The sequence below is a fragment of the Anthonomus grandis genome, chromosome 11 (assembly GCF_022605725.1).
Source record: "Anthonomus grandis grandis chromosome 11, icAntGran1.3, whole genome shotgun sequence".
Taxonomy (NCBI): domain Eukaryota; kingdom Metazoa; phylum Arthropoda; class Insecta; order Coleoptera; family Curculionidae; genus Anthonomus; species Anthonomus grandis.
The window spans coordinates 18,118,525-18,262,703 of NC_065556.1; the positions used below are offsets into that span (position 1 = coordinate 18,118,525).

Below are 144,179 nucleotides of genomic sequence, written 5' to 3' on the forward strand. Positions count from 1 at the left end.
AAATTTTATAAAAATATACATTTTATAATCTTGTACAAAAATATAAAAATTTTAACAATTCTTACATACATAGAATATAGAACACACCCAAAGAAAAGGTAGTAAGAAGTCACATCACGCTCCGCAAAACTCTTCACTGTCAAAAAGTTGTATTTAAAAACTCGTAGAGCGTACCCCTAGAGAATAAAATGCTTTAGCAAGTAAAAGTTTCTTTATAGTTTTCCTAAAACGTTTTTCACAATTTATTAGCCTTATATAAAGGGGTAGGTGGTTAAAAAGCCTTCTGCCCCCGTACACAATAGAGGACTTAATCTGCTCACTTTTTGGGATAGGCAGAGGTAAAGAGAAGTGTTCGGAGATTGTAACCCGAGGACAGAGTGTTTGGTCTATAGGGGCTACGAAAGGGAGCTACACATATGTAGCGTATGGCTCTTTTGCAAAATAAATAGAGAGCTGAACAAATACTGAGAGCACACACCCCAAAACACAATACCATATCTCAGATAAGACTCAATAAGAGAATGGTAGGAAATTTTAGCCAGAGAATGAGTTATTACTCTAATAGCATAACAGTTGGATGATAACTTCCCTATTAAAGAGGAGATATGATATTCAAATTTTAATTGCTTATCAATGGTCAGACCCAAAAATTTGCATGTTTCAGAAGGACTTATTGTTTTATTTTGTAAAGTGACAGTTCCAAAGTTACATTTAAAAGTTAAAATATTAGTTTTAGAAATATTAAGTTAATCTATTAGATTCACACCATGACTTTACAAGAATTAAATCTTCATCAACAATATTCTTTAACTTCTTGGTGTCAATGTCATGCCAAAGTAATGGTGTATCATCCGCAAAGATAGTAAATTTGCTCCTTATTGGAATTTGAGAGATATAATTGACATATGGCAGGAACAATATTGGTCCAAGAACAGAACCCTGGGGTACACCCGCATTCATATCCAGACGGGATGACATATCATTGTCAAAGAATACCCTTTGTGTTCTTCCAGATAGGCAAGAACGAAACCAGTCGAGAGCAACTCCTCTGAATCCATAGGTGTCTAGCTTCTGCAGCAGTATTCTGTGACTTTCACAATCAAACGCCTTAGATAAGTCACAGAACATCGCCGTCGCACTCTCCCCAGCGTTCAACCCCATGTACAGATTCTCCAAAAAATTGAAAATAGCTAGGAAATGGATAGATCAGATGTATCCAAGACTCTCTAGACTTATTTCTTGATTGGTTTAATTTACTTGAGTAGTATAAGTTTTTTGTCAGTTTGACTGTATCGCGGTAAATTTTTCGATATCTATTATAGAAGGATATGAATCTGGAATTGTCTAGGGCAAACTTTCTTATGGAGTGCAAACACCGAAGATTTTTACCAGAAATTAAGAGACCCCTGCTATACCAGGGTCTTCTTCTTTTTTCCCTAATTGTCATTTGTCATCATGGGGAAAGTTGAAAGACTCAAAAATATCCACTAAAGTTGAATGGAAATTTTCGAAAGGATCACCGTTGTCAAGTATGATACCATTCCAGTCTATTGAATTACAACATTCTTTAAATTTACAGAAATTTTTTCTAGTGAACAACCTTCCTCACTTTTTTTTTCTTGAGGTAAATTTTTTTTCACTTAGAAGAAAGGAACTTAATACGGCCTCATGATCAGACAACCCAGCATTTACAATTCTACATGCAACCTGCGTTATATTGTTATCTGCAATATTTGTCAGATCTGATTTCAGTACTTATAAACATGTAGAGAATAAAGACTTTTCACTGTCTGGTAACTTTGAATGTGCTGCTGCTCTTCTCCAGGCTGTAAATAGTGTTAAGATTTTCGTTTTTTGTATATATCGTCCTCCCGGCTCTGATTTTAAAACTTTTAGTGAATACTTTGAGAAATTGTTAAAGCTTTTATATAAACCTAATATTTTAATATGTTTTTGTGGTGATTTTAACTATGATTTTATTTCCAGATGTAAAGAAGCAGTACATATTGTGGACGCATTTAGCTCATATGGTCTTAAACTAGTTTTTTCTGAACCTTCTAGAACTCAGGGATCATCCTGTACCTTGATTAATAATATATTCACTAACGTTGCACTGTTTTCAACTGAAACCTTTGAAGTAGCGTTTTCTGATCATTGTGCTCAGATACTGAGTTTTGACTTGGGAAACCCAATCAGTGACGATTTAAGCAAATTTTCTATGAGTTCTAGATCCTTTTCTGATGAAAACATACACTATTTTAACAACTTGTCCAAAGAACATTGGCTGTCAGTTATTGAGACTCTGGATTTTGAAAGTAAATTTTCTTACTTCTTTGACACATTCTCCAGTTTATTTAATATGAGCTTTCCTTATGTAAACAAATCGAAACCATATCACAGAAAGTCTTATCAGTGGATAACACCATTGATAATTAATGAGGGCAAGCAATTGAGGCTACTTCATACTCAACTAAAGACCGTTCATGACCATGAGTTACTGACATCCTATAGAAGGAGATTAAAGGTACATAGAGAAAATATCGTAAATGCTAAAAAAGCCTATAATTCAACAAAGTTGCTTACTTCTTACAATATAACTCGAGCCTCATGGGAAATTATTAACTCAATCACGAACTTTTCAAATCGCGGAACAATGTGTGTTCCTAATTTGGTTACTGATAATGGAAAGAAAGCGGCAACCTCAATATTGCTAATAAATTTAACAATTTTTTTGTACAGTCAGTGCGAAAGATCACAGATAATTTTCAGGCACCCATGGGAATGAATGTGCCTTTCAACAATTTATCCCAATCTCTTTTTCTATTCCCTCTCACTGAAGGAGAAACACTTGAGATTATAAAATCTTCCTCCAGGAAAAAGTCATCCGGTGTAGACGAGGTACCTTGTTACTTATTGCTAGCATGTGCTGAGCATATTATCTCTCCACTTACCTATCTTCTAAATTTATCATTTCAAAACACCTATACGGACTACCCAAGATTCATAAGGAGCAAATGCCTCTGCGGCCCATCACGAGCTCTAGAAATTCGCCGACATCAGAACTCTCGAAATTCCTTTTGGAGATTATTAGACCGATCCAGGAAAATGCAGCGTCTTTCGTGCGAAACTCTGCCCACTTTGTAGACCTTCTTGGAGGGATCGAAGTCGAGACCAATGACAGATTGGTGAGTTTTGATGTCGAAAGCCTCTATACCAATGTACCGATAGGAGAGTCTCTTAACATCATCCGAGACAAACTAAGCAAGGATGCAGCTTTCTCAACTCGGACCACACTGCCTCTGGACGGGGTGATAGAACTTTTGGAGATCTGTCTTCGTAATTCTTACCAACACACACGGGCCAGTATCTTCACTATGAGTCCAACCATCCTGCAACCACCAAAGTAGGCATCATAAGATCCCTCTACAATAGAGCTCGAACCATCTGTAGAAACGACGAGGATCTCAAGACTGAAGTGGATACCATCTACAAAGACCTACAACAGAATGGATATCCAAAGAAGCTAATAAGTAGGACCATCCAAAGGACGCGTCCAAATCAAATCAGAGACGAGGCCACCACGACAACCAGACTTCTACATATACCTTACATTAGGGGTACATCGGAACAAATCCGACGCATTGCCAGCAAGTACAATACTAGAACTGCCTTTAGATCTAGCACCACTATCAGAAGCGTGGTATCAAAGACCAAACCAGATGGCCTGTTGGATACCAAAAATTGCGTCTACCGGATCCCATGTGAGTGCGGCGACTCATACATAGGTGAAACGAAGCGCCCCCTAGAAATCAGAGCGAAGGAACATCGCAGCTGGACCCAAAAAGGAGAGGTTTCCAAATCCGGAATAGCAGAGCACGCGTGCCATAATGGACACAATATCCATTGGTCAGAAGCCAAGATTCTGCACAAGGAACAGCACTGGCGGAAGAGGAAGTTCGTAGAGGCAGCTTTCATTTCACAGAATCAGGGGATCTTCAGTCAGCCAAGCGTCGATATACCCAACATCTGGAAGCCTCTACTCTCAGGACAGTGTAGGATCTAGAGAGAGGCGTGTCCTTCCCCCCAACTCTTTTCACGGATGACGTTCCTTTCCACATCGCTGCACACATCTAGTATATAAACCTGTAGAATAGTAGTTTGCTGTCAGTTTACACTTGATAACGGTTGGAGATACTTACCAACCGAAACGTCGTGTTACATTAAATAAATAAGACAATGCAAGTTCGACATGATGTTTTCACTGTACCATTGTCTACCACCTTCAAAAACAGGTTTATCATTTCAGTTGCTATTTTCCTAAAGAGCTAAAATCAGCTGTTGTCATACCTCTTCATAAAAAGGGTGAGACAGCAGAAGTGATTAACTATAGGCCTATTGCTCTCCTCTCTCTATTCTCAAAAATCTTTTAAAAGAAGACTTATTGCATTTTTAGATTCTTTTGCTATACTGTCATGTCATCAGTTTGGATTCAGGTCTGGACTCTCTACATCAGATGCTATAATCTCTCTTTATACAAATATATTGAATAATTTTGAATTGAAATAAAGATCTGTTGGTATCTTTTTTGATCTTACTAAAGCATTTGATACCATTAATCATGCTTTACTATTAAATAAGATCTTTCATTATGGTATAAGAGGTCCGGCTTATAAATGGCTTGAATTATATTTGACAGGTAGAACCCAGGCTGTTAGATTGAGAGTTGGTGGTCAGGTGACCATATCTGATTGGGCAACTGTCATCTCTGGGGTTCCACAGGGTCGTGTTCTTGGACCCATTTTATTTTTACTTTTTATTAATGACTTGCCTCTCCTGGTTAATGACAGCTACATAACACTTTTTGCCAACGATACATCAGCAGTTGTCTCGGGTACTGACTATCAGTTTATCCACTCAAAAGCCACCAAGTGTATAGCTGATATTGCGGGTTGGTGCCAGAAAAATGGTCTTTGCTTGAATGGTTTGAAAACCAATTTCATTGTTTTCACTCCGATTCGAGCTATTTAGGACCGGAGCTTACTCCTTAGAGAGCAGTCATCAAATAGCCTCATCCAACAACACTCCACCAAGTTCTTGGGAATTGTAATTGATAGACATCTATCGTGGGATCCTCAGGTGGAATATGTGTGCAATAGATTGTCCTGCAGCAATTATGCCATCTTGCAACTTCGAGACTATGTCGATGCATATAGTCATAATACACTTAAAAGCTTTTATTATGCCTCAGTGCATTCCACTTGATCCTATGCCTTATTAGCTTGGGGTAATTCCTCCAGTATTGGGAGAGTGCTAATAAATCAAAAGCGCATTATACGTACGATGTTTAGACTTTCCTTCAGAGAAAATTGCCGTGGTACTTTTAAAAAAGAAAAAATCCTAACTATAATTAACATCTATTTCTTGGAGTGCGCATGTCAAGTACATAAAAATCTTTCAAACTACATGAGATCTGGAGATCTTAATTTTTATGAAACTCGAACGGCAGATAAATTATACAACCCTTTTACCCGTTTGTCGCAAGTACAGGATGGTCCGCAAATTACATCTCTCAAAATGTTTAATCATCTTCCATGTAGAATAGAGAGAGCTAAGACTTTTCCAACTTTTAAGAGGGATCTTAGGACCATGTTAGCTGACTGTCCTTTTTATTCATTGAGAGAGTTCTTTAACTGTAGATTTATTGACTAAATTAAGTTAAATTTGTTTCCTTTCTTATCTTTGTAATTTTATACTATTTTTATTAGCATTGTAGTTTTTTATTGACAATTCCTATACATTGTTATGATGTCGATGGAAATAAATGATTTGATTTGATTTGATTTGATATTGTTAGCATATATTGCCAGGTCCTACCAAGATGACGTCTAAGAAGTGTAAACGACGTCGTTTTAGACCCACACATGTCGCGTATCATGTAAAATAATGTTGTACAAATATCATATTTACCTTCCTTTTGACGTCTACCTATAAGACAACTTCATTACCACTTTTTTCGTCATTCAATCAGTCTTTATTAACGTTAATACAGAATAAAACATTTATGCACTTGATAAAAAGAAAAATATATAATAAAATTTAGAACTGAAAATAACTCTAGCGATAGACTTTTACGTACATACACGCAAAAATAGAAAAAAACAATTTATAGACACTACAAGATATTAAAAACACTAGATTTGCAAGATATTGAAATTGTGATTAAGATAATCCTCATATGATTGTATAAAAAGTATTTTCTATTAGTAAATGCTTGACTGTATCCTTAAATCTAATAATTATCCATTTCTTAAATTGGAAGAGAATTAAAAGTCCATCTTTTAAAGTCGCCAGTGTGACTGTAACAGGCTTTGCCAATTTCTATAGTCTGATAAGTATGGACACCTCGTGTGTTATGTACCTCTGGATGTTTTGTTACACTCATACACAAATGCACATATATGTCACAGTCCTCAGTTCCACTTTACAAATACATGCCTACAGTTCTCCCTGAAACCCGGTCATCACTCCTATAGCTCTTATCTGGAGCCCAACTATTCTCCCAACAATCGCATATGCTCCCAATAATAGCATATGCGATGTGCGAGTAGAAAAATGTTGAATATAGGATACGCGAAGAACATCAGCAGATACTTGCCGAGAGAGATTGCGAAGAACATACAGGTTTTTTTTAAGTTTTCTGTCAAGACTTCTCATTTAATTTCTTCATTGTTGCTTAAGGTCTAAAGTTATACCTAAAAAGGTGACTTCAGCTTCATTTGAAACATTCCCTTGCCTCATAGAGAACAACATTTGTTTGGTCTGTATTAAGCTGCATTAAGGAGCAACTTGTTGGAAAAAAAACAGCGTTGGGCTCTAGTCTGGGCATTTCTCCAGAGTTGTAGAACCTCCGAACGATACTTCATTGTAGCTTAGGGTCTAAAGTTTTACCTAAAAAGGGGACCTCAGCTTCATTTGAAACATTCCCTTCCCTCATAGAGAACACCATTTGTTTGGTCTGTATTAAGCTGCATTAAGGAGCAACTTGTTGGAAAAAACCACTGTTAGGCTCTTGTCTGGGCATTTCTCCAGAGTTGTAGAACCTTCGACAGTGACTTAGCCACACTAGTTATAGAGTAGTGTCATCAGCACTTAGTGTATATTTTATTTCAACTTCAAATAACTGCACCAAATTTCAACCAAATCGGTTTAAGGGTAGTTATAGTATTTTTAAAATACCGTTATTTTTTTGAACCTTTATCGCCCTGTATCTCAGAAACAAAGCAACTCCCGACATACGTTCATAGGAACTTTTTTTCATAAAACGACCTAACGATTCACCCTGTATAGTTTCGTACCGTAGTTAGGAAACACCCTGTATAATTTGACAATAGCGTTGATTGAATATTATATATAATATTCAATTATTCAATCAACGACAATAGTAAATCAGTACCTACACAAAATAAATATTAATAAATTAACAGTTTTGACGGGCCGCCACTGCAGTTCACACCGTTGCCAAATCATCCATAAATTCGATTACGGCAAAAAAAGCATCAATGAAGTATTGTTTGACCTCCTCCCACACCCTCACAAATGTCAAAAACCATCAAATCAATACAATCCTTTTAATTTTCATTCACCCAAAACTAAATTTTTTTCACAAATAAAAAGTTTTCTGATTTTTCACGTTAACCGTTTAGACGGGTCGTCGGTCCTAGATTAATGATGCATCCGACGCAGCGAAACCAGCAACAAATCACATCCGAAAGCGCCCTGGGCACCCTATAAACTAACCTCTTGACCTATAAGTTTCACATTTCTTTTACCAAAATTACGATGCCGGAGCAGAGCAACGATTATAGAGTGGTGGTTTTCGGGGCCGGGGGCGTAGGGAAAAGTTCCCTCGTCCTCCGGTTTGTCAAGGGAACTTTTAGGGAGAGTTATATACCAACTATCGAAGACACTTACCGACAAGTATGTATATTACATTTGATTACCTAATAACTTTGTTTTTATATGATTTTTACACATTTGCTTCTTTATGACACTGTATGGACATTTTTATTTTGCTACAACCCTTTTTATTTGCAGTACATATTGTATGATTTTACTTAATTATTGGTTCCTTATTTGTACAATACTTGGTAAGTTGTTGTTGTGTCCTATTATAAACTTGGAAGTAACATTTTCTTACTTTTAGGTCATTAGTTGCAACAAAAACATATGTACTTTGCAAATAACAGACACCACTGGATCACATCAATTTCCTGCTATGCAGAGGCTCTCTATAAGTAAAGGTACAATTTTTCTTACTTAATTAGTCTTTACCTGATTTAAAACAAATATTTTTTGATTTTCAGGACATGCATTTATCCTAGTATATTCTGTATGTAGTCGACAGAGTTTGGAAGAACTGAAACCAATCTTTGAAGTAATAAAGGAGCTGAAAGGTCCAGATTTGGGTCAGATTCCTATTATGCTGACTGGAAATAAATGTGATGAAAGTGCAGAGCTCAGAGAGGTAAAGGAAAATTCAACATAATATTACAAGCCTTAGTTATAGTTAGTTATTATTACTTCAGACTATTATTGTTTGCATATTCTTATAATTGAAGGAGAATTTATAATGTTGATAAAATTTTGGACCAAACACCTGTTTTTAGAAGAATTATTTATTTTTTATTTATATTTTAGTATACAGGGTGTTCCATTGATAATGCTACAAACTTCTAGATAGAAAAAATTAAAAATAAGAAAATGTAAAATAAGACGTCCCTTGTTGCTGCTATCAATCACATTTTATTAATGCCCCATTATATTACATATATTGTTTAATTCACTTCCTAATTAATTATTCAGCAAAATACATAATGTCATTGGACTGGTATATTATAATATATGGAATAATACCTAATGCTTACTAAGCTATTTAAGGTTAATGTACCCATGGTAACAATACCAGATATTATTTAGATTGCACCATTTCCTATAACTAGAATATAATATAATTTGCTTATAAAATATTTTGAAGGTTATTGATCCTTTACACCTCCCTTTCCTAGAGAATGACCTTCACTATGGCCACTTGTGAAGGGCATTATCTAAAGACAAAAGTGTATACCTGTACTCTATATAAACAAAATAAAATTTAAAAAAAAACATAAAATTGCTTACCCTAATAGCTACCTAGATACCAGTTTATATTTTACAATATTATATTATTTAAAATAATTAATGTTATACATGTTAATAATAATTATTATTGTTTAACTATACTGCCTTTCAAAATTATTTTAAAGCTTTTCGCATTTGAACTATTTCCGCGCACAAATCACTTTTGTAGAAAAATGCCAAAATACACTGTGTTTGCTTTTATACTTGTTTCACTTTTTTTTTCACTGCTTATGCTCAATAACTTAAATCTAATCTTAAAATTATTACAATGAAATTATATTTTACATTTGGTTTACATATTTCTTAAGCCTATTTTTATGAATTATAGACTCTTTGCCTTTATTATCCTTTATAACACAATTTGGACCTTGTACAGCTATGATGGTCGAAGGGCCATCATACCAAGGATCTAGTTTATGACGATCTTCATTCGTGATTAGTACTAAATCTCCTGGTTTAAGTAACAATTGAGTTGAATTCAGGTCAACATATGCTTTACGATTACATTTTGCTTTGTCAAGAAATTCCCTAGCTCTCTTATGAGCCGCTTGTAATCTGAAACGTATTTCTTTATCATACGCATCTAAATTATATAATGGATCTACCTGACCATTGAGAAATTCTGGAAGGTCCGCTTGTTTAGCAAAAATTAATTCATATGGGGTATAATTATGATATGCGTTGTATTATAGCAGAATGCAAAATATTTAGTCCATATATCCCAATCTAAATGCGTTTCGTTTACATACATTCGCATAAACTCATTAAGAACCCGGTGATTACGTTCGCAACCACCTATTGTTTGGCTATGATAAGGAGTAGACGTTTTATGGGTAATTTTTATTAAATTTGTAAGGTTTTTAAAAAGTTCATTCTTATATTCAGTTCCCATGTCCGTTCTGACTTCTTTCATGGAACCGTATATAAGGATAAAATTCTCAAAAATAGCCTTAGCCACTGTTGACGCTTCTTTATTGGGGATTGGAATTATCACGACATATTTTGTTAGTTCACACTGGATCGTAACAGCATAAGAATTACCCTGATTTGATTTTTGAAAAGGACCAATTGTGTCAATGCAAACAATATCGAAAGCTTTTTGGGGTGTAGGTGTCAATGTTAATGGTTCAATGTGTTTATAACCAGGCTTATTAACTTGACACTTATGACATTTCTTAACATAATGAGCGACATCGCGAGACATATTTTTCCAACGATAAAATGATTTTAACTTCTTTAAGACTCTTTTTTGTCCACAATGACCTCCTAGTAAAGGGTCATTATGAAATCTTTCAATAAGTTTAAGCTGTTCTTTTTTATCGTTTATTTCCTTTGGGGGAGAAAATAGTACAATTTTTAATTTTTCTAATATTTCTTGCCCTTTATATTTAAAATTATTTACGGTGCACCTCGTAAAAATTTTATCACTTATACTTAGTCTCATATTTTTAAAATTGCAGTCATCAGCTATTTTTTCAAGCTTAGACAATAATTGCGCTAACGCAAAATCATCATTAATGACAGGCATATTAACATTTACATTTATTTTATTTCTGAAATAGACTAATATTTTTACATAATTGCGTTCGAGCTCGAATTTTAATAAGGGCATTTTTAATATATCATAATTATTTAATGTCTCGTAAATTTTAGGTTCTGTTATTGAATTTGGGATTTTAGTTGGATTTTTTGCTGCGTCACTAACTAGTTGTTTTGTTCGTGACCTAGTTAAAACAAAAATTTGTGAGCTTGTTTCTGTAATACTCTTTACATTTTCAAAGTCAATTCTTGACAACGCGTCAGCAGCAACATTTTCACTACCCTTAATATATTCTATCCCAAAGTCAAACTGCTCTAAATCTAAACGCATTCTGGTGAGTTTAGAAGAAGGATCTTTCATTGAGAACAAATAAACCAAGGGTCGATGATCCGATTTAACTAAAAATTTTTGTCCATATAAATAACAACGAAAATATTTAATTGCCCAATGGATTGCCGTTAATTCCTTTAAGATAGTTGGTTTGTGTGATTCTCCTTTAGTAAACGTACGAGAAGCATATGCAATAGGTAGGTCATTACCATTACTGTTTTGCGAGAGAACTGCTCCACACGCGATATTTGATGCGTCAGTCGTAAGAATAAATTGTTTACTAAAATCGGGATACTGTAAAATTTGGGGACTTATTAAGACATTTTTTAGTAAAGAAAAAGAATTTTGACAATCCATTGACCACACAAATTCGGTATTTTTCCTTGTTAATTTATTTAGAGGATGTGTAATTTCAGCAAAATTTGGTATAAATCTGCGGTAGTAATTGCAAAATGCTACAAATCGTTTTACTTCATCACCAGATTTCGGAATGGGATAGTTTTTTATGGTATTATATTTAGATTCATCTGGTAAAATGCCTTTGTCTGTAATTTTATGACCTAGAAAGGTAACTTCTTTTCTAAAAAAATCACATTTTTGTGGATTTAGTTTCAAGTTAAATTTTCTACATGTTTCAAAAACATTTTTTAAATTTCCTAAATGATGTTGTTCTGAACAACCTATAACGATTAAATCATCTATATAGAGAAATGCTTTCTCCGGTGTGATACCCGAAAATGCAAAGGACATCATTCGTTGAAAACTATTAGGGCTGACTGATAACCCAAAAGGTAATCTAGTAAATCTAAAAGACCCTTTCTCGACACTAAATGAGGTTATATCACGAGAAGATTCGTCAAGAGGTATTTGATGAAAACCTGACATGAGGTCGACTACTGAAAACCACTTAGCCCTACCTAATTGATCTAAAATATCATCCATTCGACTAATCGGATATTTATCTGCAATAAGCGATTTATTCACTGCTCGAAAATCAATACATAATCTCCAAGTTTTCTGTCCATTTATGGATTTTTTAGGAACTAATAGTACCGGACTATTATAATTTGAAGTTGATGGTTCTATTATGTTATGATCAAGCATTTTTTCGACTTGTCGATTAATTTCATCTTTTAAAACTCGGGGTGTTCTATAGTTTTTAATATACACTGGTTTAGGGTCACTTAATTTTAATTGTTGAGTGTAAAAATTGTTAACAGATAATTTGTCAGTTTTTAAAGCAAAAATATCGGAAAATTCTTTACATAAATTTAAAACATCTTGCTTTACAAATTGCGGTATATTATTTTGATTAAGTTCGTTTACTAATTGGATTTCACGATTTTTGGGTTCTATGTCAATCTTATATACATTAAAATGACTAAGGTCAGTGACTTCTAATTTAGAAAGGTCTATATCTACGCTTTCAGATGTCGTATTAATTATTCTTACAAGGGGATTTTTCCCATTAATAATAGATCGAGCAACAAAAACACCTGGGTGTAACTCTTTATTTGAAACTACTGAATCCTGTGATAGGTTTTTTAGGCTATCGACTTGTCTTATGACTTCGCACCGAGGGGAAATGTGAACTGTATTTTTCTCTGGACCACTAAATATAGGAACTACATATTTGAAGCCCCGAATCTGCATACTTAGGGTCCAATTTGAATAGTCAATAACTGCCTGATATTTAGCTAAAAAATCACGTCCGAGAATACCATCCCCTGGAATAGGAAAATCGGAATCTACTATATGAAAATTATGAGGTAACCCTTGATCTTCGAGCCAAATTACAGTTTCCGTATCACCCAATGACTTAGTTAACCCGTCTGTTACGCCCTTAATTTTGCTGCTATTAGCTATGTTAATAATCTGATTATTATCAACTTTTGCGCGTTTAAAAATGGAAATATCAGCCCCTGTATCGACTAGCAGTACATTTTTAGATTTAGTCATATCTATATCAAGTAATACGAAATTTGAAAGTGTAAGATCTAGATGAAATATATTAGTTAATTTTCCATTTCCCCCAATCGAACCGGTTGGGGGCTCGATTGGTTTTCCGGAATTTCTGCGCTAGTATATCTTATTGAAGATCTATTGTTATTATAATAGTTTTGCTGGTTATTATTAAAATTTTGTCGGTAATTATTGTCATAGTTACAGTTATAGTTATAGTTACCACGCCCTCTTCGAGAACCCCTGAAATTAAATCTTCCGCGATTATTATTAAAGACTTGTTGATGGTCGCTGTTTCTATATCCATTTTGACCACCTCTACCGCGATAGTTTCGACGATTAGTTTGATGCAAACGAAATACGTTAGATTGGTTAGGGTCAGAGCTAACATTCATAAATTTAGTCAAACAATCATTTATTGTTCTAAAAGTGCCGGCTTGCATAATTAAACGTGTTTTTTCGTTACTTGCATTTTGAGTGAGAGATTTTACCGTAGTTTCTACGGTGTAATTTTGTGCAACTTGTGCTGGAACGCCTTCTGAAATAAAAGATTTTTGCAATTTGTCTGCCAAAGATTCAATTTCGACTGCGTACGAAGTTGCATCCTTGTGATTTTGTTTGTAATTTAAAAGTTTAGCTGTTAATAATCGAGAACTTTCACCCTTAATATTATTTTTAAGTTTATCTATAATTTGGTCAATTGATTGTTCGTTTGTTATTAAGCTACGAGCTTTCCCAGTTAAACGAGTTTTAATGAAAGCTAAAGCTTTATTTTCGTGACCTGCTGAATTTGCTTTAAGCAGTTCTAAACAATCTAAAAATGATTAAAAATTTTCAAATGTTCCATCAAATTGAGTGGGAACTAATTTACTTGCAAGATTAAAGAAATCTGTTGCAGTCACCATTGTTAAAATATTAGTCTCAGTTTCCTCGTCGTAGTCGCTTTCGTCTTCACTGTCTAAGACGTTAATATTTATTTTTGAAAAAATTGACTGTGGTATTATAATCCTCAGTTTTAATGCTAGAAAAGATTTTATTATTTTATCCCTAATATAATTAAAATGTTGTCTACAAATATTTTTCTCCAAAAGATCCAAAGACTCCCATGACTCCCTGACTATGCTTGTAAATTGATTATATAGTATTATAAGTTGATCCCTGACTTCAACTCGAACTATTTCACTACTAGGAATATTTTTCTTTAAAACCCTTTTTGATTCTTTAATTACGTCAGCCTTAATTGCTGCTAACTGTAAATTTAAATCTTCGTGTAGCATTTAACGTTAATAATGGCCAAAGTTTTAGGACTACTTGATAGTCAGATTCCATTTAAAGACTAACTCAAATATTTAAATAAAATATAATGACAAATTCCTAAAATTATTAAACTAACAACTAAAGAACATAAGATAGATCTAAATATAAACTTACGTACTTATTTCTAGTGAACATTTCTTTACTGAACCCTTTTGACATTTCACAGCACTTTTAACACCTTTAACACACCTTATTGTTTACTTTTACTGGGACTAACACTGCAAACACTGCCGAAAATACTATAGGACACAACTGTATCTTTTCTAAACAGCAGCAACGCTCGCTACTGAAGCGGCTAAATCTCTTCGGAGTTGTTTTTTCATGTTTCTTCTGCACGTCTTGTATATCTTCGAAGCAAACACGGCTACCAATATGCACAGGATAAGGTATAACACAACCTTAACATCCTTTGTGATATTATATTCTGCCTCTTGGACTATGAAGTTAGAATTAACTACTCCATTTTCTTCCACTTTTTGATCCGTTGACTGTGAAGTGCCCATTTTACCTTGCTGATTTTCGGTTTTTCACTTTTTAGGCACTTACTATTTAAAACATAAACGTTACTTTTTTAACTAAAAGTTCAATTTTTTTTTTGTCTGGCAGGATCGCCATGTAAAATAAGACGTCCCTTGTTGCTGCTATCAATCACATTTTATTAATGCCCCATTATATTACATATATTGTTTAATTCACTTCCTAATTAATTATTCAGCAAAATACATAATGTCATTGGACTGGTATATTATAATATATGGAATAATACCTAATGCTTACTAAGCTATTTAAGGTTAATGTACCCATGGTAACAATACCAGATAGTATTTAGATTGCACCATTTCCTATAACTAGAATATAATATAATTTGCTTATAAAATATTTTGAAGGTTATTGATCCTTTTAAACGAGTTTTAATGAAAGCTAAAGCATTATTTTCGTGACCTGCTGAATTTGCTTTAAGCAGTTCTAAACAATCTAAAAATGATTGAAAATTTTCAAATGTTCCATCAAATTGAGTGGGAACTAATTTACTTGCAAGATTAAAGAAATCTGTTGCAGTCACCATTGTTAAAATATTAGTCTCAGTTTCCTCGTCGTAGTCGCTTTCGTCTTCACTGTCTAAGACGTTAATATTTATTTTTGAAAAAATTGACTGTGGTATTATAATCCTCAGTTTTAATGCTAGAAAAGATTTTATTATTTTATCCCTAATATAATTAAAATGTTGTCTACAAATATTTTTCTCCAAAAGATCCAAAGACTCCCATGACTCCCTGACTATGCTTGTAAATTGATTATATAGTATTATAAGTTGATCCCTGTTTATACCCATATGATCATGGGTCCAGAAATGCTTCCTCAGGGAGCTTGAGCTCTTGAAAGATGACCTTGAAAAATTAGTTTTTGTTTTATAGCTTCAGAACTACTTTAGCTACTACAACCAATTTTGGGACATAAATTATTGTTAGGATGTTTAATCTTTTAAGTAGATTCAAAAGAATAAACATAAATAATGTTGACAAGAGCTGTGGAAACCAGGGGGATATTTGGTATATTTAACCCCATTTCTCTAAGACTTTAATTTCTGCCCATTTGGATATCAGATTCTGAAGCTCCTATGCCTTTTTCCTCAAAAAAGGTGCTCTTAGCGAAAAACTCTAAATATCACTGTTTTTCCAAAAATTGACTAAAAGTAAATTAAGATACAGTACCAGAATTAATTATTTTATTAATATTGCTAAAGTTCATTTGTAATTTTAAAAGTTACATAAATTTATATCTACCATATCAAAAATAATTCTTTCAACCCCTATAAAATTTCATGTTAAAAATTTAATAATTTAATTAAACTAATACAATCAGTAATACAGCATTATTTAAAAAAAATAATTAATTCTGGGGCTGTCTCTTAATTTACTTTTAGTCAATTTTTACAAAAATGGTGATATTTAGCAATTTTTGTTAAGAGCACCTTTTTATGCAAAAGGCATAGGAGCATCATAATCTAATACCCAAATGAGCAGAAATTGAAGTCTTAGAAAAATAGAGTTTAATTTACCACATTTTTTGGAACTCCTGCTTTTGGAAGAATAGTATTAGAAGTATCTATAAGGGTCTGAATAATAAAAAATCAAAATTGATCTGCTATTCTATGGCTAAAGCTGATACTGGATATTGGAATTCTATCAGTAACTATACAAAAGTCAGATTATGCTAACCCTCAAACGTGCCACTATGGTCTTATTATAGAACCAGAGAAAGTGCTAAATATGTGGTTTGATTAAAAATTTTAAATGGAATTGTCACAAAAATTATGTATGTGGTAAAGTTAGAAAATTATTATTAAAATATCATATTTTAAGGTTGCAATATCAAGGTATATACTGGATCACTTGTTGAATTTATTTGAACATATGCCTTAAGTGCCTGGGTTGACTAGACAGATTATCTATCTTCTGAAGATTAACCAAAAAAGGGTTTAAAAATTGCATTATTTAAAGGCAAAAGTTTCTCAAGTGATCATTTATTTTTGAAAGCAAAAGTCCTTAATCTACACATTATATATTAGAAGTATTGCCCTGCTACTAGGTATAAATAAGATATTTAAGAACACTCCAAATCATTTATGTGTAACCCAATTTGTGTCAAATGAATTGTCAATAACTTGAACCATCAATATTGCAGCAGTTTAAAGAAGACTTAATAACAATTTTTTTAAAATTATATACTAACACTATATTAAGCTTGTTATTCATATTAATAATAATTTAGGTTAATTTATTTTTGCTAAAAATCAATGAATACATGCACTCACAAATCTATGAGTTCTTCATGCACCTATTTTGATATGATTTTAATTGTATGTGTTTGTGTGTGTAAAATGTATTTTTTATACAAGATTTTATTAGGTCCTCTAAAGCTTGAAATGACTTCTTCTACACCTCAGCTTTAATATTTTACCAACTTTAATTTAATTTTTTTGTTGTCATAATTTCATGTTTTTTCTACATGAATTCTATTATACTATACTACTATCTATTATTCTATATTCTCAGCCTAAAATTTCCATAAAATTTGTCTTACATGAATTATTTAAAATTGCATTCTTGTTCCATTCTATAGAGAATAGAATTTTCAAAATCCAGAAAAAATGGAAGATAAATATTATTCAGTGGAACTATATTACTGTGATACATGACAAAAAAGGTATTTGGGTTTGGAGAATGCTTGAAAGTGAAGTTAAAGGAATAGATTGTATATACAAAGGAAGTTTACATCATTACACTCTAATTGATGGGGAACTCTGACACTCTGAATCAAGTTACGAATAAAAAATCTGCAGGTAGATTGAAACTTACCTAAATATATTTTTTAAACTTTCCTTGTCAAAAAGCTTATTAATTAATCTATTTATCATAACAGTATTAACAGCTAGAATACTAATTATAACGTATTTAATACATATTACCTCAAAAAAAAAAACAAAATGAGTTAACTTGACACGAAACAAAATTACATAAACTAATAAGTGGCAAATATTGTATATATTGACTACCTATTGGGTCTAATTCTGGGAAGCAGAAAAATCTATCCTTAATTGTTTCTAAAAAGGTATTCAAACTAATTATATCCAAGTCTAAATCACTAGCAAAATTAATAAAAAAGTTACACATCATATAAACTAGTAAATTCTTTAAAAAATAGGTTCTAGGAAAGTTGTCTTGTATTTTTCATTATTTACACCTTATAAGGAGTGCTGAAATCAATTCTGGATAATTGATTTTATTTGTTAAAAGTTTTAAAGTTTTCTATAGATAATCTCTCAAATTCCTTCAATGGGGTAAGGGGTGATAATTATCACGGTAATGTTCAAATTTTTTATATTTCAACATATATTTCAAAAATGTACGCTATACACGTTCTATAGTTTTAATCCATACCTCATATAGAGAAGGTTATAAAAAACTACCTTATTCCAATCTTGGTAATATCAAACTATCAAAAAGATTGAGACAGTACTCGAAATTATAACCTTCGGTAGATCTAATGAAGCCCATTGTTTTATGTGCCTCGTTTGTGGTATTAGCAATGAGATCTGTAAACAACATGTTACAATCCATTATCAAACCCAATTGTCTTTGTTTTTTTTTGAATTCATAAGCTGTATACCATTCATTTTATAGGGATATGATATAATATTCCTATTCAAAGTAAGAGATATTGCAGAACACTTTTGAATATTGAAAGTAAGGTTATTTGTGTTACACCACAGTATTCAAATTATTTTGTAAACAAACACAGTCATCTCCAGCACTGATTACACTATATATTTTTAAATCATTTGCAAAAAGTAAACTACCATATTCCAGTAACTGAACACATATGTTAATACAAATAAAAAATAATAAGGTTCCTAAATTGTATTCTTGGGAGACTCCAGAGAAACTAGTTAAACCATCAGATCTGACTCCTCTGATCTCAACATATGTTCAATCAGTATATTGCTGACATTTTTTTATAATAACGCCATGTATAAGCTTATTGTATGCCTTTTATATATCTGTATATATTACATTATAACTTGTTTTTGCCCATTAAACGCTTTGTGAACAAGCATTATTGAATGAGATTTTATTAAATTGGTTAATGTAGCTTTTTTTGGTAGAAACAAATGCTGGTATTCAGATATATTAAACTTAACTTCTTTATATAATAGATCAAACTGTTCTTTCAAACACTTGAGGATCTAGGATAGTAACAGGTCTATTGTCTTGTACATCATGTCTTGCACCTTTTTTAAATAACGGGATAACCTTCCTTTTTTACAAAACTATAGGATAGGCTGAAGTTCTTAAAATGCCACTAGCAAGTATCTGCATCCTGTTATGATATAACTTGGGAGTTCATCAGGTCCAACAGATCTATTGCCTTCTGGTTTTTTTATTTATTTACTTCTGCATTTTTTATTTCATGTGTGGAAAAGAGAGTGTTACAAAAAAAGTTTTGAAAGGAATTTCGTTGGGATTTTATGAAAAAGTCCCAATATGGGTTTTGAGGGATTTTATTTACCTTAATGCTGGTGAATTTGCTGTAGTGGTGTTTTGTGATTTGGCTAAAGCTTTTGACTGCATGTCTCACAAAATACTGCTGCATAAATGTTTATGGCCTTAGAGGTTCTTCGCATGGTTGAAGGCTAATCTCTCAAACCAAAAACAGAATGTTATATTTAATGAAAGCTCCTCAGAAGAACTAATTATCACTGAGGATGCGCCACAATACTAATTATACCGTTTTAGGTATCGACTTCAGAAGGCCAAGGCCAAGCAGCAGAATGGGGAGTCAGTTTCATGGAAACCTCGGCGAAAACCAACTACAACGTGAAGCAATTGTTTCAGGAACTACTGAATCTCGAAAAGTCCCGCAATGTGAGCCTCAACGTGGGCAACAAGACCAACAGTCGAGTGGCCAAAGATAAGTGTGAAGTTATGTAAAAGTTTCTTTATTGAATTTATGTTTGTTAGAGATGAGTTTGGTAACTCTTTGCATCGGGAAATCTATTAAATATAGTTAATACTCAAAAAATAACAAGTCAAAGAGTTACTAAGCTGGGCTTTGAGTTCCAGTAATCCAATTTCCTTATTAACTATCGAAAATTAATTCAGATTTTTCTCAATTATATGTAGATTTTGTTGGGCTTTCTTGCTGATATCATCAGTAAATATCGTTCATATTTAATTTATTCTATTAAAAGCTGTATCATTCTTTAATAAACTAAAAAAAAACAATACACTCTGTAGCAACTTTAAAAAACATGATAATAAACGACATTCCATTTTCATTATTTGTCTTTTAAATTTGTTTTTAAAATTCCTTAAGGTCGGATTATTTAACATTATCTGACCTTAATTTGTATGGATCATTGTCACCAATAGCATATCAGTAACAGTAGTTCGAACGTTAGAATTTTTAGAATTTTAGAGAACCTTGTAATGTTAAGGTGGGTTGTAATTGAGAGGGCGCTACGTACTTTTTAAAAAAAAAATCTGTGCATATCTTTTTTTCTTTATTCTATTGTCTTCTTAATAGAGCTATCAGTATTAGTATTTTTTTACTAGTGCCAATTTGATTATTAATTAGATATGTAGATGTTGATTTTCGCAAAATAGAAATGACATAAGGGTATTTTAGCGGACCACTTTGAGATTAAATGAAAGAAAACTCTATTTTGTAGTACACTTTATTGGCGTAGCGCCATTTCAGGGACAACTTCAATTTTTTAAATATTAGACTGGGTGCTATACGCAAAATATTGTTAGTGTTATTAAAGTCTACATGCCTGAGAACGATTTGGGGGCTTGTTAGTGTATGAAGCGTATTTGGGAAAGAAGTGGCACGATTCGTACTTATGAGGTGAAAAATGAAAATTTACATATGAACCTGAATATTGTTTTTGAGGTACTTGAGAACAAAAAATTAGTATTTTTTATATTTGCTGAATCGTACAAGTAGATAAAAGACTTTTTTTATTCAAAATAACCCTCACCTAAAAAAAGTCGTCAAACTATTTTTATCAAAAATCCTATTTTAAATAAGAGAAAATCCTGATGTTTTTGAGGAGTTCTCTGGAATTGTATAGATTTATTCATTTAAAATATATACAAGATCTCTTATTAATGTAATATGAAGGTTTACGGCAAGTTATTACGGCGTGGGCATCTCTATCCTTATTTACCGCATGCAAGTGTCCTTACTAGTCGAGCGTTTTGGAGAGCGAGTTTAAAATTCAACAACGACTAATAAATGTGTCTGAAATCCAAGGTATTCCTATTATGTTTCAAATACTGAAGCCATGATATTATAGTGAATAATATTATAGCTTCATCATAATATATAAAAAAAAATCACTATTTGTAAACTAAACCACTGACTACAAATATTAGTTACCATCAAGTGGGGCTACTTTGTGACAATTTTTTAGGTTTTTTGATGATAAATCATGTAAACTTGCAAATAATATTATTTTAGATATACCAACTTATCGTTTCATATTTGTTCTTTCTTGATTCAAATCGATAACTTGACATGTGAAGTAGAATTTGAGAAAAAATAAAGTGTCACGAAGTCACCCCATGGGTCGGGGTTACTTTGTGACAGGGATCATCTTGTTTGATATTTAACGTGAAATACAATTTTGGCACAAAGTAACACCCATGCTCTATTTATATACAAAAAATATATAATATTAAAATTTTAAATAAGGATATTTGATAGATAAAAATACATAAATAATTACAAAATAACTTTTATTTTACATGTCTAAATGCTCTTATGCAAACTATTAACAAAATGTTTATTAATGTGTAGGTAACTTTAAACAAAAGAAAACTAAGTAATAAAACTGGTGGTAAATATTATATGATACACCTGTGATTACACAACAAAATCACTTAACTCTGGAATGTCAAATAACGCTCTTCTTCCACGTTGAATTGGGGCATTTATGCCCATAATAATTTACTCATTTCTATAAAATATCTCGTCTTTCTTTTGAGGCCACTTCCACTGCTTTCCAACACGTTCCATCACATTTACTGTCGCTCCTATAGTGTATACGGTCATAACTTGACCTGGAAAATACTTTCCTCTTAAATTTAACAACGACGTACTTTCCCTCTGACTTTTCTGCTTTTTGGGCTACAGTTCTTTCTTCAAGTACCCGTTCATCTTCATCACTGGAAAAATGTTCATCCCATGGACTGTCATCACTTTCCATGGATTTAATTTTGTCCGGATTTTCACTGGAACTATCTGATGTTGATCCATTATCTCGACCGCTTTTTAGGCGTTTCCAGGTTGAGGGTCATCGTTGTTTTGCGTATTCTCAGCAGAAATGGGAGCAGATGGGATGTTAAAATCATTACTACTTATGCTTTTACCTGGTGGAACGTTTAGGCGCTTTCTTCTTTTGATCTGCCTTCCTTTGGTTGCGTCAGTCCTTACACTGCTAAGGTGTTGAATAAAACTATTACCCACAACCTCAGCTATTTCGGTATCTGCTGTTACAATACGAGTGCATAAACGGTCCATGACCTCGTTTCGATCTAAAGGATAAATGCCTGTCTTTCTAAAACCATATCTTAGGCTATCAGGTCCTCTTTCTTCTAACTGACTCATCAGCTTTTTTAAAAGGCTTGGAATTTCATCCTTTGGTATGGAAGAGACTCTGCTGCCGTAGTTGCTTGCCTTCCACTCGTTTAAAATTTTGCGCCATTTTTCCTTCATTGGGCGGAAAAAGACCACTTCAAGTGGTTGGAGTAGATGCGTTGTATTAGAAGGTAAAGGTATAAAGCGCATATTATTAGCTTCACATGCTTGAATGATCTGCTGATTTAAATGCGAGCCAAGATTATCTCCTATAAGGGCCTTTTGCCCTTCTTGCCGCTTTAATATTGGCAGCATAAGATTTAAAAACCAATCCTCAAAAACTTGGTAGTCAAACCATCCCGAAGCCGTTCTATTATATCGCGCGTTTGCGGGTCCATTTTCAATCCATGTATTTCATAATTTTTGAGATTTATAATTAATATAAAGTGGAGCGAATTGACCCTCAGCATTTCCGCATATCATTAGAGAAGTACAGGCTTTGGAAGAGTTTCTGTTTCGCTCAGGGTACTTTGTTCCCCTTTTGGTTATTATTTTTGTCTGGCCTGGGTCGTCAACAAGGTTTGTTTCGTCATAATTCCATATATTTTCTGCAGGAATTCCTTCTAACTCAGCCTCCAAATTATCAAAGAAATTTTTTACAGTTTCTTCCATCCCGCGATTCTCTGTGAAAGCTGCGGTTGTCGCTTCAAAAAGGACTTGACCCAAATCAGTTCCTAGCATATTGTTTTTAAAAGGCTTAACTTTTTTGCCTTGACGTTCTATATACGATTTAACTATACATCTTAGATCAAATGTGCTTACAGGAAAACCAAAAGTTGACACAGTGATAATATGGGCGGCAAAGGCATCTTCTTCTTGGTCGGTAAATACTTTTTGTTGTCCAGGCCTGTTTTTGTGCCGTTCTTTAATTTTCAGCCATAATGTGTTTCGATGTATACCAAAATTTTCCGCAGCACCGCGTAATGATATTCGTTTATTTTTTATATCATTAAGAGCTTCAGCTAACGTTTCTTCTGTATAGTTTTTGTAGCTGCGGCAGCCAATTTTGTTTTGTACGCCCTTGGCATTGTATCTAAAAGAAAACAATTTTTTTGGTCTTTGTTTAACAGGTAAGGGGCTACTTTGTGACATTTTTGTTTGTCACAAAGTCGCTCCTCGTTTTGTACTTTTTTCGTAAAAATAGAAAAAACAAATTAAAAAAAAACTCGAAAGTATACAATTTTTACAGTAAAGCAAGCAAACATATTATACTTTAATATAAACTTACCTTAGTTAAAAAATCTTTCACGGTTTTTTGCGCTCAATGGAAAGTTTACACACAAATCGAAAAACACCTGTTTGCCTAATTTTCAACTCTGCTCTGGTATGAGGAGCGATGTTTTGCTACCGGCTTTTGTCATATTGACCTATGGCGCACCCGGTACACTATTGTTATATGAAATTTAAATCGTTCTATCGTTTTTAGCGACCTGGTAAAAAAATTAATTTTAGTCAAAAGTGCCAATGTCACAAAGTAGGCTGTAGTGTCACAAAGTAGTTTCTTTACGGTATCTAAACGTTTAAGACGGGGACACTTTCTTGACGCTTCTGGGGTCTTTCAGAGCGACTTGGATTAGCGACAAACACTATTACATTACCTTGTAACTTCTAATAACGGATTTAAATGATCATAGACTTATGTAAAAGTTTTTATGATTTTTTTTTACTTTTTTATCTTCTAAATACTCTGAATATGGCTACTTCCCAAAATACCCTAAGGAATACCTTAGGTTGAGATAACTTTAAGTTTTTTTAAATATGTTGCTCATATTTATTATACACAAGAAAATATATTTTTCTATATTTATTACATGGTAAACGCACAAACATTCAGAAAAAATAAAAAAGGTTAAGTAAAGAAACATAATTGGTCTTAATAGCCTAGATCAGAGATCTGAAAAATCTAAGTCTTAAGAAGCCATTCAATTGTTGATTATATAAAAATGGTATTTTTCTTTACGTTATACCAATGTGCTCCAACTTTCCGTACATCAATCAAATCCAGGCTTTTGATCTTTGGTTGGGAATTCTCTGAAATCAGTTTTATGTAGCATTTGTTGGGGTTTTTGACAGTATAAAAGAAAATAAAGTAAAATATTTTGAGACAAATGCAGTTGTTTTAAATCGAAAGAATAAAAATTATAATAAGGTACTATATGAAAGGGACACTAACATGTGACATGTCGTTCTTTGGCCCTTGTAGATTTTAAATATTTGTTATATTCACGCTTTTATAGTGTTCACTATATGAACTGCAATTGTGATCCGATTTGTAACGTATTTATGCAACGAAGTATGTTAAAAAAAATTTAAAATATTAATAAGAAATAATAATATACTTGCGATAGAAGAATTAGATTCTTGTTAAGTGCATTCGAATAAAAAAAAAGTGAAATGTATAAGGTGTTCCCGGAAATTTATGCACGAGAACTGATCATTCCTTTAAATTTATATTTTTAGGTAACACCTTGTATGCATTAAAAATGAATGTACCTAAACGTAATTTTTTAATACATGAATTTTTGCTCTCTAGAACGCTGTTAATAAAATTGACTTTATCTGCTCTAAGTAATCAGTAAACATTTTTAGTATTTTCTTACATAATTATTTTTGTTTGCTATGCATAGAGTAACCACGAAACAGTCCTAAGGGTTTTTGAATGTAATTCAAAAGCTTTGAGACTATAAAAGATTTTTTTACTAAAATTGTTATTATATAGTGAACTTAACGGAACAAATTTGTATACTTGTAGATAATTTACCTACTGTTTACTCAAAATTATCTCTGAATTTATTAAACAATATTCCTATCAGTAATGATTTTTTTTTCTTTTAGCATCCTACTCTTTCCTAAATCCTCGTATATACATGTCTAATTAATATTACAGATAGGGGATTAATGCATTAGAAAAGGAAGTACATACAGTGTATACCCAGAGAAAAACAAACCACCGAGAAGCGACAAAATCCGCATTTACCGTTGATTTTCTGGGGTCCAATTTTGGTGCCCTTGAGCGGGCTTAAATGACTAGCGCTACATATAAAGTAACGGAGAAAAATCGTTTTGGCAATTTAATAGTTCCGTACACGGAGAGAAATACGACAATTAATAGATTAAAAATTTTATTGGGAATTTAAAATGAAAACTATTACATTATTTTACTGTTGGTATAGTGAAGTTACCTAAACTATACCGGGTGACACAGGGAAAAGGGAACACGCAACAACTTTTTTATTTTTCAAGATAAACAAATGTACGAAAAAATATACTGGGTGTCCCATTTAAAATAAGAAATTTCTTGTCATTTCCGGTTCAACCGGAAGTGATAAAAAAACAATTGAATACGTCAAAATATGCCTTTATAACCATTCTATTAACATACCAAATTTCATTTGTTTATCTTGAAAAATAAAAAAGTTATTGCGTGTTCCCTTTTTCCTGTGTCACCCGGTATAGTGCCAACTACCATTTAGGATAAATAATGAAAAAACAAAAAATCTTCTAAAAAAACTTTCATTTTTTGAGGAAATAATATTGGCTCATTGTATAATGAAACACAAAAATACATTGGCAATAATTAAATTAAACCTAGGTACATTTATACATTCCGCAAAATTTTTAGTTTTCAAACATTTTTATCTTTATTTGTTTTTAAGACCCTATTATTATATTTAATGGTGTAAAATATTTTCAATATTTTCAACCATAAAAAATTTTAAGATAAAGGTTTTTGGAAAATGTGCGCAAGGGTATTCATAATTAATAGTTTTCATTATGTTAAATAAATTGTTAGTTATTCCCTGGTTTATGCACATTTTCTCAAAATTACAATTGAATATTTCCTTTAATTTAAATATATATTATGAAATAAACCCTTCTGGCGGAGATTGTAAGCCACCAAAATTACATATACTGGAATTATAAGCCTTAAAATGAAGAAATAATCTATTTATATCAATTTCATCACACATTTTGCCGAAATTGGTGCAGGTATCACAGTTAATATGAACTTCAAGTGCTCTTTTCATAATATAGCCACAAACATACCGAAAGGCATTTTCTGTGGGAATATGGTCGGCCTTATAACCAGAGAAAAACAAACCACCTGAACCATTAAAAAAAACCACCACACATGGTTTGTTTTTCTCTGATATTACCGGACTAACCGACGGCTGGCAGGGGACCGGCAATAAGACAGGTATACCAAATAAGCTCGCACATGCGTAAGAAAAATCGGTCCCGGCTTTGTCCCTTCTCGGTGGTTTGTTTTTCTCTGGTATACCCAACTACCAAGGTATGGTAAAGAAACACTGAGGACTGACTGGTCATCCATGCCTGTTTCTTTTGCCTTGTCTCTTCTGGTACGCAATTGTCGATGGTTTTTTTTAGATTTTTTGTAATATTTCCCCATTTTTCTTCCGGCGTTATAAACAATAATTTCTGACTTTTTCTTTCATTCCATATCCCAAGTTCTTCTTTCAACTTTGCCGTTAAAATCTCCTAGTATAATGTTAACTTCTTATTTTTTTAGATCCACTATTTTACGTACATCGTCGTCAAACTTCGATTTCTTCTTCACTGTTTGGCTGCATATACTTGCATTATATTTTGATTGATTGTTTATATTTTGTGTGGACTCCTTAAGTTCCAAGTGATTTTTTTCGGTTTTTCACCGGGGAATTCATGATTGAAAACCGTGTATACTCCATTAATTACATAAGCATAGATCAAATAGGCATAGAAAAACCTGCTTCGTGAATCTTCAGTTCTCTTGTACATTAATTTTTCAGTTAGAGGAAAAATACAATATTGAGGGTTGGAATATGCCACAATGACGGCCTAATTACTACGTTTTTTGCCAGAAAGAATATATAACATTGCTTTTTCTAAAATATTTTATACTTCAATAAGGATAGGAAGAAAGAAGCATGCCAAAGGACAAATTTGTATAAGAATACTGAAAACCCATAGCACGAGACAATAGAAAAAAAAGACATTTTGGCGTCTATGATAGTTTTTAATAGATATATAAATAAGCAAATGAATAAACATCTATAAAATATCTATGTACAACACAAATACAAAAATGTGTAAGTAAATAAGCTAGACAAACGGAAAAATAAGGTAAGTACAATAAATTGCTTACTTCACATATTAGCTGGTTGCCTTTTTACTAGATATTCGTGGGTAATTTTTGTGTGGCCTAGTTATTACCACTCTGTCTATTTTTTTGAGATTTGGTATTTTATTTCCCTCAAAAAATTAATCTTTGATCCTATATAGTTTATTGTTCTCATGAAATTGCATCTATTGAACCTCCCAGTCAAGCTGTATTAGATTTTTCATAATATTAAAGGAGAAGTTAATTATATTATAGTTTATGTATGGGAATTGCATTCAGTTGTTCTTTAGCGAGTAAGTTGGCTTTTTCATTTCCCTTTATTTCAACGTGACTGGGGATGTATGAACCTAATGTTATATTTACGCGAATATGCGTGTTTTAATTGGTGGTTAACTTGAAGAGCAAGCGGATGTTTTGTGAGACAGGATTCAATACATTGTAATGCAATCATAGTGTGAGTTGCTATTAACCAATTTGCTGTAAGAATCTCTGTTGATGTAGTAAGTGAAAGGGTTTTTTCGAAGTAAATGCTGTAATAAGATGATCCTACCCTGTTTTCCGTTTAAGACCCATCTATTTATATGACATAATGATTTTCAAATGTAATTGTGCTTTTTAGGAAAAGTCGCTTAAATGTAGAGGCTGAAGTGAAGTGTCTTTCTTTGATTGTTTTGCTACACGACCTTTATTATTTTGACTGGTTTTATAGTATCCATGGTAAGTATGTGTTATACCTGTATGCTTGTGTTTGTTGAACTTGTAATCTCTGCTGTATTTGTTTCAATCTAATGTTTGTACCTGGAAGAGGGTTGGATATTTGGATATGGGACTTTGAAAATGTTCCTTGTGATGGACTGTTCTGGGTTTAAACTTTGTGTATTTGCATATTTTAAGGTAAGACAAAAAATATAAAATATATATATATATATATATATATATATATATATATATATATATAGACCACCAATTTAGCTACTGGTGCCATTTTTCTGAATTTATGAAGAGCATTTGAAACCATCAATAGAAAAAAATTACAATATAACATATACAATAACAAAATTAAAAAGTATAGGTTTAGAGGGGGTTGTTTTGAAATGGTTTAGTATGTATTTAAAAGATAGAAAACAGGTCTTAAAAATCAATGATGTTTTATCAGAACCGTTAGTAAATAAATATGGCGTTCCACAGGGTAGCGTATTAGGACCATTGATATTTGTAATATATTGTAATGATTTAATAGATTATGTTAAAGAATGCACAACTTATCTTTTTGCAGATGATGCTTTATTTTATTTTACTACATTAAACACACATGAGCTTCAAGTTAAATTAAATAACATTTTAAAATCGGTCTATGAGTGGGGTAATTTAACTGAATTAAAGGATACTCTCTAAGGCGCTTTATAGATGATGAGAAGTGAAGATGGTTCAGCTCCCCAATTTGTGTGTGATCGCATGCGCATTTCACTTTCAAGTCTTTTATAGTTTTATGTATGTGATATGACAAAAATTAGTAGTGAGTATACCCCCTAGAAATTTATGGTGAGATTTAGTGGTGATTGGTCAGTATTTATACAATATAACATCAATCAGTTTGCTGCAATTCCTTTATCTACAAAAATATACTCCTACTGATTTATTCGGTGAGAAATCCAGGTGGTTGTTTGAGGCCCATTCTACTAAACTATTTAAGTTGTTTTGCAAAATAGTACGGCATATATTCGGGTTATTAGATGAGTCATATATTGCTATATCATCTCCAAAGATTCTAATTTTAACAGATCTCCTAAGATAATTTATAATTTTATTATTAATGCCTAGTACAAACAAAATGGGGCTAAAGACCGCACCTTAGGTGACTCCTGTGTCTTGTGCATAATAATTTGACTATGTGTTTCCCAATCTTACTTGGAATATTCTATCAGTAAGGAAATTATTTATAAATGACATCATATGTCCATTTATTTTATATTCTTTTAGAGTATTTATTATGCTTTGAGTGTTAATTGAGTCTGTAGTAATACAATAAAATGGAATGAAAGGTAGTATAATATAATTGAAATTATGAAAAATAATTGAAAGATGATAATTGAAGATACAAAAAAAAAGTAACGCAATGAATTGAGGTCATTGAACCTGTAAAAGGAACAAGAACAAGAAAGTCAAAGATATATCAAGAGGATAAAAATAGAAAATGAAAGAATAAATCACAGTGACTTAATATCTTATATTAGTTAATTAATATCTTATATTAATTACAATAATACAAAACAAATACCATTTCAAGCCCAAGAACTTTACCAATACAATTCTAAATTACGAAAACAATTAAATAGGGAAAAAATCTAATATAACAGAAGAAAACTATAAAAATCCTGAGAACTCGGAGACTGAGAAGATCAAACAAAAGGTAGAATAAAAGGTGATAGAAAATAATAGTAAAACGTGAATATATTTAATTAGTAACTGAATACCAAGAGAAAACTACTCAATATTCAACAAAAAAAATTCAACAAAAAAATAGAATTCAAAGGGAAAAGAAAAAATATATTTTCATTACTCACACGGGTAAAAATCTAAACAGAGTACAAGATAAAAAAGAGATAAATAATAATTGTAAAAACGTGAAACAAAATATTGTCATTTAATAAAAAGACCATAAAAGTCAGAAGAAAAATTAACTAATTTAGCAAAAATATACTGTGTAGAAGATCAAATAAGTAGTAAAAGAAGAGATATAAATAGAATAAAACAAGCAGAACAAGCAGAAAAAATATTATGACTAAATTCTAATGATTTAAAAATAATTTAAATGAAGATTCAAAAAAATAATAGTTCAATGAAATATGGTCATTTGAAAGTACAAAAGAATTTTGCAAATATCTCAAATCACAGGAACAAAGATAATGAGAAAAAAGGTAAAATTCTGATACATTTTAAATAAGGTAACATCAATTTTAATATTTTTTTTCATGGTTATATAAAGATTTGTTTAAGTATACTGCAGTCCATGTTTTTTACTTACGTTCCTAAAAAGGTTAAAGTAATGAAAATATATGTTGATATGTGATATTATGTTTATTTACACTCATTAGTTTTTCTCATGTTTCATAATTTTTATAATTAAAACATAATAACATTTGATGTATCCTTTTAAAAAAATGATAAATATGTTTTTATCGTGATTATTTTTCAATATCGTAAAAATTATTGCAACAACGTCATCATATTATGATCTTATTAATTTCAACAATACAAAATAAATACCATTTCTAGACCAAGAACTTTACCAACATAATTCTAAATTATGAAAGCAATTAAATAGGTAAAAAACTTAACACAACAGAAGAAAGCTATAAAAATCCTGGAGATCTCGCAGACTCAGAAGATCAAACAGAAGGTAGACTAAAAGAGAATAATAGTATAACGAGTAAAACAAAAATGTGAATTTATTTAAATAATCACTAAATACTCACTATAAACTTAACAAAAAAAAATATATAAATTAAAAAGAAAATCAGTAAATTTTGAGCTTAATTGAGGATGTAAAAGGGGTACCAAAACCGGATTAGTAAATTAAAATGCGAAAGACAGGTCTGAAAATATCTTCAGAGAATGAAATCAAAGAAAAATTACAGGTGTAAAAAAACGGCAAAGAATTATGATACTTAATTGATAATTTTGTACCTTTTACAATAAAAAATTGGGTATCCATTTAGACTAATAGATAACGGTAACACAATATAGAGAACAGTAAAAAAGGGTAAAAAACGTTAAACCAAATATTGTGAATATATTAAAAGACCATGAAAGACCTAAGACAAATTCAGTAACTTTACAAAAAGATAATAATAATAATGTCTATTATGTAATATTTTGCAATATTTAAATAAAAGGTAGTATAGGCCAAGCGTTCTTCCATACTACCCAACTCTATACTAAATGCTTTTTACAAATGAAAAAGAAAATCTTCTACATGATAATTACGAGCTAAAACTGCAGATTACCATTGAGCAACAGAGATTTATAATTTATTTTTAAAGTTCACGTAGAATTTGCATTCATTAATTCAAACAAATTGGAATTTAATAATTCAACAGCTAAAAATGCAAAAGAATGTCTAAAAGCTGGAGTTCGATGAAAAGGAATTTGAAATCTAATGACATTAGGAACGTTATTTAATGTTATGTAAATTCTGTTTAGCTACAAACAATTCAAACAGGTAACTAGGACATCTAAATTTGTAAATTCTGCAAAAAAATGCTGTAAAATATGAATTGTAGCGTTGTTCATACTTAAAATTGTCATTATAGTATGATCAAACTTTCTAATATATTCAAAGCGAATTCCTGATGATCCTGATGAATGATCATCCACACTCAAAAACTTGTAGTAGATCACATTGTAATATTCTAATTGTGGCAATATTGGGATTTAATCAACAAAGGTTTAGTTCCATATCCATTTCAATTTATTTTCGTGGGTAAAATAAAATAGATATAAACTTACTAATATATAGCGCTTAAAGGTTTTGTTTCAAGGTTAAGAAGGTTAAGCCCAGGTTTCTCATCTGTTTCACAAAAGGAAGGAACACACCGTTTATATGCAATGTGGAGAAATTATATAATGGAACCTTATGGATAACCGAATTAAGACCCATTAAAAGTACAATTGAATATAGCAGACAAATCACTTTATTTAATTTTTCAACGGACTCACTCAAACTCTCAGGACAGAAACTCAACAAGAGTTGGGTATCTTCTGGGTAATACGTCTTACGTAATTACGCCTTGGAAGGTCAGATGTATACAATAAAAGCAATAATGGCCCAAGAATACTTACTGCTTTGCAGAATCCTCTGTGTAACTGTGACTAGTTTAAAACTTGCTTCGATCTCCTGGCCTCTTAAATGAAGGTCTATGTAAACCATAGACAAGCTTGATCTAAAAAGCTATAATATGATGACTTAGCTATTAGCATATCAGAATACCATGCAGAAAACCAACATTATGTTGGTATATGACCGACGGTAAATAGGAAATGAAAGAAGAAATCAGGGAAGAAGAAAAATAATGAGAAAAAACGTTAAATTTTGATAAATTTGTAATAAGGTTAATATCAATTTTAATATTTTATTGTATGGTTTTGTAAAGATCTGCTTAAATATTTTGAATGTTTAAAAAAATGGTAAATAATAAAAGTAACTAAATAAAAAAACACTATTTTAAAGTCCATATTTTTTAATCTTTAAATAATGTAAGAAAACTTGATTAAAATACTTAAATAATGAAAATATGTGTTGATATATTATGATACTCTATTTATCTACACTAATTAGTTTTTCTCGTGTTTCATAATTTTTGTAATTAAAATTTAATAACATTTGGTTGACGTATACTTTTAAGAAAAATAATAAATATGCTTTTATCGTGATTATTTTCCAATATCGTAAAAACAATTGCATAAAATTCTAATACATTGTTATCTCCTTTTAATTCCAATAATCCAAAACAAATACTATTTCTAGACCACGAACTTTACCAAAACAATTCTCTAACCCCTTGATCGGTATCTCTTCGGACAATCGCAAAGTTCACTTTTTTGCAGACTAGTTAATATGTTTACAGTATGCGACTTCGTCACAATGTCCCCCCTGACCTCCGGACTTTGTCTCGTGCGATAATAAAGATTTACTTTTCTGTCGAATTTTTGATAATTTATTTAAACGTTAATCTTTATTTAGTTAAGTGATCATCAAAGACACGGGATTTTTTTGTGTGGGAAGCGTGTTTTACATAGTGAAATAATGGTGGCAGTGCCTAATAACAGTTCCTTAATATTTCAGACTTTGTTTTATGTTATGAATCAAAGTATTATTCAGGATGAGAGTTCTTATAATTATTATTATATGAGGATAGGAAAAGGTAAGAGGAATTTTTTAAATTTGTTGTTCGTCCACTATATCTGGGTTTTGTTTTGTAGAAACCAACTCACAAAAGTGTTATGGTATGTATGGATGTTTCCAATTATCGCCGCCATGGACGTCGGAACATCGGCCAGTATCCCTGTTTCCAAACGAGTTAATCGATGTGAGTTTCTTTCTTTCATTTATTCGAAGCTACATCGTATTTAGGCTGTTTAAACATATTTTTTTCTACTTAAAACAGTCATGTGTTATAAACATGTAAAAGCCAGTTTTTTTATTCAAATTATACCATTACCAGTTTTACCTTCTCGTCACAGTATTTCTTCTTCTTCTTCTTCTTCTTCTTCTTCTTTAATTATTGAGCTCGGGTCTTTGCAAACCGCCGCTCAAATAAAGTTTCCTATGAGAGATGTACCAGTAGTTCTGAGTTTCACACCATATCTTTCATAAGGTATACATTGACATTCTTGCTTTACAACGCGATTCTAGGATTTAGAAAGGGAAAACATATATAGACTCGCTTCTCGCTCCGTGGCTTTCAGAGCATTATACAACACTAGCCAGGAAAAAAAGAACATAGCGAATACTACAAGCAATCAAAAGTTGTACAAGCATTATACAATTACGTGTAGAGAAAAGCAAAATGTACAAAATTAAGCAAAGTAAAGCAATTAAAACTATAGCAATCCGGTGGTCTTAAATGATTATATTTTGATGTTTTCATTTATAAGAAAATTTATCATTTTGTTTATTTCTTTAGATGATGAATTGAAGAGATTTAATGTTTATTGGTGCCCCTGTTTCTTTTATTAATTCATTATAAAGCATTTTGTCTGCAGATTTCGTATCCCACAATTAAAACAATATATTATGATTTAAATACCATTTGTTACCACATTTACAATTTGGTACTCTGGTGTCAAACAATGATTGGTTCTCATTCTGCAGGTTAATGTTATTTGTCTCCTTGATTTATATTTTACATCGTACAACCAAGGTCTTCTCTGAGGTATTGGTTGAATGTCAACATAATATCATCCTCCTCCCTGAGGCCATCTTTGGTATAAGTTTGCCAATTCTTGCCATAAGTATTTTTTAATTAGTACCAGGAGTCGACTTACTTATATGGTATTATTGGTTAATATTTTGTTGTGTTCTTTCTTTTGTTGCCAACCTGTCCGCAGTATCATTTCCTTTTATGTCCGTGCGTGATGGTATCCACAACAAGTATAGTACCATTAAAATTCAGTTCATTCTTGTTTTGTACTGAGCATTATATAGTCATGTTCCTTTCCTTGCTATAGCCTGAAGAGCATTCAATGAGTCTGCAACAATTGCCGTTCTTGTATCATGTACTCCTATGCTTCTTATCGCTTCCTGAATAGCTAAAGTTTCTGCTGTATAAGCACACAATGATTTTATTGATTCCAGCTGATCTGGTTAGGTACATCTGTCTTTATTACGTCCGTTGCCTTATTTAAATAAATCCCACCAGAGTGGGATGTTCAGTAATGATTGCAGATGACATTTCATCCTTATCTCCAAGCCGGTTACATCTACCTTTAAAATGGTTGAGTTTATAGAATGAGACAAATATTGGCAAGTATCTTATTAAAGGCCTTTTGATCTGCTATTCTGTCTATTTGTGAAAAAATTATTTTTTTTAATGAAATTTTTATGGTTTTTTTAAAGTAACCACTGGCTCTGGAAACTAGCCAGTTTACCGCTGTTCAGTAGTAATGAATGACTCCTTTAGAGGTATAAATATTGTTTGAGAGTAGAAAAAAATTATTTCAAGTTCCTAGAAGACAAAAATAATTACGTATAATGCCCTCGAAAATGGAAAATTATACCAAATGCCTGCCTTAAATAAAGTTAAGATTTATTTCAGATATCTTGAAAGACATAAATAAGTACGTTAAATGACTTAAAAAATTGTAAAATTATTTCAAATTCCTGGAGGATTTAAATAAATATGTCAAACGGCCTGGACAAGTGAAAAAATTATATCAGTTTCTTGGAAGACATACACAATTACGTTAAATGACCTGGCAAATTAGAAAATAATGGCAGATATCCTGAAATAAAATGAAAAATAATTTCACATAATCACATAATAAATGGCCTGGAAATTGAAAAACTACATCAAATACCTGCCAAAAATCAAATTAAAATTTATTTTCCAATTCCTGGAAGATATAATTAATTACGTCAAACAGTCTGGAAAAGTGGAAAATCATATCCAAGGCCCTCAAACAAAATGAAAATGTCTTTCAATTTTTTGAAAGACATAAATAATTACGTTTAATGACCTGGAAAATTGGAAAATTATGTTAGATGCCCTGGAATGAAATAAAAAATTATTTGAAATTATTGGAAGTCAATAATAATTACGTTAATTGACCTGGAAAATTGGAAAAATTTGTCAGATAGAATAAAATGACAAATTATTTCAAATTCTTGAAAGATATAAATAATGATGTTAAATGGAAAATTAAATACGTCCAATGCATGCCTCAAATAAAATGAAAATGTGCTTCAAATTCTTGGAATATATAAATAATTACGTTAAGTGATCTGAAAAATGGAAAACTACGGCAAATTTCTACCTCAAATAAAATTACAGTTTATTTAAAATTCCTGGAAAATATAAATAATTAAGTTAAACGGTCTGGAAAAGTGATAAATGATATCCAAAGCCCTAAAATAAAATAAAGATGTGTTTCAAATTCTTCGAAGACATAAATAATTACGTTAATTGACCTGAAAAATTAAAAAATTCTCAGATGCCCTGGTATAAAATATATTTTTTTTTTAATTTCTGGAAATCATTAATAATTATATTAAATAATAATATGCAGAAATGGTCTGGAGTATTGAAAATACGTCCAATGCATGCCTCAAATAAAATGAAAATGTGTTTCAAATTCTTGGAAGATATAAATAATTACTTTAAGTGATCTCGAAAATTGCAAAATCATGTCAGACACCCAGGAATAAAAGGACAACTTATTTCAAATTTCTGGAAGTCTTTAATAGTTACATGAAATGATTTGGAAAATGGAAAATTACGTTAAATGCCTGCCTTAAATAAAATAAAAATGAATTTCAAATTGCTAAAGAATATGAATATTTACGCCTGGAATAAATTGCAAATTTATTTGAAATTACTGAAAGTCATTAATATATTATGCAATAAATGATCTGAAAAATGGAGAATGACGTCAAATGCCTGTAAAAAATGAAAAACCAGTCCATATTTCTGGGAAACATAAACAATTAGGTTAAATGGCCCTTAGAAAATGTCTATAATATGTAAATAAATATTAAGTTAAACAGCCTGGAGAATTGAAAATTACCTCAAATGCCCTGGAATAAAATTAAAAAAATATTTTAAATATCTGAAAGGTATTTAGTCGGATGTCAAGGTATTAAGTCCAGAAGTCTCAAATTACTAAAAAATGTGAAAAGTTATTTCGAAAGCCTGGAAAAAATATCTATTTTTAGAAAAAATAAAGAAATAAATAAAGACTCTGGAAATCGCTTAAATTTAGTTCATATGTCTGGAAACAAAAAAAACACCTAAAATGCCTAAAAAAATATAAAACATTTCCTGGAAAATACCCAAACTGATCCAAAAGCATGGAAACATTTTTTCAAATCCTTGGAAGACTTAAATAATACTTAAGTTCCCTAGTATAAAATAAAATGCGACATTATATGGGAAATTCTCTGGAAGGAAATGCTCGAAAGCCACAAAAGCCTAGAAAAGTGTACTAAATCTCTAAAATACCATAAAAAACGTTCGATTCTTCAACTTTTCCAAACAATTCTACCTAAGTTTTAGACTTAGAACATTGGAAGGCTAGAAGTAGCATTGCCATGAAACTATGAGCAGTTTGTCCGATGCAATGATGCCAAATGCATATGTAGAAATGGCCAAAAAACACTTTATAATATCAATCAAATTTGTCACCTATTTCAGCAGGCACAAAACAATACTACTGTTCCCTCTTTAAGAAAATAAGAAGCATTTTCTTCAATAAAAGATCATAAGATACTCTTGATACTGTTGATTCCACCGACACAAGGAATCTTTACTAGTAACGTCGTCAATAAATATTGACTTGATAAATATTTATTAAGAATAGATTATGCTTTCAAATATAAAAAAATATTACCGTTGATGAACGCTTTATACATTTTTTTAGCGTACTTCTTTAGAGAAAGGTACCTATCTAATATAAAGCATTTTTATGGAAATTAAATATTTTATAAATATTATAGATTTCTTAATAAGTTTTTATAATTTTACGTTTATCATGACAGTATCATGATGTTATGACCACAGATGTAAATAGCTCCGCAGCTGAAGATCTTATTTTTGCGCTTAAAATACGATATATCTATTTTTGATTCAAAATGTAACAGCAATAAGTTAAATTAACATTATTATGTGCGTTGATATATAGCTGAAAATATCCTCTTTTGTGTGTAAACTTGACAACAGAGAATCGATGGATATGTTTGTAAATGAAACATCCCCCTTACCCCTGTGCACCGGAAGTCATTAATAATTACATGAAACGGTCTGGAAAATGGAAAACTACATCAAAAGGCCTGTCTTAAATCAAATTAGTATTTATTTTAAATTCCTGGAAGATATAAAAAAGTATGTCAAACGGTCTGGAAAAGTAAAAAATTATATCAACGGATCTAGAACACAATGAAAATTTATTTTAAATTCATGGTAGACATAAATAATTACGTTAAATGACCTGGAAAATTCGAAAATTATGTCAGATGCTCTGGAATAAAAAGAAAAATTAGTTCAAGTTCATGAAAGACAAATAATTATATCAAACGACCTAGAAATGTGTAAAATCACGTCAAATGCCCTGCAATCAAATAAAAAATTATTTCCAATTTCTGAGAGACATAAATTACGTAAAATATCCTGTAAAATGGAAAATTATGTCAAATGCTCTGAAATAAAATTATAAATTATTTTAAATTCCTGGGAGCCATAATAATTACATTAAATGACCTGAAGAAATTAAAAATTTCTTCAAATTTTTGTAATAAAATGAACAATTATTTAAAATTTCGGTAAGTTGATTCGAAAGAGAAGAGTAAATAGATTCGTTAAAAGGCCTGAAGGATGGAAATATCTATTTTTAGACAAAAAGTAAATAGGAAGGCCTAAAGACTGTTTAAAATTATTTCATATCCCAGGAAATAGACAAAAAGGACGTAAAATTCCTAAAAAAATATGGAACATTTCCTGGAAAATGCCCCAATTAACTCAAAAGCGTGGAAAATTATTTCAAATCCTTGGAGGACTTATATAGCTGCTTAAGTTCCCTAGCATAAAATAAAGTGACTTCAAGCTATTAAAAACGAATTGAAAATAAGAAAAACTACGCGATATTCTCTGGAAGAAAATGCGCTACAGTTAAAACTTATCCAAAATCTCTCAAATACGAGAAAAAATTTTCGATTCCTAACTTGTTCGGGTTTAAGCTTTAAAGATTTTACTACAGTTTTCACTTTTGCTGGTGTAAATATTTCATTAATTTCAACGTCGGATTCGTTCAGTCTTTCAAAGATACTCAGAAATTGCTGTTTAACTATAGCCGCTGCGTTTGGAATTTAGGGTAGGGCTAACATAAGAAAAAAATGAACATAAGAAAAAAACTGTTTGTAGTTAGCCAACTATGTCCTCTTTCTCAACGTTATCAATATGAGAGATGTAAAAGGGTGGCGCTAATATACTGCAATCCAGAAACCATTAAAGAACAGTTCAATTTTTTGACGTCCTTACTACATCTTGAGATTTTTTTAATAAACTTTTCAATGTAAGAGAATAACGAAAGCTTTGCCTTAAGAAGTATTCCAAAATCTTTCACCACCGTTACTCTCTTCCAGTGAAAAGAATACTATAAATAAAATTATAGAATCAAATAAAATAGGATGTATGGAATAATTGCTATGAACCTTAGCGTTGCATATAAATAGATAAATCATTAATAAATAGAAAAGCGTAAAAAAATTGTTTAGTCTTACATTGAAATCTATCGTGTAAATCGCTACATAGCCAACAAAATAATATAGTTAAATAATAATCTGCCTTTTTTTCTTAATCGCTTATTTGCAAAATATAATTCGCTATTAGCATTATCCTTATACTTAGTCATGTTCCTGTTTAATTCTTATTTAATTAAATTTAAATGTTTTTTTTTCAAGATCGAACCCAATTACCTTGTCTACACAAGACGAATCCGGGACAATCCGAGCCTAATTAATGTAAATGATTTCGACTACGTCACCACGTCCGATATAGAGCCTTTAAAACCCATTTACATTATAACCCACGGATATATGGAAGGAGGGGGCATATTTTGGGTAAGATAAGACTTCAGTAAAAAACACAGCCAAATATATTCTTATATCCGAATTTTTAGTTTGGTTAGATTAAGGTGCATTTATCTAAGAAACATGTAATTTTAATTCTTTTTTCAGATAAAGGACATATCTCAGGCGTTGTTGGATCAAGAAGACTGTAACGTCATAGTCATCGATTGGCATTTAGGATCCAGTCCTCCATACACACAAGCAGTCGCTAATATCAGATTAATAGGTGAGTAGCTAAAGTAAGAAAAGAAAATTATTTTTTTCTAATGTCGCGTCTTATAGCTTTTGATACCACCATGTTAAGTTGTCTTAGCTCTTCAGCAGCAGTCAGTTCTTTAGTTGTCAAGTCCCTTCTTTGTTTCATCTTTTGCATAATCGGTTATTTGATTCTTTGATGGTTGTAGGGCAGTATTCATTTTGCTTCTCTACCAGGGCAGTAGTGAACAGCTTATGATATTCCTTACCAACGTAAATCATTAATTTGACTCGTACAATTGCGAAGTTAGTTCCGAAGGTTACCTTATTCAGTGTCTTTAATTTATTTTATTACGTCTTTAACTATGTATCTTCTGTCGGTAATGATGAAATTTATTTAATTTTTTGTTCATTCATTCTTCTGACGTAGAAAGCAGGAAGATAAAGAATAAACAAAGGCCTAGTACATTTTTTACCATTGTGTTTATAAAAGCCACAACTAGGTAAATGTATGTATACTCAAAAACAGAACTACACATATTCACAACTAAAAAAGTAATGGTTAAACAAGGATCAAAATTACTGCCTGATATTACTCTAAACGTAGTAAGGCTGGTACTAAGGAAAACAAAAAATAATAAGGCCTCTTGAGAGTTGGAAACTATTTACCCAAAAAAATGTTTTTAATATCTGTCTTTTTCAAATAGGTCATACGCCATGCTAAATCTGTGAGTCAAGATACGCCATCATAATCTTGATCCACAGATGATACAGCTGAACTGGAAAACTCTTGACTAATAATCATACTTAGTGACCTCTATAAACTCTTCACGAGAATTGAACTACCAGCTAGATGAAGGAAATGAATCCAAAAAATAGATTTTTGTGAAATCGCTAAAAACTATTTATTTCTTCTCTTTAATTTTTTACTTATGTAATAATGAGATCTAATATAAAGTATAGTTTATTTAGGTTAATTAAGATTGAAAGAAACCATTCATTGATTCGAGTTATTTAGAAATGATAAGAAAGTTTTGGATGTATTTCTTTCTTACAACTTACAATTTTTTTTTAAGGAATGTATACAAAAAAAAGACACAAACATTTATGGAAAAACTTGTTTTTATTCAAGATAACTTATAAAAAATAATCAAATTAAATTCTTGAGTCTTGAGTCAAAAATCTGTTAAGCTATCCTTCTTCCGCAATGGTGTCATCTGAGGCAGTAGTAGTTGGCCATGTAAGGATATTCTCATAGAATTGTTTTTTGTCTTCTGGAATATACTGAATGATTTTCTGAACGTCTTCCATCTTTTTCTGGTTAATTGGTATTTTTGCTCTGGTAGTATATTTCAGCATGCCATCTATTTGTTCTGAAGCTGTTACGTAGCCTTTATGGGAGGAACAATACTCTAAATATTTATATTTAGAAATCATAAATGTACAACTTTTGTCCACTAGTGGCTTACTAGTTTTTTTGTAATAATTTCGCCAGATATTTTTAAAGTTCAATATATCTTTTGAGGTAATTTCTGTTACTGAAAATCCTCTTGTTTTGTATATTATACTCCTCTGGTACGTAAATTCTATATTTTCTTCTAAGTCTTTTTGCTGTTCCGAAATTTCGATTGCACTGTAAAAAGGAATGTCCACCCACAGGAAAGTACTACTATATTTTATCGAATCGTCCAGTTGAAACCAACATGAGCATGAAGCGTATCAGGGTATTATTGCTGTTCTGACAGCCGCAAGCGTCACTGTTCCTTGATAACGGGATCCATATGCTGGATTGTTTTTCAAAGTAGGCTGCAGACTTCATCAGGTCCTCTCTTCGCTACTTCTTCATGATATGTGTAAAAGTCTGCATTGTTTGTTTTTAAATCGTGGACACAAAACACGTAAAGCCATAGTTTCCTGAGATAGAACATTTCCTGCACTGGTATTTTTGGAAGCGGAAGGTCTTGCATGTAGTCAAAAACAATAGCTCCGACATTTTCTTTTTCTTGACATAATGTCAATACTTTTTGCTGTTTCATGTAAAAAAGAACTAATTAAAATAAATGTGTTGCTGTCCTCACTACTGCTACTATCACTACTAGACATTTTTTTATATAAATATCAACTCATAAACAAAACAAGAACTAGGCCGATGTGAATGTCAACAATAACTGAATTGTTCATTATTAGGATACAACATGCGCTGCACCGTTAACCCGACAAAAATCCACGTGACAAAACAATCCAATTATACGTTTGAAGAAAGAAATAATTCCGGGATTTATTTCCCTCTTAAAACTCTGGCATATTTGACGCTTCAATATCTCTGTAATTTATATGGTGTTTATTCCCTACTTCTAACTGGTGGTTCAATTATTAATGCACGACTTGAAAAAAAAACGATTTTATCAACCAATAGAACAGGCCAGGTTCGACAGAGCATTTAGAACCAAAGACCATCTTTATAGTATCAAAACTGTGATTGAAAAATCAATCGAATACAATAGACCTCTTGTGGCCTTCCATAAGGCCTTTGACACCGTTGAATCGGTAAAGGTGTACGACAGGTTGATACTATGTCACCCAAGCAGTTTATCACCGTTCTTAAATACGCTTTCGGGATGCTTGAATGGAGTTTAAATAATAGATGGCGTAAACAAATTTGCGCCTCGCGAATGATAAAGCTTTACTATCTGATAACTTACACGATATCGGGAAAATGCTAGAAAATCTTCAGGAAATATGTGCTTATTTTATTATAAAGAAGACTTACGCTCTTCTTGGGCTGCATATGACAGACTACAGATGTATTTAAGAGTAATCTCTCAATTTCTCTAAATCGGTGCACTTTACTGGTTATGACCTACTGCGCCGAAACTTTAACTCTTACAGTCACATCAGTTAAGGATGATATAATACAAGATGGAAAGGTCGATGCTTGGTGTGTCATTTCGTGACTACATTACAAATGATGTCTTGGCTGATGTTTTGGCTACTAAGCTTAAGTGGAACTGAGCTGGACATGTAAACCGCATGGCAGATATTCAAAAATTGCTCGAGTGGAGACCAAGCTGACAAGAGAAACAGGGAAAGACCTTTCGACGCGATGGATGGATGATATCAAAAGAATAACCACAAACTGGATGCAGAGCGCTTAAAATAGAGAATAATAGGCAGAAATTAGATGCAAAGGGAGGATGATGAATTAAGATGTAGCAGGAGAACTATTTCATGGAAAAATTGATTTAAGTCACACATTTTGAGAGTTTTCCAAAACTGGAGTCTACGAGCGAATCATCTTATATAAGCTCATGCAGTAATCTAATCTCTTGACAAGATTTTTCTTGCTTTAATATCCATGACTGACTCTAAATTTTACTATTCAATTTGCCTACTGATTTTTTGAATGAATTCCAAAAAAAATGTTGGATTATAGTACAAAAACTAAAAGGGAGGAATATTTTATTTTTTGGAACTAAGATGATTTGTTGTAATTATTTGCCCGATATATTATCGACCGATTATCTAAATGATCGAAAAAGTAGTTATCCTAACTGTGTATCCTAACGAACCCAGAGGCGGAAAATATTGTTCTGTGTAAATCATTTATGCAATGTTGTCCATTTTCGTATCCGCAAAAGAGGTTTTTGGCGCTATTTCCATAGACTGAAGTTTAAGTTTTGTGTCAAAATTTAATAAAACATCAACAAACTCATAGGAACATTAACAAATTAAAGTTCATGTTGTTTAAACCCCATCTCTTAATTGCGTTATTAAGAAATAATGAGGAAGTTGGTAAAACAAAACAATTTAATGATGTTTCAGTTGGTTTCAAAATATGCTTTCAAGCAGCCATTTAATTAACATTGACTGGGCTAGAAATTATATTTGGCGGATCTGCTATGTAAGGAAGCTAAACATATTTATTATAAGACTGTTATGGTATAAGTTCATCTAATTAGTTCTTTACAGATCACAAATCAATTTAATATGCTGTCAAAAACAAGGCAAAAGTCCATGTCATACATGTATTGGGCTAATTTGTCTGATGAAGTGGGACCTCTGTGTTACTCTTCTTTTAACAAATTAGAGAAATAGTTTTAAATTAAAAAGTGAGATCATATAATTATTTGATTTTTGAGAAATTCAATCTTCAGCAACTACTGCATAGATGGATGAAGATTTGTAACTCCATACCTGGATACCAGAATATGGTACAACATTCTTGCTTTGGTCTAATTTGAGTAAAAGAGAGGAGCCTGAGGGTGGCTTGCAGATAAGTCTTTTGCCCCAGATATAGTATAAGAAATATAGGTGGAAAACCTAATCCGTTGGTTAAAATGAGCTCCTTAAATCATATCAATTTCATCTACTTTATTATTTAGTTTTATATTTACTAATGTATAATTACTTTTTTCTGATGAAACTTATTTACATTTGCTTGGACACAATCTGCCACAATTACTAAAAGATGTTCCTCTAAATGTAAAACAGAATATGTGGTTTCTACATGTTGGGGCTCTACCACATTTTAAACGAGAATATAGGATGCAATGGATCCATTTCTTAGCCTCCTGCCTCCTCAGATTTGGGATTTTTTTCTGTGGGGATATTTCAAAGAGTTGGTGCATCATGGAGATAGGATACTCCGAAAGAACTGCAAGAGCGCATTGATAATTCTTGTGATTTAATTCATGAACACCAGGATTTTATTTTCAAAGCTTGTAAAGAGTTTTGTGGATACGCCCAGCAAGATTGTGTGATAATCGAACAAATGGGGACAGTTTTAGAAATTTGTTGTAAAAACGATAACTATTTAACTTAATAAAGATTTAGAAAATTATATTTTCAATAATGTGAAGTAACTAACACTTATTATGCAACTTTTATATAGATGATTTTCGGTATAATAACTTCCTTTGACGAGTCCTACAAGGTGTTAAAATACTCAACTCAACTTTGAAAATCCGCTGTATACTAGTAATAGACCTACCTTGAATAAAACCGTGTTGCTCTGGGTTTATAACTGTTACGTAATACTCGTATGATGAAATTTAATTACACAATATTTACCTACATTTTTTCCATTATTATTTATTTTTTTAGGCACAATGACTGCGCATCTACTAAACGACGTTGCACAATACACCGAAAATTTAGGAGTAGAGCACGTCCACTGTATTGGACATTCTTTAGGTGCCCACTTGTGTGGATATATAGGATATACTTTACAAGATGTAAGGGATAGTTATTATGCTCCTAGAATCGAGAACTTATTAAAATACCCCTTTTACCAGGTTTTCGGCTTAAATCTGGGAAGAATCTCAGGTCTGGACCCCGCTGAGCCACATTTTGCCCACGCTGCCAGACCGGTACGTTTGGACAGGACCGCTGCCAAATATGTGGATATTATCCATTCCGATGCCAGTCAATTTATACGCGGCAGCTTGGGAATGACTGAAAGTATAGGTAAATATACAGTGGATGATTGAAAAAATTCCATGTTATAAAAGGCGGTGTTTAGCAGTAGTTCAAACAGTGTTTTTGTTTAATTCAGGCGAAGTTTTTAGGTCACATAGACTTTTTTCCTAACGGTGGCAGTAACCAGCCAGGGTGTGGCAAGAGTATGGTTCAATTTATTAAAGATGAAAAAGGAAGCGTTTTTAATGGTATGTACTGAATATTTTTATATGATATTCTCTTTTTCCGATACTCTCGCTTTTTTAGTTAGGTGTAATTTTATCCACTAAATATAAAGAACTATCAACATTTTAAACTTTGAAATGGATATTGCAACTTCATAATTTTTATTTATTTAGAGTTATTTTTGGGCATAATTTATTAACCAATTAAAATATTGTCAGATTAATAAAGACGAATTCTTGATCATAGACTTGAGGGTAAAAACATAAATCTAGCTTAAGAATTTGCTTAAGTAAAGTTTTGTTTAGGTAATTTTATGTTAGGTATATTATGAAGAATATTTTCACGAAATAATTAGAAGATACTTAAAGGATACTTAGTGAAAAAAGAGCATTCTTATCCAATAGTTTCCTATAACATTGTTTCTAGTATCTCTAAAACTTTTTGATTTATGGGAAATATTAGCAATTCAATACCCAAGAGCACCAAGGCACCAAATTTAAAACTTTAAAATATATTTAAACCATTGCAATATTTAGATTTTATTATCAGACATAATTAATTAATTAAACATAATTTAGGAAATATAAAAAACCTCAAATTTTTCAGAAGAACAAAATGAAACTTTACATATGTAATAAGTTTATACGTAGCAGAATTTTTATTTAATAAAATTTGGATAAAATGGCAGAGAATATAAGGAGGATAAAGATGTTTCATAATCTTTACTAAATAGAAAAGGAAAAATAAATATATTACATTTTATCTGTCAAAATGTTACAGAAAAACCTAAAAAATATTAAACAGAATTTCGATTGTCATTGATAGAGAGAATAAATAAAAAAAATTAATAAGTCAATAAGATTATGTGCATTTCCAATAGTGGTAATATATTATGTATGACTTTTCAGATCGGATTAACCATATCCCAAAGTTTTGCCTTAATTTGGTACATTATTTTCCAAGCGTTTTTTGTGTCGGAGGTCCTTATTTTAATTGATATTGGGTGATAAACAGCTTTTCGTTTCAAATAACAATCGATTAAATTCGAATCGAATCAAAGTAAAAAACTCTTAAAATTTTTAAAATCAATAGTTCAAATGAAATAAAACAATTATTAAATAGGAGAAAAATTTTGAAGAAACCTAAAGAAATTAATTTTAAGGCTTTTTCGTTTTAGAAATATAATTTTCTTATTTCGATATTTTAATTTTTTGTATTTTTACGACAAAAAAAATATTAAATAAGAGGGAATAAAGTGGACGAAAACTTTAAGAAATTTGAATTTTGAGATATTTTAATCTTTATTATGAATACTTAATTTGTTTATTAAAATATTGTCAGGCCAAAAATGTTAAATTTAAATCCGGTGGCGGTAAATAAATATTTTAATATATGGGGCGTAGTCAAATGTAAGATGACATAACGTACGTACCTGGAAAAAATAAATGCGTTGAGCAACCAATTTCCTAATTATGTTATTTTATTTAGTATTTAGATATTTTGATTACTAAAAGATTTAAACATTTGTAACTAGTTAAATTATTATTTAACAGCTATTTATTATATTTGGAATATTATTACGCATTGTGTCTGTCACCCACTAGCGCAATATAAATGTGCTATTAACTGCTTAAACAGATAGTAAAATAGGATATTTGAAAAGGTATAGTTTCATACTATAAATAGTACAGGAAAACGTAGTCTGCAACATACAAATCTATAAGTGGCTCAAACACTCCACAATAGCAATAAAGAAAATAATTGCTCTGCAAGTGGCTCAAACACTCACAATACAGAAAGATTGCTCTGTGGCTCAATCACTCCACAATAAGCAACTTGTTGGTAAATAAATCTACGTTATATGGCCATTTTACGTAAAAGGAAAAAGATGATATACAGCTCTAGCATTCTGCTTTTAATAAATGAATTATCTGTAAATATTTTATGTTGATTAAACAGGTAATAAATGTTTTATGTCAAATATTATTATTATCTTGTAAAACACATATATTTAAAATAAAATGTTGAAATGTAAATAGCAACAACAATAAAAATAGGAAATAAAAAATAATGAAAATTGGATATGCTCCGTGAGAAAACTCACCAGTATAAAAATAATCCAAAATAAGGCACAAGCACTTAAAACAAATAATATTCACGCACGCTACTTTTACTTCAAAAGTCGAATACGTTTTAAAAAGATCTTTTAAGCAAAGTTTTGATCTCAGGGCTCTTAGACTGGATGTTTATGAGATCGAACCTCAAGTATCGAATTACTCTTGTATGGCTTGTCCATAAATTCTTTCTTAATCTTAATAGTTATTGCGGCGTTAAAAGAAATGGGATGAAGTGTTTAGTCTAGTTTAATATTTTTTAAAGAAAAAAAAACTTACATCTTACAATATGTATAAAATAAATTTGTAAAGAACTTTAAAATAGGCAAGATAAAGTTGAAACACGTGTAACGTGAAAATTTAAGAATATTTAGAATTTAATTCGAAATCTGTATTGCTTAAAGTATTTAAACAACAAAAAAACAATTATTTAAGAAAAACTTCAAAAATCTTGAATTTTTAAAATTAAATATGTAATTAAAATAGAATTTTAAAAGATATTTTATATAGAAGGAAAAACTTCTTTAATTATAAACTTTCAAGTAATTTTTAATTTACTTAGTACCTACTTATTACTATTTAAAAAATTGAATAATAAGGGAAATTTTAAGTGCGTAAATAAATCATTTGACTATTTTTGTGCCTTTAAGTATTTTAATTCATGGACATTAAACGCAATTATCTATTTGAGAGATAATAGATTTATGTAAAATTCATCTTTTTGGATTACTTCTAACTGGTTGATTTTAAATTGAGACAAAGTTAAGCAAAAGTGCAAAAATACTAGAAGAATATGGCATTGTATAAAAACAATTAATTAGGCAGTGACAAATCTTTACCATAGTAATAAATCCAAGCTTCTTAGAAAACTTTCTCAATATAAAATATAATATTATCAACATGTACATAGAAACTTAAACTGAAGTCTAGTGTTGTATTCGAATAAGGTAAGGTGGGGTAAGTGCAAAAAGCGGGAAAATGTAACCACGCAAGCCACACACAAAGCTAGTATATTTCAACCAGTAAAACCAGCGCCATCTGGTTCCTAACGTGAACCTAAAAGCTCATCATAAAGACCGAATCTTTACAGTAATGCATCTATTGTTTATACGTCTTAGTTTCAAGCTAAGCGCGAGAGACTGCATTAAGGCGAAGCACGTGCATTTTTAATTTGCTGGCTTTTGCCGAAAAACTGAAGGTGAGTATATTATTTTAGGTGAAATAATAGGGTATGAGGGTATTATTTATGAATTGTATTTATTGTTTTAAATAAGTATCGCCAATTATTTTTTGTTTGTTTACATGATTGCACTTGCCTCGTCGAAAATCGACCGTGGGGCAAATGCAACCACATATTGTAGGGAAAGTGCAATCATTAAGTTCAACTTTCCCTATATACAAATATCATTTGATTGCACTTTCTCGATGGGTGTTTTTTGGTTTTAGATGGTTAGAAGCTATAAAAGCAAGACACAAAGAGGAACAGGTTATACAAAAGAAGCTATTACGGCTGCGATTCAGAGCATAAACTCTTAAGAGCTGCCTCAAAAAGATACTCTATTCCATACAGTACTTTACAGTGCTATCTGTCTGGTCGTCGTCGTGGCAAAAAAAGCCAAACTGAAGGGTGTTGTACAGCGTTAAAAAAAGAGGATGAAGCATTGCTAGTCGAGTATCTAAAAACTTTAGGAAAAAGTGGTTTTGGTCTTTCACGAAAAGAGCTTTTGGACGTCATTTAACAGTATGTGAATCGCATCAAATTAAAACACCCTTTAAAAACGGACGTCCTGGCAAAGACTGGTTTATTCTTTTTAGACGGCGTCATCAGATGATGACGATAGCAATAAAAAAACCGCAATCGGTTGAATACGTTCGAAAAAAGCAAACCGATCCGTTTATTATAAATGAATATTTCAATTTACTTGAGGGAGCCCTTCAACGGTTAAATTTGGCTGACAAACGGAACTCGGACATATGGAATTTGGATGAAACGAGTATATGTACAGATCCTAGTAAAACGAGAGTTGTAGCAGAAAAGGGAAAACCGTCGTCTAGAATTACTGGAGGCACCGGAAAAGAAAACTTCACGTGTTTGGTAGCTGCTAATGCTAGTGGTGAAAAAACACCACCTTTAGTAATTTTTAAGGGATTCAACTTATGGTCCTTAACTGCGAAATCTTTATTAACTTTTTAAAGAATAATTTGGGGACTACATTCACTGAAGAGAGACCTGTGCTGCTGATATACGACGGACATGCCATCCATATTACCGAAGAAGTTGTACAGTTTGCAAAAACCTAAAATATTAAAATTTTAAAATTACCAGCCCATACAAGTCATTTGTTGCAACCCCTAGACCTTTCTGTTTTTAAATCAGTTAAAGTATTTTGGGATGAAAGTTTGTGTGTTTGGCAACGAAAGAATCCAGGAAGGTGTGTTTTACAATGGGAGTTTGCACTCCTCTTTGGAAAGATTTGGGCCAATTATTAAAAGCGGATTTCTAAAAGGAGAAATTTTACCATTTAATAGGAATGTTATAACCCCTGATACTTATGATCGTGATATATGGTTAAAATACCAACAATTTTGAGCAGTAAAACAATAATAAGCCATCAGTATCAGATAAACCTACAGACATTATAACCGAAAAGACACCGGAGCAAAGTGACCCATGTTTTAAAAATATTTTATTGGATACAATACGATTGAATAAATCGGAAAATCCTTAAGCGATTAGACCGCGAAAAAAATTTCAGCAGGTGCTGAAGTTTTAACTGCTACAGTGGCACACACAATAATTCTTGAAAGCAAAACTACGAAAGTCTTTATCGAGCAAAAGGATGTTTCAAGCACTAGTGGAATGAACAAATGGAAATCTAAACAAAAACAGGAAGATAAGTTCAATCTTCAGATGACGAAGAGCCAACATATATTCACACCGAGGATGACATAGATTTGGAATCAAATAGTTCCAGAGAAAGCCTCTCAAGATTTTGTGATGTACAGGAAATTACTGAAAAATCTGATGGCTCAGAAAACATACCTTTGAGCGAATTAAAAAACCTCAGATAAGGATCAGCCTAAAGATCTAGCCGTAGGCACATACATAAAAGTGGCATTCAAATCTCGAAGTTGTGAGAAAATATACGTTGGCTTAGTGACCGAAATAATTGAGCCATTTAAAATGTATGACTGTTCATTTATGAAAGCTGCTGTAGGGCAAAAATATCCCAAAAATACTTTTATTTTCCCAGACGTAGAAGACAAATCAGTGGTGTATAAGTATAAAGTTTTGGAATGTTTAAATAGACCGTTGGTCAGACGTGGACTTTACTTGGTTTTTTTGTACTTTTTCTCAAATTTCCACTTATGTTACATTTCTTTGGTTTAAATAAAAAATATGCTTATATTTTAAAATATTGTTTCCTTTTTTCTGATGGTATGCATTTTATATTAAAGATATATCACAAATATAATTTATTCCGATTTTTTAAGCTTACTAGAAATATGATGCTCTTTCGCGTTCTTTTTTATAATACGATTTAACTTCTTATTTTATGTCCAATTGCACTCTCCGGTTGGGAAAGAGCAATCACCTGCAACTAAAAATATATATTATTATATTTCCAAAATTTGTAAAAGTCTTTATATTTTTAATACTATATCTTTATAGGAAACTCCTGAACAAGTTCGCAAACAAAAATTAATTCGGCAATGTATATATTAAAAAAAATATGAAGATGTAAAGAGGTACTAATAAAATTCTTGGTCGCACTTACCCCACCTTACCTTATTTAATTTCTTTGCTATATATTAATTTTTCCTTATTTACGGTAATCAACCTGATATTTTACAAAATCTTAAAACTCATTACTGACTCACTCACTTACTGAGACTCGGCTAGGAGTACTGATGAAGATTTTCATCACTGAAGAATACGATTGTTTATCATTAATTAATAACATTCAATGTTTTTTTTGCATTCTACCATAACAAATTTAAAAACAGACATAATATTGTCAAATTTTAACTGATTTATACAGTGCTTTTATTTAATGTTCCCTCCCCCTTTTTATTTTTTGAACGAATTAATTCAAAATATTGAAACTTAAGGTAATGCAATTGATGAATGAACTGGCCCCATTAAAAAAGGTCTAGAGGTATCAAATCTGGCAAGCGAGCTGGCCATTCCACAGGTCCTCGACGGCTATTTGAAGCAAAGGTGTACGAAACTGAACCTGCTTCAGTATTGGATTTACGACAGACAATAATGAATATTTGTAGAAATATCGATGTTAGTGTATTTGAAAATGTTCGGTGTGAAATTTCGGACCGACTGTTCTTGTGTCAAAAAGTTCAAGGCAACCACTTCCAGCATCTTCTCAATTGAACTCAATGTATTTATTCGATATATCAAGTTAAATGTTAATGTATTCAGGTAATTATTAAATGTTCCATTATTTTGTAGTAGGTAAAGGTATTGAATTTATATTCTAGGGTTATAAAGTACTCGTCAGGAGCTTTAAAATGATGTGCCACAAGACCACCCTTTCCATTTAATTTTTTTTTCTAGCCATCTTAAAATTTTCATCTGTTAATTGTGCTTTAAAACATAGTATTTATTCATCAATTGCATTACCTCATGTTTCAATATTTTTAATTGATCCGTTCAAAAAATAAAGTAGGGGGGAGGACATTAAAGAAAAGCACTGAATATATTCAAAAAATTTATTTAATAATTCTATAAAGACTTCCTATTAGTAATGAAAATTAATTATATCATATTATATATCTATTTATATGATAAATAAAAGCAGTCATAGAACCCAAACACTTATATTCAATACTAATTTATCATTGATTAATTATGTTTTTTAGGTGTTAAAAAATATCTTGGGTGTAATCACCAAAGAGCACATCAGTTATATCTGGATAGCATCAGGCCTACATGCTCATATCTCACCATTTCTTGCACCTCATATGAAGTGAGTGATATAATATGTTGTTTCAAATAAATTTTATTATTATTCAATTATTTCCAGGACTTTGTGGATGGCAAATGCTGGGAATGCGGTAAATATGGAGAAAGATGTATTAAATTCGGGTATCACTCGAGAAAACACTATAATAAATTTTATGGTGATGGCATGAATTTTAGCTTGAATCAGTATTTGATTACTAGCAGCGAGAGACCATTTTGTAGTGAGTATTACTTACACTTGCAAATAAAATGTATTTAAATATTTTTTTTTATTTTTAGGAGGCCATTATAGAATAATAGTTAAAGTATCAGACACAAACGAGAGTACAAAACATGGCGGCGAGATTGGAGAACTGATTTTTAAAATGCACAATACGATTGATGGACAAGGTGCTAAGACCTCTGAAATTAGTTTTATTAGTGGATATTATCAGCCAGGTACTTTTTCTACTTCATATAAAGTTTTATTTGTAATAAATCGTTTTTTAGGTGGGATATACATGAAGGTTGTATCGGCTGAAGAAGTGAAACTAAGAGCAGTTGAGGTACGGTGGAGGCATAATAGTAGCCTTTTTAATCCATTGACATGGAGGTTTTTGACTACACCGAAAATTTACTTAACGAAAATTACAGTGGAAAGTTTGGAAAACCAACAGAGGTAAGCAATAAGTACCTTTTTTAAACTAAAACTCTAAAGCAAAGGTGGTTTACCGAGGTTCAATATTTATTTGAAAAGAACGAAATACGAGAATTAAATAACTGTAGATTTTCTTGAGACGTATTCGATATCACAAATCTTAATAATTTTAATTTTGGAGAGTATAAAGTGTTTACGCAATATTTTTTTATTTAATTTAATATTTCACATGATACATTAATGATACAATTTAGAGACAACAATAGATTTTAAAGAAATTAAATTATTACTTACCACAAAAATGGATGTAGCCAGAAATGGACATATCCAAAAATCGTTAAAAAATCTGCATCAACCAGTACATTTTTTGAACATTACCATAATATTAAAGTTAAAAATCAATAAAGGTGTGTCTCTAGTAAGATTTTCAATAAACGTGAAAAAAGATGGATAGTAAGAGAAATTACAAATAATCCTAAAAAAGGTATCCTGAATTTACGCGTTAAGGTGGAAAGAAAAAAAGAATTTACATACTAAAAGCAGCCTTTTATTAGAATAATAGGAGAGAAATTAGACGTCCAAAATTGGAGTTTGCCAGACAGTGTATCAATAAGGACTTGAACTATTAGACTTTTGCTAATTATAAAATTATAATTATACTAAAATTATAATATTAAACTTTAAATTATTTGCTAAAAAGAAAAAAATAACTTAATTAAGATTCAATGAGACAATTGTGTGAAAAACCCCAATGAAGAGTTAAAATTAATAGCTAGGCATGATGGAGTTGCAGTGATGAATATTATCTGCAGGTATAGGTAATATGCATTTTATTGGATCAATACATTTATTTGAACATTTAAACTTGTTAAAAAATGTTATCATTAATAACACATCATAGGTACAGGCTTTGAACTTGGTTGCTTTATATTTTGCCCAAATGTTAATAAAGCACCAGCATAATTGCCAAATTTGGATGTATTTAAGTAAATAGCGTTGTACTATTATGAAAAGATAAATTAAAGAAATGAAAAAATTTTGCACAAAAGTTGAGGAGATCAAAATCTTTAATTTTTGGTTAGTACCATTTAAATCACCCACCTAACTATAACACTAAATAAGTTATATTCGACTTTGTTCAGCGTCAAACCTAAATACAACTATCGGACATAAATTTTGAAAATATCTCAAGTAATGATTTCTCAAAAAATTCGTAAGAACATTAAATAAACCTTCAGTCTTTCTCTATCGATCACTATTAAAACCACCCTCCTTACTATCATAGTAACGAAGTTACACCAAATTTTGTTCAGTGTCGATCTTAGATGCACCTATCGGGTTCAATTTTCTAAGATATTTAAAAAAATATTAATTCTTTAAAAAAACTTTAGAAACATTAAATAAACCTTTAAATTTTGGTTAGTCAGCACCGTTTAAATCATCCTGCTAACTATAATACCAAAGAAGTTGCAGCTGATTTTGTTTTTCGTCAATCCTAAATGCAGCTGTCGGGCCTAAATTTCAAAGATATCTCAAAAAATAATAATTTTTTGAAACATTTATAGGAACATCAACTAACCCTTAGTCTTTCTCTACCGATCACTTTTAAAATCACCCTCCTCACTTTCATAACAACGATGTGACACCAAATGTTGTTCAGTGTTGATATTAGATATACCTATCGGGTTCAATTTTTTAAGATAATTAAAAAATATCAATTCTTCAAAAAAACTCTAGAGACATTAAATAAACTTTTAATTTTTGATAAGGCAGCACCGTTTAAATATAACACCCTCTTAACTATAACACTAAATAAGTTATATCCGATATTATTCAGCGTCAATCCTAAATACAACTGTCGGATATAAATTTTGAAAATATCTTAACAAGTAATAATTTCTCAAAAATTCGTAAGAAAATTAAATGAACCTTTAGTTTTTCTCTACCGATCATTATTAAAATAACCCTCCTCACTTTCATAGCAACAAAGTTACACCAAATTTTGTTCAGTGTCGATCTTAGATGCACCTATTGAGTTCAATTTTTTAAGATATCTTAAAAAATATTAATTCTTCAAAAAAACTCTAAAGACATGAAATAAACCTTTAATTTTTGGTTAGTCAACACCGTTTAAATTATCCTCCTAACTATAATACCAAAGAAGTTGCAGCTGATTTTGTTCACCGTCAATCCCAAATGCAACTGTCGGACTTATATTTCAAAGATATCTCAAAAACTAATAATTTCTTAAAAAAGTTATAGGAATATCAACTAACCCTTAGTCTTTCTCTACCGATGCCTATTAAAACCACCCTCCTTACTATCGTAGCAACGAAGTTACAACAAATTTTGTCCAGTGTCGATCTTAGATGCACCTATCGGATTCAATTTTCTAAGATATTTAAAAAATATTAATTCTTCAAAAAAACTCTAAAGACATGAAATAAACTTTTAATTTTTGGTTATTCAACACCGTTTAAATTATCCTCCTAACTATAATATCAAAGAAGTTGCAGCTGATTTTGTTCACCGTCAATCCCAAATGCAACTTAAATTTTAAAGATATCTGAAAAAATAATAATTTCTTTATAAATCATAAGAATATCAACTAACCTTTAGTCTTTCTCTACCGATCACTATTAAAATCAGCCTCCTTACTTTCAAAGCAACGAAGTTACACCAAATTTTGTTAAGTGGCGATTTTAGATGCATCTATCTGGATCAATTTTCTAAGATATCTTAAAAAATATTAATTCTTCAAAAAAACTTTAGAAAGATTAAATAAACCTTTAATTTTTGGTTAGTAAGCAGCGTTTAAATCATCCTCCTAACTATAATACCAAAGAAGTTGTAGCTGATTGTGTTCACCGCCAATCCTAAATGCAATTGTCGGACCTAAATTTCAAAGATATCTCAAAAACTAATAATTTCCTAAAAAATTCATAGGAACATCAACTAACCCTTAGTCTTTCTCTACCAATCACTATTAAAATCACCCTCTTTACTATCGTAGCAACGAGGTTACACCAAAATTTGTTCAGTGTCGATCATAGATGCACCATCGGGTTCAATTTTCTAAGATATCTTAAAAAATATTAATTCTTCAAAAAAACTCTGGAGACATTAAATAAATCTTCAATTATTGGTTAGTCAGCACCGTTTAAATCATCCTCCTAACTATAATACCAAAAAAGTTGCATCTGATTTTGTTTACCGTCAATCCTAAATGCAACTGTCGGACCTAAATATCAAAGATATCTCAAAAACTAATAATTTCCTAAAAAATTCATAGTAACATCAACTAACCCTTAGTCTTTCTCTACCGATCACTATTAAAATCAGCCTCCTTACTTTCAAAGCAACGAAGTTACACCAAATTTTGTTCAGTGGCGATCTTAGATGCACCTATCTGGTTCAGTTCATTTTCTAAGATATCTTAAAAAATATTAATTCTTCAAAAAAACTCTAGAGACATTAAATAAACCTTTAATTTTTGGTTAGTCAACACCGTTTAAATCATCCTTTTAACTATATTACCAAAGAAGTTGTAGCTGATTTTGTTCACCATCAATCCTAAATGCAACTGTCGGACCTAAATTTTAAAGATATCTCAAAAACTAGTAATTTCTTTAAAAAATCATAGAAACATCAACTAACCCTTAGCCTTCCTCTACCGATCACTATTAAAATCACCCTCTTTACTATCATAGCAACGAAGTTACACCAAATTTTATTCAGTGGCGATCTTAGATGCACCTATCTGGTTCAATTTTCTAAGATATCTTAAAAAATAATAATTTTTCAAAAAAACTGCAGAGACATTAAATAAACCTTTAATTTTTGGTTAGTCAGCACCGTTTAAATCATCCTTTTAGCTATAATACCAAAGAAGTTGCAGCTAATTTTGTTCACCATCAATCCTAAATGCAACTGTCGGAACTAAATTTCAAAGATATCTCAAAAATTAATAATTTCTTAAAAAATTCATAGGAGCATTAATCAACCCTCAGTCTTTCTCTACCGATCATTATTAAATCACCCTCCTCACTTTCATAGCAACAAAGTTACACCAAATTTCGTTCAGTGGCGATCTTAGATGCACCTATCTGGTTCAATTTTCTAAGATATATTAAAAAATATTAATTCCTTTAAAAAAACTCTAGAGACATTAAATAAACCTTTAATTTTGGGGTAGGCAGCAGCGTTTAAATCATCCTCTCTTATCAACATCCTATCTTAAAAAATATTAATTCTTCAAGAAAGCTCTAGAGATATTAAATAAACCTTTAATTTTTGGTTAGTCAGCACCGTTTAAATCATCCTCCTAGCTATAATACCAAAAAAGTTGCGGCTGATTTTGTTCTTCGTCAATCCTAAATGCAACTGTCGGGCCTAAATTTCAAAGATATCTCAAAAATTAATAATTTCTTAAGAAAATCATAGGAACATTAATCAACCCTCAGTCTTTCTCTACCGAGCACAATTAAATCACCCTCCTCACTTTCATAACCACCAAGTTACACCAAATTTTGGTCAGTGTCGATCTTAGATGCACCTACCTAATTCAATTTTCTAAGATATCCTAAAAAATAATAATTTTTCAAAAAAAAACTCCAGAAACATTAAATAAACCTTTAATTTTTGGTTACTCAGCACCATTTAAATCATCCTTTTAACTATAATACCAAAGAAGTTGCAGCTGATTTTGTTCACCGCCAATCCTAAATGCAATTATCGGACCTAAATTTTAAAGATATCTTAAAAATTAATAATTTCTTAAATTACCTTCCTCACTATCATAGCAACCAAGTTACACCAAATTTTGTTCAGTAGCGATCTTACATGCATCTATCGGGTTCAATTTTCTAAGATAATTTGAAAAATAATAATTTTTCAAAATAATTCTAGAGACATTAAATAAACCTTTTACCTTTGGTTAATCAGTTTAATTCGTATATTTGTTATATATTGTGTAAATAAAATATATGTTATAAAAACAAGCTATTTAAATTTATTACTCATAAAAATTTACATTCATATACCACTAGGACAAAGTCTTATATACAATAGTTTTGTAATTACTTCTATTAAATTATATAATCATCTTCCATACAGCATTAAGCTATGAGGTTAAAATATAAATTAAATATTAAGAACGTATTAATTTCGCTGTGTCCTTAGACATTGCAAGAATTTTTGGAAATTGTGTTAGGTTATGTTTTTAGGTTAAAAATTTCAGGGTTTTGGTCTATTCATTCAGGTTCACTGTAAATTTGTAATTGAAGCAAATAAAAGTTTTTAGAAAATTCTATTTGATTTGAATGAAATATTTGATTTTCTAGAAGTCCTTTAAACATTTTAATTTTAAATTAAATCATATTTAAAATACTTTCAATTTCCTACAAAAACAGATGTTCAGAATTTAAAAAAAAACACCAAACGGGAACACTATGGCTTCGTTATTTCTTGAAAATGAAATTTGGTGAATATAGGTGTGTTACCATGTAATGATGGCAAATATAAAACATGTAAAACCATACTTACCGCAAAATCCATTTAAAATTAAAAAATAAGGTAATTTCCCGTTAAATCTAAATTAAAACATAAAAAAAATTAACATTAAAGTATCAATACCAAATTTTTTTTTTCATCAAAAATCATCGAAGTTATAGAGTATTCACGTTATCCAGGTCCATCCGATTTAAGTGATTGATTTAATAAAATATAGCGTTGATTGAATTATTATATCCGTCTATCCGTTATTATAAGGTAGGGTTATTATGTATGGGTCTGTGGTTTTATTTTAAAGTGACATTTTATTTTAGGATAACGATATGCCCGACCGATAAACAACCCCTCATAAACGAAAAACCGCAACTGCTGACGCCTGGGAACTGTTAGTTTCATAATATTCATCGATCTCCGTCTTTTATTTTGTTATATTTATTTATTTATTAAACTTATATGTTTTAATTAAAAATATTCCGTAAAAATAAAATTTTTGTGTAATTATTAAAACACATAAAAAGGGGAAACATTTTATTTTTTCAAAGAATTATCACATTATTCTAAAGACGTTAAAATAATACGAAGGGATATAGTTTATATAAGCTTTAAAATTTCTTGAAAAAAATTGTAATAACTTGTATTGCTCCCAATGCTTATATAATATTATGCACAGTGTTTTATTAATTCCTTTATATGCGTATATTAGTAGTTGGCATTGATATGTTATGCATTTTGGCATTTTGCGAAACATAGTTTTAATATAATAGAAAAATAGAATTAGAACTATTTCCTATATTAAAGAACTGTAGGAGCGGATAACTTTGAAAAATTATAAGTAGGTATTTACAGTAAAGCTCTATTTTCCATCAGAATCTGTTTAATCCATAACGGTTATTCCCAGGTTCTTAGTTGCTTGATTGTCGAATTTATCCATGGTTTTTATGTCCATTAGCGCTGTTAGTGCTACTATCAAACCTAAACCTAAAAAAAAATCAATATAGTGTTTTTATAAGACTTTGGACTGTAGTACTTGTCACTAATAATTATTAGTTTGACACCATTTTCAGTTACATTGTGTATAAAAATGTTTTACAATTATTAAATTTGTTTCTTCTCCTAAAATTTGTATATAAAAGAATTTTGCGATCTCTGCATTCAATAGAATAAATAGCCTAAATTGATGAAATAAGTCCTTGAACTTATTTCATCAATTAGAAAAATCTCATGCATTATTCTCAAAGAGACCAACACACAAAATTGAAGAAAACAGAAAGTTACGGTCTGACAACATATAATCGCAGGCTACACATGTTTCGCTCTAGCTAGATCGTCATCAGGCCTTTAAAGGCCATACACAAACAGGTAGGTAGTTTTTGTCAATTTTATTTTATCAATTTTTCATAATAAATAATAATTAATTTTTTTTTTATTAAAAAGAAATATTCAAAAGAAGTCATTAAAATAAATTTGTTTTTATTAATTTGGATTTATAGAACAAAACAATCATTTAGATCTTTCCTACTCGTAAAATGTTTTATATAAAAAAAAGAATAAGAACAAATTTTATTCGGAGGTAATGAACGGAACTTCACGTTAATGAACCTGTATAAGTACTAAAAAAAGTTATAAAATTATTGAAATACCTCTCTTTATGTTAGAATTTTTATTTAAAAGAAGAAATCACATTTTTTACATCCAATAAAAAAAAATATTTTCTCGATTCATTGCTAATGTAAGGACGAAGATCAAAACATATTTTTAAATTATACCTTTGAGCTAATAAACCCAAATAATTATTAAGTAAATCGAAAAAGGTTATACAATTATTTTACGATATTTTCTTCATAACAATTTTTATTAAAAATTAGTAATAAAAAGGGTTTTTTACTATTTTTATACCAGTAATATAAAGCTATTCTTTTAATAAAGAAGAATTTTTTATAACCGTTTTTTTTTCTAAAGGAGGTACTAATTTTTTGTATTAATTAACAGTCGCACCTGGAGTCGCTATATATTCCTAAAGTGCCCTTTCAATGAAGCATACAGAACTATATTTAGAATAAACAAGTAGAGGAAGACTGTGTGTTTTTCATGTTGTCTTAATTAGTAATAGGTTTTTAGAACACATTGGAAAAGTAGTAAAATCATATTTTCGAATTTCCATTTTCTATAATTCAAATTTAGCACAATCCTTCTTAGATGTGCTTGTAAAGAACAGCAATGGACTTCTAAGGACATCAGTCTATCGCAAGCCAACAGACACAGGACAATGCCTACACTATAACTCCAATCATCCTAGTTCTACAAAGGTGGAAATTATTAAAACTTTGTATAACAGGGCAGCCATAATGTGAAGCAACAATGTTGATCTTAACACGGCAATAATAAACAACACCGAAGACTTACAGCAGAATGGATATCTAAGCAAACCAATAAAGATAACTATTAGGAAAGCAGCAGACATAACAAGGAAAGAGCCACAGCAACTGGAGGATCCTACAGGATTTTTAATAATTCCGTACATCAAGAGAACTTTGAAGAGTTGCTAGAAAATGCAGCATCAAGACAGAATTAACTTCTAAGACAACCATACCAGGTTCAGTATCGAAGACCAAGCCAGAATTCCTTCTGAACACCAAGAACTATATGTACCAAATTCCCTATCAATGAACGAAAGAACGTCGTAAACTTGAACAAAAGAGGTTTCTAGATCAGATATAACAAACACACTTGGTCCAATGGCAAATTTTAAGTTACATCACGCAAAACTACTAAATCTTCAACCAGATTAGTCTTGATATTCCTAATATCTGGAGAACTCTACTGTCAAGACACTGCAAGATCTAATCTACTTCACGCATGACCAGATCATATACTTTCAGTATATAAGTCTGCAGAATAATTGTTGTTGTTAGTTTACATTTGATAACGGTTAGAGATACTTCCCAACTGAAACGTCGTGCTAAATTTAAAATAAAGACAACTTCGAAAATTAGACGTTACTTATTATTAAGATGATTCCTTCTCATAGCAATGTTTTGTATTAATTGATACCTACATAACCCACTGATAACTTATTCAATTAATAATAGTTTTTAAATAATTCCAAATTGATGATTTAATGAGCTGAATTGCCCCTATAATTATTATTGATCTATAAGCTATTCATCACAATTCTCTAAGGTTTTAAACTCTGAATTAGGCCATAATTTTTTTATATACATTTTTAGAGGCAGCTGCGTCTATTTTTTGAAATATCTAAGTATTGCATAAGGGTTCTTAGTTTAAAATGAAATAAAATGTTATAAATTCCTGTTTGTCTCAAGTTTTCTGCACACATTTTCCCACTTTTCTTCTTCAAAGGCATTTTGTTAAACTTTTAATAAAACAAGAAAGAAAAGACATTTCTGACTTATTCTAGCGATTTTGTGAAATTTGTAAAAAAATAAATTACATTTTGCAATTTTTTTTTAAATATATTTAACCTAAACAATTATTAAAATCATTCCTTCTCATAATAATTATTATTTAAAACCAATTAAAATGTTTATTTTTAATTTTGAGTTAAATAATTTAACAGAATAAATATTTGTCGATTTGCAACTGAGAGAGACTTTCCATTACAATTTTTTTTCATTAATAACTTGTTTAAATCACGAAAATTCTTTTAATGATTTAAATCCTTTAATTATATTGGTCTTTGCTTTTTTTATGATGTTTTTCTATATATTATATAATGAAATCATCATATATTTTAAGCTATATTTTGTCGTAAACTCTTTATTTTATGAGAAAAAAAATCAGTTTTATATTTTCCAGGTAGTTTTATTTTTAAATATTTTTTTTTCTAAAAATGCGATGTAAAGATTCTATTTTTAATATTAAACAAATAAATAATTTGCTTTATTTTCAATAAAAATTTTTAGAAATTTCATTGGTTGGAAGATGGTTAATTGTGGGGATGACATTTCTGGAATTGCTAGTACATTCTTGCAAATTAAGCAAACGGATTTCAATGTGAATAAAGAAGGAAAAGTATAAATAAAGCATAATATAAATTGGGAAAAACCTTTTTCTGTATATTATATCTCAAAAATGCTGAAATAGAAGTCCAATCAAATTACTTCTATTAAGAATTTTAAATCGTTATTTCATTTAGTTTCTCATAGATATTTTAAGCAATTTTGGAAAAAACAAGGTAAATTCATTATAATTATAATAATTTTATTTTCTTTCACCCTGCTTTTTGAAAAAATAAACTCTTCCAAAAAATCAGTTTTAATATAAGACGCTGGATATACAGAGTGTTTTGTTTAAATTCTGATAAAATTATAAACAGGATCGTATTTCCTTGAGAAAATTAAGCAAATAAGTACCTATAAAGATAAATTCTAAATGTCTTATGTTTTCAACCACAAATTATTAAATTTATTAAAAAAAAACTAATTTTTATTACCATACATTTAATACCCCTGTAGATATTTTGCATCCTTAATTTCAAAATACAAGAATCTAGTAGAAAGTTCATTGATTGATGGATACGTTTAATAATTCTTGGCCTGCCGAACTATATTAGAAGAAGCTATAATGCGATTACGCAATTCTTCTAAATTATTAATTGGAGTTATATAAACCAAGTTTTAATACAGATTGAGGGTGGCCCTACAGAAAAAAATTAAGTCGGAAGATCGTGCAGGCTAAGATTTAATACCCCCAGAGCTATCCAACGATTTGAATACGTAATATCCAAATACTTCCAAGCAACCTAACTAAAATGGCCTGGAGCATCAACATGCAAAAAGAGCATTTGTTGTATCAGCTAAATAGGGACTTCTTCAAGCATTGCTGGTAACTTGTTTTTAGTAAATTCGTGATACACTTATCCAGTCAACTATCCGGGGTATAAAAAAAATAGACCAATCAGAAAGTTTTCAATAATAACCTAACCCAAGTTATATTAAGCGAAAATTAGTATTAATTACGGATTTCTGACACGGCTTCTCATAATTCCTCATCCTCATCAATCTCCTATATGATTGTTGTAGAAGTTGGGTCCCTGAAGTAATTAGCTTCATCGATGAAAAGCATTTTTTTCAAGAACAGTGCATCTTGCCTTTCTCAATCTTCGATCCAAGAACACAAAGCAATTCTTGATGAAAAATCGCCGGACAAAAGTAACGTCTGAGCACTTTTTCTGGATTTCATTGAGCATCTGTATTTCAATTTGAGGAGTAACTATTTGCAGATATCTGTTTTCAGACGTAAGTTTTTTAAAGCTATCGGTTTCACTTGGGCAATGGTGTAAACGTGTAAACATAAAGCATTGGACGCACAGGGATTGGGAAACTTTCAACATAAAGACGCAAAGCTTCTCCTGCGTTGTCATAAGTCAGTTCGCAAATGAAGTGTATATCGCATATTTCATTATTTGTGTAAGTGTAAAGACATTTCTATGCAAAAAAATGACGTTGCATAATGTGACTGATGCCAATGTCAACTGATTGAGTATAAAAATGAACAACTCACAAAACCTTGCAAATACCTATTTAATCGCGAACAAGAGTTTGGTAACATATCAATTTGTAACGAAAGAAGAGCGTTTCTATATTATCAGTTCAAAAGTGATCGTAGAGATTTTTCGAAAACTTTCAAATATATTAATATTAATTCGAAACCAGTTAGTGATTTTAGTGAAATATAAGATCCCGAAGTTTTGTAATTTGTAAATAATGTACCATTACCCCAGCCTTTCATCAATGACCTGGAATGATGAATTAAAAGAGATGCTGTTGGCATTAATGGTTTGAGCGTAGCCGATCGAGAGTAACTAGAGAACTATCGATCGGCTACGGTTTGAGTCGTAAATATATAGATCTGCTCCTACCACATTTGTTACCTCAAATAACTTTTATTATTAATAAATGACTTTCTACTCATGAATTTCCAAAACAGTGGAAAATTGCGAACGTTGTGCCTATTGCAAAAGTAAATAGGTAATCCCATGAAACTTTCTGGTATTAGAACTAGTAGATTCCTTCGATTCCTTTTTAAATCATTGGAGAAGATTATTTCTAAGCATGCTATATTACCTGAGAGCTAATCGGGCTTGTACTAATATTCTGATACTCCGTGATCGAAAAAGGCACATGTGTTTAATAATGTGTTTTTGATTACAATAAGGCTTTAATACTATAAGTCATGACAGTATTATACATAAAACTTAAATACTTCAGCTTTGGACAGAGTGCTTCAAAACTTTTTATCTGATAGAGACAACAGAAGGTGTGTTTTAATGACATTTCATCAACGTATTCTTGGCCTTATTTTGTTTTATATTTAAACCTGGGATTTTTCCAGTTATCTTAATTTTATTAATGCTTATCATTCGACATATGCTGATGATCTCCAGATTTATTATTGTTTTGACAGTCAAAATTTTCGTATAGCTGAATCACGTATTAACGATGAACTTAAAGTAATATACACGTCGTCATTGTCACATTCTTAGACATCCTGATAAAACACAACTCTTGTATTTGAAAGGTTCTCAAAGGAACTCTCAAATTCTCTTAACCTCGTTGTTATTATTATTATCAAAAGTAATTATTAGGTTACTTGCAACAACTTAGGTGTTTATTTTAATAAGTTATTAAGATTTAAAAGCCATGTATCAATAATTCAATTAGACGTTATTTATCGAAGGTTTTTATCAACTCGAAATAAATGAAAACTCGGTGATCATCGCATTTTATTATTTTTCTAGTAGTGTTTCAGCCTGCCCTTTTAGTAGAGGATAGAGTTAGCCTTCAGAGACTATAAAACAGCTACTTAAGATTTTGTTATGGTCAACGTAAGTTCAATTATATTTCTAAATTCGTAATGACTCTGGATGGCTAAAACCTCAAAAAGGATTTGAGCTACATTTAAATGCTTCCATTTATAAGGTAACTAAAAAATTATCAACCAGTATATAAATCAAAAAAAAAATTTACTATTAACCAAAACTCTCCGTTTTACTCTCTTTATTAAACTCTTAAGTTTTAATCTTCTCCCGAAGATGGAGAAGCACGTATCGAGAAAAAAACCGTTGATTGAATATTTAAGTCATATATTTAATCAACGGTAAAATAAAGAGTTTCGGTTAGTGGTAAAACTGTTTTGTGATTTGAGTCTCACACCAAATGTTCCAACCATTGGGACCGACCAGTATATATTTTTAGCAAGCTTATGCCAATTGTACTAAGTTTGTTATATAGAGATTTTGAAAGCTTTGCTTTCTTATAAAATTGTTATATAATTATATTCTCAATTAATAATAATAATATACCCACCTAAAATCGTAGTAACAAATAATCCACTCCATATAGGAGCGGTGGTAAAAGGAACGCAATCATTAGCATCACCAAATCTCTTCTTTTTCGCATCAAGTTGCACTTGTAAGTCGAAAATGGTCAAATTCGTCCCGCTGGCCTTGTCTGAAAATACCGTTTTTCCACTGCAGTGATAAGAAAAATGCGCTGGTGCCATTATGTTCTCAGTGGTCGTCAAATTATATTTGGGAATATCAGTTTTGCCACCAATTATAAGTTGAATCTTGACGGTTTGAATGTACCTAGGAAGTTCTGATTTTAAGGCGTAAAATATATTCAAATCTCCTTACCAGTATCTGTTTTTCCATAAAATATCGAATCTCATAGTAACTTTGTTACCATCCTCATCTAAAGGAACGGGAATATTAAGGCGCTTGTCAACAGTTATCATGCTATTGGCAATATTTCCAAGATAAAGTGTAAAGTTCTCAACTTCTAATTTTAAAGGTCTCGAAGAGTATAAGATGGCATACTGGTTATTTTCTCTAGTTTCTCCAATGTATATGACTGGAACTGTTGTGAGAAAAAAACGCAATTAAATCAGTGTGATACCATTGATACCAACCTGCATACCTTTACTGGATTCATGTGTCTTTAAACTCTCAACCTTACCCTCCTGTTTATTTTCAGTTTCGCGTCGTTTTCTTCTTGGGTACGTCACATCAAGGACACATAAGAAATCTGTCGAGTTATTTAGTGGGCCTGTCACTTTTTTAATTTTTGTTGTGTCTATACCATTACAATCTTCTGATATTGTTAATTCTGAAAATACTAAAGGTTAAATGTTTCCGATATATATATGCTTTTTTATTCTAAATATAGGAATGCTCTTTAAAATAAGCCTTTTCCATGAATTTTCTTATAATCTTCAAAAAGTGCATTGGAAATGTGAAACAAACATGATAAGAGAGTGAATAGAATATACCACTTTTTAATCATGTAATATCAACTCAGATATATTTGGTATTAAGATTATTAACGTTATTTTTGTCATTCAGTTCTGTTTGTATTATTTATTATTTATAAGCTGAATACCGGCAGAGGGTTTAAAATGCAGAGGAGAATATTCAAATGAAATATTATTAGAGGCTCCTAGGGTCTTTTGAAAAAACTAAAACACATTAACCTTAGCACTATTTTCTCAGATTACTATCAAAAAAACTAAGCATTTAGTTCCAAATTGGATTGCCTTATATTTTCATTAGTAACATTTCACTCAATTCATTCATTAATCACTCAAATTTATGTGTAACTTTTTGATATTTCATTTACATGTATTTTTTATTCAATACTGTACATATTCTATTTGGTAATTTTTATAGTAATTATTATTAAATTATCTAACTAATGACAAGCTTTCAAGTTTAACTGTAACTTTTTCTGTGCTAGATTTGTTAGGGTCTTACTATTGTAAAATAAATTTTGGAGGTATATAATACGTTTTTTAAAATTCAACTTTTCATAAATTTTCTTTATAAGTTTTCTATATAATTTCTTAAGTTCCAATTTTTTTGAATCATTTACATCGTTTATTTTTTGGAGTTAAATACATCAGTTAGTTAAATGAAATATATATTTTTTTAAATAAGGCGTACTCCTTAAATTAATTACTTTATTTTTAATTTTTCATTTGTGAGTTTGAAAATATTGAAATTTTTGGTTTTGGAAAATTTCTTTATCACATTATTACATCTTTATTACATATTTTCATCTCATTTTACATATATTCTTTTTTTACTCAATATTTAGATCACAAATCTATTGACAATCAATTCATCAGGTCTTATTTTCAGGATTATCGGAAAATGTATAGGCATCTGATAAAAGTCAGAAAGGAACTGTATTACAATGAGCGCTTAGATTCGTCCGGTAACAGACAGAAGGAAAGTTGGTTAATCATTAACGAATGTAGGCAGTCTTCTCGTCGGCGGTTGGTTGAATCGGACTTGGAGCCCGATGATTTCAATGACTATTTTTCTAATATTACTGAGAAGTTACTGGAAGCAGTTCCCAGTGACGGCGATTCATTGCAGTATCTTAATCGGAATGCTATCAATTAATCATTCTTTTTCCACCCTGTAGATGCCATTGAGGTCCTTGAAACAATTCAGTGCTTCAAGAATCATAGGTCTTCGGGTTCCAATGTATCTCTTCACGTCTGCTGTCACTTCTGTCTGCGAGCGCTTTAAATGCTTTGGTTTGCGCAATCAATCAGTCATTTCTTCAGGGCGAGTTCCCATCCTGTTTAAAGGAAGCTATGATTATCCCTCTTCATAAGTTTTCATTTTTGTTATCATTTTTTGTTTGATGAGCAGAGCCCACTACACGGTAGGGAGTATTGTCCATTTCTCGGCCTCTTCATTGAGGAGAGTTTAAGGTTTGACAACCACGTTTTGGGCCTCGCTGCTAAACTTTCTTCTGGTTGTTTTGCAGTCAGGGTTGCCAGGCATGAGTTGGGGGGGGTTGTTTGCTCGTTGAGTTTATTTCGCCTTAATAGACTCTCATATCCGTTATGGGTTGGCATTTTGGGGTTTGTGCTCCAAGGGACCCCTTAACATAATTTTTACTATTCAGAAAAAAGCATTAAGGTATCTGTGTGGTGTTGGTCTGAGAGTCTCTTGTAAACCTCTTTTTGTAGCTGACAGAATTTTAACAGTTTTCTCACTCTTTATATTGGAAACTGCAACACACATACATAAGTCCACCATCCTGCACCAATCATAATACTCATCAAGTGGGCAACTTATGTCTTCCAATCCCCACCTCCTCACTTACGAGAAACTCTCTTATATTTATTAGTCGTAAAATATTTAATTATGTTCCTTTTTCCATTAGGACTGTTACAGACCTTAAAAAGTTTAGGAGAGAACTAAAGAAATTAATCTTACCAAAAGCTTACTACAGCATTGAAAAGTGTTTTAACGACTCATTTTAATATTTAAAATTAATTATATATCTGTTGATCATATTTATTTTATTTTTTATTTTTTATTCTTATTTTATGTTGGTTCTCGCCTTTTATTTTCTTCTTTTTTGTTTTTTTTAATTATATGAAATATGCTTCTATGTACAATCAAAATCGATTTTATATTCTGTTTTTGTCCTGTATCCTGTATAACCAAATAAATACTAGTATTATAAATTTTAGGATTAGGAAGCTTTTAGCACAAGTTTGTAAACTTAGCAAATAAAGTATACTTTGACTTGACTTTGACTTGACATTCCCATTTAAACTTTATCAGGTTTTTCATTTTGTCGGAAAAATTATTTATTATTTTATTTTCTGATGTAAATATAAATGCTTATAATAAAATAGGGAATTAATTCATTAAATTTGCTTATTTCTTTTGTTATTGTCTTTTTTCTATTTTTTACAATGCGCTTGTTATTTTCTCAGGTGCAATGTTTTTTTTATTAATAAACTTCTTATTTATTTATTGGTTTTTTGTAGTTTATTTGTTAGCGTGGTATTCTATACTTTTACTTATTTTGTTTCAGGGGATTTATTCGTTACGTTTTTGGATTTCTGGGCAATACATATGTGTTGCTTTTACAAGACAAATTTCAATTCACCATAATATTCTAATATAATACTATGACGTAGCATTAAAACAAAACGCCCACACTAAAAGTACCATTTGTGGTGAAGAAAATATTCCTGTAAAAATGTGATAAATGGAACATTCTTTAAACGCGATAAATATATATTAGAAGAACGTGACAAGAAAATAAATTTCCTTTTGATGATCCACAGGCGGTTACACCCTTATAAATTAAAATACTGATTTCTAAAATAAATAAATATCAATTTACTTACCAACGGCTTTTGCCGTTCCAATATTTCCATTAGGATTAAACGACGAATGAAACCCTTCCAAGACCTCTTTTAGATTTCTCGGAATAACCGCATTCCGGCTTTTCAATTCCACTTTGAACAAAAACACTTTTTTAACGTCCAGTTTTTTCACTAGCGCCTCCAAGTCCTCATCGTCGAACGGCAAAAGGGGCGATATCCGCACCTCTTTATTACTCCATACCAAAATAGCCGCGTTCGTTATGTAAAACTTTAAAATTGTACAAAAAACTATTCTCGTGATATGCATTCTGTTGCTCCTTTATATTACGTCTGGTGGAAATGGGAAGTGTCGGAAAATCTGATGCGCGCGAACTTAATAAGAAAAATCAATATTGATGTTGGGGGTGTTTATAGACGTCAGTTGATGGGGTTGACAGTTGTAGGGAATTTAAAAGGGAATGTTAACGCTTTGAGTTTCATTTTAAGGTTATGATGTCGGACTTATGCAGGGAGACACTTTAAAGGTTTGTAGTGTCTCCCTTAGCATGTATCTTTAAGGATGATGACTGACTGATGAAGAAATAAATAAACTCATTAAAGAATTCATTCAAGTAGATAGTATATATATTTAATACAATATTTCATTATTTAATTACTTTATAACCCAATTTCTATGTCTGATTAAAATCCATGAAATAATGGCTCTGTATGTGACTTGGAAAACGCCTTCTTTAAGTCATGACCCATATTTTCCGGTATAAAATATTGAGGTTTTAGATTGGCCTGCCGGTTTGCTATAACCTCATCTTATACTGATTATTGAATACCCCTAAGATCATTTTAGTTGAGAAAAACTAGGTGTATTTTGTGACAAGGACATTGACCAATCATCTTGTGATAAAAATATAGATATACTAATTGAAGAATTTGCTTCACTATATCATAAAAGTGTCTCCTGATAATTATATAGATTTCTAAGTGTTTTAACTCTGTTGTCCCTGAGATCTGTCTAAAGTCAGAATAGTTAAAAGTTTAATAGAAAATTCGCCTCTGGAATTGTTTTTGTCTTATCTATTTTTGTCTACCCTATTTTCATCTACGGAACGAGTTGCTGGCCCTTTTTAAGAATATATCAGCGATGTATTTGAAATTTAAATATTCATGAGAACTTATACTTCATTTAAAGCTGTTTCTATTTTAGCTTGTTTTTTATACTCTACGCTTCCAGTGCGCTCTAATAATTCTCAATTAAATTTAAACGTTGTAATGCCTATGAAAAAAATATGTAATTTTTCCTTTAAGAACAAATTTTGAGAAAACAGTTGGAGATAATGGCAAATTTATTGGAATCAAATTAAAGATAAAAGAATGTTCTATCAAAACGAGGTACTAGATACGGGGTGTTCCATTTAAATAAATTGCGCAAAATTGAATTGAAAATATCATTATTTGAGTAACAATTGTGATAACCCCGTGTAATAAAAACTGAATTTTTGAATTTCGAAAGATTAAATCAACTTATCCAGGGACTCTACATAGATTTTTAAAAATATAAAAACGTCGGTGGTAAATATTAATATTTAAGTGAAACATTGATTTTTGTAAAAAATTCTGAATAACTAGGCAACGTCACATCTTACGGTAAAACTGTTTTAGGGTTAAAGAAGGAGTCAAATAGGACTCCCATTTCGGAAAAAAAAATATAGGTGGTTCTATTAAAAAAAAAATTCAAATTATGTACCACGCTTTTTTGGGACACCCTATATCAACCAAACTAATTTTAAAAAGTGAGGGGCTACTTTTTAATATAATTAGGGGAGACTGGGGTCAATTGTAACACGGGTCAATTGAAACAGTAATCAAAACTTACTTCCGCTACAAGATAGAAACAAGTTGCGCGCGTAATATAGACCATAAATATCGACAACCATTTTCTGGCAGTACGCCGCGGGCCATTAAACAAAGTATACGTACCTAGTGCGAGATTTTGTGTTTTCACGTATCCAAAGTAAGTATTTGCTATATTTCTTATGCATACGTAAATGAGTCTGTATGTGTATTTGGTTAGTTTGTTCGTTTTTATTAGTTAGGACATTAACTTACTTTTATTTTACTTTGGTTTAAATTTGAAAATCATTTTGTTTGTAGTAAATATGGTGTCATTTTTTTAAAAAAGTCGTTTGGGGTCAGTTGTAACGGGGACGTTTGTAGCGTTTCAACTGACCCCGCCGTTCATTTCTAAAATGAAATAAATTGTAATTGAGTCTGTAGTGTGTTTAGTTTGTTTGTCAGCTTTTGTTAGTTAGGACATTAATCTAGTAAATTAATTAGTTTATTTCATTTCAGATGCAATTATCTCACAAGAACGTGGTACACTCGTAACAGTTACGGGGGCAATAAACGCACTAGGCAATTCGATTCCGCCCATGTTTATTTTTCCTCGACTGCGGTTTCAGGATCATTTTATTAGTGATGGTCCACCAGGGTGTATTGGGGCTGGAAACGGATCAGGATGAATGCAAGAAAAAGAGTTCGTCTTGTTCTTAAATCACATTTAAAAGCACACAAATTCTTCACGAACTAATAAGGTTCTACTCACACTGGATAACCACTCATCCCATATTAGTATAGAAGCTCTAGACTATTGTAAAACTCATGGAATAGTAATGCTTTCTTTCCCACCCCACTGCTCGCATAAATGTCAGCCCCTCGATAGAACAGTTTTCGGTCCTCTTAAGAAAGCAATAAACTCTGCTTGTGATGGTTGGATTCGTAGTCACCCTGGTAAACCGATGTCTATATATGATTTACCCGGAATTGTCGCAACATCATTGCCCTTAGCTCTTACACAAAGCAATATCCAAGCCAGATTTAAGTGTACAGGGATATATCCTTTCAACAGAGATATTTTTACGGAGACAGATTTCCTGCCATCTTTTGTCACAGATAGGTTGCCTCCAATCGAACCTTCAGTTTTACCTGCTTTAGATCCAGACAACAATCTGAATCTGACAGATCCTACTTTGGAAGATACATTTGATAATCCTACCTCATCTACGTCTGTTACCAATAAGTTGCTTTCAACCGAACCTCCAAATGATCATCCTAGTTCAAATCCAGGAAACAATCTGACTGTACCAACCTTAGAAGATGAGTTTCAAAACCCAACGCCATCAACTTCTCGACGCCTAAAAAATTGTGAAATTTCCGAAAACATCCAAAATAACACATTTTCGCCAGAAGTTTTCAGGCCTTTCGGAAAAGCTTCACCAAGAAAAATAAACGCAAGAGGAAAGATAAAAAGGAAGTCAACCGTGTACACCGATACACCGGAAAAGGAGGAAATAGAGAGAAAAGCTAATAACAAAACACAAAAGGTCAAACGGAATCTGGAAACCGAAAAGAAGGGTCCAAAGAAAATCCCAAAAAAAGCACCCGTGAGAACAAGAAAGAAGTCATCTGAAAATTCTACCTACGACGAAAGTGAATGTTTTTGTATTTAATAAAAGTAAGCCAGGTGAACAGTGGATCCGATGTACTAACTGCAAAATGTGGTCGCATGAAGCATGCACACTAGGGGGTGGAGCGAATTTTCAATTTCTGGAATTTCAATTACCCTGTATGCTTAATAGGTGCCTATTGTAGTCGTTAGTAAGCCAAAAAAAACTTAACGTCAGAAAACAACTTCTTCGGCTGCCGAAAGTGCCTTAAAATTTCGGAAATTATTATGTTTTTTATTAATTTAGCGAATTTTTTATTTCTTAAAATTTAACCACCCTGTATGTTTAAAAGGTATTGTACTCTCAAGTGAGCCGAAAAAAACTATACGTCCAAAAACAATATCTTCGGCTGCCGAAACCTCCTCAAAATTTCGATAATTAAAGATAGAATCCGACCAACCTAGGAAAGATACAGCCAGATGCAAAACAGCAGAGCAAAAGATTTGCGGGAGCGATTGGTAAGACCCTTAAATCGTGTGAAAATTTACCAGTCATACAGTTTGAGAAAATTGAAACAATTTTACCATTAATTGATCTAGAAACCGTAAGTACCGATGCAAAGTATTTATATGAGATGTGTCAAGGAATCTCTACTGGAGTTTTAAAAGACGATTGGGCTCTAAAAGCGCCAGGGAAAATGTCACACTCTAGATGGCTTACCAAGCCAATAGAGTCCTAAGGTTATACGTTGCTAGCAATGAGCCCTCTCAAAACCTTAAAATGTTAACAGATTTTATAGTAAAAGTGTATGCCGTATGCTGGTTTCAAATTAAATGCTAATGGTCTTGTAAGGATGGTGCTAGGCACTTGTTTAGCATTATAAATAAATCTCGTTACCTCCCTGAAGAAATAAAAAAAGGTATTGATCCCGTAATTGAGAGAAATGGATTTTTTGCGCACCCAGAAAATATTTTATTAGTTATGTTAGGAGATGATAGAAAACATATTCGAGAGTTAGCTTTAAGAAGGATTTTAAAATGCAGATCAACCGCAAAAACCGAGGATGTTAGAATATTTCGCGTGAATAAATTGAATTTTTATTGTCAAGATTATGTCGACTTAATTGACTGGCAAAATGTTGTTATAAGCGAGCCCCCATTAACAATGGAAATTTCGAACGATTTCTTTGGTTCCTGATGAAATAGGGTTATTAAAATTCCCTTGTCATTCACAGGCAGTTAAACGAGCAGTTAAGTTAGTTACTGAAGCCTCTATGGCGGTTTATTAAAAAATTAGAGAAAAAATTAAAAAAATTATCCTAAGGGTGGGAGGGTAGGGTGGAACTCGAGATGCAGCCACCTCCACGTGGTGAGTTCTGGGTAGTTTTTCATGAAAAACTAGCTGAGCTGCATGTTTGGCTTTTTTTGCAGTTTTAAAGATTTTTTTAATTTTAAAATTTTGAAGGCAGCCGATGGAATCGTCATAAGTCATTCGGATTTTTTTGGGTAAATAAGAACCCCGAAAGGCGTCTTTTGCACACCCAGGCATATTCGTTTTCAAAAATTAGTTATTTTGGTCCAGTTTTCGCTCCACCCTTCAAGAGCTCACATATTATGTTTGCCATAATTGCCAAAGTGACTGACCAAAAATTGAAAGTTAAGTGTTACACATCGATATTATAAGAACCACCAGTTGTTGTTTTTTGTTTTTAAACTTTTTCCTAAGTTTTATTGTATGTTTAATGTTCCTACGTTTCTGTTTAATGTTCCTCCTCATAAGCAGAATATTAGCTTCTGTTATTTTTTTGTTGTTGTTATGAAGCATTTTTTACAGTTTCTATATGATTTTGAGTCTTTTTTGAATAATAAAAGAAAATAAAAAGAAATGTGTTTTTTATTTAATCTATATTGCTTTTGTTACAACTATCCTCATAATGTGTTTCAATTGACCCTTGATCGGGGTCGTTTGAAACATTATGCTCCACCACTTATTTTTATTTGCATATTTTTTTTCGCCTATCTATAGTCAAATTTAACTACTAGGTCAAGTATGTCAAGTTCCCAGCTATATGTTTAATGTTTTTTGTTAAAAAATATTTGTACAAAATGATTTAATTGACTCCAGTCTCCCCTAACATTCCTCCTATTAAAGATTTTTTCCGTTTCAAGGTTTAGCCGCAATCAAACACCGCGATATTAAATGGACACCCTGTATAATCAGATAAAGTGTTTTACCGATGTTTCAGTGTCATTCAAGATGTTCTATTATCACAATCTACAGACCAGATTAAGCATTTTTAAAAGAAATGAATCTATGAATGAATTAAATTTATTTGTTTATTGAAAATTGATCGTGAATTTAAGGACAAAAATTGAAATATCGTAAATTAAATGAAGGTACCTAAATAAAGCAGAAAATCCATTCAATTATATAATTAACGTAATAAACGTAGTAACTAAATAAGCAACAGTAATCCAAATAAAGATAAGATCTTTATAAATTGCTATGTCACTACTTTACAATGATCTTTATGAAAAATTAAATATATTATTTCATCAATTTAATTTTAGATATTTAACTAAAGGTTATATTATTGTATGACGGTGAACTGCCATCCACTGAGACAAAAAAAATCCTTATGGATATTCTCAAAAATGAATATCTCAAGGAAAGATGAATACCCACTAAAAGATAATATTCTTATTTTAAGAATATTTCGTGAAGGTCTCAGAAGAGAATATTCTAGTTATGTCTATAGTTTAATATCTGAAATAATATTGTATGAAATCAATTACTTCATCGTAATTTTTTTGCGTTTTCGACAATATTATTTTCAATTGTTTTCAATTTCGTTGTTAATATTAATGTTATTATTATGGGCACTGCTGAGAATCTTTGGCTAATTCATCTGCTCGGGTACATGTACAATATTACTATTGTATAGTAATATTTTTACATAAAATATCGATGTAGCAGGACTCAATTAATAATATAAGATTTTTGTTTTCATATTTCGTAGCTTTTTAACGAAAAAAAAATTATTACATATTATTATATTATAAAATATATTGTATTTATAATACAATAATAAATCGGAAAACTCATGAAATCATTATGCTAATTGTGATAAAGCTATGAATGCTAACTATAATAAACCACAATCTACCTGATTAAGTTTGCAAATCACTATGCTGCAGTAACTAATTAAATGAATATAGCTTTCACAAAAATGATCCCAATCAGAAATTATAATACGAAGTCCTGGATTATTAAAATAGAAACCATCATAAAAAATCAACAGGTAAAAGTTACGCTAAGGATAATTAAGGGAGACGTTAGTATTAACCAAATAAATGCTTCATCTGAGAGGTATCTTTCATTAGTACAAAATATTAAGATAATTAAAAAAACTTTGTCTGCAAATCCTGGACATATGGATTTTTTTTCAGAACTATCAATAAAAATACACCCAAGAACGACAATCAGGTCAATTTGGTGGCTCAAAGCCACATGTATCAGTTCATACAGTAGTTTCTTAATATCGAGGCCAGCAATCTAAATCTATTAATTTTAAGGTTGTGGTAAAATATCCGATAATCTAAAACATGATCCAGCGGCTATTTATGTCGATTTAAAACCCATCTTACTGAGGTTCAAAAATTAGTTCTCAATTTAAAACATAATCATTTTTAAAGTGACAGTAAAATATGCAGTACAATATCAATGCAATAATAAAGAAATGTGAAACTATGTCTGCAAAAAGTTAAATTTTGAGGAAGCATAAGAAAAAGTAAGGATACTGGCAGCTTATTGAGTCTGGGCACGGTAAAACGACTTGCAGGTTCACTGGTTGTCAGAGATACTGACATTCCCAATTTTAAAACAGTAGTCAAATTTTGAACATCTAATAAAATAAAAGTAACAATTTATCCAGTTAGTAGTAATGATCTAACACAGTATGATGAATTATTACCAGAAAACAGAAAGTTTTAAAGGCATTATGTAGATACACGCACTGATATAAGCACGTCAACATCCCTTAGTATTGCAGTGTCTTAGCTGCCTAAACTACTCTCCATCATCGAAATGCATACATTATTATTTGGGAAATATCGACTACGATATTGCAGTTACTCAAAGTATTCTATACATAGGGGAGAATGTTCCACAATCAGACAAAGCATGTAATTTTGAAATTCCCGCCGCAAGTTTGACGTTTTTCGTTCGGATAGTGCGGTTATACACGCCGATGTGGTAAACAAAGTTTGAATGCTGTTCTCTTGGTTTTGTGCATTTTCTAATAAAAAATCGTTTTTCAAGGTAACTTTTTTCTATCGTTGATATGATATTATATGCCCTAATTTTTCTTCTGAAACTAATATTACAAAAACAACCTTTACATCAGATTTTGGGCTATTTTGTCGACATTTTATAAGCAAGTTTATTTTTGTAGGTTATGTATGAAGGTTACAGTTAAATTTAATTTTGTATTGTAGGTTGTGTTCCACCTGGCACCTTCAGACAGCATGTTTGTTTCACAATTAGACACTGTCTGATTGTGGAACACAACGCTTGTTTGGAGTGTTGTTGAAAAAGTAATTGTTTTTGTAAAAATTTAATTTATATTTCAGGAAAAATGGCTCGAGGACGTCAGCGAAAAAGCGATAAAGGGCATTTTGATGAACAATCCATGAGAGCTGCTGTTAGAGCAGTCACCGAAGAGAAGATATCTTTAAGACAAGCAGCTGAAAGATACAATTTAAAATTTAAAATGGTTTATGAATATGTAAAAAGGCAAAAACAGAATCTTACCAAAGAGATTAAAATGGCTCCAAATTATGCTTGTAGAAAAGTTTTTTCTGAAAATCAAGAAAAAGCCCTAGCCGATTACGTATTAACTTGCTCAAAAATGTGTTATGGACAAACGCTCATTAATTTCAGAAAACTGGCTTATGAAATGTCAACTATTATTAATTGTAAAATTTCGGAAAATTGGCAAACAAACAAGGAAGCTGGACACGAATGGTTCCTTGGATTTATGTCCAGACATGCAGAATTAAGTCTTCGCCAGCCGGAAGGATGTAGCCTCTCCAGAGCGACATCATTCAACAAACACAATGTTGGACTGTTTTTCAAAAATTTGGAAAAAGTGTTTCAGAACCATGGAAATTTTTACAGCGGTACAAGAATTTATAATTTAGATGAAACTGCCACCACAACCGTCCAAAAACCGAAAAAGATTGTTGCTCAGAGAGGGATCGAGGTTTACTGGTCACCACTTGTTGTATTATATCAGCATCAGGGAATACAATACCACCAGTCATGATTTTTCCACAAAAAAAGTTTAATCCTCGAATGACTTATGGAGCACCGCATGGTACTTTGGGATTGGTTTCCGATTCTGGATGATGACTGGTGAATTGTTTCCAAGCGTTGTAAGGTACTTCATTAAACATACGTCCAGCACAAAAGAAAACCCTTCTCTCCTAATTTTTGACAATCACGAAAGTGAACTAACGATAGAAGAAATAAATCTAGCCAAGGAAAATGGAGTGATCATTTTGACCTTACCGCCACATACTTCCAACAAGCTGCAACCATTAGATGTCTCGGTATTTTTTTCATTTAAATCATTCTACAATACTGCCTTACAAACATAGCTTTTAGAGCACTCTGGGATACCTGTTTCTATTTTTGATATCGCTGGCTGTGTTGCTTATGCATTTGAAAAATCGATGACTCCCGCTAATATTAAATCCGGATTTCGAAAAACTGGGATTTATCCATAAATAAATTCATATATACAGATGATGACTTTGCAATTAGCAGCGTAACTGATAGGAATGTGGATCAAAACAATAAAGAAGCTCAACGACTTATGGATCCAAATCAACCATTAACATCAAAATGCATAGTTTCAGTATCAGTTAGTTTAAACACAACACCTAACCCAAAATCACAAAGAAACATTCGTCCACAATAATTTAAGGATACCCAAAAGCTGAAGAACGAAAAAATCAGAGAAAGAAGAGAGAAAAAGCTAAAAGTATTATCGCCACGGACACGCCAGAAAAGATCGCCCTAGAAGCTAAACAAATGGAGCAGGAAAGAAAAAAAAGTGTTAAGAAGAATAAGGTCGTGAAAAGAAAAGTAATCGATGAAGACTCAACAGACGAAGAAAATGAAAACTTGATGCTTGTAATCGAAAGTTCCGATGATGTTATTGATTGTGTAGAAGAAATCGATCCACCACCACTTCTAGATAAGCTTAATAAAGAGTCAGAAGTTGGCGATTTTATTTTGATAGAATTAATGGACAAAAAGAAAAAAATGTATTACATAGCTGAAGTGTTCTGTAAAAAGGATAAGGAATGCGAGGTTAAATTTTTGAGAAAGTCCGTTAAGTATAATAACAGCTTCATTTACCCCGAAATAGAAGACGTCTCATTGGTATGTTTGGAAAACATTAAGATGGTGTTACCAAAACCAGCACATGTGGGAACAACAAAGCGGCAACAATCTTATTTGAAGTTAGAAGTGAATTTTTCAGCTTTAGAAGTTCGTTAAAACATTATTACCTTTTGTCTTATTATGGAACATGCAGTGTCTGTTAGTGGAACATGTGTGTTCCACTAACAGACAACTGTCCTTCCTTTGTTAAACAAACTTTTTTTAAATTAGTTTTTGGTTTATGATGTTTGTTCTACCATAAAAACTTATGTTTAGCCTTAATTTATTTTAGTGATAATAATATTTTGGTTGGTTCAATAAACAAGGTCAATACTTGTGGAACACTCTCCCCTATTGCTTTTACGAATCTTTTTCTCTTTTTTGCACTTGTCTTTTTCTCATGTTGTCTCTCGTGTCTGAGAACAAATTAAAGTAACAAGATGTATATTCATCTGACTTCAATAAAGAAGCAGCCACTACTGGTCAGATCTTGCAGAAGAACAATTTATTATTGTAAAGTTTGCTGGGAAGAGTCGAATTAATAGAAGAAAGAAAATAGCTTTGAGTATAATGTCTTTATTTTCCGAAAAAAAGGGCAAACATTTATATTTTCGAATCAGAAGAACATCAAATTGATTGACAAAAATGATGCAGCTATGGTGCTATCTGTACGAATTATAATGCAAGAGCAGTATTCCGTTAAGGCGACTGAATATACCAATTCAAACCGTTAAAATAAGTTTTTATAAATGAATTCAGTTGGGTTGAATTTTGGGTTGAGTTGGTTGATATTTTATGTTGTTAAAATTTTGAAGAGAAACTTACTGCACTGTGATATGCTTATTTTAAAAAAAAGTTAAGTTAAACTGGCATTTAAGTTTGAAATGTTTTTGCAAAAAATACATGTTCAAGATTCTAAATCGGCTTTTGAATATACCAGTGCGAGAAAATTATATCGTTATATTACATTACAGCTTTTCAATACTACCACAAAAATAATATGAATTTTGAAGTGGCTATAGTTGCGGTGCGACCGCAATGGCAGATATATTTTTCGTACACACGATAATTATATCAAGGTCTTGGTTTTATTAGATTTTATTAAGGCGTTTGATTTCGTTGTTGTTACATTATATAAAATTATCAAATACTGAAAAAATTTTTATTAAATCAACACAAATCATAGATCTGAAACGATTAAAATAGACACCATTTTTTCAAGCTTCCTCTCAAAGCGTAATGGTGCCCTTACAGAAAGCATATTAGGTTCAATATATTAAATGTTTATAAATTATGCTTTCCTCATGTCCTTAAATACTGAAAATATCACTTGTATGCAATGCTTTATTATTCCTTTTTACCTTCTAAATACGTAACTGTCATAAATTTCCAACTTGATGCACTTGTTAAAATCTTAAACAAACAAAAAATTGAAACCCTAAGAAATGTGTAGTTAGTTATCCTTGTTGAGAATTAAGTCCTAATAGACAATAATTGCGATTAACTATTATTATCTTTTGGGAATCAAGCACTTTAAGTTGTTGAAAACACTAAGGGTTTAAGTGTAACAATTAATAACCTAGTAAAACTTTTGAGTCAAGAATCAAGGATGCAAGACAAGTATCAATTTCGTCACTCATTATGGTTCATTTAAGTCATATTGTGCTTTAAAAAATATTTACTCCATAGATATTACCTCGATCAAAATATCAAACCCGAGTTATAAGATTCTCTGATATTGACGCATTTTAATGATTGTGATCTGGTGTATGAGAGCTCTACCTAAATTGTCAAGACTCGTATAGGGTTCAGAAAATGCAAAGGTCTCGTATCCTTTTTATTTATAGCATTAATAAACGTATGAACGTATAAAGTCATAACCTTAAAGATCTTAAACGGCTTAATATTTTTAGTATACGGGAGTTACTATTTTAGAAAATCTCTCTCTCTAGGGGAGCCCTTTTCATGGTATCAACCGAGACGGGCTACGATATTGGATCCCAAACGTTTTCGAACATTCTGACCTGTAGATAGTAGCACCCCTTTCGTTAACTCTCTAGAGATATGCGGTCTGAGTCCTAGCTCTATAATGTTACTCATCAGGTTTTTCAGTACAACTCCTGTGGGTGCCAGTATGATTTGTACAGCCTAACTTTCGCCATTCGCCATTGTCGCTTTTATGGTCGCAGTATTCATAAATTTTCTGTATATGTTTTTAAAGCATATTGCTTGTATTTGAGATAGCTTCCTGCATTAACCTGGCTTGTTATCTTTTATACCCATTAATACTAGGTGAGATTTATTATTGGTACCTATTTGATCAGTCAAGATGGTGCGATGAAGAGTTTGATAGAGTATGTAGCTATCGTTTTAAAAATAGTTTCCAGGAGCCAGTTTCTGGTTTATAATTTTCAATAATCATCTCCCGTTGTAATCAGTACTTGCAAATATTTGATCTCCTGCTACTATTGTATACTATAATGTTACGAATTACTTGATCTTGTAGGGGAAATATGCCTATGATGGATTTCTGCCCATGATGGACCACTAGTTAAATATTAAAATTTACCGCGCAAAATACATTTTCGTCGCATTGGTTAGGTTGATTAAAGCTTTTCATTAGTTGTTTATATGTGCTCGTGCAAATATAAAGTGATTTTATGAAAATAAACAGAAAAGTTAAAATTGGTAAGTACTGATATAACAAAGTAGGTTAACCTAATGTTAGATCGAGAAGAAGATTGCCGAACATATTATTGAAATGGAAAAACGATTTTTTGGACTAACTTCTAAAGATTTGCGACGGATGGTATTTGAAATAGCCGAGAGGAATAATATAAAACATGATTTTAATCGGGAAACAAAAATGGCAGGTTGGAAGTGGGTTAGGGGATTTTTAAGACGTAACCCACGAATATCTTTGCGATGCCCAGAAAGCACGTCATTGGCCAGAGCCCAGGCTTTTAACAAGCCAAATATTCAAGCCTATATTCAAGCACTATCTAATACTCTAGAGCAGTTTAACTTTCTTCCGGAAAACATATATAATATGGATGAGTCAGGTTTGACCACAGTCTAAAAGAAATGTCAGAAAGTTTACGCTGCAAAAGGACGCAAACAAGTTGGGGTACTCAGCAGTGCAGAGCGGGGGCAACACGTCACTGTAGTGTGCGCACTGAATGCCATAGGTACTTATTCCACCTGCTCTTATTTATCCTCGTCAAAGAATGAATGATGAGCTTATGAATGGTGCTTCCGCTGGTAGCATAGCTTTTGTGCAAGAAAAAGGATGGATGAATACTGAAATTTTTTGTAAATGGCTAAAGCACTTTGTAAGGTATTCAAAAGCATCTAATGAGAACAAGGTTCTTTTACTTTAAGATAGCCACAGTAGCCATTAAAAGCCTTGTCTCTAGACAGTTTTCTAAAGAAAACGGGGTTGTAGTATTTTGTTTTCCGGCGCACTGTTCCCATCACGTTCAACCATTAGATGTCGGATTCTTTCCTCCTCTCCACACCTATTTTGACCAGGAAATCCAATTATGGCTGCGTCAAAATTCAGGAAAGGCAGTCACACAATATAAAATAGCAAGCCTTCTTAATCGAGCCTTTTTGAAGAGTGCTATTCCATCTAACGCAATAAATTCATTTAAAAAGACGGGAATTCATCCTTTTAATCCCGATATTTTTGAAGATTGGGAGTTTGCACCAGCTTTAGCAACGGATAGGCAGATTCCATTGGAGGCTCAACTCAGTACCATCGAGTTAGACATTCAAAATCAACCAAGTACTTCTGGTCTTAACACCTCTTCATCTTCAGTTTTAAATGTGCCACTGAAAGAAATTTTACCTCCATCTCAAGCGGTACCTGGGGGCGTTGAAAAAAGAAAATGCAAAACTCGTGCAAAAACTGGTCATTTAAATTCCACTCCAGAAATTCAAAGAAAAAGTTATTGAAAAGGAAACGAAACTAAGAAAACAACAAGGTAGGGCAGTAAAACGGCAACTTGTCATTGAAAATGACAGTTCTGACGAAGATGAGTCTATCTTGGAGAAATTCCTTAAAAAAGGTAAAGAAGACACATATAATGCCAGTTGCATTTACTGCAACGAGTTATTCTCTCACTCACGTAGCAAAGAAAAGTGGATTCGCTGTCAAGTATGTAAATCGTCGTGCTACATTTAGTGTGCCGGTGTTAGTTACCGTTGCAAATCATTTATTTGTGAATTATGTACTTAATTTTTTGAGTTTATATGTATATTTTTGTACCCCCACAAATTATTTTTTTTATTAAAGTTTAAAAAACAAGTCAATAAGATAAAATAATATTTATTTACAACAGGGGCCAACATGGGCACATAATGTGCTATTGATGGACCCCTCATATTTTTTTTTAAAGGCGTTCATTATTAAAAAAAATATATATTAATACAAAATTCACTCTTTCCTATATTTGACATCCAGTGATAGATTTTTGTATAAAAAAAAAATGGAAACAACAAAACTAAAGAAATGGTAACAATAATTTCTTAAGGGGTCCATCACAGGCACACTTACCCTATAGGTAGGAAATAGTGTACCCTCTGTTTCAGAAAACATTTAACCCGAAACCAGCTAATAATTTGATTCGGCTTATTGTCAACATGTTCTAGCTCTATGTCGTTAATGTGCCGTCCGTGTAAGAGTTTTTATGTCGAGATCTGTATTTGATGTGAATGTATTTTTCTTTTAACCTGAATGGGATGAATCTATCAACTTGACATATGGTTACGTATAGAGGTGATTTAACAGACTTTCTGTAAAATAATTAAAGATTAGTAACTTGTTTGTCTTGTTGTTTACCTAAGTCTGCAAGCCCTCTTCCACCCTCATATCGAGGTACCATGGTCCTTTTGTGGAGGATGTTACAATTTTTTGTAATCGATCATGGTCTGAAGAGTGTTACAATTTTTTCTGTTCTCAAATAGTTTCATATCTTGTCTATAGCAAAAATACTATATAGTATATTTTGCAAGAGCTACCGATATTCATGTTCTTAAATGCAGATCTATATTCTTTGTTGCATATTTTTAGGGTGTTTTTAATTTTCTTTTTTATATTATATACATATCTGGCCATTTATATGCTTTGACAAGGCTGAACATATAAATAATAATAATAATAATAATAATAATAAGTGACTTTTTATTAAACTCGGCGAAGGGCAGCCAAAGCTGTTTGCTTAACCGAGCATACAGAAATCAGCAATACATAATATTATAAATTACATGGTATAAACAGTCCTAATTAGTTACAATAATTATGATAATGAGAAATTTACAAAATTCAATCCAAATATATTTAAAAGTTCACAACCCTGGTATAGAACTATATTTACTCAGCATAAACCCTTTTACGTTTTTCTTAAAACTTGACAAACTACAATTTTGAAATTTATTATGCAACAAATTGTTATATAATTTTGAAGCAAGAAACGAAAAGCTACGTCGAAACATAGCCGTGCGATTCTTTGGTATATTTAAAAGGGTATTTTGACGTGTGATACGATCATGAGTGGAGAATCTAAAAGTTAAACGATCTCTAAGATACTCAACCGCTCCACTAGAGATGATTCTATGAAGAAAGCATGCGAAGTGTACCGTCTCTCGATCCTGCATATTTAACCACTCCAGTGCAGGTAACTTGTATCTGACGTGATCACGGGCCCTTAAATTGTAAATAAAACGTATACATGAATTCTGCAAGCATTGTAATCTTTTTTTTATGTTACATCCAGGGCTGGGCCATACACAAAATCACAATAAGCAGTATGAGAGAGAACCAATGTTTCGCATAAAACCTTTCTCAATGGCAGTTCGAGTATATCTTTACTTTTGTACAGATTCCGCAATGACATATACGACCTTTGAAGGACCCTTGCCAATTGGCTGCGAAATCGTAACTTAGAATCAATTATGATGCCGAGATTCTTACATTCTCTCACGATCGGGATTGGAGTTTGGGATACATGAATAGCCAAATTATTCAATGCCCACTCATAATCAGGACCAATGTATATTACGACTGATTTAGTCGCAACCCAATATTTTTAGAATATTCAGCTACTGACTCTAAACACTCATTCAATCGAAGAACAGCTTCGTCCGCATTTGCCTTAGAAAAACTGGTATATATTTGGGTGTCATCCGCGTATCGTTGAATTATACAATTATTGACAATAGAATCCACGTCACACGTATAAATAACAAACAGCAAGGCTCCCAAAATCGATCCCTGTCGCACGCCTTTAGTCAAAGGCCTCAAAGATGATTTCCCATCCTCAAAACGCACTGAATGAGTTCTACCTAATAGGTACCTAACTAAAAAAACGAATGGACGAAAGAGAAAATCCCAAAGAACTCAACTTAGCACACGGAAGCCTGTGACCTATCGTGTCCAAAGCCTTGCTGTAATCAAGCAGAACCAGTGCTGTAGTATTACCCTTATTAGCTGCTTCATATATGTCGTCTAGGATGCGCAATAAAATAGATGTTGTACTATAGCCTTTACGAAAGCCTGATTGATTAGGGCTAAGGAGAGAGTAGTGCTTTAGATAAGTAGTCACTTGGGCGTAAATTAGTTTTTCCAGGATCTTAATGCACACACATAACAAACTTATAGGTCGTAAGTCAGAATACGTTACTAGTTTATTATTTTTGGGCAAAGGAAGAACCACAGATGATTTCCACAGATCAGGGAATTGGCCACACAGAAGGCATTCATTAAAAAGATGTGTAAGAAAAGGGACTATAACCGGACAGCAAAGTTTAATCATTTGGATCGTTATACTATCCGACCCACAGGCATTTGATTTAATAGTAAAAATTGCATTTAATACATCAATTTCTAAACACGGTGTAAACTGAAAACTGCTTGTTGGATGTATCTGTTTATATTTATTTATACAAACGTCAGTGATATCTATCGCTAAAGCATCAACTGATTCTATAAAAAAATTGTTTATATCTTCGGGATTCCTTAAATGATTTGGTATTGTTATATTGTGTTTTTGTTTCCCATAAATATTAAGATCATCTAGAGCTTTCCATGTATCTTTACTACTATTATTTCGCGATACAAATTGTAAATATGCCTTTTTCTCTTTTCGAACAGCATTTGTAAAATAGTTCCTGATCTGTTTATAAGCTTGCCAATCCTCTAGTTTTTTGGTTCGCTTATATTTAGATAGTGTTTTATTTCGCTCCCTTTTCATAATTTTTAATACTTCCGTAAACCATGGTGCCTTTGGTTTTGTCACACGTACCTTTTGAATAGGTGCGTGGCAATTAAATGACGCCAATATTTTGTCTGTCATAAACTGTGCTTTTTCATTTATACAAGCAAGATCAAAAATCTTTCCCCAGCCAGTGTTTATCAAGTCAGAGTTAAACGCCTCAAAATCAAAATATTTAAAACTCCTAAATACAACAAATTTAGGCTTCCTGCTAGGTATTCTACATAAGAGTTCACACGATATATCATATCATGATGTTTGATGTCACCGTGAATCATATTAACATTAGACAGAATAAAATAATCCAGCAAAGTACAATTAGTTTTAGAGAATCGCGTTGGCTCTTTTACGACTTGCGAGAGAGAAAAGGAATTAAAATAGATATCAAGAGTACTAGTTGAACTATTACAAGCCAAAAAATCGACGTTCATATCACCCATACACACTAACTCATCACACAGAGGAACGACTGCAGCAATAGTCCGTTCAAATGCCGTCATACGTGATACCATCTAATAAATTAGTTTTAGGCGGACGGCAAAAATTACCAATAGCAACATTTATCCCTCCCACTCTGACCATCACCCAAAATTGCTCAAAGCTTTCTACAGATACAGTATCAATTGGTACCGCTGAAAGGTCGTCTCTTATGTATATGTCCTACTCCCCCTCCCCGAGATCTGCGATCCTTCCTATAAAATTTAAAACCGTAAATAGCAAAGACAACCAACTGTTGGTTGTCTCTGTAAATAGCTAAAACATCACTTATCGCGTCGCTCAACCAAGTCTCCGAGACTCCGAGAATATCAAGTTTTAAATGATTAATTTACCTTTTAAGGCATTTGTGCTGGGCAAAAGTGAACGTATGTTAATATGACCTACATTTAAATTTTTTGAGTTAGCCATAACTAACATAAATAACCATTACCTGGAATTTTCTCTTAATGCGAACTTTTTTTTGTATTTTTCGAATTACAGTTGTAATAAATTACGTAATAATTATTTAAAAATGTTAAGTAATGAATTCAAATAAATATTGTGTATAAAATGTTGAAAAAATTCCTGCTGTTAGTAATTTCTATATCGAAACGTCGGAAAGCATATGAAAGCCATGCCACAAATGGTTTGCAGTTAAAAAAAATTAAATTGATATACACAACATGATGCATATCTTGTGGATCGGTTTTAAAAATCTCAATGTCGTAAAATTCTATTTGTTTATATTATTATTTTTACTACTGCTGTTTCTTGAGTATTTAACAAATAAAAACTTTTTAATTTGATGGCTGTGATTAGATCCTAAATGTTGTACATCAGAAAATGATAAAAATTTCCAACCATTTCTAAAATCGATAATTTTTGACCTATTTGACATTTATTTTTCAAAATCACCTTGTAATTCAGAATTTGGCAAATTTTTTCAAATTTAATAACTGCCCCTCTTATTGATATATATGATTTATATTATGATTATTAGCTTTCGACATATCAATAGAGTGGCATACGTTATATATAAAACATTATGTATAACTATATATTGCTGATTTAATTATTATCAGTCAAAATTCCGAATAAATAGGCCGTTAAAAGATGTGACCTGCAACATGTCCAAAAGACACTCAAAAAAAATACAGAGACGTCTGATTTAAGCCTTAAGACGTTCTTATGATGGTCATAAAACATACGTCTTTAGGATGCACTGGGCTGTGACAAAGTTAATGATTTGTTACCAATTCTATTGTGTTTGTTGTTTACACTATACAGAGCACCTGCCGCAATAAAAACAAACAATATCATTAAACCACATTAAAGATTAAAAATAATCAGTTGTGGGAGGGTACACGTTAACCGTATTTAATGAGAAAATAAGAGACATCCTATTCAGTCCTCTTTTATAAACCCGATAAATATAACGCTGAAATTACGCTCATCAGTTTCATCAGTGTCCCATCTATTTTTAATCTGTAAGGTAGTTAAATTTATTTTTTATTTTTAGCTAAATTTATTTATTTAGGTGTGGTGTGAAATCTGCGTTTTGTCAAGATTTAGTAAGTTGAGCGACAGCATTGTGCTTTTTTTAAAAAAGGCGGCAAAACGTTGGTCTGTTCTTAGGCAACCCTCTTCACCTGTCCTAAGAAAATTTCTTTACATTTATACGATTTTTATGAATTAATTTACAATTGCTCAATTTATTAAAGACGAAATTTGAATTAACATATCAAATATAGCAATTTTTATAATTTAAATAATATATTTAGGATGACCTTATATGTATAACTAATCGATCGACTTACAATGTGGCATCAGCGCATAAACAAATTGACAGTGACATTAAACAGCTGATTTTGACTTTACTCCCATTGGCGTATCAATATTAAATTTTCAAAAGGGTGTTTAAAAAATCAATTAAAAACATTTCTTTCCACCAGAAATGGGGCACTCAAAAATCGATTTTCATTATTCCAATTTTTCTGTTTAGTTAGTCGCGGGCGCTGACCCTATAAAATATCCGAAAATGCCAATATCAGCTGACCAGGGAGCAGCTTTGGACGCCCAGGCTGTTAATAATTTTAGGGAATATTTGCAGATTCCCAGTGTCCATCCTAATGTGAACTATGGTGAGTCACAAGTTATAATAATTTAATTATATATGCATAATTTGTTTAGAGTTTATTGATTTTAGTTTAAGGTTACATAAGTCATAAGAAGAGGTCCTATTAAATTTTAAAGATAAAATCTTTATTCAGTTATATTTTCTTATAAATTCTGATTACTAAATTTTTCAAAGTATAGAATTATCGAGTTCAGCATACAATCTTGAAATTATTTATAATATATTGAAATCCATTCACATATTATTCACTTTAAATTTGTCATCCTTTTAGAACCTTGTGTAAAATTCTTACAATCACAAGCAGAGGGCCTAGGACTTCCGATTAAAATAGTCACTATAGTCACAGGCAAGCCAATAGTAATAATAACATGGGTTGGCCAAGATCCAAAACTGCCCAGCATCCTTTTGAACAGTCATATGGATGTAGTACCTGTTTTCGAGGTAAGAATTACAAGTTGACATACATTCTACTTTGAGTGCATTATTACTATGCATATAACATTTTTAGACTCCTATGGTCTAATTAGACCAAGCCTAATTTTAATAAATCGAAGACCACTATTCCATAGCTTAAGAATAGTATTGATTTTATTTATTTATGTCTCATCTAAAATACTAAAAAGGCTCAATAAGCATAAAAAAACTAATATAAATAAGTTCACAAACAAGTCAAGTAAAATATAAATTTACAAATTAATTACATACAGATTAAAATGCTTTAGCCTATACACAAAGAAAATATATACAAGACACACCAGTAAAACATGTTATAATTATTACTTGCTATTAAGAAGTAAATATGGTCTTCTATGCAAAATTGATTGAGGAAAATTCATCTGAATTATAAATTGGGTTTTTGCAAAACAATTCTAGCAATTCCACTAAAGGATTTTCAGATTTTAGTAACTTTCAGTGGGCAGGTGATTATAGATTTTTAATGGCATAATATAGAAATTTTTAATAGTGGCAATTAAACAGATGGCAGGTACAATGAGGGACAAAAGTATTGGGACATATTGATTTTTATTAAAATTCGTATCTGTCCTCTTAAGCTACTAGACCTATTACATTTAAATATTTTCTAATTTAAAGTGTATACCCAAGAGCATTCATTTCTTAATATTTAATACAAATTTAATAAATAAAGGTTTTACAAAAGAACCCATATTAAAATTCTCAAATCAAAAATCCCATGGACAAAAGTATTGGCACTCATGTTTACAAAGTGGTTGAAAATAGGTGCCTTGTATGTGAGAAGCAGTTTTTTTACATTCTTTAACAGAATATTTATATGAAGTAAAATATTTCTTTAGGTTTAGTGCTTATTTTAAGTGCATACATTGCAAATATGGGTCGCAAAGGCCAAGAAACGACGGAATCAGAGCGAAAAATAATTGTACAGCAGCGAAAATAGGGTAAATCGTATTCAGCGATTGCCCAAATTGTGAAGAAAAGTCTATTTACTGAGCATAGTGTCTTAAAAAGGTTTGAAACGCTTAGCGCTTCTGAAATTGCGGCTATATTGACAGAAGAAGATAGCATCAACGTGAGCTGAAAAAAGTACGAAGAGTTCTTCATAGGGCTGGATATAGTGCCAGAGTAGCTCAGAATAAACCATTTATTAATAAGGTTAACCAAAAGAAGCATCTTGAATTTGCGAATGCACACTTTCATCAAGATAATATATTTTGGGACAAAGTAATATTCTCTGATGAAAGTAAATTCAACATTTTTCATTCAGATGGGAAAGTTGGAACTGTTTGGAGGAAGCCCAATTGTGAACTAGATGCACAAAATCTGCCTAAGACTGGGAAACATGGTGGTGGTAGTGTACTAGTGTGGGGCTGTATGTCATCGGGAGGGGTAGAAAATCTGGTTTTTATAGATGGTATTATTGACAAAAATGTATATTTAAATATTCTAAAAAAAAACTTAAGAGCTAGTGCGGAAAAACTTAATTTGGCAAATGATTATTACTTTCAACAGGACAACGATCCGAAACATACAGCCTATATAGTCAAGCAGTGGATTGCGTTTAATGTCCCTCATACTTTAAATACACCTCCTCAATCTCCAGATGTCATCCCGATCGAAAATCTTTGGAGTGAGCTAGGAAAATGAATAAGGAAACACCATATTTCCAGTAAGGAAGAGCTTAAACGTGTTTTGCTGCAAGAATGGAATAGTTTTGAGCCTTTCTAGACGCAAAAGCTGGTCCATTCAATGAAAAGGAGACTTACTCATATTATAAAAAAAAAGGAGGTCCTACAAAATATTAGAACTGGGATTAAATTTTATTTTTATTTGGTGTGCCAATAGTTATGTCCATTTTAAATAGAATGTAATTTCTATTTTTTTGTTATGCTCTCGTTATGCTTAGGAAATCTGTTTTATTTTGCATTATTATTATTATTGTACTAAATCTTTTATATGTTTTTAGTTAGATAGTTAGATATAGTAAACATTAATAAATTACTTTATAAAATTATGGTGTGCCAATACTTTTGTCCCTCACTGTATATTTATATAAAAATGATTTCTGAGTGGATAGTTGTGAAGTATTTCTTTTTTCTAGCATAAAAGAATTAAAGTTTTTTAAATGTACAGAGAACATTGCAATATAAAAATATAAGAAATATAAAAAACTGTAAGCACCTTTAGACTGGAAAATAGTTGACAATTGACAACAGGATGTTTTTGAGCCTTGTATCTTTTGTAATTCACAGTCCAGGCATATAATGTGACATTTACAGATTTGTTTATCAACTTTGTTCAAAAAGGGAGATGAATCAATTATCTAAAACAAGTAAAAAATATTGTTTTTCATATAGGCTATAAGTTTGGATTTTATCTCAGAAATAATTCTCAAAGGACATAGACAGGATGTGGACTCAATTCAGTTTTTACTATCCTCTAAATTATATGTACTTTTCAGTATAGTTTTAACTGATTTCTAATTACTGTATTTTAAAACAAACATATGTTTTTGGTTATTCCCGCTTTTACATTAAAATAGTTGAAAAATCATCTTACTTATTGATTGTATGTAATAAAAGTGAGGATATTTATTAGCATTTTCAAAACTATGATCTTATAGATATAAATAATTTTGACTCAACTCAACAGAATTAAAAATGTGCATGAACTTTTATGGCATATTAAAATTAAAAGTTTTATTATCCAAGAGGAATAAATTCTAATAATAAGACAAGTATTGAACTGTTGATATATTAATAAATATTGATATTTATATAATATTAAACATTGATAATACAATAAATTTAGTAATGTGACAAATAACAAGATCAATTTCACTAACTGATACAATATGAAACTAATTTAAGTTGATAGTTCATTAAATGCTTAAATAACTGATTATCTTATTCTGTCTTAAAAAACATTTGAAATGTGATTGTTGCATATTTTAAATAAAAACTTCTCCAACCCAACCCAACATTGCAGATGGATGAAGAGACTTTTCATTAAACCCTGAAAGCAATAACTGCTGAATGAATCCATATAGACCATCCATCCTTGAACTAACTTATAGAATTTTCATTCAACTGACTCAAGACTGTTAAAATACACTGAATAGGATACCATAATAAAGATGCATCATGTAGGCGTGATTTTACTAGGGATTTACCCAAATTGTTCTGCTTGGAGTATTAGAAAATAGTTCTGTTGATCTTTTATTGGAACCTAGGGTCATTAAAGATGATCTTTTGATCTATATGAGCATTAAAAGTAAGGCCTATAACAACAAAGACCCTAGATCACAAACAGGGTCATAATTTAGAAGTGTGGTATCTTAAGTTGATATCTTGGTAATCTTACCTTTGAGCACAGAAATTGATGTCTTAGGCGTGTAGTCATGACAATTCTTAATAAGGCGAAAAACCTTCATGTCATTGCAAAGAGTATAAACTTACTGCCAATAGTTATGGATATATCATTAATAAAAATGAAAAACAAAAATTGAGCAAGATTGCTCCCCTGGAGGGCATGACTTGAAGCAATGTAGATAGATGATCTGAACCCATTGAACTCTAAAAATTGGGGTTTTTCTAAGTACTCTACTAAACCTAAAAACTCTACTAGATGTTTATGAAAGCCCGTATGTTAAATCACCACTGATTTTTCTTTTTTAGAAACTTTAACTCTGATTTAGAATTTTGTGGCACACATACACAAAAATTAAGGGTCTACAGTCACTAATTTATTCATTTAGCCATTTCTATTTGCTGGATGCCTTTGAGTGATCGGAGCAGATTAATAGTCTTTTCAGCGACTTTCAAGACATTTCATAGGGTTCGTTATGAGCATCTAATCAGTAACTTAGAATAATTGGACTTTAAAGGGGTTTGCTTAAATTCTGTTGCAATTTTTGAACAGCGCAAGGGTTGCACGTCGGACCACTACTTGGTAATCTTTCTATAAGTTACCTTAGGGAAAGACTAAAATATTTACAGTATCTGGCATTTGCTAATAATGTTAAACTGTATAAAATAATCAAGTCAAAATGATAGTCCATTAGTTCAGCGGAACTTGAATAGTATTAGTTTAATATCATCCATTGATAATGATTTGGAGTTAAATCTAAAGAAATGTTTGAGTGTATCAAATATAATTTAAAATGAACATTTCGTAAATGGTTCAATATTGATCGCTTTGTTTGAAATTGGGGAATTGGGTGTTACATTTGACTCTAAATGATAGACGCACGTAGCAAAGCAATGCAAATTTTTATTTTATCTAATCATATTTACACCAATAGTCATACATATAATTACATCCTTGAGATCCTCCAATTTTATCCTTGAGAAGTACTAGCGGGCAAAATACCCTTAAATTCATATAATGCCTTTAATTTATAATATGACTTATTCATTAAAATAATACATCTTAAACCAAATATATATTATATACAATGGAGCATAGCTCTGTGTTTGTATAAGGGTATCTAATTACTTTAATATATATCTATTTTTTACAATATAACAAATTTTAATAACCTATATACTACATATAATTTTTTTTTCACAATATGTATCACTTTGATAATTTTATTATAATACAATAGAACTACCAATAAATATGTTTATATATTAAATACAATATTATTATTAACAATCAACTAATTGTTTAATTTATTTTTTTTTGTAAGGAGCAATTTTTAGTTCATTTGGTAATATATTAAAAATCTTTGGCACTGTATATAATAGGCTTCTTTGACATGTTGTAAGTCTTGCATTTGGGACTACTGCCATGTTTACGTGCCGCCTTGCAAGTATAGACTTAATATAAATCTGGTTTACTGTTAACACTTCTGCATCTTTAAATAATTGGATTGAAGAGTACATCTTATTTTTATTATGAATGATTTTTAGTAAGTATTTTTGAGTAATAATCAATGGCTCTAACACATATTGACAAGAAGCCCCCCATGCCAAGATGCAATAGTTAAGTGTAGACTCAACAGTAGCAGAATATATAACCAAAAGTATAACCATTTTTAGAGTTTTTAACATCATAAACTTGCGCAACTGATAAAACTTGTAAATTAATGTGATGTATACTGAACATGTGCCTGCCATTTTAGGTTAGAGTCCGGTATCACTCCAAGGTACTTGCATTCATCAACAGAAATAATTTCAAGTTGGCATTGGCACTGAGCAGTATCTTGGCATTCATAGTGATGAACTGTTAACTTTGTGACTTGGTTTGAACTTTTAACCTTGTAACTAGTCTTGCCAGCTGAAAAGTTTAGGAAAACTGACTTTCTGGCCTTCAGCGTTAGACATTGATGATCAAACCAGGCTTTTATATGTTTAAGTGCAGTTTCGGCTTTTATTTTTGTTTCAAGTAAAGTCTTTCCTGTAACAATCAGTGCAACACAATAAATCTGTCCCTGCTCCTCTTTAATTATCCCAAATAAACCATTTACATAAATTGTAAATAATACAGGGCCAAGCACCGTCGAGCAACCTTGAGGAGTGTTCCGCTAACGAAAGTAGCATCTTCAGATCAACATTAAAACTCAATGAGTAAACCATTTATAAGCATAAATAAATATATTATGCATTAACATACCACGAAATGTAGAACTTCTAAATCCATAGACTTTAAGTTTTCCCTGCAGTATCCCGTGCACCTATGTGACAATTTGACGGTCTGCATCTAAATATGATGTCTGTTTTTTTATAGGAAAGCTGGACTTACAAACCATTCAGTGCTCATGTAGACGAAAAGGGCGACATTTATGCAAGAGGCACCCAAGATATGAAATGTGTTGGCATTCAATACCTTGAAGCTATTAGAAGACTAAAACTTGAAGGGGTTACTTTAAAAAGAACCTTACATATATCTTTTGTCCCAGGTAAAACTAGTTTCAAAGTCTAGTGTAAAGTAATCATGACAATTATTTATTTTAGATGAAGAAATTGGTGGGGTAGACGGTATGAAAAAATTCGTACACACAGAGGAATTTAAAAAATTAAATGTTGGTTTTGCTCTGGACGAGGGTATGGCCAGTGAAGATGACACCTTTGCCCTATTTTACGGAGAAAGAAACATTTGGCGTAAGTCTGGTAACATTTTCCCTATTGAAGATGATAATTACTAATTCATTTAGACTTAATAATTCATTGCCCTGGTACTCCCGGACATGGATCTTTGCTGCTAAAAGATACTGCTGGCGAAAAAGTCTCCTACATCCTAAACAAATTTTTCGAATTTAGAAAGCAGCAAGTGAAAAAACTCGCCGACAACCCCAATTTAACTCTCGGAGACGTCACTACTGTCAACTTAACACAAATCCAAGTAAATCCATTAAAAATCTTCAAAATTCAATCATATTTCTCACATAATGTTTTAGGGTGGTGTTCAATCCAATGTAGTCCCACCAGAAATGGTGATTACTATAGATTGTCGTATTGCGGTGACTGTGGACAATACGCAATGGGAAAAGCAAGTGAAACAGTGGTGTAGCGAAGCAGGCAGCGATGTATGGATTGAATGGGAACAAAAGGAACCACCGGTGGCTGCCACTAAGTTAGATAGTTCCAACCCATTTTGGTTGGCTTTTAAGGAAGCTACTGATAAACTGTAAGTTTTTACTTCTATTTTTTTTATAATGGAATGTTTTTTTTTGTGCGTACATGCTTATGAATACGCTGGTAAAAATTGTGTATCTGTGTGCTCTATATTTGTGTCTTTGGGTTAAAATTTGCAACGCGAGCGGTAATGGGTTGATTTATGTTTGAGTTTACTAAAGAGTATCTGAATGTTGTTTGACTTTTAGTACTATTATTTTCTTATTGATTTCAAAAAAGTATTTATAGACAAATCACAGGATTAAGTAAGAATTCAATTAAAAGTGATTGGAAAACAACTTAAATTCAGGCAGACAAAATATTATACATTGGCTTAGAATGGGTTTAGATATATTCATTGTAAAAGTTATACAATAATTTAATTATATTTTCTATTTACTAATTCATCATATAATGTCCAAGTTGACAAAAAATTCCATTTATTATTAATCAATGGAAGAATGATGGTAATTTGGAGGAACGTAGACTAATATTGCTACTATTTTATAACTTAATTTGTGTATAATAATGACTTTGACCTAATAATATTATTGGTTTCACCCCTTTTAATAATTTTAAGGGTAACCCTACCCTGTAATTATTGTTTTCTTGGCCATTTTCTTCGTCCGCTTAAATGCTCTATTATTCCCTGTATTATTACCAATTATACATTGCTCTCCTGTTGAATTTTCATATATCATTTTAATATATCCTATGTAAAAACTACTTTACGATTTCAGTACATACACCTTCGATTTTTCCTTCAAACCGAATTTTCCAGTGGTTCAATTTTTAAATAATTTCAGATTTTAACCGTAGCTTGGCTCAATCATATTATCTTGTGATGATCGTAGGATTTTTGCGATATGTTAAAATGTATGCATTTTATGAGTAATTTACCACATATTCTTTTCAAAAAAAATCATTTTAACATTATTATCAAACTAATTTTTTTATATCTACATTTTGATAAAAGCCTACAATGTTTTCTCTTGCCTTTTGAGTAAAACTTTTTCAATTTTTATTCTAAGTGATATCGATTGTGTAAAAATATCAAATTGCTTACAATACCGCTATTTTGTATTAAAAAATCAACATATTTTATATTTTGTCTGCCAAGATTAGTAAAAACATAATATATGCCTAATGGTATTTAATTATATCAATTTGTTTCCCTCTGGTAGAACTAAAAAATGACACGCATTATGAAAAAATATTGAAATAACAATAATGACATTTCATGCTAAATATTGAAAACAAGTTACTACATACATGAAATATTTATTCTCTCCCTCCATAATGGCTCAAATGTATAAAAACAAAATAAGTTATTCTATATAAACATAATCATAAGTTATTATATAAACATTCTCTGTATGAACTCTAGCTCACTAAAAAATAAACTTACTGAAGTTGAGGTATTATTCGCAGAGTTTAGTGTGGATATATGTATGAGCAACAATATTACGGTTTATACGGTTTTAATGCAGCTTTTATAAAAAGAGAATAAATGAAGGGAGGATGTTCAATATATCTAAAAGAGACCCTTGATATTAACCCTGTAAAACAGACACGGCATTTCATATTTAAATATTTATGGGCCCAGTTTAGAAAAATATTTTGCTGTCATCTACAACCCCATTTGATAACTGTCAAATCTAAAATCCAAGGAAATATCCTTACTCTTTCTTTTATAAAAGAAAATATAAAACATGACTTAAGTCTTCTTGGCTAATATCTCATAAACTTACCCTAAATGTTGAAAATTTAAGATATAATATTTGTTCCCACTGAAAAAGTGTCACAGCCATTGCTTTTCGGAGTTCCTAAATTAAAATAATTAATGGGTAATTAAAAATGCTTCGGTCATCCTCCACTAAATTTATTTAAAAATGATTAATCCTGCAGGTTTATGGCATATTAAGATGCATGAGGATGGGACTAAAATTGAATCTACACAAACATTAAAATCCCATGATTACAACACTACGATAATTCGATATAATACGATGACCGAAGCATTTTTAGTTACCCATTGACATATTAACTCCACTGCCAGTACAATAATACAATATAAAAGTCCTAATTTTGATCCTGTAAATCCTGAGAAAAGGTATAGGCTTATCTTATGTGGGTCATCCTCTATATTTCAGAAAGTATGTTGAATGTTTTGCTCAAATAATATGATCACAGACTACTTTAACACACAATGATGTTCTTTTTGAATTAGGTCAACAACACAATAAGAAAAAAGTTCAAAGGAATTCTAATAAAAAGACCTGCTCTGGCGATATATAACCTCAAAAGGAGACATAAATGTTTCTAAATTTGGACCTGGTACCGTATTAAAAACAAGTAAATATATAGAGTCAAGTAAATGTATCAATGACATAAAATCTGTTTTATTATCTAATTAATAGGCATGTAAAGAGGTGCTTCAATTTTCGTCCATCAAGTATATATAACAGTCTCCAGCATCCTTAGAATTATATGATAAACTCTGCATGCTTTAATAAAATATAAACAAGGGCACAATAATCATAGTCATTAACCTAAATAAAGCTATTCAAACGTTTGAATACCTATTTTTCTTGACTATGCAATAAGAAAACTAAACCAATAAATTGTGCAAAGATACATAATTACTTCCTAACAAAATATATGAATAAATAAAGATAATTTATTATTACTAATAAGTTTAACAATAGTAAATGTTTTCTTTTTAGTGGACTCAAACTAAAACCCCAAATATTCCCCGGCGGTACCGACAGTCGGTTCGTGCGTGACACGGGTATTCCCGCAATCGGATTTTCTCCAATAATCAACACGCCGATTTTGTTACACGACCACGACGAATATCTGAACAAGGACCTGTTTTTAAGGGGTATTAAAATATACTGCAAGATTATCACGGCTGTGGCGAATTTGGAGGATATTACTGGATAGTTTATAGGATCTGTCGGACATTTTGTACCAATTTATTATGGATTTTTAGGTTGTGGCACAAAATGATTATTGTAGGTTTTGACTCGGCGGTGCAAAATGTTTGTTACGTTTTAATTTAAGGACCAGTAATGTGAAGACAAAGTAATAAGTGCCTGAGTATGATACATTTAGATTGATACGTTTTAGGTAGGCAATTAATCAAAATTTATGTATTTTTATACAATATTTATAGAGTACCTACATGTTGTGACATTATTAAGGCTTATCACAACATAAAGCCTCGCATTCATAACAACTTGTAGAGTGCTTATGCAATTTGTAAAAAGCAACTAGTCCTGATGCAATAGTTGAATATTATATTTTTATATGGGCGTTATTAATATTAAATATTCTGAGCATTTATTAAACGTTGTTTAAAAAACTGTTTGGGTTTTATTATATTTAATTATAAAAGCATTTTAAAATTGTTCACATAGAGATTTACTAGACAGATTAACATGTTATTTCTAGTGATTCAGATATAGGATTTATAGTATCATTGAAATTATTTATTTATTCTCGTATAAAAATATACATTTTATGTTATTCATAATTACTTCTGAGCCAAATTTTTAAAACAGACAAATCTAAATTAATATAATATCTATTGATATTGGAAGCCAAACAATTAGCGGGACAATATTGTAAAAAGAGAGCAACACTTATCGAAAGCCTTACTAAATGTGTAAAAATGGCATGTAAACGTTGCTCAGTCATTCTAAAACCCTTGTATTTATTTTTAATTTATTTCTGCTCATCTCATGTATCTTCCCTACTAGATGGAAAGAGGCTTTGTAACACCTATTTTTAAAACTGATCACAAAAATAATGTGAAAAATTATCGTTGTATCTCCAAGAATATTGTCTGCGTTACAACATGGGTTTGCACCTGGAAGATCAACGATTGCTAACTTGGCAGTATATGAGGTGAACCTGTTGGAGTCTCTGGAGAGAAAGAAACAAGTAGACTCAATCTACACTGACTTCTCCAAAGCCTTCTACATTTTTCCTGCAAAACTTCACAACTTAGGATTTACTGGGGAAGCCATACAATGGATGTCGAGTTTTTTAAAGGATCGAAGAAAGACGACTTAAGGTTGTATAGATGTATAAAATCTATCGCTGACATGTATATTGCAAAACAATATTGTCAGGTTATGGAACTTTTGAAAGGTGTAAGAACTTCTTGGTTTTTTAACATTGAAAAATTGTAATGAGTTTTCCATTGATATAAGGAAAGCTGTCTATTGTACTCTTGTATGTTCTGAACTCGAATATAGAGGGTTGGTCTGGGCCCTGTAACACAACCACTACAAGTTATACAATTGTAAAAATATTTTCTACACTTGTAATTTTTCCGTAACAGAACAATCTTGTAATTACTTATGCGGCTCTAGTAATTACAGAAGATTTTTTACATATGTAGACGTATTTTGTAACACAACTTCAGCACTTGTATATTTGTGTTAAAGTATTTCCCACAATTGTAAATAATGTTCTACCCATTTATATCAGTGGGTAAATTCGGTAAACGCAGTATTTTAATATCAACTTTCTCACTGTGAACATTAGTTTTCGTTCTCGGTATGTGGTCAAGTGACTCGGAAAGTGACAATGAAGGTGCCCCCCACAGGGAATACCGATTCAACATAAGAACAGACTTATTTTCTTAGCGATGGCGAGTTCAGCAATGTCAAAGACTTGTTTGGAATATTGGAGCCGCGCTAAATAATAACACAATTCGGTGGTATGGATTGACTCCACAGCAGAAGATATTAATTGCTCTACATTGGCTAGGAAATGGAGGTCAGTATCATGGCGTTTGTGATATGCATGGAGTTTCAAAAATGACTGTGTGCCGATGCGTATATGACACTGTTAATGCGGTAAATGATATAAAATTTGACGAAATCGTGTCATGGCCACATAATACATTGGATATTATTCAAAGATTTCATGGCATCGCCGGTTTTCCCGAAGTATGTGGTGCTGTCGATGAAACACTGATAAATATAGATGCCCCGACTATAGACGAGCCAGCCTTTGTAGATCGCCATGGTAAACATTCAATTAATTGCATGGCTGTTTGTGGTCCTGACCTAAAATTTTATTATGTTAGTGCTAACTGGCCCGGTAGCGTTAATGACGCAAGAGTGCTTCGTAACAGTAATTTATTTCGAAGAAAGGAAAATGGTTGGAGACCCCATCCTAATTCGGTGATTCTGGGAGACTCAGCTTATCCGCTAAAACAATGGTTGATTCCACCAACATATGAAAATCCACTAAATCAAACCCAACAGGATTTCAACAGAGCTCACAAATGAACAAGAAGAGTAATAGAAAATGCGTTTGGGATTTTAAAAGAAAAATTTCCTTGTTTGAACTACCTACGCGTAAGTCCTGTTTTTGCTGCAAATGTTTTCAAATGCTGCGCCACTTTATGCAACATTTCAAAAGGTGATGGGGACGCGGATGATTTCATGGTAGACGATGGTGAAGAGTTATCAGACAATGAAAAAAATTATGAACATCTCGATGACAATCCCCCTGTTGGAGCGCAAGCTAGATAGGCGAACTGATTAATTATTTTAACAGAAACAACAGACTCTAGTAGTAAAATATGTATATAGGGTGCTCTAAAATTTATTAAAAACGTGTTTCATTTCTATACTAAAGTTCAAAAATATACATATCTACAAAATAAAGACGAAAATATTTATTTCATTTATTAACAACTTTTATTAACGAAGGATTTAAACTATATCTAAGCTATAGGTACTAGATAAATTATTATAAAGATAAATAGGTCTTGCCGTTTTCTGATTGGAAGTTGTTTTGGAACTGCGAGGTAAATTCAGAAAACGATAACCCGAGGTCCTTTTCTAATTTTAATATTTCCAGCTTGGTTTTATAGTTTTGTAATTTTATATGTTCAATTTGTAGTTTCAGCTTTTCATTTTTATCGTCACTTTCACCCGTGCTTTCGACAACTTTTCTCTTTCCTACAATTGAAAAGTGGAAATTAGAAATGGATAGATGGATGGATTGGCAATGGATTTGTTATAAAATTTTGCATTTTGCTGTACTTTTTATTTCAAAAGACACATAAAACCCATATACTAGTCTATACGAGTTGATAATAACGAATGATATACTGGCTTTCCTTGAAGTAGATGGTCCACATTCATGTCCGCTTGAGTGGATAGTTTCATTTGGTACAGGCGTTTCTGTTAAGTATGGGCTACCTCGAACGACTCAGAGACTCCAAGTCCACAAATAATTGGAGATTTCTTTCCAACAATATCCAAAATCATCTTATCTATTTTCGTTAACATGCCTTTCCCACCAGTCCCTGTTTTTTTCGCGTTGTCTATTTTAAGCTAAAATGCGAAATAGTATATTATGTCATTGTGTATATTTTATCTATAATGGGTTTAGTACCTAATGTCAAAATTATTTGTAAATAAATTATGTTAATCAATTACTGTATTATGTTGCTCAATAACGAAAGACTCACCATTGCAGATTTCTTCAAATTCTGCCAGACAGTATCTCTTACGTAGGTCCAATCCTTCTCTACTGAAACTAAGCATATACTTTGGGCTACTTGGGCTATTTCCTTCCATTTCTCGACTTTGTCTTGCTTTTTAAGTCTATCTGAGAAAGCACCAAATAGAATTTCCTAGTTTTCTTTAATTTTTGTCAAAAACTGCATTTTTCTTTCGAAAATAATTTGTTTAGACGACATTTTTACTAACCGAAATCAGCCTTCTCACCGTATCGCTTATACGAACGAACAAACTAGCAAACAACCCATAACTTTTAATCCTAAACAGCTTAAACTCGTTTTAACAAGTCTGTTATACATATGTACGCGTAGTCCTACAATTGTAAAAAAATTACAATTGTAGTTGTTTCTGATGTGTTACTGAATTCATCACGACTTGTAGGTACGGTAAATTAATTGTAACTTGTAAACTTGTAACAATTGTAGTGTTTGTGTTATAGGGCCCTGGTCTTCCATATTCGTCTGATCAGTATGTTAATTCCATCGAGAAAGTTCAGAATAAGTTTCTTAGGTATTGTGGTTATGAAATGCATGCTGCAAACAGAGAAAAAGTAATTTGGGACAGATTAAATCTAATAACACTTTAAAACAGACGAATTCAGTTTGATTCTGTATCCATTTATAAATTATTAAATAACTTTATTCATCGTCCTAAATTTATAAGTAAAATAAAATTCAATATTTGACAATATACACGATCTTTTGAACTTTTACATATAAATTTTCATGCTATAAATTATGCCTGCAATAATCCATTAATAAGATTTTTAAATATATACTGTGATATAGGTCCTTTTAACTTATAAGGTTAAGTCAATTTAAAACTGATTTATAGTAAACTTTAGAATTGAAAAAAAAATCTTACTATAATGTTATAATGGGATGTCTATTTAATAAATAAAGGAAACAAAGCAATAATAATATCTTTATTTAGCAAAAAAGCTACATTCAATAAAAACATAAATTAAAAACAAAGTAAAAGTAAAAGTTGGCCATAACTCTATCAGGACACTCCGGTTAGTCCATGGATGATCTCGGTGATCCAGAAACAGCATCCCGGTTCCAGAAATATCCTGTCAGAGGTAGACCATAAATTAAAACTAGACTTAACCTAAACATTATTTCCTTGTCCCACTTATTAAAAGCACAGTTAATTGTTGTTGCCTTGCCTTATAATAATAAAAATAATGTCGACTCAGGTTGATCGAGTCGGTTGCAACCAGCCGATGACATATTTGGAGCTTGGTCCCCCCGTGTAACACTTAAAAACGCTTCGGTAGTCCAAGAAGCTGGAACCAGTATCCCGGTTGATCCAGAAATACCCAGTCAATAGATAAACTCACAACCAAGGTGATGATTGGAGCGGAAACAATTGCACACTATAATAAAACTTAATAAACTACATACTTAGATTACATAACAAACACAATATTACTTATTCATGATAAATTCTCTCAAGAGCCCTCTTGAATTGATTCAAAGTAATACAATTTTTGATGTTAGTAGGCAAGTTGTTAAATAGAATTAGACCTTTGTGTAGAACTGAATTATGCATTTGGGTTGTATTACATCTGTCAACCAGTATGAAGTATATACGATTTGTCGTATTATAGCTATGTATATCTCCAAAAAATAGACGTTATACATAATTCTTTGATCTACAGACAACATATCTAGGACACCGAACATAGAGACAATAGGCGTGTAACGATTACAATTTAGAATCAGTCTCATAGCTCTATTTTGAATTCTTTCCAGTTGGTCAATTCTATACTGTGGCAAGTTAAACAATAATGTTGAACAGAACTGTAAATGAGGAAGAGCAATTGCGTTGTAATGTTTTAATGGGGTGTGCATTGACAAATTTTTTCCAATTCTTGTAATAAATCCAACTTTTTTTGAAAATTTTCTCATCAAATAATCTGCATGAGCATGGAAATTCAGATTGGCATCGAAAATTGTTCCCAAATATTTAATTTCTTTGTCATATAAAATACTTTCCCCATTCACAGAAATCTGTACATTGCCTATGTCTATAGAACTAGATCTCGTGCCAAATATACAAAACTTGGATTTACTTGCATTTAAACTTTTAGTTTATTACTATAAAGCCAGGTGAATAAGTTATTGAGTTCAACGTTCATGACCTGTTGCAGTTGACGAATATCTTTACCCACCACATATAACATTGTATCGTCCGCAAACAACACCACATTACACTCCCGCACTATCTCCACCATATCATTGATATACAATAAAAAAAGCAAGGGGCCCATGACCGTATCCAAATAAAATATTTAAGCACCATTGTCAAAACATTTATTCACAAAGTTAACAAAGAATAGTCTAAAACTAAAGAAATTCGAAATTATTATTTGTTTTTGAGTTAAAACAGATGAGAAATATTTGGCATAGGTGGTTCGTAATGTTCTAGTTGGAATCTAGTGTTTGCGTGTTAAACTGCATTTGTTTAGGAACTATTAACTGTACCTTGACTCGCAGTTTGGTTTTTGGGGTATTATTATAGGTTCATTCATTCACTGGTCAACAGTTTTTCATTGCCTTAAAATAATGATTAACCCGTTAGCGCCCAGCGATCTATTTATAGATCACAACATCAAACAGGTGTTCAAAATGCGTCTGGTGAATTTTAAGCCGCGCCTACCACCAATATCGTTACTTTGATTGTAAATCGGTCCTATTTAATGCCTTACTTCATTGTACGACCGAAATTGTTTATTTTATTGGACCTTCGTTGGAGACATTTTTTTTATCAAGTGCATCGACTATTATATTTTGAGATAGCTTTAAAAATTGTTAAGGTAAGTTAAATTATGTATTATATTTCTATTAGGAGGGGTTCAATAAATGTAGCTAAATGGTTATTGTTGCATGTTTCTATTTTGTTTTACTTTTTATAATACCGATTTTTATGGTGATCTATAAATAGATCGCTGGGATAAACAGAGATTTTTTTAAATTTAATTTCTAAAAAATACTTATAACTTATATTAGATATAAAAAAATGTTTTTCTGTAAGATTTTTTTTTAATTTCAGATATAAAAATGAGCAAACCTAATATATTTAAAAATGTAGAAGATGCAGTGCAGTACCTGTACTCAGAGCAAATAGATGCGGACATACTAGCGTTGCCACCCGATGTTGATGAGCTAACCGATGAGGAAGTATTTAACAAGGAAGAAACTGGAATCCCTATCTTAGAAGATATTGCTGGTTATGTAGAAATACAGACAAATGAAGATGACGAAAGCGAGGAAGAAGATAACTTACCATTGGCACGTCTACTCCCTGAGAAAAAAAAAGCAAAAATTGAAAAACCACAAAAACTTGAAACTAAATGGATCAAAACTGACCCTAAATATAATCTTCAAACAGCCGAACAGGATTTTTTACAAGCTGAGAATGATATGAAAGCTACATTGAAAGACTCCTCTGCAGTAAACATATTTGAACACTTTTTCGATGATGAAATTTACAGCATGATAAGGGAACAAACTACTAACTATGCAGTTACCCAAAAGAATCGACATGGATTTACAATATCAAAAGATGATATAAGGATTTTTATTGGTTTTTTTGATATTTAGTGGCTATCATACTTTACCCTCTGAAAGAGATTACTGGTCCGATGAAGACGATTTGGGCCAATCAATCGTAAAAAATGCTATGAGTAGAAATGCCTACTTGGAAATAAAATCATGTATTCATTTTGTCGACAATACTAAAGCTAAAGACAACACAAATGATAAATATTTGAAAATACGACCATTATTTGAAAAAGTTAATAATAATTTTAAAAAATTCGGAATTTTTCAAGGAAATCTGTCAATTGATGAAATGATTGTTAGGTATTATGGTCAGCACTCGTTAAAACAATTCATTAGAGCCAAGCCAATCCGTTTTGGCTATAAACTATGGGCAATGTGTGGCGAAGACGGATATTGCTTTTCTTTTTCACTTTATGCTGGAAAAGAAGAAAATCAACAAAAAGAGCCTTTGGGTACCAGGGTAGTTGTAGAAATGCTATCAATTGTGGAAAATCCGAAAAGCTACTCCGTCTACTTCGATAATTTTTTTAGTAGTCATAGGCTATTTCACAAGCTAAAAGAATTTAAATTTAGAGCTACTGGCACGATAAGGGAAAATCGGACTGCCCAGTGCCCATTACAATCAACCAAGGAACTGGAAAAAATGCCTCGTGGATCATATGATTTTAAATTCGACATCAAAAATGAAATACTAATTGTTAAATGGAATGACAATAAGTGTGTTTCAATGGCGACTAATTTTGATCACGTAGAGCCAGTAGCCTTAGTTCCACGCTGGAATAGGAAGGAAAAAGCTCGCATGCCAGTTTCCCAACCTAGACTGATATACAACTACAATAAATACATGGGAGGAGTGGATCATCATGACTGGCTTTTGGGGAAGCATAGCATTGCCATCCGAGGCAAAAAGTGGTACTGGTGGTTATTCACAAGGATGATAGATATGGCAGTAATAAATTCGTTGCAGCTTTACCGAAGAATCAATGGGAAGAAATCAATAAATTTAAAAGATTTTAGGCGCGAGATTGCAGTAACCTACCTCAAGCTTGGTCATGGACGAAGTATTATGAAAGGTAGACCCCTGAGCTTACCATCAACCTCCAAATCACGCGTACATGATGAAGTTAGACTTGATGAAAAGGGGCATTTTTTGGAAAAGAGAACCAATCAAAGAAGATGCTAATACACTTCTTGTAAAAGTCACCCACTTACTTACTGCAAAAAATGTAACATTACGCTTTGCACCACTTGTTTTGTAAAATATCACCGCAAAAATTAGATATTGTACAATTTTACAGTAATAAAAAACATTTTTTTTATAAAAAAAAAATCAATTATTTGCCCAGCGATGTATTTATGCATGATTATGCATGATTGATGCATCTTTTCTTGAAAAAACTAAAAAACAAAAAAAAATTCTTTAATTTTTTTTTGCCTAGAAATTATCCAAAATATCATGGCCAGACTATTTTTTCAACGATTTTCAAAAAAAAAATAATTTGGGCGTTAATGGGTTAAGGGATAAACCAGAATAGAAATTCAGAATTAAAATGATCCTTCTTTTGGCATTAATTTAAAATATGTATATGATACGGCTTCTTTGCTTTTACCATAAGTTTGAAAATTATCGTGATCATTATTTCAAGAATCAGTATTTGGACTCAAGCATTTTTATATTAAGTATTTATTTCTCTATTAAAAAAATCCAAGGCGTTTTAAAATATAGTGGTTATACGCCCATCGAATTAAAGCTTAATATTTTAAATATGTTGTCTGTGCTTATGTGTTTTTATTTAAGATTAAGCAAATATGTTACCGTTCTATATCTGTGATAGAACACAATATTTTTAAAATGTTCATAGTTATCAAACTAGAAATCGAAATTATTTTATTTTAATAGATAGGTGCTCTAGGAATAGGTGGAGTAATTGGTTTGTAGCATTGTTTAATGTAAGGAACTTTAAACCTTGAAGCATTTTCTTATTTGATTTTATAACGTAACTTTCTTTATTAAGGATAATATATTTTCTAATTTGAGTAGTAGGGAAAGTTAAATACCAAAAAGGATGGTTTAGTTGGGAATTCCGTATTATAACCTATCCTTAACTTACCTGCTATAAAACAAAATTAAAAGAAATTGTGCATAGTTAACACCCTGTATCTCGAAAACAAGAGTTGAAACATTTTTAGACGTCCCAAATATAGAATGTCATAGTGATCATAATAACAGTAATTCTTTTGATCGTATTTAAAAAATTTTTTTTCTAGAAATCTAAAACTTCGCCCCATCGTCTGCCCGGGAGGCACCGACTTACGATTTATCAGGGGTGTAGGTGTGAGGGCTCTGGGATTCAGTCCAATGAACCACACGAAGCTAAGACTCCACAGGGAAAACGAGTATCTAAACAAAGGCATTTTCTTAAAAGGGATCCATATCTACTGCCACATTTTGTCCGAAATCGGCAACGTTCCTTAAATCTGTGATCTTACTTAAATTAACTCGAATCTATCTGCAATTTTATGCATTTTACTTATTCCGCTTATTTTATTATATTATTTTTTTTTGTGACTAATAAATAAAACAAGATGTGCAAATCAATTAAAACATTTTATTTATTAACTTACGCTATTTAATTTTATGCTTACAATTTAATTCGCTTAACTAATTATAATATTGGCACATTTTTATTGATTTCGAGTTACTTATATGGTACAGACTTATGCTATATTTACAAGGAGAAAGGAGAGATGGCGTTACTACGCTTTGTTGTTCTTCGAAATGTTGTGAGAGGCCCAGTTTACGGAGGTGGACCAGGAATTTCTCAGAGCCTCGTTGAACTTTGCTCTGAAGTGTTCGAGGGCTTCCTCGTCAGTCTTATTTAGCACCTTAAATTAAAGAATATTTTAGGTGAAGTTTTTTTCACACAGTTAATTAACATGACTAAGTAGGGTAATTGTTTTTTGGTATTAATCTTTAATCAGGTTCTTGCACAAAAAATTAAAAGACCTTTGGTCATAATCCTAGTCGATAAGTAAACGGAAAACCGTTTTTTAATATATTTTTTTATAAATAAGTTGTACTGGTTTAATGTTAGAATTCTTAAACATTTCGCCAAACGGAGAGTCATGTGACTTGTTAATTAACCACGAATTTTGCGAAATTTTCACGGCTTACACAGTTTGGCATAAAGATAATAGAGAAATGAAGGCTTATAGATTGTTTAAAATTAGGTTAAGTTAAGGAGCACGAGTTTTACGAAGCTCAAAGGAAGATGTAAGAAATGCTAAAAAGTAGGGAACTCGAAATCGTGGAATATACACAAAGACTACAAATGAAAGAACTCCAATGGAAAACCTACTTACGAACAACTATACATGGATATACCCGAAGACGAAAGCAGAAACGAGATTGAAGAAGAAGATGAAGCTAAATTACCGAAAGAATGACGATGGAATAGACGAAAAAGATTAAAAATATAAATGCATTCGTACCGATCGATAAGATACCAAGAGTTATTGAAACCAATCGAATACATAGGCATACAAAGTACACAAAGGCAACATAAAACACATGATGTAAGAGAAAAAGCCATCAAAGCTATCCAAATTCCAGGTGCACTTTGGGGCATTATCTCGAATAACAGCAAAATGTGCAAAAGGCCAAAGATTAAAATATACAAAACCTGTGTAGGACCACCGTACGTGTACGCAATACAAACAAGAGCTGACAACAAAAAACAACTTACAGACAGAAATGAAAATATTCAGGGTACAGACTAAGAAACAGAAAAAGAAACAAAGAAATAAGACACGAGTGTGAAGTGGAAGACATCATCAGATCACAAACGTAGAAGGGACTGGAAGAGTCACGTAGACAGGATAACAGAAGGAAGACTAGCAAAAATCGCTTGAAATGGAAGACTCTTGTCCATGGTCGACCCCGAAAGACCTCCAAAGAGATGAATGGAGTCATAGACCTCAACATCTCAAGAGAATTAAGTTGGAAAATTCAAGCCTAAGGCATACAATATGAGAAAGAAGAAGAGAGTTAAGTTAAAGGATTATTTTCGGCTGTTTATAACTTACAAAGAAATGATATATGTATATATTTTTTTAATTTGGTGTAAAATCTAAAAATTTATTATTATGCAGGGCCTTCTATTTAAATTAAGTTAGAAGCCGAACGGCTCGAACTAACTTTTGACGTCACGCCTATCATGTCGTCCACCTCGCATGGAAATCAAATTAATTTAAAGAGCGATTTAGATGGTTTCTACGTACAACTTAAAAAGGCTGAATCACTGACCCGGTGTAGGCCTTAAACAAAAGTGTGGTAAGAAACACCGAAATATTTTAAATTCACTATTCATCTTTTCCTGAAGAGGTTAACGAAATCCGTCTCGGATGGTAAATAAAGCATTTTGATGAAGTGAAAAAAGTGTAAGTAAAGTCTAAACCTTCATTCTTTAAATCTTTAATTAATTTTTAGTCAAATATTTCCAATTTTCAACCTGACAAAACTTGAAAACTCACTGTACCACTGCCTTTAATGTTACAATTATGATAGTGCCACTAATACTGACTTGTCATTGTCGATGAAGTACGTACCTTTCGCTTTAATTTTTACGTGGCGGGGATTTTTTACTGAAAAAATGTATATGACTTTTTGAGAAAATATTTTTAAAAAATCTCTATTAGCACTGCTCCATATATGTGTATAAAACGTGATTATAAAATAACCAGTTAATGTTTTATTGGGTTTCATTTGTTTGACAATCTGGCAAAGCTGCAGTAATCGACAGTTCACAGATCACTTATTTTAAACGGATTTACCAATGTTCAAAGTTGACTTAAGGCTCTTATATTATTATAATTTGATTTCTTTTGAAGTCTGTTTTCTTTATGGGTAATTTTTACAAAATAAAATTACCAAAATAATCCCTAACCTCAAAGACCTATTTTCGGCTAATATTAGATAAGTTATGACCATTGAATGTATTGGAACTTTTACATTCCTTATGCACTTTTTAGAAGTAAATATTTAGTAACTTTAAACCAACTATTTTTTGAAAAACCTTTTGGTGAAACGTCTATTAAAATTAAATATTAAATTACTAGTGCTAGCCTGTCTACTCAACCTCCAAGTGTAATGATCCTTTCAGAACATAAATTACAATAAATACGTAAAATTTTACATACTAAAGTAATTTTTTCTTAACATCTAGCTTGTTGAATCAAACACAAAATCTAATATCAGGAAATCCTGGATTAGATTTCTATTTGTTAGTGATTGAAGATCTGACAAAACAGGACAAAAACTCCCGGCTAGTAGATTGTCGGCTGGCATTAAAACAACTAGCTAACAATACAGAATAGAATGTAACCGATCCTCTCAGATTACACTACACAAAATTTTAAATAACAAAATTGATTATTCAGAAATATTATATTGTTTGCCTTTCTTATAAGCAGAATCCAAACAGAACTGTACGTTTTATCTTCCTGGTGCTAGTACCATGAAAAATTCTCCGCTATACAGAATGTGTGATGCTTGCGACAATCAGGGGCCGTATTTTTGAAACCATGCGAGAATCTTCGAATGCGAACAAAGTCGAGCGGCAAAATTCACACGCGAATTAAAAAGTGCATTTTTGAGCAGCATTCGAAATTTCATTTGCATACGAACATGAAATGCAGTGGCAACGTAGCTAAGTCGAGTGCTATTGGAGGCCATTTCAAACGGGATGAAGACGATAAAGATTTTTTAAACTAACCTGAAATTTAAGTTTAAAAACATGAGGGGATTTTGAGGTTTTTTTCATGGCGATTCTTGGGTTTTTTCGAATTGACTTTTTTTAAGTTGGATTTTTTTTAAGTTGGACGACGTTTCTTTGCACAAGATTGTTTAATCTTGCCACTTGATTATAGTTGTTTTTTTTTTCAATAAATAACAAAAAAACACTTAAACTCACACAAATTAAAAAAAAAAACAAAGCTAGTTTAAAATTAAAACAAGACAAGTAGCAGAATCAAATTGAAAATCGCACACGAACTTTGAAATTCGAATGGTATATACCCATTCGAGACACCGCATGCGAAAAAGTTGGCATACGATGCGGTCGAAAATATGAATATCGGTTTTTCGTGCGAAATCCTCTAATTTCGTATGCGAATCAAATTCGAATGGTTTCGAAAATACGTCCCCAGGACCTTATTATTTTTATATCTCGCTAAATGTTTTCAACAAATATTTCAAATAAAACATTTTTTTTGTTTTCTTGTTTCGTGAGGTATAATTTACGTTTGTTAAAACTTTTGAAATCCTTCAAAGAATTTATCAAAATCAAATCCTTCAAAAACTGTTATTGGGCTTTAGCCTGGATAGATTGAATTTAAATAAAAACAAGATTTTGTAGCATCAAAGTGTTGATGAAATTATTCATCATTTTTTTCGCATAAAAAGTATTATTTTTGAGAATATGATTGATATATACAGTAGTGGCCAAAAGTAGATAGACAAAGTATTATTTTCAAATATTTGTTTAAAGATTTACCTACAGGTCCCCTAGATTTTAAATTATTGTTATTTGTAAGGCGGTCTATAAAAAAATACCAATAAATTTCTGTTAAATATCTTGCTTAAAGCAATAATATAAATATAGCTGGTCAAAAGTAGATAGACAAAGACAATTTTGGAATTATTTTTTTGTCTAGAAATTTATAAAATAAAATTAGTATAGTATTGCTTCTCTTTAACTCAAGGTGCCAGTAAAAAAACCATTGCTTTCAAAAAAGTATCGCTTAGCCCGATTGGAATTTGCCCGTCAGCATATACACTGGACAAAGCATGAATGGAAGCGTGTTTGCTGGAGCGACGAATCGAAGTTTAATTTGTTTAATTCCGATGGAATTCAATATGTTAGACGTCCTTCTGGCCAGCGTTTGAATCCCAAGTACATAAAACCCACGGTTAAGCATGGAGGTGGATCAGCGATGGTTTGGGGTTGCTTCTCAGGTTATGGAATGGGTCCGTTACATCGCATAGAGGGCATAATGGACAGGTTTATGTACAGGGATATTCTCAGAGATGTTATGTTGCCCATCTGTCGCAGACAATTTACCATTGAGATTCCAATTCCAGCAAGATAATGACCTGAAGCATTCCTCCAAAATTATGAAGCAATTTTTCGAAGAAGAAAAAATACCAGTTTTAAAATGGCCATCCCAGTCACCCGATCTTAATCCCATCGAAAATTTATGGGAAATTGTAGATCGTGATATTAGGGATACAAACTATTCAAATAAAGGTAAATTATTGGTTTTAAACTCATAGACAATCTTTGAATCAATGCCACGTAGATGTCAGGCTGTAATAGACAATAATGGGTATTTTACAAAATACTAATATTGTAGATGGTTTAGTTTGTAATTAAAAAAAAAATAATTCGAAAAAAAAAGTATTGGTTATTTTTTAAATTTGTCTATCTACTTTTGTCCAGCGTATATTACATTATTTCTTATTATTTACCATATTAGGTGATTGTTTCTAAAGAATGTTTTATTATTTTTATACATGTTTATGTTGCCCATAATATACTTAAATATCTTTATTATAGAATTTTTATTTCCTTTGATTTTTTTTTAAAAACCCATTTGTCTATCTACTTTTGGCCATTACTATATATATAATATGTATAAGGTAAAAGTAACGGTACTTCCCTGTAACTTCCTAGGACGACACGACGTTTCAGAAAAAAAGTGACTCAAAAATTCAGTGGTGACCTTGTTCTTGACCCCAAGGTCAGTTCAAAGTCACCTTTTTTTTAATGAAAAGCTCTATTTCTTATACCGAAATTACATAGAACCAAAAATTTTACATTCATAGGTCATTTCAGGAATTGAATGTCATCACTGAACCACATTTTCCTAAAATGTTTTCTTGGAAAATGCGATCATAGGAAATTACAGAACCCTCTTGTTCCTTTTTCCTGTATATATAGTAATACTTACCAAAGTTTCTCTTAAATATTGGAGATCCTTCTCGGAGCTTAGTTCTGGTAAACCAGTAGAGATCATCATGGCAAAAAGTGACAAGATCAAATTGCCATGTTTCCTCAAAATCATAAAGGCCTACAAAAAGAACTGCTTTAAATAATAACTAACGATTGCGTCAAATACTTCTACCTTTTCACAACATTCTTGAAATATCATAAACTCTAAAGCTTTATTCGACTGGTCCTTATCACGGCCCGGTCTACCTTTCTGGCCTTTATTGATCACGTAGACAAAGTCATGAGTCAATACAAACGGCACCCTCTCCCTTTTAATGCCGAATTTCTCCTTAAAATGGCCCAGGATATGACCGAAATCGATATGAAATAGCTGGGAAAAAATACATTTTTAAAAAAAATTTATATATAAATATATATTTATTACCTGGCCAGTTCTTTTTATCATAATATTATCGGAATGTCTATCAGCTATACCCAAAACGTATGTGGCAACGCAATAGCCCGCACAAGATAATGTGAATTCTTTGATGGCTTTTGATAAAGCTTTTTCTGTTCTGTTGTATTCTTTAAGCCAGGCTAAAAAATGTATTATTAACAAATTGATTACAAAACACTAACCCCTGTAGGTGTTGTGTGCAAATATAAAAAATAATGACATACCTAAAATAGAATCTTTCTTAAAAGACGATACCACAGCGGGGCTCTTTTCCTTTTGGATGTTAGCGATAGTTTCCGCATTTAAGACTACCTGGATCATACCCACTCGTTGTTCAAGGGATATGCAGTTATAAGGGTTCATTCTAAAACAAATCGTATCAAGATTTTTTTCTGAAAATAATAATAAAAGATGTTTTACCGAAGATCCAAACCTTCTTTCTTCCACAGCCTATCCATAATCTTAATCATCTGTAACGTTAGCATATCTTGCCTTAGATCATCTCCATTTTTAAAAATAATATATATATCATCCCCGTAAGTATCAGAATTCTCATACACCACCCATAAAGGTTTCATTTTGCTGTCCATAACCCTACATTTTTCTATCCTAACAAATTAAAAATGCCAATAAAATCACTTCGTTCAGTAAAATAATTACTTACTTAATTTTATTGCACCTATAACTGGGATCCAGAGGATTCCTAACAATATCCCTATCGTCTCCCATGTTTAAGAACTCTTGCATTGCCGCCTTCGCGCCCAATTTATCTTTTTTCTTTTTCACTAATTCACAGCATTGTTTCAGTTTTTCTACTGTTTGTATCTGTCTTTGTAGCATCGGTATGTGTTCCTGGCTTCCTCTGCAGTAAGCTTCCAATATCAGACCGAAACGGACCGATATTGCTGGCATTTTCATTTCAGATCTATGAAGGAATATAAAGGATAAGAATCGTTTTCTTATATAAAGAATAATTTGTAAACTAAATTAAATAAATAATGTCTTTGATATGCCAAAATTTATACCGACGAGGTCTGTACGGGTAAGTAACTTAACATACAATTACAACCAAACATATATCATGTTTACCACGAAAATCCCGGAGATCTATGAAATTTGTTTTGAGTTAAAAAAGAACCAATGACACACAAAAAATTAATAAGGAGACTTTCTGTAAATGCGATTTTAATCTTAAGCCCGCAACGTACTTAAGCGAATTCGAAAATGTATTATACACTGAAAAATGATTAAAAAGAAAACATCTGTGATATAATGCAGATTGATAACGAGGAGCTGATAATCACCGTATACATCTTAGATCACAACGTCGTGCATATCTCTTTAAAAACTGAATTTTTCACGAAGGTAAGCAGGGGAGGAGGTTCCAAGCAATCGATGCACAAAAACAGCCAACCGATAAAAAAAAATTTCTACACACAACCATCCAAGAGTACAATTTTTTTTGTACATTGTTAACTTAAAAATAAATTTATGGCACTGATTTTGAAGCTTTTGCAAACGATAAACAGATATAATCATTCAAACCTCGCCTATAGGAAATAGTCTATGAGCGTAAGTGAGAGGGGACATATGGAGTCCGCATGAGACAGAGGGCACAATACATGCCGTTTCCAAATTAATACGTTTGGCAACACTGATATTCCTGCCGGCTCTCCGCTCGTTTATCGAAAATTAAGACATTTCTTATCCCCACCACACTGCACCACCAATATGAGATTGCATTTTAAACGTTTAACGTTATTTTTATTCCTAGCTTCCTGCTTAATCAGCAAAGATTAAATTTAAAACCGCCCGCTATTTTCTTGTTAAAATGTGTTCTCTTGAGGAAAAAAAGCAAATTATTAAGTGGTATTATGCCGGCAGTTCTGTCGATGAAATATCTGGCAGAATTGCGTTAACGTTTGAAGATCGGCCCATTCCGGTACGCAGCACAATTTTTGCAATTATCCATAGGTTTGAGACCTTTGGGTGCTTGTATAATTGCAGGAAATGCTACGCAAATGAGCAACCACCTCTTATTAGATCGCTAGGCGAAGAAAGGGAGCTTCGAGAGGTTAATGTTTGTGCTGTTGCTGAAATGAACTTTCCTTGCAATAGTACAACAATTGCCAAAGAAATGGGTATTGTCGGAGCCCTTAAGGGTTAGAAGAATTTTAAAAGAAATAAGTACAAGTGCTCTAAGTTGCAAAAAACCCAAGAAATTTTCCCACAGGACCCTGAGAAACGGATGGAATTTTGCCATGAAGTATTGGAAAGGGCAAATCGGGACGAAATGTTTATTAGTAACATTTTGTTTTCAGATGAGTCCTCTTTCTCTATTTGTGGTAAACATAATCCGTCCATTACAGTGGGTTATTCCAGGAAAAATAAGCACATAAGCATACTAACACGTACACAATACCCTAAAAAGGTGAATGTATGAGCTGGCATTTTAGGTGATTTAATTATAGGCCCTTTTTTATTGATGGAAACCTTAATACCAACAAATACCTTAATCTTTTGAGGGATGAAGTTCTTCCTGCTATTCGAGGGCTCAATATCAATTTAGAACAAGTTTGGTTTTAACAGGATGGTTGTCCCGCTCATAATGCATGCATCAGTGGTACGTCAATTTCTCAAAACATCTTTCCTTGATAGAACAATCAGTGGAAACGGTACTAATAAATGACCCGCCAGAAGGCCCGATTTAGCCCCCAATGATTTTTGAGTTAAGTGTGAGATTTTGAGAGCTTTGTGCGTTAAAATTAGGCAAGCATTTAATAGTATCTCCATTGAAATGTTGTCGAACACGAGAAGGTCGTTTTATGATCGATTGACGTACTGCACTGCTAAACAGGGTGACCTTTTTGAACCTGACATAAGATAATTTTTAATTTTTATTTAATATTATCAAATTAACTTAATTATTTTAATTAATTAATTACTTATTAATTTATTAAATTAACTTAAATTAATTTAATGGACCTAAATTGGACCCCTGTGGAACTACAGAGGTAGCCATGAAGGTTTTTGATTTGTAGCATTCAATTTCGACTGTTGGGACAACCAATGGGATAAGATGACAACAAAGCAGTAAGCTTTTCATAAAAATTAAATAGCTTACTCAACTTTTCCAGTAAGATGTAATGATCGAATTGGTTAAAGGCTTTAAAGTTAGTAAACATTAACTTTACTTTTTACTTCGAGGGCAGACGGGATAAATTGGGACAAGGTACAAAGATTGGTAAAGAAACCCTGTTGATCTATCGCTAGTTTCGACTGCACTTGAACATGAATTGTAAATTATAGTCTCAGAGATTTTGGTAAAGTTACATAGAATGGATATGAGACGATAATTTTCAATGTTCTTTCTTGGCTATAGAAGTACTTTGGCAGTTTTCCTCGGAAAGGAAAACTGGCTAGTTTTGAGGACTAGGTTTAAAAGATGACAAGAGGTTATACAGAATAAACACGCTATATCTAGTTATGAAACTGGGAATTCCATCTGAGCCAGCGGTCATTTTTAATATTGTACTTGCAGCGGCAATTTTATTAGTAGAAATTGACGAAGAAACTTCAACATAATCCGAGAAATAAGAGTAAGAATAGGTTTCAAAGGTGTTGATGCAGCCAAGATGTTGTTAAGGATTTTATAACATTCGACATCCAATATTAGATTATATATAAGTAGAAAGTTGGCCTTCCTAAAGTGAAATTGAGGCAGATTGTTTTTCTGTGATTGATGTGGTATTTGAAACCTAAGGTAGAGCAGCGAGTACAGAGACCATTAAGGCAGGACGATGCAAGGCCTTTTTTAGCAGTCGAACCTCATTCCTGCTGACTTCAATGTTAATATTCACAAAGACCAAATCAAGAAACCATTTCAGTTCGGAATACGGTTGTATCTTGTACTGGCTGCTGTTGAAAAAAAATCCATTTGTAAACAGCAGTTTATAATAATATGAGCTACGTGAGGAGCAAGTTGTTGAAGGCAATATTGCTGAAATCCAATCTCTACCAATGGCATTAGATTTAATATCTAAAACTATTTTTAAAAAAAAAATAGGTAATTTAATAGCATAAGCAACTGCTAAGTTCCAGGGAATTAAAAGACTATCAAAAGGGTCTCTTTAGGCCTCTAACTTCCACCTTCTCTTCCAGAGATATACTGGAAAAAAGATAAGGTATATAGCGAAAGAAAGATGAACGTATGCATAGACAATTTAAGGAATTTAATATTTTCTAAGTTCTTGAAAAAAGTAACAATTTTTCCAATAGTTAAGAAATTTGGGGCAGAACCCGTTGCTTGATTCCACGAAAAGGCAAACCATCAAAATGCTCTCTTTAGGTGTTTTATTTGCCATTTTATTAACGTTTTACTAAACATTTTTTAGTTTTTTCTTGTTTAATTCGCTTATTATTTCTTTAATTAGTATTTTTTTCTGTATTTCTCAATTTTTTTACTAATGATGCCAAGAACCATCAGAGATATAACTTTTTGCTGGATTCCAGGAGCAAGGCGACGAATAACTACAGAAAGACGAATGTATGTAGACAAGGTAATAAAACCCAAGAATTTTGATAAAAATGTAACCAATTAAAGACATTTAATTTTTTAACAAAACATTTCGTAGTCCAACTGCCTGGAAGAAATATATAATTTATCAAAAACTAAGCAGTTTATAGCGTAACCACTTGCTTGGTTCCAAGGAATAAAAAACCATTAAAAGCGTCTCTTTATTTTAAATAGGCGAAAAAAAGCAAAGTTTATGCTACAGTGGTAAAACAAAATGAAATTTGGAAGCAGGGATTAAATTGATTATTAAGAAAATTTTAAACGGTTTCTAGGCAGCTATCTGAAGGACTATTAGCTGATTATTAATTACAGAATTTCAACCACTAGAACTCAAGATATTGAATTGCCAATAAGAGACAAATTATTTTATTTCTTCCAGGCACTTAAGGGAGAGAAATTTCAATATCTTGATTTATAGTGAATGGATTTTAATGATTTTTTTGCGGAAATCCTTGAAAAACCTTTAGGTATCTTAGGAATCAATAATTACAGCATTTTTAACTACTAAAACTCAAGATATTCATTTGCTAATAAGAGACAAATTATTTTATTTCTTCCAGGCACTCCAATGAGAAAAATATTAATATCTAGATTTCTAGTGAATGTCTGTATCCAGAGAAAAATATTCATTAATTCTATCAAGATTTTGAAGGTTTACAGGTACAGAATGATTAGAAGAAATGTATTGCTTTCTATAATTCTTCACTATATTGCTGTTATTTATTGAATTTTCAAATATTCTTCCTTTTCCTACTTAATCATCCCCAGTACCAAATTACGTAGTTGCTTAAAGAATGGCCAATCGGTTAAACTATTTAGACTTTTTAAATCTAGATGTTGTATTTTTTTCTTTTATAAAGAGTTTAATCCTTTCGGTCATCCATGGAGAATAAGGTTAAGAAATTCTGTATGTAGATAATGGAGCATGTATGTCAAACAATAAACCAATGGCGCTGGACAAAAAGTCGATTTTCGCAACCAAATTATGAATATAATAAATATTATCCCAATTTATATCTCCTAACTTAATCGCAGAAAAATGGATTTTGTCAATAAATCTAAAATTGTGGTAAGACATAGACTTTATTTGTTTAAGCCCAAAGTAAACTAAATTAAAATACAAAAAAACAATTGGCTAAAAAATAGCTACATATGCCAAATACATCATACATACAAATCATGATCCACTATTTTAAATGTAAATATTTTAATACAAAAATAAAAATATAGGGTGCCACCATAATGTACGGAATGTAAATTCGGTTTTATCAAAATAAGAATGAGTAGGTATGTAGGAGGTCTCCTTTAAAACCGGTTGTCACTTTCAGTGAGAGTGAAAGTCATGTTTATTTCGCATATAGAGCCACAATATTATAAATGTAAACATTTCAATACAAAAATAACAATATAGGGTGCCATCATAATGTACAGAAGGTAAAGCCATTTTTATCAAAATAAGAATGAGTAAGTATATAGGTCTCAATTAAAGCCGGTTGTCACTTTCAATGAGAGTGAAAGTCGTGTTTATTTCACATTTAATTTGTTTATCGAAAAAGTGAAAACCACCTTTAGGTAAACCTCAGCAAAAAGTAATGTGGATTCCTAAGTTTTTTTCTATTATTCTCAATTTGTAGATGTATTGAAAAAAAAATCTGAAAATATTAAAAAAATAACCTTACCTTAAATGCCAAAATAGGAAATGGCCAATTTTCTGATTCCTTAACGCCCTCTCAATCAAAAAAGTAACTAAATCACATTCGAGATACAGTTCGTGCTTTATCGCTTGAACCAGTTGTAAAAGATACAGTAAAAGGTCCTCATCACTAAAAAAAAGCACAAATACTTTTTGACTGTGATCCTATTTAAGGTTAAAAACTAATCATTTTTACTTACCTCACATCTTTCAAACATTTCACAGCGAATCGCCTGACCTCTTGGTCAGCATAAGCGTAATCCAATAATTCCAGCGATTTTTGAACGGGCAACTTGGGCCATTCTTGTAACATCTGCATCGCCTGACTAACCTCCTCCTTTTTATCCCAATCAACGCACAACAGCAGTTTCGGAAATACCTCAGGGATTTCGATCATCCAGTCCCTGCGGTACTTCCATAAACTTTTGCGATCCTAAATAAACGTTTTTAATTATTAAATATAGTTTTATTTTAATATTAATTAGGGTTTACTTGATCGTGAACGTCGTAAAAGTTTTCCATGTCGCTTAGCAATCTTTTGCAGTTGTCGGACACTTCCGGAGTTATTTCATCCAGTATTTGATCTTTTTCGAGACTTTCGGCGTATCTTACCATGGCATCTGTACTTGGGAATACTATCGTCGTATCGGGCGTTGCAAAACTAGAAGAGGTCAAATAATTTACACAATGAATTATTTAACATGGGTTTGTTTTCTCATAGAAGAGGAATCGACTTATTTGCATAATAATATTAATATTACAGCTAGAAGAAATAACTTAGAGCGTTACTAGAACACTTACTTGGTAAAAACCAACGTTAAAGCGGTACAATACTCAGTATTCGGATTGCTGACAACTGTGCCAAGTGGATGCAAAACTTCATCCGAGTTCATATCTTCAGCGTCGGTCCACATGTAAAGAGTCATCGCGCCCGTCCGCAAATGCCCCTTATAGTCGTATACCGACGTATTCGCCCACGCTATGGGGTTTATTTGGCTGTCAGACTAAAATAAATATAATTGTAAAACTTTTAAATAGACTTATCGATCTTTCACCTTTTGATCTTTGGGCTTTCTAGGTTTAGTACCCTTATAGCACTTGTTCACCTCATAAACGACGAAACACAGTTTGGCGTTTCGCGGTACGTTGCAGACTTGAATATCAAAATCGAGTGTGACATCGAAATCCACAGTACAGCCATCGTTTAGGGGAACTTCATCGGTTTTTACTGGCTGACACAAAGGTTTGCCGCCGTGAAATAAACCCATTTGAATTCCGATCTAAATACATAATCGAGAAGTAGTAATAATTGTGTCTTAATAGTATCAAAATCGTTTTACCTCTGTCGTCTTTTTAATATCACAGTTAAGTTTGCTGGCAGTGTTAATAGTAATGGAATAATTATCAGTTATAGACCAGGATTGGGTGGTCTTCTTCTTCCTTAGAGTATTTGTAGAACTAACTGTAGATTTTCTCATATACGAAGTGTCGAGATATTCATAATCACTAGCTACAACTAAATGAAAAAAGAAACCCAATTAGAGGAATTCTTTTACTATTCATTATTAACAAAGCCTTAAGAAAAAAATCTATAACTGAAAACAAAATAGAAGATTATAAAAATAAACGATTTACTTCAAAAGACTAAAATCAGAAACTATGAATTCAAACACTAAATTCTTAGGTATTAGATATGGAACAAAATCCACTAATTTAAATATAAATTACTTTAAATAATTATTTTGCTTTTGATCAACATCTTTAAGAAAGTAGTTTGACACATGTCTCAGATCACGGAACTCAATTAAGCTGTTATTAAACTATTATGTAATTTATTTAGACTATGGTGAATATCCCTATTTACACAAATTCACTATATAGAACACCTAGAGGCAATTGGATATATAATTGCAAAGTTGAAATGAAAGACATATTTTTTTACTTTTTTTATAAATATTGTTTTCAGCCATGTTTGCCTATTTTAGAGGCCTTTTTAACCAAAATATATCAATATTTAACATTTTTTATGATAAAGAGATAAGAGTTCTATTTTGGTCAAAATTCAGTATGGATTTTGGATTTTTTTTTCTATGTTTTAACCTAATATAGTGTTTTAGGGTTTGTCTGGTTTACATATTATAAGTACTTCATACTTCATTAAGTTCGAAATTTCAAAACAAAGGCGGATTTCTGACATCATAATGTTATATGAAATAATTTCCTTTTGGTATTCTCCTATTAAACTATAACTTTTAAATTTATTGCTTAAAATGCTTTTCCATTAAAAATAACGACGATTACGTTACAAAACTCAAACATTATAAAGTAAAGCCACAAAAAGATAATATTTCCACTTTGTTACTAATATTCAGACCATAAAAACCATTTAATTTTAACGTACCTGACGGTATCCTATTAATATGTAAAGTGAGAAAAGATGGAGTAACATGTTCCGTAATACAGTCTTGAATATATTGATACTGATTCAAAGGATAATCTCCCAGCAGATACTCGTCACGACCACAAACTTTAAGCACATATTCCAGCACACGTCCTTTACTTATTTTAAGCCACTGCGCTTTCTTCGTAAGTACCCTTTCGATCAATTCGGTCGGCCTAGTTAGTGGTGAAATGTTAAACTGAAACGAGCTCTGTAAGATCTGAAAAAATTCGAATTAAAAAGTCGTTTAAATAAAATACGCTTCCAATCACATCTTGACTTCCAAACTGGTCGGGATCCAAAGAGTCATATTCGCATTTGGTTTCGACTCTAATTGAATCCACATCCTGCATGCATATTAGTAGGGTGGACTCTGACATTCTCGGTGGAAACTGATAAAGTAACTTTTCTTGCCAAGTACCTCTGTTCCTTTCTTTAGCAATACTTTCACCCATCTTTCTCATGTTAAAGCGAAAATCGTTGATTTCGGAACTGTTTAGTGCATCGAATTCTTGTAGTACTGAAAAGGAAAATGCTTGAATCGCAGGCAATCGTTTCACAGTTTGCATGATGCATAAATACAGAAACTGCTTGTTACTAGTAGAACATCGTTTTTGACAAAAACAACATCTACTGACAGTTGCATTTTCTGTATTCACTCATAGATTTATGAGAGCAGAAAAATTTATTTCTATTTTATTTTCATCGATGTGTAGGTACCATCGTGTCGAAAAAGAACTGGGACATTAAAATTTAGGTAGGGAATTGTCTCCTAGTCAAAAATAGTAGTAAAAATTATTAATACTTAGTAAGCGCACCGTCGTTATCAATTACAGCTTGCAAACCTCGTGGCATACTTAAAATTAAGTTTCTGGTATGTTCTTCGGTTACCTGGTCCCATGCGCCATCTATCTTTAGGCGTAATTCATTTTGATTTCTAGGCCTAAAGTTATCTTTATACATATATTTTTCCATTTTACCCCAAAAGTTTCCAATTGGGTTGATATCAGGGCTTTTAGAGGGCCACGGTAAAACTTGAATTCGTCTTTCGTCTAGATAGTTTTGAACTATACGGGCTCTATGTATAGGAGCATTATCATGTTGGAAGATAAAATCTTGCCCATAGACTACACCAACCGATGGCATCATAACATTGTTCAGGATATTGCAATATGCAATATCCTAAGGCATTAAGCCTTCCCTGCACTATTTGGCAAACGCCTGGTCCTCTAAAACTTCCTCTAAAAGGCCCAAACGTTTATACTAAAACGTCCACTTTGATTAGTCTTATGTGTATATCTTTCATCACATCCGGTATTAGAAGGCATGTAAACGCGGATTTTGCCACTATTGCACGATTGAAAGGTTTTTTCATCCGAAAATATTACCGTTTCCCATATGTTGTTTTGGTGTGCATATTGATGGGCAAATTCTAATCTTCTCTGTTTGTTTGCTTCAGTCAAAAATATTTTATTTGTTGCACAGCAAATTTTAATTTCCGAATTTTTTATCCTACTACTAGCTGTATTAGCAGAACCAGGAAAATGCGTGTCTTCTTTCGCCTTTATTGCTGTTTCAAACGGATTATTTCTTAGAAAGCCAACTCTCTCTAACAACTAACTCTCTATCTTGAATGTCGTTTAAAATTTTTGGTCGACCAGAACCTGGATTTCTTACAACAGCCCCATTTTCTGCAATTTTGCCTTAGCTAAGGAAACACTATTTTTACTAATGCCCAATTCTTCTGCGATTCTTCTTATAGGAACTCCATCCATCAGACGAGTGTATATTATCGCCTTTTTGTTGAGGAGATAATGCAGGCATTTTGAAAAAACGATTTTGTTGACGCGGCTGTCACAAAATTAAATTAACTTTGACAACATCAAAATATATTATTCTAATAGACCAAGAGATTTAGGAGATTTTGCTGTCCCAGTTTTTTTTCGACACGATAGTACAACTTTTTTGAGAATGCAGACGTATATATACACATATACATTTATCACTTAAAAAACTATACTTAACATTAATCTAATTGCAGTTTTTTTTAAAGGAATTTAATGAGCGGCAGAACAAAACAAGATTTCTTGCATGTTTGTTGACTGTAGTTTGACAAACTTATGCTGAACATTTTCAATCCAATTGATATTTATCTGATAATTAGGAGACCATTTTACATTAATAAATTCATGATTAGGTCTGACCAGAGAAGATTTAAATGCACGACTACTACTGAAATCTCCACATGATCCCTTTACGAAGCCCGACATTCTGTTTACCTTACATCTAGATCTATACAATTAAGTAATAAGAAAAATGGATCTTAGGGTCCAAATAAATAAACACCAAGATTCTTTACTAAGTCTACATGTTTTAAAGTTGCGTTATTTGTTGAATATTCTACAGGGTACATACCTTTCTTTCAACTGAATCTGATACAGCTTAGGAGATATGCCATTTATTGGCACCATGGGTTATATTAATGGCATTCTGTAGAATGTAAATATTTAGAGGAGACCAGACTTGCCTATACAGTTTAAAATCAACAGCAAATAGGAGACATTTTGACTTTTGAGGAGAAAAACAAGATCCTCAAGAGGAACAAAATAAACAACAATAAATAATAAAAACAAGAAACATCAAGATAAATAGAATAAACAAGACAGTACCGAGATGGGAACCTTGTTGAACTCTTGAAAAAGCCTTAAAGTATTAAGACAAGCAACCACCAACCTTAACTTGCTACTCACAATTGCTTAAATATGATTTAATCCAAAATACAGTTACTTTGACAGTTGATGAATCAAAATCGAATAGTTATGCTTGTCAAAGGCTTTACTAAAAACGGCCTTCATGAAACGAACTAAAAATAAAGTTAAAGTGACAGAATTCATTGAACGTTTGAAACTTAACAGATTTGTTTTCGACGTATTAAGTTTCAAATCTCAACTGTCAATAAGGAACCGATTTCAACTCCATAGTGTTGCAGGTTGTTGGGATTGACAATTGATTGCAGACGCAAATTCCGGGAACACATAATTAAAGTGTGCAGTAGGGTGTCATCAGGTTGCTATGCCCTTAGAATAATTTCTAACGACACAACCCTTGTTTTGTCCTGATTACCAAATATGTATGTGACTTGAAAAAAAATATTGCAACTCTATATTGCTTTCTGATATCTATGATATCTACTAGTCTAAGTTTTACTGAGTTAGATTTAATAAGACTTTGTCAATACCTTTGTTTGGGACAATAAAGGTACTTTTTGAATTCGAATATGAAAAGGTTGGTATCAACTGAATAACCACTGATAGACCTGTGTTGCTGATCCACCAAAAAAATCTTTTAAAAAATATTGTTCGGAACAGCTTTGATACATGATTTAATGAATCACTGAATATTTTGTACAAAGGGACATAAAGAGAATGGCAGCATCCTTTTCAATACCTTGTTATGAATTTGATGCAATAGATTATTCCGCAGCAATTATGCTATTTTGCAACTTCGAGACTATGTGGATGCATATACACTTAAAAGCTTTTACTATGTCTCAGTGCATTCCACTCTATCCTATGCCTTATTAGCTTGGGGTAATTTCTCCAGTATTGGGAGAGTGCTAATAAATCAAAAGCGCATTGTACGTACGATGTTTAGACTTTCCTTCAGAGACACTTGCCGTGGTACTTTTAAAAAAGAAAAAGTCCTAACTATAATTAACATCTATATATTGGAGTGCGCATGTCAAGTACATAAAAATCTTTCAAACTACATGAGATCTGGAGATCTTAATTTTTATGAAACTCGAAATGCAGATAAATTATATATCCCTTTTACCCGGTTGTCGCAGGTACAGGATGGTCCGGAAATTACATCTCTCAAAATTTTTAATCATCTCCCATGTAGAATAAAGAGAGCTAAGACTTTTCCAACTTTTAAGAGGGCTCTTAGGACCATGTTAGCTGACTGTCCTTTTTATTCATTGACAGAGTTCTTTAACTGTAGATTTATTGACTAAATTAAGTTAAATTTGTTTTCTTTCATATCTTTGTAATTTTATACTATTTTTATTAGCATTGTAGTTTTTTATTGATAACTCCTCTACATTGCTATGATGTCGATGGAAATAAATGATTTGATTTGATTTGATCAGGTCCTGCACCCTTATTTGCATCAACTTTTGAAAATTCAGTTTTAACATCAGCAGGGCTTATGACAACCTCGGAAACTAAATTCAATCTACAATTATTGATATCGTTGGCGGAATGAAGTGACGTATTTTGGTTATTATTATTATATACAGAAGAGAAGTGCATAGCAAAGAGCTCAAAAATAGGAAAAGCAAAATCAGCGTTATTTATAATCACTTGCTTTCTGATTTAAGAAGTACATCACCAGGAGCGAAATTCCAAAGACTGGTAAAAATCTTATTGATATTGTTCTCTGCTGTCTGGGTTTTCAATATTCTTCTTTACTATTTACTTATTAGACATTTATAAATATTTTAATTTTGTTGACTGTTTATTTATGTATATGTAGCACATTAAGTAAATTATAAGTGTCTTAGTATCTCTTTTTAAAACAAAAATCTTTAGTTTTAAAAGTTAATGTTCTAACTTGAAGATATTATCCAATTAAATTTATTTTGCATTTATTGAATGTCTTGTTTTGATATTAACACTACCGTTTAATTTTTTTTTATCAGATTTTTATTGTTGTATTAGTAGCTTTTCAATTTTGGTATGTGTTTAATACCTTTGTCAAGAAATAAAATAGTTTATACCATAGTAAGATTCACTATTATCTTTGTGAAAATCAGCCTTTTTAAAATAATTTTGCACGGTTACTAACGAAACTTATTAAACATAGACAGTTTTAATTTAAAGTTATCTTGAATATTTTGGCTACCAGAATGGCAAAAACCAATTGAACCGCACTTCAATTTGAAGTGTTTCAAATGCAGTTCAGACTATTTCAACTAAAAATTTTACCTACCTTTCCCAATTAAATGGCCAATAGTCACATTAATAGAGTGATCAGCAGATGTTTGTCGCCGTTCAGAAATAATTATCACACACCCCATCGGTTTGATGTCAGACAATTTCCGGCATTCATCGGTGAGCTCTTCTCGTTCTGCCATGGAATTAACAATTCTGAATATGTACTGAGACTTGTCTGCCTGAAGTTTGCCATAGAGTGGATATTTTGATGCTTCATCCCAGACGTCCTAAATTTTTTAGAAATTATTGGTTTTCTTATCCTTAAGGTTTTTACAAAATTGTTTTTATTTAATTGATAGTTTTAACTTAAGGGAACTTATTTATTCTAGGTAAGGTACTCTAGGTAGGTGTAAGGCTTTGGATAAGATTTTAATTGTATTCAAAGGCAGTAGAGACCGGAATTTGTGGTCTCTTGGTCCTACTAGACAGAACAGATCAATATAGCTCTCTTAGTGTGTAAAAGAATTTATTCACCACTGGGATACTGGCTTATTAATAACTGACTGTTTTTTTATGCCAGACACCCAAGTATTAATTTAATTATTTATAATGCATCAACAGTGAAAAGGCCAATTACAGATACAATTCTAATAGTACTAAAAATTTAAGTAGAAGTAAATACTATTATTTACAGAATCTTAAATGCATAACCCATATTAATAATGTTGCATCCAAAATTAGAAAATTGGTTTATAAGTTCTATATTTCAAGAGAAATATTAAGTAGCAATCTTACTATTTTATTATATAAATCCTTAGTGGAATCTTTGTTACGTTATGCTATAGTAGTGTGGGGTGGAACCTATAAAACTTTATTACGACCTTTACAAATTGTGCAGAACTACAATCTAAAAGTTATCTATAAAAAAAGTAAATTATATAGCACTGATAGCTTGTATGATGATAGTGTGTTTAATATTCAAGAATTGTATATTCTAACAATCTGTGTCTATAACCATAAAAAAGAAAAAGTAAAATAATTCATTCACAAGAGAAAAGAATAAATGTTAATAGACATTTAGTACTGCCGGTCAGTCACAAAACTTTAAATTTAAAATCTTTTAATTATTTAGCTCCAAAACTATATAATGTGCTACCAATAACAATTAAAAATATAACAGAAGTTAACATTTTAAGTAGAAAATGTAAAACATTTATATTTTAAAATGCACTGCTCTTTAATAAGACAATAAATTGACAGATACAGAAACAGGTTGTGATAATGAATTTTTTTCAAATATCTACTTCTGTTTGTCATAGTAACTAAGTTAATTATGGAGTGTAGGGACTTTTTTTTTGGAGTAGCATTGTAAATTTAAGACTAAACTTAATTCTTCTCATTTGCACATACAGGCATTTAGTTGTCTAGGTGCGAAACTATATTAAAGTCTCTAAATTGAATTTTGGAATTAGTAAATGAATCTGTATCTTGAATTTATTATTAATAAAGCATTATTACTATTATTTATTTATTTATTTACGGAATCCATTTACAAAAGTGTTACATAGCATACCCATACAAACATATATATTCAGATACAAAACTATCTATAAATCAATGAAACGTGTAGATGAGTTAACTAATTAAGGCCCCTATGAAATAATATTCTTTAACTGCCCCTTAAAAGATGTAATCCTAGAGTCAAAAAAGCTTATCTGTCCTGACAGACCATTAGCACTTTGAGCCATTCGTGTAATTGGCTCATTAATACCATAATTGGTATGGTGGAATGGGACTGAAAATATTTCTGACTGTCTATTCAATCTGGAAGGCACCCTAAGTTTTAAAAGAGACAATAACTCGGAACAATCTATAGTAGCATTTAAAACCTTATGCATAAAACATAAGTCTAGTAATGTTCTTCGTGACTCTAATGTGGGTAAGTTCAGGTTATCCCTGACCCACTGATAGTAATACTCCTATCTCCTGTAACCACATCTAAAAGCAGCCAGCCTTAAAAATTTATTTTAAGTTTTTTCAATCTGCTCAATGTAGCAGTTATATGATGGGGACCACACAATTGAGCCATACTCCAAGATGGGCCTAACAAGAGAGCAATAAAGTAACCTCAGTTGTAGACCGTTGGATAAAACCCAGCATTTTCATCGCCCTACCAGTCACCTGATTGATGTGACTTTTAAAAGACAACCTGGAGTCAATAAATATTCCTAAGTCAGAAACCTCTGTTTTGACACCAATTGCTACATTATTTATTTTATAAAGAAAGGCAATAGGGTTTCCTTCTTCTTAAGTAATCTTATAGCACTTGTTGATATTAAGGGACATTCTATTCAAGTGGCACCAATCAAAGAACAAATTAAGGTCTTTTTGCAGGAGCACAGCATCGGAAAGGGATGTGATAGGCCTAAATAGCTTCACATCATCAGCAAACATTAGCACACGACAATTTTCAAGTTTCCAAACTAAATCAAACAAAAAGAGGCAAAACAAAACAGGGCCTGAGTGAGAGCCCTGTGGCATTCCAGATGGCGCCAAAATTTTAGAGGAACATGAACCGCCAAGATAAACAATCTGTGTTCTACCTCTGATGAATCCCGAGATCCACTGAAGAAGAGGCTTCACAATACCTAAAAAATCTGTATATATTGAGTCAATAACATTTATAACACATTTATTAAACACATCACATACCTATACAGCATACCAACTGTTGCAATCTATTCAAGCTAATTAAATCTACATCACTAGCGTGAATATTAAAAAGGTTGCACATTTTATAGATTCATGAACCCTTTAAAATGGCTGCCCTAGAAAATGCAAGTTAAAAGTATTTCTTTTTCTAATGCTACCAGCGTTGACCAAGAATGATGGAAGCATTTCTGAAGAACTAATTTTATTGGTTAAAATCTTGTACATGCTTTTTTAAAAATATCTATTTTGGGATTTATGTTGCACCCGTTCTATAATTATAGTCCATATTTCATATTGTGGAGACTATTATAATGCAATCATACTCCAGCACCAACAACACCAGACTGCCAAACAATCTTATAGAACACTTAACTCTAAAACCAACCCCTAGTGGATCTGAAAATAAATCCTATTCCAAGGAATATAACCTTATTAACCAACTCAATAATGTTATCTATAACTGCCAGTTTACAGTCATACTACTCAAGTCTTTCTCATGCTTACAGTCTGATAATTGTGTACCATTAATGCTGTAAGTATTATTGATTACATTCTTATTGAGAGTTAAAGACAGAGAGTAAAGCTTTTTTTATATTAAAACTAAAATGATTCATATTACATTAGCTTACAACTCTATAAATTTCTTTGTAAACTATGGCAACATACTCTAATTTTAAAGTCATTGGAAAAACATATTTTAATATTACCTAATTAAAATATTTGTCACATTACTTTTATAGAAAAAATTTCATTATCTGACTATACCTTTATTAAAAGCCTTCTCGATATCAGTATAAACTACATCAACCGGTCACAATATTGACATAAGTATTTGCAAGTCATTGTAAATCCAAATTTATGTTACTATAGATAGCAAATATTGGTCACTATGATGATACTTTGGCAATCATTGGCCTGGAAATTGATGGCCTTAGAAGTTCCCCAAGGTTCACACTTTGGACCACTGTTTTCTAGTTTATTTATCAATGGTCTTAGACCCTGATTTCCTGATCTAAATGTTTATAGATTGATTTTCTCTCCAAATGACAAACTTTTATAAAGTTTCAATAAAAGACTCAAATATGTGCAGCACAGGTTTTTGACATATCTGCGGTTCAAAATTGATGGAGACCTCTGAGAGGGTATGACTATAAGTCAGCATTAAGCTATTTTGTGTTTAAATATTAGTGTGTGTAGTGTTGCGTTAAAATATTATGTTTAATATTTTACCCAACAATAATGATATTGACCTGTTTAATGGCAACTTAGCAACATTTAAAAACAAAACTCTTCATGACTTTAAAACCATCAAATATCTTTTTTTATATAAACCACTCTTTAAATTTCTTTTGCCTATGCTATACTCTGGAGTTGTGAACGTGGGATCTGGTTGTTTTTAAGTCATTCCAATTTTTATAGACTGTATGTTTTTATACACTGTTAACTTAGGCTACCTAAAGTAAGTAATTTTTATGTTTTTTTTTTTCAAGTTTATCTATTTTGAATACTTACTTCTTGATCTGTCAAGTATAAGTCACCTGATTATTAGGAATTTCCTGTTAGACAATGTTTGGTAAATAAATAAATATAGTAAACATAGTTCTCGCTCTTGTAGATCTTATTGCTTTAAAATTTGTATATATTTCCAAGTATACTTCCTTTTAAAAACTTGAATTTTCTAAAATAATTTAGTTACCAAATTACATGAATCATATTAGTTGCATAGAGAATATAATTCTTATATACAGCACCTTTATAATTGCAAATATAAAGCATAACTTTGTCATGTTCATTAAATAAAAATAACTTTATCAAGCAGATGAGATATACACATATAGAGTGTTTTGCTTTTAAAGTCCTTAATGGTATTATATGGAGTTCTATGTCTATGTTCTATTAGTCTGCTTCCTGTAATATCAAAGGTTCTGGAAAGAGTGGTTCATGTTCAGATCACTGATTGGCTTTTTTCCTGTGCATCAATTGCTCTTTAGAGATACTCATAATACAACAGCTGCACTTCTAAATATTACTGATGACATTGTAAAAATTCAAGATAAGCAAATGGCTGCTATATTGATTTTGATAGACTACTCTAAAGCCTTTCATCTTATCATATTATGGTTTTGGGGAGGTTGAAATACTGTTCTTTAGGTTATATTTAATATGTTGAAGGCAGGTAGTTAGGATAGGTGGTGAAACATCACAGAGTAGAAACATTATTCCAGGAGTGCCGCAAGGCTCCATACCTGGCCCTTTATTGTATGTTATTTATACTGCAGATATGTTTTCTATTGTATCAACCCACATGCAAGCATATGCAGATGATACACAATTATTATTTCAGTTTAATCCAGACTGTCCTGATGATGCTGCTAAGATTTTATATTCAGATTTATCTAATATTTTGCAATACTCAACAGAACATAATCTGACAATTAATCCTGCAAAAACTACAATGTTACTGTTTTGTTCTGAAAAGAAACGGGGCATACTCATGAATCCACTTAATATTCAGATTGAAAATACTCGGTTGACTTTTGCTAACTGCGGTAGAAATTTCGGTTTGTGTATAGATGTACAGCTTAATTTTGAACAACATTTAAAATCTTTACTAAAAAGAAATTATGTGAGAATGAAGCTTTTATATGCAAGCAGACACAATATGTTGACAAGCAGATACAACATGTTCAGAATACATAAATTTAAAAAATTTAATAATGTCTCAGAAGATATAAAAGAGTGATAACTGGTATAATTTTAGCTTGACTCTATTTTCTAGAAAACTAAATATGTGTCAACAACCAGTATATTTGTTGAAAAAACTAATTTATAGGGAGCCTGTGCATAACCACTCTTTACAAGATAAAAATTATTTACCAATGCCACAACATAGAACTTCTTTTTTTAAAAAGAGCTTCAGTTATAATTGTGTTAACTTATATAATAATTTACCTCTTCAATTTAAGGTATGCAATACTGGTTATTTAAGGTCAAAGTACAAGAGGTATTTATTAGATGTGCAGTAGATTTTTAGGACTTTTTTAGTGACAGATATATAGTATGTATATATGTACTGCATTGTTATATTGTTATGTTTGGTTAAAACTGTTTTATCCTCAGAGTTATCTCTTAAAAGCATTCTATTGGACTTTCTCTGTTAACAGTTAAAGATGGTGAAGTTAATATCTAGTGAATTGGTTGAGTGGAAGAATGGCCAGGAGGCTAAACTTTGCCAGTTGCACTATTCTTGTGCATATGATGTGAGTGTATACTTTGATATGTTTTTGCATTGTATGTACAAAGTAATACTTCAATAAAGGTGTAATTTATTTGTTTATGCTAAACATTAGTTGCTTTTCAATGCATGTTACCAGAAATAATTATCGTCTTTATATTTCCTTCTGCAGAAGAACTTATTTACTGAGCAATCAATACAGTCAAAAAATATAAAAAGTGTTTTTATAATCCATAATAACAAAAACTGTATTTAGTTTAAATATGTTTTGGCGGGAAATAAATGTTTATTATAACCATACTAGAACACCAAATGTTTTATATTATTGCTTGATAATGTCTCTTTATGCATCTTTATTGTTAATTTTCATCAGGAAACTTTACACATTGCAAGGGGCATTAGGACTTATGTATCTGTAATTTGCAGTTCTGCTGTTGATGCAGTACATAAATACATTGAAAACCAAAGATTAACAAAAACTTATTAAAAGCATTTATTACATTTTTGTACAATTTAGGGTGCAATGAATCTCTTATTCTGATTAAATTGTGTGTCAAACATTGTGTTTACCTCCTTAATTTCTGCGACTGTAGCATTGTAATTAACTTTAAGCATAAAACCAATTCCATTGGGCAGCAAACAAGTCAAGGCAACATCAGTACTTTCTGGTGATACTAGGTTCCAGAAATCTGGTGTATACTCTGCTGGTACAGGCACCATGTTTAAATCCAGCTTACTAAGTAATATCAGAGGTCCAAATATCGTTAAAAAACCTAATTACATTTCATGGTTTATTGATAATTCCTAAAAATATTGACCAAAAAACCACTACTTCCTTGGAATTTCCATGATATCAGCAGAACAGGGGTGGGACGTTGAAAGTTGTTTAGAATGATACGTACAAAGGCACGGTCGTTGGCAGTTTGTTTTCGCTAAAGTTCAATTATTAGTCCACGAGCTTATTGGTAAATTTTAATCAAATTCACAACAATAATAATAAAGATAATAATAAATTCGGTTCCAACAAAACGCTATCATAACATCACTTTGACAGACCTTACAATAAGGCTGTAGCTGTTCGGTGTCACAGTGACAAATGACAGTATTGACAAGTTACAGATTTCACTGTTGCCGAATAATTTTAATTTAAATTATTGGTCTTATATAAGTTTTTAAAACAAATAAATGTTAAAAAAAAGAATAAACATTATAAAGTATAGTAAATACAATATATTAACAATATAAATGTATAATTATTTAAACATCTATATAAACTAAAACTAAAATAAAAATTTAAATTTGCGAAAATGAATTTAAAGTTTACACAAGGTCTAAATGTTCTTTTAGGCCTATATTAAGCCAATATATTATCAAAATATTTATTATTAAAATAATAGAGGCATATAGGTATATTTTATTATTTTTGAAATAAATGGCAACAGTGGTGCCAGTCGTTTGCTTACTACAGATACGAGATATCAACGTCAACAGCAAACAGCTGTTTCCCTCCTGTTTGTTACTAAATGTCAAAACATTCCTTGGTTTTATTGACTATTCTCGTTTTCCCGGTTAGATCTGAAAATTTGAATTTTCCCGTTTTCCTGCATGTTTAACTCGTAAACTATTTAAAGATTTTCTAATCCATCTAGTTAGGAAATGGATATTGATACTGCAAGTCCTAATGGACTGCAGCAATGGCAGGACCTATTTGATGAAAAAGTATCTAAAGTCTACAAGGAAGAACCACTTGGAGTTTTAAAGAATCTTGCCATGATCCTATTTACCATTGACAGGGAAATGAAAAGTAAGTTGTATGTTTATTATGATGTCTTTAGTAAACTCGCTAATACCCCTAGGAGTTCAAGATATGTTACATGGCGATGTTTTACACATCAGAAACATGGTAATTGATTCACATTTAGGTTCAGAATCAGACAAACAGAGTTCACAAGAAGACATCACAATGCTAGGTAACATGCTAACTGATCTTAAATCAATACCTCAATCGATAGATTCTCCTGAACCATTTCCAAATAAAGCCCAAACAAAAACTGTATTATCCCCCAATTACTCGGACAATAAAATTGACTTAACATTCGATTGTGATAGTAGTATCACAAGATATTCAGATATGATCAATACAAGCCCAGAACTAAAGAATACTAGATACAAGGACTATAAAAGGAAGCTTAGAAGGAAAAGGAAGATAGATTGTGATGCTAATCCTACTAATAATTTGTTAAGTGGACTGAGGGATTCTGTTATCTTGGATGATAGCTCTTTTAAAGAGAATAATGATGAAATTGATGCTTCTTTGGAATTTTTTAAACATGTACCGCCTCAAGTTGAAAAAGAAAAGAATTTAATCAGGTATGTATAAAATAGACAATTTATGTTTAAAATTATTACTCTCTGAACCATTCACCTTTATTTCATGTTTGACATAAAATTGTAAAATTCTTATCCACTGTTGCTTTTAAAATTCCTCTTTCCATTTGAAACAAATTAGTTTTATTTAGATAAAACATATAATAAACTACTATTATAAAAAGCTTAACTACCACTAAATATTTCCTGAAATTACCTACCTAACACTTTAATTATATAATAGCCTTATTGTACAAATATGGATGTGAAAAAGTTAATCTGGCAAATATGTTTTATTTTTGTTATTACAAACCCTAATCACATATTTTTGTGTGATACTAAGAGGCCAAATGACACTTGCACTTGCACTACCTCGGGCACTCAATCTGTGCATCAAAACAGATTCCACCATTGATTGATCATTTTAAGTGAATTTATATTGACAATGATATGTCATCCCGTCTGGATGTGGGTGTACCCCAGGGTTCTGTCTAAGACCTATATTGTTCCTGCTATATGTCAATGATATCTCTCAAATTCCAATTAGGGGCAAATTTACTATCTTTGCGGATGATACAACATTACTTTGGCATGACAGACACTGACACCAAGAGGTTAAAGAATATTGTTGATGAAGATTTAATTCTTGTAAAGTTAAAGTCATGGTGTGAATCTAATAGATTAACTTTTAATATTTCTAAAACTAATATTTAAACTTTTAAATGTAACCTTGGAACTGTCACTTTGCAAAATGAAACAATAAGTGCTTCTGAAAAATGCAAATTTTTGGGCCTGACGATTGATAAGCAATTAAAATTTGAAAATCATATCTCCTCTTTAATAGGGAAGTTATCATCCAACTGTTATGCTATTAGAGTAATAACACATTCTCTGGGACTTGATGTAGCTAAAATTGCCTACCATGCTCTTATTGAGTCTCATCTGAGATATGGTATTGTGTTTTGGGGTGTGTGCTCTCAGTATTTGTTCAGCTCTCTATTTATTTTGCAAAAAACAGCCATACGCTACATGTGTGCAGCTCCCTTTTGTAGCCCCTGTACGCCATTATTTTTAAAACACTCTGTCCTGACATTGCCATGCCTTTTTATTTTAGAGACTGTTTGTCTTATCGACAAAAAATATAGCCATCAGCTTGGCCTCCCCTCCTCTGGTTACAATCTCCGAACAACCTTCTCTTTACCTCTGCCTATCCCAAAAAGTGAGCAGATTAAGTCCTCTTTTGTGTACGGGGGCATAAGGCTTTTTAACCACCTATCCCTTTATATAAGGCTAATAAATTGTGAAAAACGTTTTCGGAAAAATATAAGGAATCTTTTGCTTGCTAAAGCATTTTATTTTCTAGACGAGTTTTTAAATACAATTTTTTGGCAGTGAAGAGTTTTGCGCAGCGTAATGTGACTTCTTACTACCTTTTCTTTGGGTGTGTTCTATATTCTATGTATGTAAGAATTGTTAAAATTTTTATATTTTTGTAAAGATTATGTTGTCAACTATCTTTAAGGTTTTGTATAATGCTTTGTTAACAACAGATGATGTTACATAACAATAAAGCTATTTTTGACATTGACTTTGACTATAGAAAGGATTTCTCGTAAGTGGTAGAATTTATAAATTGTTTTTTGAATTTAACAATTTACATAAATATTCATGAATATTCCTAATATCTGGCAATGGTACATTGTTTTTATTGCTCAATGAAAATGGCATGTATAGAGTTTTTTTAACATTCATTGTTAGAAGATGCTGATATAGCAATAATTGAACTTTTTGATAAATATTCTTCTGCTGTATGAAAGATGCTATTCCAACATGTAGCCCTGGCTAAAATAACTGTGTCATTGGCATAACATACACATTAGTATTGATTGCAGGTACAGCTCTGCACAGACCATTTATAAAAAGAGTAAATAAAACTCCAACATGATGCCTTGTGGCACCCCAATCTCTACATTAAGCATTTTACTAAAAGCATTATTTATCTTTACTCCCTGTAATCTTTTTGTTAAATAGGATTTACGAGGTCAAATACAAGACCTCTGGTTCCAACATTTTCTAGTTTTTTCAATAAAATTGGATGAGGTACAATATCGTATGGCCAAGATAAAAAAAAATCCAAGGATTTATATTTATTGTTGAAGTTCCTTACTATATTTTGTAATAGGAATGTTACTAACATCTTCTGTACTCACCCTGGAACAAAAACCATATTGAAAACTTGAGGAAATATGTTAGGCATTTAAGAACTTATCCAGTCTTAATGTCAGAAGTTTTTATAGCTATTGGTCTATAGTTTTCCTTGTTTATTCTATCAACTGTTTTTTAGGCAGGAGCAATGGTAGTTATTTTCAATAAATTAGGGAAATTTTAAACATTTTAATAAAGGCTTATGATTATCTTTTAATATGCTCGCTGAGATATTATCTTCACCGCTTGACGAATCTTTAGAGAATTTATTACACATATTGATAGACTTTATTTCTGATAATGGATTGGAAAATAGAGATTCTGGAGTAATTTTTGCAGCCAGGTCCCTTCCAATATTGCCAAAATAATACATAAATGAGTTGGCAATTTCAGTTTGGTCATAAGTTAATGAATTATCTTATTTAATAACAGAAATTGGTTTTTCATTATTGACAAATGATTTCAAGATTAGGGATATCAAACTAGATACTGATAGCATTCTATAGTTGATGTAATAATTACGAAAAATAATATGAGAATTATAGTAAGGGGACGCATACTCAAGCAAGGAAGGAATCAAAGAGCAATAATATATTAAGTAATTAAATCAATAAAGTAATTTGGAACAGTAAGGTCAATTATTAGTGTGGTCTTGGATATACACTACTTCTAGTGATGTATACAAGATCACACATTCTTCTGTTCATCCAAAATATGGGACAAAAAAGTTATTTCACCTAAATCTTTAACTGTATCAATTGACCTAAGTTCATTTTATTAGAACAACTAAACTAAACACATATACACTTATTTACATTTATTTCCCGCCTATTGCTATTACACCATTCAGTAATATTATTGAAATCCAATTTGAAGTAGCTTAGCATCAAGATTTGACTCAATGAGTTTATACAGTTTAAAATTATCAGCAAAAGAAATATGCTTTGAATGAACAATTACATCTCACAAAACTCTTATGAACAAGTTAAAAAAGACAGGGTATGCGAAACTTGAGGCATACCTGCAGATACTTCAATACCATTAGAAATATACTGCAGTAAGTAAGATTACAAATTAGTCACCGGAGATCTACCCTGAAAAAACCATGCTGATGATCACTTTACCAATTGCTTATAGAGTCATGAACATTGCACAGAAAACAACTTGTCAAACAGAAACAGCTTAGGAATTACAGACTGAATACACACGCCTTGATACTTACAAATATTAGTTCTATCGCTACTTTTATGAATTAGTGTTAAAAAGCATACCTTACAATAATCAGGAAATTTGCCTGATCTTCAAAAAAAGATTGAAAACGTGATGCAAAAAAAGAGATGGGTCCTTTTTTTTTTTAAATTACAAGTATAATAATTACAGAAACTGAGTATATTATATTTTAGCAAAACTCTTGAAGAGTGCCAAATTAAAGTTACCCCTAGAAAATCAGAAGATTTTGATTTTTCTGTGATACAAGGCACCCCTGTCCTAAAACCTGCTATGTCTATGAAAAAAGACTCAAAAAGCTCATCCTTTCCCCCCAGAAGGAAAGCTAGCAAGAAACCTGATCTTACATTAACCCAAATGATAGTAACTAATAAAGAAAAGACTGAATGTAAAAAAAGGTGAGTACAAATCAAAAAGGAAAATTAAAAAATTAAAAAAAACATATATCTTAGATTAGGCCAAAAGAAAACAAATTGTGACAACTCTACGATACAAAGCAGTTCTGGTATCCAGAGCACGGATGTTTTGAAGACTAATCGAATGTTTACTGAGCAAAAAAATAGCAATGAGACTTCCAAAAAAGCGTAAGTCCTGAAGATAGAATACATATTAAGAAAAAATAACGAGACTTTTTTAGTAATGTTTGCACAAAAACGCCACTAATTCAACCAAAGGAAGGTGAAAAATCTGTAAGTATATCAATGATGGTTGATCTGTTAAATGAAGAATCAAGTGATTCAACCAAAAATATCAATTTTGATCCTAGTTCAAGCAAGGATGAAACGCAGGATCTGTCAAGTAGCATAAGGTATATAAATCATAAATGGCAAACTATTTTATTAATTATTCCACATTTATGTTTCAGATTTGAAGATTTTGAGGATGAGTCTTCGCTGAACAGCGGCATGCTTGACGCCTTAACAACAATTGAGACACCAGAAAAAAGTTGTCCAGATTTGAATGATTTTCTGGCAAAAGCTCAAAAGTAAGTATAAGTCTAAATATCCAATTTGTTTCTATTGAGAATGGATATATTTACTAGTGTTCCTGTTGAATTACAAGCTGCACCTGTTATTAGAGGCAAAGCGAGACAAAAACTACCCGGTTGGGCTTGCAAAGAATGTGAAACGGTAAATATTAACTTTAGAGTTTTGCAAAAAGTTTATTTTAAGAATAGAGAATGAATACTTAATTATTTTTAGTTTTATAAGAACCAAGGGCTGGAACCAAACGAAATATTGGCTTTAAATAAATGTACAAAGCACCGAGGTGTATACAAACCTAGAGAAGATACTTTGCCTGGTAAGAACATTTTACGATTAATTTTTTTAATCAAGTTAATTCAGGAGTGACCGTGTAAGCTTTAGTTTTGGATATATTTGTGCTATTTTTATGTAATAATATGCAATATTGGGTTAAGTAATTGAAACACTAAATGAATTATTTTATTATTGTACCTATAAGTAAGTTATATATTTAATAACGCAACTTACATTTTAAAAACAACTGTGACTTAGAGGGTATAAGAAGGATTAAGTATTTTTATACAATGTGCTATCCCCAATCAGTATGGAATTCAGTCATCTAAAGATAGTCAGAACGTCACTTTCAGGTTCTTGGATTTGTATATCTGTCTGTGAATTACAAGATGGGATGTTCTATGATACATTTTTGTCAAAATTAAGTTTTTTTGTTAATAGATTCATTATAGAGCTCTACATGTCACTATTCTTTTAATTTAAAAAAAAAAGCATGTATTGTTTGTGATTAATATCGATGCAAAGTTTACAAATATGCATGAGAGAATTGAGCCGATTTTCAGTGTGGAATGGTTCTTTACCAATGCGTTTCTGCGATTCTGGTTTTAACCAAAATAGGAGAAAACGTGACTTGGGTTAAACTTTCGGTTATACAGTCAAGAAGAAGGCTATGCTTAGATTGTAAAAAATTGATTGAGAATTGCGATATAATGTGCGCCCTTTATAAATTAAGAAAAATAAATACCCATTAGTTTTAAATTATCAAGGAGAACAAGTAGTAATACGCTACTTAGTAAAAAAAAAAGTTAAATAAAAGGAGGGAAAATTTAAAATTACTTCCGGCAGAGACAACCAAAGAGACGTGCAACTAGATAGAAATTTTTATCTTATTGTTGTTGCTCTCTTTAATCTGTATATTTTGTATTTCGTTGTCTCTCTCTTACCTTATAAAAGGTGAGCTAAGGTGGCGCCACAATACTAATCTTTCGCAATGCTAAATGTATTTAATTATCAGAGCAGTCAAGAGAAAACATTCTTCCATCTCCGTCTAAATGAATGCAAAAATACGGGATAGCTTGTGTCCAATTCTCTAGTATTTCTAAAATTATAATTAAGTAATCCTTGCTCAACATGAACACGTGAATTTCAATATGGCTGAATAGTTGTTGTTGCTGATTGATGTTTTGTTTTACATCAATAGTTGATATTTTGGACGAGTGCTTAAATTTTACGTATTTTATTACCTACCGGATTTAGGTAAACTTGGTTACAGTAGTTAGTAGTTGTAGTTTTTTGTAGGATGCAGTTTTTAGTGTTTTGACTTGTGTTAGGAACAGAAATATGTTAATTAAGGTAATTGTAAAGGCTGTAGTTAAAATAGGTATTCCGTGGAGGTTCAAAAGGAAAAATTAAGAGATTTACAAAAAAAAAAACATTTAAAAAAAATTAAAAAACTAACATAAATAGTCAAATGAATTTAATTTTTATAATATAACTTAAAATAATTACAAGAATATCATTTTTTCGGACTATCTGTGCTGACTATTTGCTGCTATTTTAAATTTAGCTGTAATCTTTCTGTTTTTTTCTTTCAATTAACTTTTCTTGATTAAAAAAATACCGCATCATAAATAAGGAAACATGTGTATATGTATTTCATACACATAGAAATTGAACAGTATATTCATTATTATAGAATAGAACAGACTTATCTATTCTTTACTAATTAGTAGAAAAACAGTTTTACCACTTTACCAAATCAATTTAATTTTTTCTGGATACCTGTTTCGCTAACGATGTTAGCATCTTCAGCAAAACATTAAATTTTTTTTATTTTAAAAGTGTTAC

General features: G+C 31.6%; 6 protein-coding genes across 9 annotated transcripts in view; 4 read left to right on the top strand and 2 right to left on the bottom strand.

The window, feature by feature from the left end:
- The first annotated feature begins 7,581 nt into the window (after positions 1–7,581).
- On the top strand, positions 7,582–25,331 carry LOC126742499 (GTP-binding protein Di-Ras2). Its single transcript, XM_050449143.1, has 4 exons — positions 7,582–7,977; positions 8,204–8,300; positions 8,364–8,524; positions 19,624–25,331. Exons 1-4 carry the CDS (start codon positions 7,840–7,842, stop codon positions 19,816–19,818), a joined length of 591 nt encoding a protein of 196 aa, XP_050305100.1. The 5' UTR covers positions 7,582–7,839; the 3' UTR covers positions 19,819–25,331.
- Positions 25,332–33,349: 8,018 nt separating this feature from the next.
- LOC126742496 (pancreatic triacylglycerol lipase-like) lies at positions 33,350–59,561 on the top strand. Its single transcript, XM_050449137.1, has 12 exons — positions 33,350–33,577; positions 33,636–33,742; positions 39,826–39,984; positions 40,102–40,219; positions 45,292–45,422; positions 45,483–45,654; positions 45,756–45,854; positions 52,824–52,930; positions 52,988–53,147; positions 53,206–53,364; positions 53,416–53,584; positions 59,389–59,561. The coding sequence occupies exons 1-12, from the start codon at positions 33,460–33,462 to the stop codon at positions 59,462–59,464; spliced, it is 1,575 nt and encodes a 524-aa protein (XP_050305094.1). The 5' UTR covers positions 33,350–33,459; the 3' UTR covers positions 59,465–59,561.
- A 28-nt stretch (positions 59,562–59,589) lies between these two features.
- Positions 59,590–70,680, bottom strand: LOC126742498 (uncharacterized). Of its 2 annotated transcripts, none has more exons than XM_050449141.1 (5): positions 70,259–70,680; positions 67,015–67,212; positions 66,732–66,954; positions 66,403–66,683; positions 59,590–60,052 (listed from the first exon to the last, which is right to left on the bottom strand). In XM_050449141.1, exons 1-5 carry the CDS (start codon positions 70,542–70,544, stop codon positions 59,949–59,951), a joined length of 1,092 nt encoding a protein of 363 aa, XP_050305098.1. In that variant the 5' UTR covers positions 70,545–70,680; the 3' UTR covers positions 59,590–59,948. The 2 variants fall into 2 exon arrangements, with proteins under 2 accessions (XP_050305098.1, XP_050305099.1); XM_050449142.1 differs by having other exon boundaries at positions 67,015–67,203; positions 70,259–70,678.
- An 18,547-nt stretch (positions 70,681–89,227) lies between these two features.
- Positions 89,228–109,837, top strand: LOC126742497 (aminoacylase-1-like). Of its 3 annotated transcripts, XM_050449139.1 has the most exons (8): positions 89,228–89,370; positions 89,881–90,019; positions 90,287–90,456; positions 96,223–96,394; positions 96,450–96,596; positions 96,650–96,837; positions 96,893–97,122; positions 99,836–100,350. In XM_050449139.1, the coding sequence occupies exons 2-8, from the start codon at positions 89,917–89,919 to the stop codon at positions 100,053–100,055; spliced, it is 1,230 nt and encodes a 409-aa protein (XP_050305096.1). In that variant the 5' UTR covers positions 89,228–89,370; positions 89,881–89,916; the 3' UTR covers positions 100,056–100,350. The 3 variants fall into 3 exon arrangements, with proteins under 3 accessions (XP_050305096.1, XP_050305097.1, XP_050305095.1); XM_050449140.1 differs by lacking the exons at positions 89,228–89,370; positions 99,836–100,350 and adding an exon at positions 109,501–109,837 and having other exon boundaries at positions 89,775–90,019; XM_050449138.1 differs by lacking the exon at positions 89,228–89,370 and having other exon boundaries at positions 89,779–90,019.
- On the bottom strand, positions 109,828–136,338 carry LOC126742494 (phosphatidylinositol 4,5-bisphosphate 3-kinase catalytic subunit delta isoform). The gene is made up of 17 exons (XM_050449135.1): positions 135,844–136,338; positions 129,382–129,613; positions 124,662–124,909; positions 124,351–124,609; positions 123,290–123,465; positions 123,005–123,229; positions 122,751–122,953; positions 122,442–122,610; positions 122,150–122,382; positions 121,936–122,079; positions 116,345–116,605; positions 116,101–116,289; positions 115,905–116,044; positions 115,669–115,820; positions 115,417–115,614; positions 115,243–115,362; positions 109,828–110,118 (listed from the first exon to the last, which is right to left on the bottom strand). The coding sequence occupies exons 1-17, from the start codon at positions 135,991–135,993 to the stop codon at positions 109,990–109,992; spliced, it is 3,228 nt and encodes a 1,075-aa protein (XP_050305092.1). The 5' UTR covers positions 135,994–136,338; the 3' UTR covers positions 109,828–109,989.
- Positions 136,339–136,778: 440 nt separating this feature from the next.
- LOC126742192 (uncharacterized) overlaps positions 136,779–144,179 on the top strand; it is an 11,056-nt gene continuing 3,655 nt past the window's right edge. The window contains exons 1-8 of the mRNA XM_050448783.1: positions 136,779–137,077; positions 137,130–137,643; positions 141,249–141,470; positions 141,525–141,656; positions 141,710–141,880; positions 141,938–142,057; positions 142,115–142,202; positions 142,275–142,374. Coding sequence (XP_050304740.1) covers positions 136,930–137,077; positions 137,130–137,643; positions 141,249–141,470; positions 141,525–141,656; positions 141,710–141,880; positions 141,938–142,057; positions 142,115–142,202; positions 142,275–142,374 — 1,495 coding nt within the window. The 5' untranslated portion in view covers positions 136,779–136,929. The remainder of the gene's footprint in view (positions 137,078–137,129; positions 137,644–141,248; positions 141,471–141,524; positions 141,657–141,709; positions 141,881–141,937; positions 142,058–142,114; positions 142,203–142,274; positions 142,375–144,179) is intronic.

Coding starts and splice junctions, on each gene's coding strand:
- LOC126742496 (XM_050449137.1), top strand. CDS start 33,460: ATGGTGGCAGTGCCTAATAACAGTTCCTTAATATTTCAGACTTTGTTT. Junction 33,743..39,825: donor TTCCAAACGAGTTAATCGAT/GTGAGTTTCTTT, acceptor TTTTTTTTCAAG/ATCGAACCCAATTACCTTGT. Junction 53,365..53,415: donor TAGTGGATATTATCAGCCAG/GTACTTTTTCTA, acceptor ATCGTTTTTTAG/GTGGGATATACATGAAGGTT.
- LOC126742498 (XM_050449141.1), bottom strand. CDS start 70,544: ATGCATATCACGAGAATAGTTTTTTGTACAATTTTAAAGTTTTACATA. Junction 67,213..70,258: donor TGGAACGGCAAAAGCCGTTG/GTAAGTAAATTG, acceptor TTTAACCTTTAG/TATTTTCAGAATTAACAATA. Junction 66,684..66,731: donor TTATGGAAAAACAGATACTG/GTAAGGAGATTT, acceptor AGAACTTCCTAG/GTACATTCAAACCGTCAAGA.
- LOC126742499 (XM_050449143.1), top strand. CDS start 7,840: ATGCCGGAGCAGAGCAACGATTATAGAGTGGTGGTTTTCGGGGCCGGG. Junction 7,978..8,203: donor TCGAAGACACTTACCGACAA/GTATGTATATTA, acceptor TCTTACTTTTAG/GTCATTAGTTGCAACAAAAA. Junction 8,301..8,363: donor GAGGCTCTCTATAAGTAAAG/GTACAATTTTTC, acceptor TTTGATTTTCAG/GACATGCATTTATCCTAGTA.
- LOC126742494 (XM_050449135.1), bottom strand. CDS start 135,993: ATGGTGCCTGTACCAGCAGAGTATACACCAGATTTCTGGAACCTAGTA. Junction 115,821..115,904: donor TAAGAAAGATTCTATTTTAG/GTATGTCATTAT, acceptor TACATTTTTTAG/CCTGGCTTAAAGAATACAAC. Junction 110,119..115,242: donor AATATTTAAGAGAAACTTTG/GTAAGTATTACT, acceptor CTTTAATTTAAG/GTGCTAAATAAGACTGACGA.
- LOC126742497 (XM_050449139.1), top strand. CDS start 89,917: ATGCCAATATCAGCTGACCAGGGAGCAGCTTTGGACGCCCAGGCTGTT. Junction 90,020..90,286: donor CCATCCTAATGTGAACTATG/GTGAGTCACAAG, acceptor TCATCCTTTTAG/AACCTTGTGTAAAATTCTTA. Junction 96,838..96,892: donor TCAACTTAACACAAATCCAA/GTAAATCCATTA, acceptor ATAATGTTTTAG/GGTGGTGTTCAATCCAATGT.